This window comes from Salmo salar, chromosome 23, assembly GCF_965601325.2.
Source record: "Salmo salar chromosome 23, fSalSal1, whole genome shotgun sequence".
NCBI classification, from domain to species: domain Eukaryota; kingdom Metazoa; phylum Chordata; class Actinopteri; order Salmoniformes; family Salmonidae; genus Salmo; species Salmo salar.
Genome location: NC_138313.1, coordinates 3,387,240 through 3,531,418, shown reverse-complemented (window position 1 = coordinate 3,531,418; position 144,179 = coordinate 3,387,240). Strand labels below are relative to the sequence as shown.

At 42.9% G+C, this 144,179-nt stretch overlaps 5 protein-coding genes across 11 annotated transcripts; all 5 read left to right on the top strand.

The window, feature by feature from the left end:
- Positions 1-19,120: 19,120 nt before the first annotated feature.
- LOC106583945 (myc-associated zinc finger protein) lies at positions 19,121-29,613 on the top strand. The gene is made up of 7 exons (XM_014168647.3): positions 19,121-20,190; positions 20,727-20,877; positions 24,701-25,065; positions 25,229-25,497; positions 27,257-27,320; positions 27,972-28,143; positions 28,339-29,613. The coding sequence occupies exons 1-7, from the start codon at positions 20,158-20,160 to the stop codon at positions 28,668-28,670; spliced, it is 1,386 nt and encodes a 461-aa protein (XP_014024122.1). The 5' UTR covers positions 19,121-20,157; the 3' UTR covers positions 28,671-29,613.
- A 211-nt stretch (positions 29,614-29,824) lies between these two features.
- On the top strand, positions 29,825-47,170 carry LOC106583944 (serine/threonine-protein kinase NLK2). Its single transcript, XM_014168646.3, has 11 exons — positions 29,825-31,389; positions 31,572-31,701; positions 32,216-32,271; positions 32,586-32,692; positions 32,972-33,057; positions 34,317-34,526; positions 40,089-40,190; positions 43,636-43,722; positions 43,907-44,105; positions 44,254-44,347; positions 44,463-47,170. The coding sequence occupies exons 1-11, from the start codon at positions 31,079-31,081 to the stop codon at positions 44,509-44,511; spliced, it is 1,431 nt and encodes a 476-aa protein (XP_014024121.1). The 5' UTR covers positions 29,825-31,078; the 3' UTR covers positions 44,512-47,170.
- A 710-nt stretch (positions 47,171-47,880) lies between these two features.
- On the top strand, positions 47,881-65,157 carry LOC106583943 (ceramide synthase). 3 transcript variants are annotated; one of them, XM_014168642.3, is made up of 8 exons: positions 47,914-48,152; positions 48,423-48,568; positions 50,204-50,852; positions 51,083-51,166; positions 54,706-54,931; positions 55,320-55,415; positions 55,787-55,896; positions 61,080-65,157. In XM_014168642.3, the coding sequence occupies exons 3-8, from the start codon at positions 50,578-50,580 to the stop codon at positions 61,354-61,356; spliced, it is 1,068 nt and encodes a 355-aa protein (XP_014024117.1). In that variant the 5' UTR covers positions 47,914-48,152; positions 48,423-48,568; positions 50,204-50,577; the 3' UTR covers positions 61,357-65,157. The 3 variants fall into 3 exon arrangements, with proteins under 3 accessions (XP_014024119.1, XP_014024117.1, XP_014024118.1); XM_014168644.3 differs by lacking the exon at positions 48,423-48,568 and having other exon boundaries at positions 47,881-48,152; XM_014168643.3 differs by having other exon boundaries at positions 47,914-48,661.
- A 22,274-nt stretch (positions 65,158-87,431) lies between these two features.
- Positions 87,432-118,610, top strand: LOC100380384 (major vault protein). Of its 3 annotated transcripts, none has more exons than XM_045705880.2 (17): positions 87,432-87,702; positions 91,924-92,093; positions 94,141-94,336; positions 98,385-98,508; positions 99,313-99,444; positions 99,597-99,691; positions 100,830-101,066; positions 101,258-101,383; positions 101,604-101,807; positions 105,677-105,912; positions 106,151-106,348; positions 106,492-106,636; positions 106,838-107,049; positions 107,781-107,897; positions 116,900-117,026; positions 117,240-117,428; positions 117,797-118,610. In XM_045705880.2, the coding sequence occupies exons 2-17, from the start codon at positions 91,924-91,926 to the stop codon at positions 117,917-117,919; spliced, it is 2,631 nt and encodes an 876-aa protein (XP_045561836.2). In that variant the 5' UTR covers positions 87,432-87,702; the 3' UTR covers positions 117,920-118,610.
- Positions 118,611-119,561: 951 nt separating this feature from the next.
- On the top strand, positions 119,562-136,222 carry LOC106583942 (proline-rich transmembrane protein 2). 3 transcript variants are annotated; one of them, XM_014168640.3, is made up of 5 exons: positions 119,562-119,642; positions 126,745-126,996; positions 129,327-129,613; positions 130,143-130,275; positions 131,155-136,222. In XM_014168640.3, the coding sequence occupies exons 2-5, from the start codon at positions 126,828-126,830 to the stop codon at positions 131,169-131,171; spliced, it is 606 nt and encodes a 201-aa protein (XP_014024115.1). In that variant the 5' UTR covers positions 119,562-119,642; positions 126,745-126,827; the 3' UTR covers positions 131,172-136,222. The 3 variants fall into 3 exon arrangements, with proteins under 3 accessions (XP_014024115.1, XP_014024114.1, XP_014024113.1); XM_014168639.3 differs by having other exon boundaries at positions 119,595-119,798; XM_014168638.3 differs by having other exon boundaries at positions 119,595-119,908.
- Positions 136,223-144,179: the final 7,957 nt, after the last annotated feature.

The window sequence follows — 144,179 nt, the reverse complement described above, 5'->3', positions numbered from 1 at the left end:
ATATTTTTTCTGTCCCTTAATTGTTTGAAACCTGGACGTTTTACTTCATATTATGAGGCATATCTTACCTTGCTTTAAAGTAGCCTATAACCAAAATCCCACTTTAGAAACGTGGAGGCAATTATTTTTATAAAGACTTATTCATATGCCTTCTCCTGCTCAATTTGTCTTTCAACTTTATTTAATTGTTTTAGCAGCCAAAGACATTATCCTAATCATATTAACAACCGAAGAATTTGTTGCATCTTTCAATCCTCCCTATTTCTAACAAATATTTCCTTATCTGTCCATGAAACCACTTGCCTGTGCGTTGCGCATTTTAGAACTATGTTTTCCGGCAAATTGCATTTTGGAACATTCACGGGTAACACGGAACCCTAACTGGCTGCGTGCGTGCGCCATCGTGCATACATTTATTTTGTCTCCCCCACACCAAACGCGATCACGACACGCAGGTTAAAATATCAAAACAAACTCTGAACCAATTACATTAATTTGGGGACAGGTCGGAAAGTATTAAACATTTATGGCAATTTAGCTAGCTAGCTTGCACTTGCTAGCTAATTCATCCTATTTAGCTGGCTTACTGTTGCTAGCTAATTTGTCCTGGGATGTAAACATTGAGTTGTTATTTTACCTGAAATGCACAAGGTCCTCCACTCCGACAATTAATCCACACATAAAACCGAATCGTTTCTAGTCATCTCTCCTCCTCCTAGGCTTTTTCTTCTCTTGACTTTATATTGCGATCGGCAAATTTCATAAATTAGGTGTTTTACCACCACTGACCTCGTTCGTCTTTCAGTCACCCACGTGGGTATAACCAATGAGGAGATGGCACGTGGGCACCTGCTTCTATAAACCAATGAGCAGATGGGAGAGGCAGGACTTGCAGCGCGATCTGCGTCACAAATAGAACTGACTTCTATTTTAGCCCTTGGCAACGCAGACGCTCGTTGGCCCGCGGGCAATAATTTAATAATATAGATTTCTACATTTATTTAGCAAAGCGGTGTAGTCAGGCTGTAAGCCTACAGCCATGTGTACATTGCTGCGCCTAAATTGTGAAGAAATGATCATTTATATACACTTGAAAATAAACATTCCGATCTGTTCCAGCCCTATTAATTGATATGGCATATACCTCCACTACAGTACCTCCACTACACCACTGGGAGTGTGTTTTGGTGACAATAAAACCCCTTTGCCTTGACATCCTTTGGCTTTGTTCTTGCCGGACATCCCTGTGGTCCTTCACACATCCCCGAGTCAGCATAGTGTTTAGCAGAGGTCATCCAGATCCTTTTCAGGTTTTATAACTAGTACAGTAATTGATTTCAGGCACAGGTGTACAGGCCACTGACAGACCAGGTCGTATTCTAGGCCAAGGGGATATGGCCACACATTGTAGAGATTTACAATAATTATTAAATAGCCAAGAGTGGTAATTTTCTTACTTATTTTGACTGAGAACATGGTCATTGCCAGGTGTTATTTGCAGTGCAAAGTGAGGTTGCAGTCATTTACCGTATGTACATGGATCATTCATACAGTAACAGCAAGTAGGACACTCATGCATGCATACGATGTGCCCTCATAAGCCAGATATTGCTTGATTTCTTTTCCCCTGTCCTTGATGATGGAGACCGAAAATAAACCCCAAATGGCACCTTATTCCCTGTTTAGTGCACTACTTTTGACCAAGGTCTATAGGGCTCTGGTCAAATGTAGTTCACTACACAGGGGAATAGGGTGCCATTTGGGACGACACGAATGACAATTGAAGGGGAGGTTCCTAGTTGTGCGTCTCATCAGAAGTCTGACGTCGCACAGTATTATCAGAAAAGAAATCAGTCAGAAGGGTAGCTAAAACTAGAAGAGTAGAATAAGACAAATATTGCCATTTGTCGAAAATATGTTAAACTCTATCGAAAACCCTTGAAGACCACTGCAATGGCCGAGGAAAACAGCTTCCTTTTCGTTCTGAATTTGTCAGTGAGTTTCGGTTGACATGGATGGTTCAAATCCAATGAAAACTGGCTAAAATGTACTAGAGTACGATAGCAAATTAGCAGCGTGTAAACAGCCTAGTCAATAGTATAATTGTGTTTGTTTGATTTTAGCCAGTTTTGCCATCATGAATTGGGTATTATGTTCACAATACAAGTAGCTAGAGATTAACTAGTACTGTAGTGAGGGAGCTAGTACCAGCCACCTGTATCATCATCTAAACTATGTAATGGTTGTATTGTGTGCCAGACCAGGGTTGGTTAAATATTATTTGAATTAATTTCAAATACTTTATTTGAGCTTGACTGGAAAAATGGAACCAAAAATTGGAAAAGTAAACATCTCGCTCCTGTGCCACGCCAGGCAAACAAATGCTAAAACACTATTTAAAGTCTATAATTTAATCCCAAATCGGATGGGGGCCTCTACATATCCGTCCTGTCAGTGTGTTAATAACATTTAGACTACGTTTCTCAAAATGCTGCAAAGCTGAGGCTACAAAGAAAAAGGTTCACACAGTCGAGGAGATTGAATAATTCTTTGTTGATTCTGTGGAAATATGCAATGCACCAAAAAATTGAATGATTGTGCCATTGACTGTGAATGAAACTATAATACCATTCAAGCTTGATACTGGAGCACAGGTAAACCTGTTGCGGATGACTACAAAACACTGAAAGTGAAGAGCAAATCACCCAGTGAAAATGAAGGTTAGTGGTTATACTCTGGAGAAAGTACCAGTCAAAGGAAGCTGCATAGTAACTTTACAGCACAAAGGAAAACAGTTCAAAGCACAGCTGCTGATCGTCGAAAAGAGTGTACAGCCTATTCTAGTGATCAATGCATGTGAAAAGCTCAATTTGGTGAAAAGAGTGTATGTAGTGACATCACAGACTGAAAATGACCAAGAATCACTACTGGCTGAGTATGAGGATGTGTTTGAGGGTCTTGGATGTTTACCAGGAGAACACAAAATATGTACTGATGACAAAATTACCCCAGTTGTGCATGCATGCAGAAAAGTTAAATTTGCACTGAGGAAAAAGCTCAAAGAGGAACTTGGAAGCATAGAAAAGATGGACGTCATCACAAAAATGGATGAACCTAGACTGGGTAAGCTCACTGGTTATTGTGATGAAAAAGAACGGCGATCTCAGGATATGTCTAGACCCGAGAGATCTCAACAAAGCAATCAAGAGAGAGCATTTCAAGTCTATGCACATTCAACACACCTGAAGGCAGGTACAGATTTCTTCGTCTACCATATGGGATTCTCTCGGCACCAGAGGTCTACCACAAGACAATCCACATGATCTTCAAGCACATTCCAGGAGTGGAGACCATGATAGATGACATCATCGGCTGGGGGTCCACAAAGGAGAACACGACGCGAGAGTGAGACAAGTGCTGGATCTGACAAGGAAAGTCAACCTAAAACTAAACAAGGAGTTTGGTGTGAAAACACTTACCTTCGTGGGAGACGTACTTTCAGAGGATGGAGTCAAACCAGACCCAAGGAAAACATCAGCCATCAACAACATGGAGCGCCCGAAGAACAAGGACGACGTGAGAGGTTTCATGTGCGTGATCACCTACCTTGCAAAGTTCATACCTCAACTGCCAGCACAGTCAGTTCCACTCAGATGTCTTCTGGAATAGAAAAATGAATGGGAATGGTCCCATGAACAGGAGAACTGCTTCAAAAACCTAAAGAAGACAATCACAGAAGAGCCAGTGCTCAGGTTATATGATCCAGAGAAAAGCACAAGGATTTCTGCAGACATGTCAAAGTTTGGTCTGGGAGCAGTTCTTCTGCAACAGCATGACAACACATGGCAACCCGTCGCTTATGCGTCCAGAGCCTTGACAGGTGCAGAGACAAGGTATGCACAAATAGAGAAAGAACTACTGGCGAGCACATACGCTTGCGAAAGGTTTCACCAATACGTTTACGGACGAGACTTCGAAGTAGAAACCGACCACATGATTGGTGTCAATCATGTCTAAGTCACTGAATGATTGTCCAATGAGAATCCAGAGAGTGTTGATCAGACTGAAAAAGTATGATGTGAAGATGCTCTATACCCCGGGAAAGTTCATGTTCGCCGCCGACACTCTTTCTCGAGCAGTCGACAAGAGAGCTTCGACACTCAGAAAAACACAGATTCAGGCCTACGTCGACATGATCGTAGCATTACTTCCTGTGTCTTCTGAGAGAATGGAGCAGATCAAAAGAGACCACAGCTGACCGAACAATGACAGAGTTGAAAGAAACAACACTGATAGGATGGCCCGCACAGAAAAACAACTGTCCAAGGAGAATACAGGATTACTGGATGTGCAGAGCAGAGCTCACCATTGTAGATGACATAGTGTTCAAAGGCAACAAGATTGTCATTCCCACGACACTACGCAAAGAAATGCTACAGAAAATACACGAGGACCACTTGGGTGAGGAAAAATGCAAACGACGAGCACGAGAAGTAATGTACTGGCCAGGAATGAACCAGGAAATCAGCCAGACCACTGCTTAATGTGAACTGTGTTTGACCTACAGGCCAAAGCAGCAAGCAGCGCTGCTAATGCCACATCCAGTACCCAACAGACCCTACTACAAAGTTGGAGATTACCTTTTTGACTGCAACGGCAAAAGTCACATTGTTGTTACGGACTACTACTCAAACTACCCTGAAGTAGCAACACTGCCAACTACCTCCCAGCAAAGCTGTAATCATCTACCTGAAATCAGTATTTGCAAGACATGGGGTTGGGTCTGAACTGTACTCAGAAAATGGCCCGCAGTTCTCAAGTTCCGAATTTCAATCGTTCGCTAACGACTGGGGATTCCGACACAACACCTCCAGCCCCAACTACGCAAGGTCCAACGGCTTGGCAGAGAGTTCAGTCGAAATAGTCAAAGGTCTGATGAAAAAGGCACACGATGGAAAGGAGGATTTCCTAAAAAATGTGATCTACCGCAGCGCACCGCTGCAGAACGGACTTTAACCTGCACAAATGTTGATGGGACGTCGCATCAGAACCAACCTACACATCCACGAGGACTTGCTAACACCCAGAGGTCCTCACAAAGTCAAACTCGCAAAGGAAAGACAAACAAAAACAGCGACACAACAAAAGTCCAAGACACTCAACTGAACTGAAACCTGGAGATCATGTACGACTCCGAGACATCACTACAGGTACCTGGATGCAGCAAGGGTGTGTGCAGAGAGAAGTTGCACCGCGATCCTATGAGATCCAAACGGAGCATGGATCACAACTGAGACGAAACAGAGTGGATCTAAGGCTTCAGCCATTCTGTCAAGGGACTGAGGATCATCAGGAGGATACTGCTGAAGCGTCAAATGCCTTTAGCAATGGAAAATTCAGTCAGAACACCCTGACTGACAACGAACGCTGTCCAACTGTTTCAGGAAGCACTTCAGCAGAACGACCAAAAAGGACTGTCAGAGCCCCTGAAAGGTTTATTGAGAATTGCTAAAAAAAATAAAAATATTAAAAGGGGCACCTGGACTGAATGTTTTGTTTATGTGAAAATAAATAGAGCCACAATAGAGTATTGTTGGACAGACTATATTTAGTTGGGGGAAAAAAGAATACATTAGAATATGTTTATTGCCTCTTAATAAGTGATGAGAGCAATATAAAAAAATTGGGGGAAAGAAATGTGTGTTATTGAAAATTGCGTGTTATGCAGGTTGAGTAAACAAATGTGACGTGTAGTTACATAGAAAAGTAGTTTTATTTTAAAGGAAGGAAGATGTGTTATGCGTTAATAACATTTAGACTACGTTACCCAGCAGGCTATGCGGGGGGGGCAGGTGGTTGAAGAATTCCTTGCATGGCTAAACAAGGAGTTTTCTAGCTGAAGTATATGTTCATTAAAAAAAGTACTTAAACTTATGCCCCGGTTTGTCATTATACAAGGAACAAACATAAGAGTCAGGTCTAGGGCTTCTGATGTGTGGCTTCTTATGACTCACTCTGAGTTCTGATGCTGCTTTGAAGATAACTCGAAGCATTAGCAACGTCGTCATTGTCCTCCACGATGAAATCTGGGAGGGGACTGTATCGGTTCCGTGCGTACATTTTTACGTCACACGCGATATCTGACCCCACTGGCCTGATTTTGACAACTTTGGTGAATGAGGCGGCACACAATAGAGATCCGGCATTTACAAAATTGGCCAGATGGTGGCGCTATAACAAGCAATTTGAAAACGCAAACTATGAAAGGTCACGCCCTTAAAGTCATGAAATTCGGTACATAGGTCCCTCACAAGGAACAAATTTGCCTCAGGGAGCCATAAGGTCAGTCAAGATGGATTTTCTGCCATTTGGGATTTTGTGAAAAACTCTTAAACGCTACTCCTCCGGCACCGAATGACCAATCTGTACGAAACTTGATAGATGGCATCTAATAACTAAGGTCTCTCATTTTTCCAGACTATTGACCAAATCACTTGGGTGTGGTCTGGCACATAAATATAAGCTTATAAATCATTTAAGGATATTTGTATTGTAACAAGGTTTGGTACACGTTGAAAACACTGTCAAGACTCCATATATGTAAGAAAAATCATATTGACCACAAGGTGGTGCTATAACAGGAACATGTTTATCTGTTTGACTCAGAGTGATACAATTTGGAAGACATTCTCAGGTATATGTCTAGCTAACCCACGCGATATCTGATATCACTGGCCCAATTTTGAAAGAACTTGGGTGAATGATGTCTTGACACAGAGATTCGCCATTTACTAAATTAAACATTGGCCCAAGGGGCCTATAGTAATCAACTTTACGTACGTTAGTCACATGGAAGAGGTGACTCTTTCGGTCAAAAACAATACTTGGAACATTTTTGAGTTGCTTGTAAATGTTTATTTAGTCGTTTGCGGGTACTATTTAATAAAGCTGCCAGTTGAGGACTTGTGAGGCATCTGTTTCTCAAACTAGACAATATAATGTACTTGTCCTCTTGCTCAGTTGTGCACCGGGGCCTCCCACTCTTTCTATTCTGGTTAGAGCCAGTTTGCGCTGTTCTGTGAAGGGAGTAGTACACAAAGTTGTATGAGATCTTCAGTTTCTTGCCAATTTCTCGCATTAAATAGCCTTTATTTCTTAGAACAAGAATAGACTGATGAGTTTCAGAAGGCTTTTTGGTTTCTGGCCATTTTGAGCCTGTAATCGAACCCACAAATGCTGACGCTCCAGATACTCAACTAGTCTAAAGGCGGACATTTTTATTGCTTCTTTAATCAATCAGCACAACAGTTTTCAGCTGTGCTAACATAATTGCAAAAGGGTTTTCCAATGATAAATTAGCCTTTTAAAATTATTAACTTGGATTAGCTAACACAACGTGCCATTGGAACACATCACTCCTGGTTGCTGATAATGGGCCTCTGTACGCCTATGTAGATATTCCAGCTACGACAGTCATTTACAACATTAACAATGTCTACACTGTATTTATGATCAATTTGATATTATTTTAATAGACAAAAGAAGGTATTTTAAAAAACAAGGACATTTCTAAGTGACCCCAAACTTTTGAATGATAGTGTATATAAATAAAACAGAAATACCTTATTTATATAACTTTTCAGCCTCTTTGCTCTGAGATTCAAAATTTACCTCAGGTGCATCCTGTTTCCATTGATCATCCTTGATGTTTCTACAACTTGATTGAAGTCCACCTATGGTAAATTGAATTGATTGAACATGATTTGCAAAGGCACACACCTGTCTATATAAGATCCCACAGTTGAAAGTGCATGTCAGAGCAAGAACCAAGCCATGAGGTCGAAGGAATTGGCCGTAGAGCTCCGAGACAGGATTGTGTCGAGGCAAAGATCTTGGGAACCCAAAAAGTTCTGCTGCATTGAAGGACCCCAAGAACCAAATAGCCTCCATCATTCTTAAATGGAAGAAGTTTGGAACCACCAAGACTCTTCCTAGAGCTGGCCGCCCGGCCAAACTGAGCAATCGGGGGAGAAGGGCCTTGGTTAGGGAGGTGACCAAGAACCCAATGGTTACTTTGACAGAGCGCCAGAGTTCCTCTGTAGAAATGGGAGAACCTTCCTGAAGGACAACCATCTCTGCAGCACTCCACCAATCAGGCCTTTATGGTAGAGTGGCCAGACAGAAGCCCCTCAGTAAAAAGCACAAGACAGCCTGCTTGGAGTTTGACAAAAGGCACCTTAAAGACTCAAGACCATGAGAAACAAGATTCTGTGGTCTGATGAAACCAAGATTGAACTCTTTGGCCTGAATGCCAAGCGTCACGTATGGAGGAAACCTGGCACCATCCCTACCGTGAAGCATGGTGGTGGCAGCATCATGCTGTGTGGATGTTTTTCAGTGACAGGGACTGGGAGACTAGTCAGGGTTGAGGGAAAGATGAATGGAGCAAAGTACAGAGAGATCCTTGATGAAAACCTGCTCCAGAGCGCTTAGGACCTCAGACTGGGCCGAAGGTTCACCTTCCAACAGGACAACAACCCTAAGCACACAGCCAAGACAATGCAGGAGAGCTTTCGGGACAAGTCTCTGAATGTCCTTGAATGGCCCAGCCAGAACCACGACTTGAGCCCAATTGAACATCTCTGGAGAGACCTGAAAATAGCTGTGCAGCAACGCTCCTCATCCAACCTGACAGAGTTTGAGAGGATCTGCAGAGAAGAATGGGAGAAACTCCCCAAATGCAGGTGTGCCAAGCTTGTAGCTTCATACCCAAGAAGACTCTAGGCTGTAATCGCTGCTAATTGTGCTTCAACAAAGTACTGAGTAAAGGGTCTGAATACTTACGTAAATGTGATCTTTCTGTTTTTTATTTTGAATACACTTGCAAACTTTTCTAAAAACCAGTTTTTGCTTTGTTATTGTGTGTAGATTAATGAGGGGGAAAATAAAGCTGTAACAAAATGTGGAAAAAGTCAAGGAGTCTGAATACTTTCCGAATGCACTTTAAGCTGTCTCCAACATCATTTTTGAGAATTTGGTAGTACATCCAACCAGCCTCGCAACCACAGACCACATGTAACCACGCCGGCCCAGGACCTCCACCACCACCTTATTGGCTGGGCTTGGCTCCCCAGTGTGTAGGCCTGGCTGCCAAGTGGGTGGGCCTATGCCCTCTAAGGCCCACCCATGGCTGGACCCCTGCCCAGTCATGTGAAATCCATACATTAGGGCCTAATAGATTTATTTAAATTGACTGATATCCTTATATGAACTGTAACTCAGTAAAATCTTTGAAATTGTTGCATGTTGCATTTATTTTGTTCAGTAGATCGAACATCGGAAACTTTAAAGTAGCCAAGGAGTGTTGAATATAAAATGCCATTTCAAGTTTGGTCCCTATTCAGTTTGAAATGTCAAGCAGGCAATTTTTTTTACTAAACTAAATGAACTTCACCGAAATGTTGGTATCCAGCAGTGGAGGCTACTGAGGGGAGGAATGTTCATAATAATGGCTGGAATGTAATGGTATCAAACCCAAATAAATAAAAAATTGTGGGGGGAGGGGTTCATGGGTTTATCATTCCATTCACTCCATTCCTGCAATTACACTCCGTTTCAGCCATTATTATGAGCCTTCCTCCCCTCAGCAGCCTCCACTGGTATCCAGTTTAGTATATTGATCACTTCAACTAGGCTGGATGTGTTTATTCATAAAGTATTATCACAAGTTATACCAATAATTCCAGTAAATGCATTATAATTGTGTAATATAGCTTTATAATTTCATCTTTGGTCTCTGTCTAGACATGGCTACCTGCAGCAGTCTGCTGTCTGAAGAGCAGTTCCAGTGCTCTATCTATCTGGACGTGTTTACTGAGCCAGCCACCACAACTTCTGCAAGACCTGCATCAGAAAGTACTGGGATAGCAATTGCATGTGCCAGTGTCCACTGTGTAAAATTACTTTTGATAGGAGACCAGATCTGTGTTGATACTTTATTTCAGGAAATCAATTTAAGGGAAAGCTACCAGCAGCCCAGGCCAGCACCCTACTAAGCCTGGAGAAGTGGCCTGTGACGTCTGCACTGGGACGAAGCGCAAGGCACTACTTTCTTTCCTGGTGTGTCTAACCGCTTTCTGTGAGACTCACCTGCAGCCTCAGCCCCAGCCCTGAAGAGACACATGCTGATCGACCCCATGGAGAGCCTGGACGACAGGATGTGTAAGAAGCATGACAGACTCCTGGAGATGTTCTGAAGGCATATGTGAGTCAGTTCTGCACTGAGACACACTACAAGGATCAACACACCGTCTCTCTAGGAAAAGTATGGAGAAAGGAAGGCTTAGCTGGAAGCACAGGTGCAGAAGATGATCCAGGAGCGACAGCTGAAGGTTGAGGAGCTCAAACACTCTGTAGAGCTCAGCAACAGTGTCACGTCCTGACCATAGAAAGCTTTTATTTTTCTATGGTAGAGTAGGTCAGGGCGTGACGGGGTTTTGTCTAGTTTATTTATGTCTATGTTGGTTCTAGTTTCTTTTTTCTATGTTGGGGTTTTTGTCTCGTTTATGTATTTCTATGTGGGGTTCTAGTTTCTGTATTTCTATGTTGTTTTTTTGGATCTCCAATTAGAGGCAGCTGGTTATCGTTGTCTCTAATTGGGGATCATATTTAAGTTGTTTTTCCCACTAGGTTTTGTGGGAGATTATTTTGAGTTAGTGTATGTTGCACCTATTCGTCACGGTTTGTTGTTTTGTTTATTAGTATGTCTTGCATAGTTTCACAGTTAAAATAAAATGTGGAACGATACACACGCTGCCCCTTGGTCTTCATCGTACGACAAACGTGAAAGAATCTTCCACCACAAAAAGACCAAGCAGCGTGCGTTTACGGGGAAGATGAGTTGGACATGGCAGGAAATCCTGGATGGAGCAGGACCCTGGACAAGGCCCGGGAAGAATCGCCGTCCGAAGGAGGAGTTGGAGGCAGTGAGATTGGGTAGACACTGGTAGATTGGCAGAGTCAGGGTGGAGACCTGAGCCAACTCCCAGTGCTTATCGTGGGGAGCATGTGACCAGTCGGGCACCGTGTTATGCGGTGATGCGCACTGTATCTCCAGTGCGCATTCACAGCCCGGTGCGCTCGTTGCCAGCGCCCCGCATTTGCCGGGCTAGAGTGAGCATTCAGCCAGGAAGGGTGGTGCCAGCTCAGCGCTCCTGGTCTCCAGTACGCCTCCTCGGTCCAGGATATCCTGCGCCGGCTCCACGCACTGTGTCGCCAATGCGCATTTACAGCCCAGTGCGTCCTGTGCCAGCGCCCCGCATTTGCCGGGCGAAAGTAAGCATCCAGCCAGGACGGGTTGAGACCTCCGGTGCGCCTACAGGGCCCAGTATATCCTGTACCTGCCCCACGCACCCGGCCTCCAATGAGTCTATCCAGTCTGGTATGCCCTATGCCTGCTCATTGCACTTGCCCTGAGGTGCGTGTCACCAGTCTGACGCCACCTGTGCCAGCCCCACGCACTAGGCCTTCAGTGCGCCTGCCCAGTCCAGTGTGTCCTGTTCCTGCTCTCTGTACTTGCCCTGAGGTGCGTGTTACCAGTCTGGCGCCACCTGTGCCAGCCCCACGCATCAGGCCTCCAGTGCGCCTTCCCAGTCCGGAGCTTCCGGCGACAGTTCCCTGTCCGGAGCTTCCGGCGACAGTTCCCTGTCCGGAGCTTCCGGCGACAGTTCCCTGTCCGGAGCTTCCGGCGACAGTTCCCTGTCCGGAGCTTCCGGCGACAGTTCCCTGTCCGGAGCTTCCGGCGACAGTTCCCTGTCCGGAGCCTCCGGCGACGGCCCACTGTCCGGAGCCTCCTGAGATGGCCCACTGTCCGGTGACACGAAAGCGATCAGCTGGCGGAGCGGGGGCTACGCCCCGAAACGGAGCCGCCTCCTATGTTGGCGGATAAGCAGGATGTAAGGGTTCTTCGTCCCGCACCAGAACCACCTCCGATGCAGGAGGATCCGCGGGATGTGAAGGTTCTTCGTCCTGCACCAGAGCCGCCACAGACATTAGACACCCACCCTAACCCTCCCTGTTTTTTTTTGTTGTTTAAGGTTGTGCGTTCGGAGTCCGCACCTTTGGGGGGGTACTGTCACGTCCTGACCATAGAAAGCTATTATTTTTCTATGGTAGAGTAGGTCAGGGCGTGACAGGGGGTTTTGTCTAGTTTATTTATGTCTGTTGGTTCTAGTTTCTTTTTTCTATGTTGGGTTTTTATCTCGTTTATGTATTTCTATGTGGGGTTCTAGTTTCTGTATTTCTATGTTGTTGTTTTGGGATGATCTCCAATTAGAGGCAGCTGGTCATCGTTGTCTCTAATTGGGGATCATATTTAAGTTGTTGTTTTTCCCACTAGGTTTTGTGGGAGATTATTTTGAGTTAGTGTATGTTGCACCTCTTCGTCACGGTTTGTTGTTTTGTTTATTAGTTTATTTGTATGTATTGTATAGTTTCACAGTTAAAATATGGAACGATACACACGCTGTGCCTTGGTCCCATTCTTCAGACAAGCGTGATAAACAGAGACACAGAAATATAATGGTGCTGGAGAGGATTGCTGCCATTTTATTGGCTCTTAACCAACCGTGCTATTTTGTTCGTTTTTTTGCATTTTGTAACTTAGTTTGCACATAATGTTGCTGGTACCGTCTCTTATGACCGAAAAGAGCTTCTGGACATCAGAACAGCGATTAATCACCTTGAATTGGACTAAGAATTTTTCTGTAATGAGTCGGACGAGAGGGATTTATTCCAGACACCCGAACAGGCCCTCATACCCGTCATTCGCAGGAGAAAGAGACCGCGATTTCGCGGAAGGAGATCGGGGTGCCTTGTGAGGATCAGGCGACAAGTGGCTAATCTGCCTTTGCTATCCGTACTATTAGCCAACGTGCAATCACTGGAAAATAAATTGGACGAAATAAAAGCACGTATATCCTACCAACGGGACATTTAAAACTGTAATATCTTATGTTTCACCGAGTCGCGGCTGAACGACGACATGAATAACACAGCTGGCGGGTTACACACTCTACCGGAAGGATAGAACCGCAGCCTCTGGTAAGACGAGGGGTGGCGGTCTATGTATATTTGTAAACAACAGCTGGTGCACGATATCTAAGGAAGTCTCAAGGTTTTGCTCGCCTGAAATAGTCTCATGATAAGCTGTAGACCACACTATCTACCTAGAGAATGTTCATATGTATTTTTCGTAGCTGTCTACATACCACAACAGACTGATGCTGGCACTAAGACCGCACTCAATGAGCTGTATACCGCCATAAGAAAACAGGAAAACGCTCATCCAGAGGTGGCGCTCCTAGTGGCCGGGGACTTTAATGCAGGGAAACTTTAATCCGTTTGACCTCATTTCTATCAGCATGTTAAATGTACAACCAAAGGGAAAAAAACTCTAGGTCACCTTTACTACTCACGCAGAGACGCGTACAAAGCTCTCCTCTGCCTTCCATTTGGCAAATCTGACCATAATTCTATCCTCCTGATTCCTGCTTACAAGCTAAAATTAAAGCAGGAAACACCAGTGATTCAGTCAATACAAAAGTGGTCAGATAATGCTAAACTACAGGTCTGTTTTGCTAGCACAGACTGGAATATGTTCCGGGATTCTTCCGATGGCATTGAGGAGTACACCATATCAGTCACTGCTTCATCAATAAGTGCATCGATGACGTCGTCCCCACAGTGACTGTACGTACATACACCAACCAGAAGCCATGGATTACAGGCAACATCCGCACTGAGCGAAAGGGTAGAGCTGCCGCTTTCAAGGAGGGGGACTCTAACCCGGAAGCTTATAAGAAATCCCACTATGCCCTCCGACAAACCATCAAACAAGCAAAGCGTCAATACAGGCATGAGATCAAATCGTACCACACCGGCTCCGAAGCTCGTTGGATGTGGTAGGGCTTGCAAACTATTAGACTACAAAGGGAAGCACAGCCGAGAGCTGCCCAGTGACACGAGCCTACCAGACGAGCCAAATAACTTCTATGCTCACTTTGAGGCAAGTAACACTGAAACGTGCATGAGAGCATCAGCTGTTCCGGACGACTGTGTGATCACGCTCGCCGCAGCCAATGTGAGTAAGACCTTTAAACAGGTCAACATTCACAAGGCCGCAGAGCCCGACGGATTACCAGGACGGGTACTCTGAGCATATGCTGACCAACTGGCAAGTGTCTTCACTGACATTTTCAACCTTTCCCTGTCGGAGTCTGTAATACCAACATGTTTCAAGCAGAGTCCCTGTGCCCAAGAACACTAAGGTAACCTGCCTAAATGACTACTGACCCGTAGCACTCACATCTGTAGCCATGAAGTGCTTTGAAAGGCTGGTCATTGCTCACATCAACACCATTATCCCAGAAACCCTAGACCCACTCCAATTTGCATACCGCCCCAACAGATCCACAGATGATGCAATCTCTATTGCTCTCCACACTGCCCTGTCACACCTGGACAAAGGGAACACCTATGTCAGAATGCTATTCATTGACTACAGCTCAGCGTTCAACACCATAGTGCCCTCAAAGCTCATCACTAAGCTAAGGACCCTGGGACTAAACACCTCCCTCTGCAACTGGATCCTGGACTTCTTGATGGGCCAGGCACGACTCCAACACCATCATTGTTTGCCGATGACACAACAGTCGTAGGCCTGATCAACGACAAGACAGCCTATAGGGAGGTCGTCAGAGACCTGAACGTGTGGTGCAAGGACAACAACCTCTCCCTCAACGTGATCAAGACAAAGGAGATGATTGTGGACTACAGGAAAAGGAGGACCGAGCACGCCCCCATTCTCATCGATGGGCTGTAGTGGAGCAGGTTGAGAGCTTCAAGTTCCTTGGCGTCCACATCACCAACAAACTAACATGATCCACCAAGACAGTCGTGAAGAGGGCATGACAAAACCTATCCCCCCTCAGGAGACTGAAAAGATTTGGCATGGGTCCTCGGATCCTCAAAAGGTTTTACAGCTGCACCATTGAGAGCATCCTGACGGGTTGCATCACTACCTGGTATGGCAAATGCTCGGCCTCCGACCGCAAGGCATTAGAGGGTAGTGCGTACAGCCCAGTACATCACCGGGGCCAAGCTTCCTGCCATCCAGGACCTCTATACCAGGCGGTGTCAGAGGAAGGCCCTAAAAATTGGCAAAGACTCCAGACACCCTAGTCATAGACTGTTCTCTCTGCTACCGCGTGGCAAGCAGTACTGGAGCGCCAAGTCTAGGCCCAAGAGGCTTCTAAACAGCTTCGACCCCCAAGCCATAAGACTCCTGAACATCTAATCAAATGGCTACCCAGACTTTTTGCATTGCCCCCCCCCCCCCCTTTTCTATGCTGCTGCTACTCGCTGTTATCTATGCATAGTCACTTTTATAACTCTACCTACATGTCCATACTATGTCGACTAACTGTTGCCCCTGCACATTGACTCTGTACCGGTACCCCCAGTATATAGCCTCGCTATTGTTATTTTCTTACTTTTTTAACGTTTTTTCTTAAAACTGCATTGTTGATTAAGGGCTTGTAAGGTATACACCTGTTGTATTTGGCACGTGATAAATCAAATTTGATTTGACATAGCAGATGGCGTGCAGGTCTTAACTGCTCTCAGGTACTACATTTATAAACAAGAAGAAGAAAAGTGCAGAGAGGTGGAGTAGAGCGGGTATCGAAGAGCTGGAGCAGGAAATCACTGAGCTACAGAGGAGATGCACTGAGCTGGAACAGTTCACACTGGGGACCACCTCCTACAGAACTTGCCATCTCTGCGCCCCCCCCCCACTCACCCAGGTCCAGGACTGGTCTGAGATCACCTGACAGGTGTGGCATATCAAGAAGCTGGTTAAACAGCATGATCATTACACAGGTGCACCAGATATCTCAAATTTTGAGGGAGCGTGAAATTGGCATGCCAAATGCAGGAATGTCTACCAGAGCTGTTGCCAGAGAAATGCAATGTTAATTTCTCTCTCCAATGTTGTTTTAGAGAATTTGGCAGTACGTCCAATCGGCCTCACAACCGCAGAACACATGTATGGCGTTGTGTACAGAGTGCCCCATAGTGGCGGTGGGGTTATGGTATGGACAGGTTTAAACTATGGAAAAAGAACACAATTACAAGTTGATTGCACAGAGATACCGTGACGAGATCCTGAGACCCATTGTCGTACCATCCATCCACCGCCATCAGTTCATGTTTCAGCATGATAATGCACGGCCCCATGTCGCAAGGATCTGTACACAATTCCTGGAAGCTGAAATCGTCCCAGTTCTTTCACGGCCTGCATTCTCACCAGATATGTTATCAATTGAGCATGTTTGGGATGCTCTGGGTTGACGTGCACGACAGCATGTTCCAGTTCCCGCCAATATCCAGCAAATTCGCACAGCAGAACACCCTCAATTCTGTGGGGCATGGACTCTACAAAGTAACGAAAGCGTTCCACAGGGATGCTGGTCCATGTTGACTCCAATGCTTCCCACTGTTGTGTCAAGTTGGCTGGATGTCCTTTGGATGGTGGACCCTTCTTGATACACACTGGAAACTGTTGAGTGTGAAAAACCTAGCAGCGTTGCAGGTTTTGACACAAACCGGTGCACCTGGCACCTACTACCATACCCTGTTCAAAGGAACTTAAATATTTTCTCTTGCCCATTATTGTACACTCAGTGTACAAATCACAGAACCACCAAGAAATGAAGAGCGACACCAAGGCTGTCTTTTGGGGCTTTTATGTAGCTCTGCAATGATATTATGAAAAGACAGGACAGGAGCACATCGGTCTCCAATGCACAAGTTGTTCTTTCTCACTCAGTGTTTTCAGGGACTGAGAAGAAAGGAGGCTACGAGTAGTACCATAGTGCTAGCAGGTGATGTAAGCACCCAGATTAAATAAAATGCATTCAATGAAATAAAAACAGAAGATGGTATCTTCCAGCTACTGTAGCTGCCTCCTAAACATCAATAGGCAGTACTAGTAGCGCAACAAATGAAAATATAAACCAAAAGTAAAGTTCCTGGAGATGATAGCGATCTGATTCCACTTTCTGTCTGAACTGGGCTTGGGCCACTGACCATTAACCTGGATGTGTTCTGTTCTGCCTTGTGTACTGTTCCAGTAATTTAAAGTTGAATGGAATAACTATTGTAACTCTCCTACAATAGTCAAATTCGCAGCAGCATTCTTTTACAGACAGATTTCTTACTCCTATCTGCATATCTATCTTTGGAGCATTAGCCTACCTCAATGTGGTGCATTCTAGCATTAACAATCTAGTGAAAACAAAAAAAAAATGTTATTTTGATGTACAGTTGAAGTTGGAAGTTTACATACACTTAGGTTGGAGTCATTAAAACTCGTTTTTTCAACCACTCCACAAATTTCTTGTTAACAAACTATAGTTTTGGCAAGTCGGTTAGGACATCTACTGTGTGCATGACACAAGTAATTTTTCCAAAGATTGTTTAGACAGATTATTTCACTTATATATTCACTGTATCACAATTCCAGTGGCTCAGAAGTTTACATACACTAAATTGACTGTGCCTTTAAACAGCTTAGACAATTCAAGAAAAGTATGTCATGGCTTTAGAAGCTTCTGATATGCTAATTGACATCATTTGAGTCAATTGGAGGTGTACCTGTGGATGTATTTCAAGGCCTACCTTCAAACTCAGTGCCTCTTTGCTTGACATCATGGGAAAATCTAATGAAATTAGCCAAGACCTCAGAAAAAAAATTGTAGACCTCTACAAGTCTGGTTCATCCTTGGGAGCAATTTCCAAATTCCTGAAGGTACCACGTTCATCTGTACAAACAATAGTATGCAAGTATAAACACCATGGGACCACGTAGCCGTCATACCGCTCAGGAAGGAGACGCGTTCTCTCTCCCAGAGATGAACGTACTTTGGTGCGAAAAGTCCAAATCAATCCCAGAACAGCAGCAAAGGACCTTGTGAAGATGCTGGAGGAAACAGGCACAAAATTATCTATATCCACAGTAAAATGAGTCCTATAACGACATAACCTGAAAGGCCGCTCAGCAAGGAAGAAGCCACTGCTCCAAAACCGCCATAAAAAAGCCGGACTACGGTTTGCAACTGCACATGGGGACAAAGATTGTACTTTTTGGAGAAATGTCCTCTGGTCTGATGAAACAAAAATAGAACTGTTTGGCCATAATGACCATCGTTATGTTTGGAGGAAAAAGGGGGAGGCTTACAAGCCGAAGAACACCATCCCAACCGTGAAGCACAGGGGTGGCAGCATCATGTTGTGGGGGTGCTTTGCTGCAGGAGGGACTGGTGCACTTCACAAAATAGATGGCATCATGAAGTAGGAAAATGATGTGGATATATTGAAGCAACATCTCAAAACATCAGTCAGGAAGTTAAAGCTTGGTCGCAAATGGGTCTTCCAAATGGTCAATGACCCCAAGCACACTTCCAAAGTTGTGGCAAAATGGCTTAAGGACAACAAAGTCAAGGTATTGGAGTTGCCATCACAAAGCCCTGACCTCAATCCTATAGAACATTTATGGGCAGAACTGAAAAAGTTTGTGTGAGCATGGAGGCCTACAAACCTGACTCAGTTACAACAGCTCTATCAGGAGGAATGGACCAAAATTCACCCAACTTATTTTGGGACACTTGTGGAATGCTACCCGAAACGTTTGACCCAAGTTAAACAATTTAAAGGCAATGCTACCAAATACTAATTGAGTGTATGTAAACTTCTGACCCACTGGGAATTTGATGAAATAAATAAAAGTTGAAATAAATAATTCTCTCTACTATTATTCTGACATTTCACATTCTTAAAATACAGTGGTGATCCTAACTGACCTAAGACAGGGATTTTTTACTAGGATTAAATGTCAGGAATTGTGAAACTGAATTGAAATGTATTTGGTTAAGGTGTATTTAAACTTCCGACTTCAACTGTATATATTCCTATTGTTATGAAGCTGTTGCACCTGCAGCGTGTATATTTACCTTTAAGGTGCGTGTGATCTTGTTTTATTGCTCTCATACGTTTCTCTTGGTGTCAGCTAGTTGGGTATTCTCAATATTATCTCACTATAAGGATGTTGTGATATGTAAGTTTGGAGTTGTGCAATTCTATTGCATTACTAGCTGTTAATAAAATATGTATTTCTGTCGGCCGAACTGACGGAGGCAAGAAGGCGGATGCACGGGTCTATTGAAAACAGCGTACGCCACGGAGGAGACGAGAACAGAGAGGAGGGTGCAGAAGCTACACAAAATACTTTCCCTTTAAACAGGGGACACGGCGGCGGGGGATAGATAGAGAGGGGAGAGGGAAGAGATTTTAAAAAAATAAATAAAAGGAAGAAAGACAGCGAGGGTGGGAGGGAGAGAGAAATAGAAAAAAAGAAAGATGTCATCCTCTCGTTTGAAAAGCCGAGGCGAAGCTTGGATTGCGGCCGATCAGGGACTCTCTAGCTAGGGACACGATTTTACGCAACACCGAGGCTTTGGAATCCACCACCGCTTTGGCCTCTCGGAGCTATCGAAATAAATGACTCTTCCTCCACGCATTTACAAACAACTGCGGACTTATTATTACTTTTTATATATTTTTCCTTATTTTCAATAGCCACATTTATGCAGCGATTTGAGAATATACTTTTTCCTTGGGCTATAATATAAATATACAATGTAAATTGCATTGTAAATGCATAATTAAAAAGCATGCATCAACCATTTTGTCGCATTTTAGTCATGTTGCATCCTTTCGTCCCAAACCATATAACAACATTTTAGTCTAACATCATTACTGTAAATAATATTGTCATATAACTGACAGCCTTTCTAAATTGATCATTCATCTTCAATAATAATTTCAGCTATTGAATGCACCGCGATTTAAACTTTCACACATAAATATTCACCTTTGATATTTGAAACTGCAGAGAGGAACTAGGTAGGCTATTACAGCAGGTGGAGTGATTCATCAGTTGGCCCCAGCCTATGGTTGGTTGGCCCCGAGTCTCAGGGGGATACATATTTCTAGTTTTGACACCTGGAATAAAAGTATCTGACATCATCGTGCTTCAAAATGGATTCTTCTTGGAGTAATTTTCTGTTTCAGGTAAGTTTGTGTGTGTGTCAGAGAAAGAAACATACAAATTCTGTTTAGTGTCTCACTCATCAGAGTGCTATGGCTGCAGAAGTGAATGCACTTGGGATCCTGGGATCATACACATGCTTATGTTTGTGATGTCATATAAGTCTTAAACTGACAGCTTGTTAACTGTGCCCCTTACAGATTTGTTGTAGTACTGCTGATGAGGGCAAGAGTAAGAGCTTGTGTGTGTGGTGACTGGGTTCAAAGGTGGTATGATCCCCCATTGATGTTTCAGGTAGCCTAGTGGTTAGAGCATTGAGCTAGTAACCGAAAGGTTGCTGGATCGAATCCCCGAGCCGACAAGGTAAAAATCTGTTGTTCTGCCCCTGAGCAAGGCAGTTAACCCACTGTTCCCTGGGCGTGGAAGATGTGGATGTTGATTCAGAGGGGTTAGGTTAAATGCAGAAGACACATTTCAGTTTTTTGCATTCAGTTGTACAACTGACTAGGTATCCCACTTTCAAGTCCTCAGCAGCTAATTATTGCTCTCATTTCCCCAGACTCCTCTCTCACAGACCCAGTCTGAGACAGCCCTCCAATCAGAGCTGCTTCCGGACATGACTGGCTCTGCCCAGAGCCCCCCTACAGAGCACATAGCCCCTCCCCCATCCACAGTGGACACAGCCGCCCTGAATGAAGAGCCTTTACCTGGTGAGAATGCATGTTTTGTGTCCCAAAAGGCACCCTATTCCTTATATAGTACACTACAAAAGTAGTGCACTGTGTATGGAATAGGGTGGGGGGTGCCATTTGAGACAGCCAGGATCAGGTACAATTTACTCAATTAATCAATTCTACACAGTCTATAATAATATTAGAATAATAATATATGCCACTTATGAGACACTTTTAACCAAAGCGACATACATACATTTTTGTATGCGTGGTCCCAGCGGAAATCGAATCCTGGCATTGCAAGCTACATGCTCTACTGACTGAGCCACAGAGGACCACAATGTTTATTCAATATTATTCCAATTCAATAAACACATATGGAATCCCCAATAAACAACTAGATAGGAGGGGGGTGGAGGGGCAGAGAGAGGTTTTCTTGTTGTCAAGAGTCACAGCTGCTGCAGACTCAGCGGATGCACCTTGACCTTTACATATAAAAAGCTGAAAACACACACACAATCCGATATCTCTTCAGCCCCACCCTGAACCATGGGATTTCTTACCTGAGGAAACAATGTCCTTTTCACACTCCCTGTGTCTGTTGCATATGTTTGTGACAGACAGAGAGGGGTGGAGAAAGAGAGAGAGAGAAGGACTAAAGAGAGAGGTTGTGAGAGATAAAAAGATAAAGAAATGTAATTTAAAAAAAATTATGACTGGATTGTCTACATCTGTGATGGTGAGAGCAGTGCAACAGTGCTAGATTATAGTTTCTGCCCAGCACGCACATAATGTTCTGAGAACCATATATTTTTTGTCCTGTGGTTATTTTGCATGTAACCTTCCTACAGCTTTCTGGGAATAGTGCAGGATAGTTGCTTGGCTTTGGAACATTCTCAGCACGTTTAAGGAACTTGACAATTTTCTTGGTATTTCATTACTTTAACCAGGGGCACAACTTTGGTTTTAGAAGTGGGGGGGCATAACCTGGCGGGGGGTCTGGGGGTCCTCTCCCATATTTTTCGGGGGCATCTAAGGCTAATTTCCTGCATTTTTACACAATCCAATATGACCCATTCATTATTGGTTTTGGGTGTGTTATGCCAAGGCCAGAGTGACAACCCACTGGACGGTCGACCCCCAGGGCCAGGACTGAGCCGTCCAGCAGCTAAAAATTACCTAAATAGGTATCTCCCCTGACGTGGGCATGTTTTCAATACAGTCTCATTTTGTCATACTGTATTCCATGTACGGCATGCAGACCTTATGAAAGTTGCCCAGTATACCATTAATATTGGAATAAATCTAGTAATACATAACTTGACATTTCTGCCATGCATTGTGACATCGTGGATAACCAACCTTCCAGTGAATAGCAACGTGCAGGTGTTTGTACACATGCATATGAACACACTCTCATTCAAATGCTCACATGGACACACACACATGTAAATAGATGATTTAATAAATAGTGCCATACATGCACTCCAACATATTCAGTTGGCTTTGCTGTTGTGATTTTGTTGTCCTTGATTTCTTTAGTTTTTTGCATAGTTATTTTCTGTTTTCCTTTGTCTTTCTCTTTTGTTCATTTTGTTGGTTGTAGATGCATGGGGGGGTGTCTTGGGGGTGGGGAGTGTTGTTATTATTATTATTATTATAATTTTTTGTTGGGGGACTGTTGGGGGGGTCTCGGATGGTTGAGGGGCAGCTCTTGGGGAACTGGGGGGGGGGGGGGATCTTGGAGGGCTGGTGGCCTGGCGGTTGGGAGCTTTGGCCGGTTTCTGATGGATAACTGGTTCGGGTTCCCATTTTTGACCTTGTGGGAGATCTGTCGACGTGCCCTTGAGCAGGGTGTTGACCCTGGTTGCTTCTGTGTGTCGCTCTGGATGGGAGTCTGTTAGATGACTAATGTGATGTAGTTGTTGAGCGGCTTCACTGCATGTTTTAAATATTCAATAAAGAAAAATTGTCATATTTTTATTAATGGCAATGCATTTCTTAAATGCTTAGTTACAGTTTCATTTGATAACAGTCTCCAGTATCAACATTTACAAGCAAACAAAAACAGAGAAAGGAGAATCTGTAGACATGCTGAGATAAAATACCATACTCTGCCAGAATTCAGCCAGCCTTCACAAGACCATAACATATGCAAATATGTCCCATTTTGTTTTTTACACATCCAGCAGAGGAAGGACATTTCTGAGTGCATGTTATTCAGTTACACTGGCATCTAGTATGTTCTATGGATGGTCTTAAACTGCAATAATTGATGTCTAAGATTATATGAACATGACTGGGCATTCAAACATATCTGTATCCATTCATCATCATCAATATCTTCTACCAGGTCTTCCTCACATTTTTGTTTTACATGGTTTGTGTAATCAGGAAAAGCCTCTATCAACCCTTGTTACAGTTTGACAAACCTCCAAAGTTGATTTCCAGACTGCCTTAAAATAGTTTCAATCTTTGAAGTATCTGGCTTGTCCAGTGTTTGCTGCACAGAGGGAATAAAGTGTCGTATCTGCTAAAATTCACCTCAGCTGTGTCACAGACTGGTCTTCCCTGGCTGCCTGACCCTGCTGAGACCGGTCACCATCCTAAGATGAGGCATGACAACGAATTACCTTGGTGTACATTTATACATTGATTCTATTCTTGGATAATATAATGGTTCAATAATTGAAATGACCATTATTCCCAGATCCCAGACTGTAACCTTAATCTTAAAATGCTGTCCTGTAGCTACTGTAGGTCTACCCATCAACTCAAGATGGAACTTTGTATCATTCACTGATGTTGTTAATATACTGCAAAATTCACCTGAGCTCTGTAGACTGGTCTTTCCTGGCGGTCTGACCCTACTGGGACAGCTATCACCATCTGATCCTGCTAAGACATGATGATCATAGTGTTGTGTACTGACGGTGCACCATGACAGTGAAGCCTGTAGAGCTGTTTATTACTGTCATTTTTAAAAGTAGGGAATTAGCTAGGGAAACTGACAAATCAATAACATTACATTACTATACTGACTCTAATAAAAACTCACATTATACAACAACAAAAAACATCAGCATTATCAGTCTTCAATCATTTGGCCGCTGGTTTCATAGTTTGATTCAGGTCTAATGTGAATGAGGCAAAAATAATACCTGTTTTTGGCCAGCTCGCTCTCTGATGGTACATCAACTGGCGAAAGCTAGCTAAGTTCATTTACTTCTGTTGAAATGGGACAAAAAGGCTCCAAAACATTTCATATCAAATTTTATTTGTCACTTGCGCCGAATACAACAGGTGTAGACCTTACAGTGAAATGCTTACTTACAAGCCCTTAACCAACAATGCAGATTTAAGTAAAATACCTAAAAAAAGAAATAAAAGTAACAAATAATTAAAGAGCAGCAGTAAAATAACAATAGAGAGGCTATATACAGGGGGTACCGGTACATCGTTAATGTGCGGGGGCACCGCGTTAGTCGAGGTAATTGAGGTAATATGTACATGTAGGTAGAGTTATTAATGTGACTATGCATAGATAATAACTGAGAGTAGTAGCAGCATAAAAGAGAGGGGGGGGGGGGGGCAATGCAAATAGTCTGGGTAGCCATTAGATGTTCAGGAGTCTTATGGCTTGGGGGGTAGAAGCGGTTTAGAACCCTCTTGGACCTAGCCTCTTGGACCTAGAGGAGCCCAATAGCTTACTTATTCAGTATGTGGGGCCCATGTAGGAATCCAACCCACAAACTCTACCCGTAGTTCCCTTTCAGGAGTTACCTTCTCTCACACTTCTGTTTTCCCTCTTTCCCTTTCACTTCTCTCTTTCTCTCTCTCTTTCCCCTCTCTCCTTTAGAGAAGGCCGTCTCCAAGCCTGGCCGGCCGACACACATCTGCAACACATGTAACAAGCAGTTTAAAAACAACTACAACCTCCGGCGCCATCAGTCGGTGCACACTGGCATCAAAATGAAGGACAGAGCAGCCAGAGAGAGGGAGGACGAGAGCAAGGGAAGAGGAGGACGGCAAACAATCCCTCTCTCCCTCCTCCACCTTTCTCTGCCCTCTCATCCTCCTCCCGCAGAATCCCTCCCCCAACCCTCCCCACTTGGAAACCAGGAGGGCCAACCTGTTGCGGTGTCCATCGCCCCAGCTACCATCACCATGGCTGCACCCCAGGTGCTCCAAGCTTCAGTTGTGGTTGCCGGGACAATGGTACAGGTTGGTTGGAGCCTGTTTTGTCATAATTGTTGAAGAATAATTTGTTGCTCCCTTTGCCTTTCTCTCTTTCCTCGTCTGCTTTATTGTGCAATGTAACCAGAGTAGCTACACTGACCCCACAGCCAACACTAGCCAACTGTCCCTTTCTTCTCATCAAACCTAGAACCAGAACCTGGGGCCTCAACCCAACCCCAACCCTAGCCCCAACCAGGTGAGGAAGAACCATGCATGTGAGGCCTGTGGGAAGGCCTTCCGAGACGTGTACCACCTGAACCGCCACCGGCTTTCACACTCGGACGAAAAGCCCTACCACTGCCCCATCTGCCAGCAGCGCTTCAAGAGGAAAGACCGCATGAGCTACCATGTACGCTCACACCAAGGAGGGGTGGAGAAACCTTACGTCTGCCCCCACTGCGCCAAGGGATTCTCACGGTGAGAAGGGGGATGACTGGGGGGGGGTTCAATTGTGAGACAAGTATACACACATGCACATACAGTACCAGTCAAAAGTTTGGACACACCTACTCATTCCAGGGTTTTTCTTTATTTTTACTATTTTCTACATTGTAGAATAATAGTGAAGACATCAAAACTATGAAATAACACATATGGAATCATGTAGTAAGTAAAAAAGTGTTAAACAAATCAAAATATATTTTATATTTGAGATTCTTCAAAGTAGCACCCCTTGCATTGTTGACAGCTTTGCACACTTGGCATTCTCTCAACCAGCTTCATGAGGTAGTCACCTGGAATTCATCTCAATTAACAAGTGTGCCTTGTTAAAAGTTAATTTGTGGAATTTCTTTCCTCACTAATGTGTATGAGCCTGTCAATTGTTTTGTTACAAGGTAGGGGTGTATAACAGAACATGGCCCTATTTGGTAACAGACCAAGTCCATATTATGGCAAGAAATGACAATCCATTATTACTTTGACTGACCTTCATGTCTTAATCTGGAAAATTTCAAGAACTTTGAAAGTTTCTTCAAGTGCAGTCGCAAAAAACATCAAGTGCTATGATGAAACTGGCTCTCATGAAGACCGCCACAGGAAAGGAAGACCCGGAGTTACCTTTGCTGCAGAGGATAGGTTCATTAAAGTTACCAGCCTCGGAAATTGCAGCCCAAATAAATGCTTCACAGAGGTCAAGTAACAGACACATCTCAACATAAACTGTTCAGAGGAGACTGCGTGAATCAGGCTTTCGTGGTCAAATTGCTGCAAAGAAACCACTACTAAAGGACACCAATAAGAAGAAGAGACTTGCTTGGGCCAAGAATCATGAGCAATGGACATTAGACCAGTGGAAATCTGTCCTTTGATCTAATGAGTCCAAATTTGAGATTTAAGGTTCCGACCACGTGTCTTTGTGAGACGCAGAGTAGGTGAACAGGTGATCTCCGCAATGTGTGGTTCCCACCGTGAAGCATGGCGGTGTGATGGTGTGGGGATGCTTTGCTGGTGACACTGTCTGTGATTTATTTGAATTCAAGGCAGACTTAACCAGCATGGCTACCACAGCATTCTGCAGTGATACGTCATCCCATCTGGTTTGTGCTTAGTGGCACTATCATTTGTTTTTCAACAGGACAATGACCCAACACACCTTCAGGCTGTGTAAGGGTTATTTGACTAAGAAGGAGAGTGATGGAGTGCTGCATCAGATGACCTGGCCTCCACAATCACACAACCTCAATGGTTTGGGATGAGTTGGACCGCAGAGTCAAGGAAAAGCAGCCAACAAATGCTCAGCATATGTGGGAACTTCTTCAAGACTGTTGGAAAGGCATTCCAGGTGAAGCTGGTTGAGAGAATGCCAAGAGTGTACAAAGCTGTCATCAAGGCAAAGGGTGGCTATTTTGAAGAATCTAAAATCTAAAATATACATAGATTTGTTGAACACTTTTTTTGGTTACTACATGATTCCATATGTGTTCATAGTTTGATGTCTTCACTATTATTCTACAATGTAGAAAACTGTAAAAATAAAGAAAAACCCTTGAATTAGTAGGTGTGTCCAAACTTTTGACTGGTACTGTATATGTACATGCAGATTTTTGTGAAACTAGTCTGGAGTTCTAATAGAATTCAGTTCTAACTGACGTCTGTAGTGCATGGGTAGCACTATCGACGAGAAATTACGATAAGACACACGTGGGGTCTTAATCCCTTCTCCTGTCTGTTCCAGACCTGACCACCTCAACAGTCACGTCAGACAGGTGCACTCCACTGAGAGACCCTTCAAATGCCCGGTAATCCTCTTTTTTATAACTCACTTTAACTCTTTCACTCTCTCTTTTTCTACTCTCTGCATGTATATTTGACCCCCACGATGAATCTCTCTCGGTCCATTTGTCTGTTAGTTAGTAAGTCACACGCGATATCTCAGATGGGTCTTGCCATAAAGATCAGTAATTTACAAAATTACACTGAATGGCCAGATGGTGGCGCTATAACCAGCGATTCAAATGCTAACTTTGAAAGGTCACGCCCCTCAACCCGTTTGACCTAAAGTCATGAAATTCGGTACATAGGTCCCTCCTCACAAGGAAGACATTTTACTCAGGGACCCATAAGGTCCGCCATGATGGATTTTACACTATTTTGGATTTTGTGAAAAACGTAACTCCTGGCACCGAATGACCTATCTGCGCGAAACTGCATAATTCGGGGGGACGACATTTTAACTCTTGCCTTGTTCTTTCTCCCTATTTTCAACCTTGTTTCCTGTCGTATGTCCCTTGCTTCTCTGTATGCACTGTATGAATTATTTTATAGGCAATTTAATGACATTGACCTGCCTAGCTTCTAAAATATAATGGCAAAGAAACATTTCCAAATGTCCAAGATACACCAATGGTTTTGTGTGTGTCTGTGTGCGGGCGGGCGCGCGCGCTACACAGACCTGCACGTCTGCCTTCGCCACGAGGGACCGTCTCCGTGCCCACCTGATTCGCCATGAGGAGAAGGTGCCGTGTCACATCTGTGGCAAGCTCCTCTCTGCCGCCTACATCACCGATCACATGAGGGTCCACAACCAATCACAGCACCATGCCTGCCACCTGTGCAACCGCAGTGAGTGGACTTCCATGTTATTTTTTAAATGTGTGAAAGGAGAGGAAAATACCTGTGTAACGGAGGTGGTTACACAGTTATCCCTCTCTCATTACTCATGTCCTTATCTTTTGTTCGTCATCTTTTGTTCCACACCTTTTCTTATTTCTCAATGCTCTCTCTCCCGCTCTCTTCCTCCCTCTCGTCTCCCTCCAGGCTTCACCACCCTCACCTACCTGCGTGTCCACGCTCAGAAACACCATGGCCAGGAGTGGAAGGAGAGCGGCGGGACACGGGGCATGTTCGGCGGGGCCGGTGCCGGCGGGGTGCTGCTGTGCCAACTGTGTGGGGTGCAGTGCAAGACACCCACCCAGCTCCAGGGCCACATGGGCACCCACACCGTCACCCAGGTCCAGGGCGCCCCCAGCCCCAGCAGTAGCCTCGCGGGGACCGGTACCATGGCTGTGGCCGTGTCTCTGTCAGGCAGCTCAACCGTGGGCCTGCTGGTCACTGACTGCTCCAGCATCGCCCCCCAGCCTCTCAGCTAGCAGCCAGGCCTATTGGAGGGAGGGGGAAGGGGGAGAGAGGATGGAGGTAGAGGGGTTTCGTGGAGACTGCAGTCAGGACAAGTGAGAGAGGACTGGATGTGGCTCCGGGATGAAGTTTCCCCTAAGTACAGATGTAGGATCAGCTTCCCCTCCCCCAATCCTAACCTTAACCATTAGTGGGGAAACTGAAAAACTGACCCAGGATCAGCATATAGGGGCATTTACCCTCCAGTGGATGTCTATGTATGTTATGAAGGCCAAAGTATGCGGCAAACCAGGTCCCCTTTGTATTTGATCCTATTTAAAATGTTGCTGTTGTTTACGCAACAGTCACTTTCTCAACTGCCATTGGTGGACACGAGAGAGGGGAGGAAAGGAGAGACCATGGAATCCCTGTTTTTTTTTTCAATTAAATCCTACTGAACGAAATATAAAGTTTTCCGGTGCAATATGCCACTTTTCCATTCACACAGAACACAAACTCCCATAACAATGTTTGGGATTTTAGAAATACATCGCCATTTATTTTCCTTGGAAATATTGATTATACAGTATATGATCACCCAGACGCAGTATGAGCTGTGGTCCTACATTGGCTTTTAGCTTTTTCAAATGAACTGTCTCCAAGAAAGGACTGTTGCCTTTTCATCAGAAATATGTCATCACCATGTAACTTTACCCTATGACTGATAGACAGGTGGCATCAAAATGGGTATTTATTTGTATATTTGGCCACTGAATGCTCGTCTTTCTTTGCTTTCTATGATCTTGTTATTATTCTGGATGCTCTGATTTTTTTATTCTCTCAAAGTTGCATTGGTCTGAAAAGTATTTGTACTTTTGTGACACGTTTTTGTGAGACTGTATTCTTGACTGTTCATCTGTTGGTGTAGAATCTCCTCTGTTAACGTCACTGTATTAAAGCGGTAGTATGTATAACCTATATGCACTTTATCTGTGAACATGTACAGCATCTGATATCAGAGATGCAGTAGAATAGAAAATGAGTATTTCTCTGAATGGAGAAAAATGTAATTATTATTGAACTATTAATATTATTTTTTATCTCTATAAAATGTAGTTATGATAATCTGAATAGTGATTATATGAGCCGTATATCTATTGTCCATGGCATTGTTTACACTAGTGGTCTAACCCTCCCCCACCTTTTCTATCCATCCCCCAACTCACTCACTATCCCACTCTTTCAAACAGCTGATTTCCAAGAAAGAAAGGGATAATTCGGAAGACATGTTTAGCAGATGATATAGAGAAGAGCGATGGAATATATCACATAGCAGCTGGTTTAATCTCTCTTGGCACTTTTCATTTTTAGCATTGGGTATGATATATGGCTAGCTTGTTAGCAATTTAGCTAGCTGACAACCCCGGTTAACGCAGCTAGCGATGCAAAACTGACTTTCGTTGTGTAAAATCAAATAGGATTTCCTCGCGCTGCGAACAACGTTTGCTGGTTTGTTTTTCGTTCATTTTCCTGGAACCGTTTCGTCTACTGAAAGTGCTTTTGCTCAAAGCAAATATATATGTCACGATAGTCTACTAGCTAAATACCGGCTATCTGTAAGGGGCATGGAACAGCTGGTTAGCAATCGGACTGATGCCAGCTAGCTAACGTTCTACGAATCTTAATGTCATTGACCGACATCTGAAGTGGATGAAATGGGCGTTTGCTACCTCTATTTAGCTACCTCTGCAACACAGTGCAACTGGTTAGCTATATAATAAGCTAGTGTAATTACTCAGCTAACTATATGCAAACACAGGTGTGTCTACTTTAAGGTTTAGCTAGCTAGTTCGTTAGTTAACTTCAACCAGACAAAGGTAGCTACAGTAGCTAGCTGAGCCCGGGCAATAAACTAATGTAGCGTGAGCTGGTAGCCAGGTAATGTAACATAGCATTGTTAGCTAAGGGGAGACTTCTTTCTCGTCGTAAAATTAGGCCACAAAATGTATTGACAGTGACAGGCATTGTTTTCCCCAACCAGGCTTGCATTGATTATGTGATCACTGGCCAATTAGATAGCGTTTGTGTCTATATAACGTTAGCTCAGGAACACGCACTGCTAATTATACTTTAGTTTTTTTGTCGTGACCTACCTACCTCACTGAAGCCAATACTGGTGATTCCACGACGAGTCTAATAGCAAGCTTAACAGCACTGCTCCTGTTATTATATAGCTATCAAGATAGCTGCCAACCATATCAGACATTGTTTACATTTTCCGTTGCATGTTCTACAAGCAAGAAACATAGTCACAATCATGCCTGCATAGAACATTGAAGTGAAGCTCTCGGATCATGTATATGTAATGTATGCAACGTTCAAAGTGAGTACAGTATTAGACATGGCTCCCAAATTAATTCTTCTGATAGGGGTTTGAATTAGAATGGCATTCCATGGTACAGGCCGGCAGCAGACAGTATGTGGTAACCTGTTCCCCGGATCTGAGTTAGGCCATAAGTATTTTTGCGTCAACACCTCAACTGGAGCCACTTCCACGGGCCTCAGTGCAACACCGAGTCTAACTGGACCCACTGCCCCAGCGGGGACGCCACGACATCCAACATCTCTTGGGGGAAGCATAGGCGGCGGGGCCGCTGTACCACAGCCTCATAGTAGTCCTGCCAGTGAAGTACCAAGCCCTGCTGAGATGGAGCCTGATCGACCTATCGGTTATGGCGCATTTGGTGTGGTCTGGTAAGTTGTGCCATTTCAAATGAGAATTAAGACTGATTTCCATGTGAGTTTTTGCATGGTGTTTTTCCTTTCCAAAAAAAGGGTGTGTATCTGACAAGGGAATGAGATAGACATACTGTGCACGTGCACTCCCCATTGTTGACCAGTGCTAACAGATGCCCCTCTTCATATTGCTCCTGCAGGTCAGTGACAGACCCTCGTGACGGGCGTAAGGTAGCCCTGAAGAAGATGCCCAATGTCTTCCAGAACCTAGTCTCCTGTAAGAGGGTCTTCAGAGAGCTGAGGATGCTCTGCTTCTTCAAACACGACAATGTAAGAATGGATAGCGATACATCTATACACAGGACTGCACAACACACATAGGCAGCGTCCTAAATGGCACCCTATTTCCTATACACTGGTAAAAAGAAATAGTGGACTTGCTATAGGAAAAAGGTGCCATTTGAGACATTTTCATACAGTATTGCATCCATAACATAAGACATAGCGATGCGTCTTCACACTGCTCATTGATATGTTTTCATACAGAGGCTAGCTTTACAAATATCACTGTGAAGTTAGAGGTTTGTTATAGTTTAGACACTTAAGGACAAGAAGTGCCATAACAAACGTTGGCTGTGAATGGTAGATCACTTGCTGAGTGTTGATGAATGGTGGCGATGTATAATCGTCAGAAAATGAACACGAAATGACGGCCAATGTTCTGTGGTCAAAGGCGATAGGATGGCCACTCACTGCTTTTAACCATTCGTCTGTCTGTTTTGTCCTTTAGATCTCTAATCATTAAAACAACGAGAAGGGTGATGATGATGATGTGTGTTTACAGGTGTTGTCAGCGCTGGACATTCTGCAGCCTCCACAGATGGACTGCTTCGAGGAAATGTATCCTTCACACGCACATTCATGTGCACACACACACTTGCACACATGACTGTTATGTGTCAGCCATTGTTCACTCCTGCACTTCCTCTCTCTATTATCATGTCCTCCTCCTTTCAAAACAGTCTGAATCTACATAGTACAATCTAAATCAAGATAAACCTCAACAGAGATGATACCATTAGTGATAGTCTTGTGTTATGATAGATACATTTAACTTTAATATAGATAGATGTAGTATTACGCTTTCTTCTATGTGGTCCATCCACATCCTATAGGCTTCTGTTTCCTTGACCGTGGGCCATGCCTGACTGTAGCTATGTGATCACTGAGCTGATGCAGAGTGACCTCCACAAAGTCATTGTGTCTCCCCAGCCCCTCACCACCGACCACATCAAGGTGTTCCTCTACCAGATCCTCAGAGGTGAGTGGGACGGCGGAGGAGTAGGGAAAGGGGCAAAGTTGAAGGTTGAAATGGAGTTGGAAGTCAAAGTTAAAGGTTGACTCCTGAGCCCCAAAACAAGCCATTTGTGAGTTTGCCTCCTAGCCTTTCTGGGTTTGCAGGTTTAAAGGAGCCAGCTTGTTTCATGTGATGGAGCCATATTGATGGATTCATGTTGTCATTGACTGCAAACACTGAAGGGGAATTGGCTCGGGGCTGTATTTGAACCGTTATGAGTAACAGCGATTCTCCTCCTCTCAGGGCTGAAGTACCTGCATTCTGCTGGCATCCTGCACAGGGACATCAAACCTGGGAACCTGTTAGTCAACAGTAACTGCCTGCTCAAGGTAACTGTGTGTGTGTACATGTTTGTTTTGGCGTGTGTCCGCATGCATGAATGTGTGAATCTGTGTGAACTTCCTCAAAAGACATGACAAGAAAGCATTATGCTGGCCAAGAAGAAAATAACTTAGTAGAGGTCAATATGGGCTGAAGAATTTCATCTATACACATTTTGACAAACATACACGTATATTATGCTGTAATTACACTCGTCAACCTACACTGATTATACCAAACATTACAAACACCTTCCTAATATTGAGTTGCACCCCCCCCCCCCCCCCCCACACCTGTTGCCCCCCAGAACAGCCTCAATTCATTGGGGCATGGAATCTACAAGGTATCGAAAGCGTTCCACAGGGATGCTGGCCCGTGTTGACTCCAGTGCTTCCCACAGTTGTGTCAAGTTGGCTGGATGTCCTTTGGGTGGTCGACCATTCTTGATACACATGGGAAACTGTTGTTAGGTTCTAAATGAACCTATTAAAACTCATGGACGATTAGTAAAGCTTAGACCAAGTTTATTCACCCATTTGGTCATACAGCTGCATAAGACAAAAGCATATTTCCACCAGTGGTAGTATATATACCCTAATTTGGATGGAGTCTCCTCCTTCTCTCTAAACATTACATATTTATTGCTAGACAGGAAGTTAAGTGATACGGGCAATAAACTGTTCCTTCTCCCTTAATGTGACCTGACCTCGACCCCCTTCCTCACTAATCCACCGCTCTCCACCCAGTCTTCCATCCACTCAGTACATTCCAAGCTTAATTGCATCCACCATATACATTCCTCCTACAGATAACCATTAACTTCTAGTGTAGACCCTAGACTATGGCACCCCTCATGTCTCTAGTATAACTGATGATTAACTATATTTCAAGTTTAGAAATCCGAACCCATCACTGTTGAGCGTGAAAAAACCCAGCATCGTTGCAGTTCTTGACACAGTGAAACTGGTGCACCTGGCCCCTACTACCATACTCTGTTCAAAGGCACTTAAATCTTTTGTCTTGCCCATTTTTCAGCCTCTGAATGGCACACATACACAATCCATGTCTCAATTGTCTCAAGGCTTAAAAATGCCCTCCATCTACACTGATTGAAGTGGATTTAACAAGTGACATCAAAAGGGTAGCTTTCACCTGGTCAGTCTGTCATGGAAAGAGCAGGTGTTCTTAATGTTTTGTATACTCAGTGTTATCATGTAACTCACCTCTTTCTTTCTCCCTCTTCCCTCTCCTTCTCTCTCTCTCTCAGATCTGTGACTTTGGGCTGGCACGTGTGGAGGAGCCGGACCCGTCTCGTCACATGACCCAGGAGGTGGTGACTCAGTACTACCGGGCTCCTGAGGTGCTGATGGGCAGCCGCCATTACGGCTCTGCCATAGATGTCTGGTCGGTGGGCTGCATCTTTGCTGAACTACTGGGTCGACGCATCCTGTTCCAGGCCCAGAGCCCCATACAACAGGTAGAGGGTAGGGCTGTTGCAGTGACCGTATTACCGTCACACCGGCGGTCACAAGTCATGAAGGCAGTCAAATTCCACGGTCACGGTAATTAGGCTCCTCCATGCTCTGATGCTGCTGGTCATTAGTAGCCTACCAAACTTGCTAACTGACTGGTACTCAGCACTCTATCGTCCCTCTAATCACTCTGACATCAATGCAAATGTAATCAAAAATCAAATCAAACATTTCATGAGAGCCCATGAGCTTATGTTGCGAAACATTTCTATAGGCTATGCAATTGCGCAATAAAACAGGGTGTTGGTCTCTATTAAAAAGAGGAGGATCCCATCAGCTTTCTATAGGCTAGGCCTTCTATTTATTTCTCAACTTTCCTAATATGAAGCACATTGCTTATCTTTGCAACGGGAGTATAGCCTGGCTGGCGTGAAAATGAACCACGGGAAAAGCGTCCTCCATTTGCTATTTAAATGCATAGATGACATGTATTTTTCCCCCTGCCCCTGTTTCGATACAGGTGCATGATGACGTTTCATCCTAAATCAAAACAAATTTCACACATACAGTACCAGTCAACAGGTTGCACACACCTACTGTGATAGAACATTTTCATATTCACCTGATTTGTTTGATATTAATAGTTAATGATTAAATACATAACTAATAGTAAGACACTTCTCTCTCTTCATTCTGAGTGAACTGAGAGGAGTCTTTTGAAGCTTGGGCTGGCAACTGATTAAGTGATGTCTAGGTAAAAACCTACAGCTGGCATTCCATAGATAAGATGTGGTGGGTGTAGCAGAGATAAAGAGAGCCTGGAGGAACAGAACAAAACCCTCATTGTCTCATCATCCTGGCATCTGGGAAACTTAGCCTGGAGGGTTAGAACAACAACCATGCAGATGACCACAGGATGAACCCAAAGTAGCTTATGGTGCCCCCACTCTGCATGGGAGGGGTTGGAACCAGCCTGACTAAGCATTGTTTTAGGTCCTATATAAGATCTGTTTTTTTCATTATCAGTTAAGCACTCGGCAACACACTTCAGAGCGTGGGGTCGTTGGTTTCATTACTGCAATAATTAATTGATATTAAATAAAGATGGTTGTTTGGAGAAATTACCAAGTCTATCTCAGTACTGAATTTCCACTACATTTTTGGCGACGAGGATAGGATCGGCAACTTCACCTGTTGATCGCTCCTACTCATTCAAGGTTTTTAAAAAAAATAACTATTTTCTACATTGTAGAATAATAGTGAAGACATCAACTATGAAATAACACACATTGAATCGTGTAGTAACCAAATAAGTGTTAAACAAATCAAAATAGATTTTCTATTTTAGATTCTTCAATGTAGCCACCCTTTGCCTTGATGACAGCTTTGCATACTCTTGGCATTCTCTCAACCAGCTTCACCTGGAATGCTTTTCCAAAAGTCTTGAAGGAGTTCCCACATGTGCTGAGCACTCGTTGGCTGCTTTTTCTTCACTCTGCGGTCCAACTCATCCCAGAGCATCTCAATTCAGTTGAAGTTGGGTGATTGTGGAAGCCAGGTCATCTGATGCAGCACTCTCCTCCTTGGTCAAATAGCCCTTACATAGCCTGGAGGTGTGGGTCATTGTCCTGTTGAAAAACAAATGAGTCCCACTAAGCGCAAACCAGATGGGATGGTGTATCGCTGCAGAATTCTGTGGTAGCCATGCTGGTTAAGTGTGCCTTGAATTCTAAATAAATCATTGACAGTGTCACCAGCAAAGCACCATCACACCTCCATGCTTCATGGTGGGAACTACATAAGCGGAGATAATCCGTTCACCTACTCTGCGTCTCACAAAGACACGGCGGTTGGAAGCAAAAATCGCAAATTTGGACTCATCAGACCAAAGGACAGATTTCCACCGGTCTAATGTCCATTGCTCGTGTTTCTTGGCCCAAGCAAGTCTCTTTTTCTTATTGGTGTCCTTTAGTAGTGGTTTCTTTGCAGCAATTTGACCATGAAGGCCTGATTCAAGCAGTCTCCTCTGAACAGTTGATGTTGAGATGTCTGTTACTTGAACTGTGAAGCATTTATTTGTGCTGCAATCTGTGGTTCAGTTAACTCTAATGAACTTATCCTCTGCCGCAGAGCTAACTCTGGGTCTTCCTTTCCTGTGACGGTCCACATGAGAGCCAGTTTCATCATAGCGCTTGACGGTATTTGCGACTGCACTTGAAGAAACGTTCAAAGTTCTTGACATTTTCCAGATTGACTGACCTTCATGTCTTAAAGTAATGACTACTGTACCTCCATGAAGCTGGTTGAGTGAATGCCAAGAGTGTGCAAAGCTGTCATCTAGGCAAAGGGTGGCTACTTTGAAGAATCTTATACATCTAAATATATTTTGATTTGTTAAACACTTTTTTGGTTACTACATGATTCCATATGTGTTATTTCATAGTTTTGATGTCTTCACTATTATTCTACAATGTAGAAAATAGTAAAAATAAAGAAAAACCCTGGAATGAGTAGGTGTTCTACCTTTTGACTGTTACTGTATATTATTTAGTATATGTAAAGACAATATTTAATGAAGAATAGTCTGATGGGTGACAATATTAGCCTATCACTTGTGAATTATATATTATCACTGATGCCCCGCGTAAGGCAAGAAATAATGCCTTTTTTTTTTAGGTTTTTACGAATGATAGTTGCACACCTCATGTAGCCTAGCCCATAGGCCTTTATGTTTTGAGGTTTGCATCACAACTAAAGTGGCAAAATATCTTCTTACAAGGGGTGAAGAGCCTAACTGGCATACATGAAAGCATTACATGCATAATTGCATTTGCGGTCACTTGATAATGGTGTTCAAATCAAATGTATTTGTCACATACACGTGTTTAGCAGATGTTACTGCGGGTCTAGCTTGTGCTTCTAGTTCCAACAGTGCAGCAATAACTAACAAGTAATATCTAACAATTTCACAACAAATACCTAATACACACAAATCTAAGTAAAGGAATGGAATTAAGAATGTATAAATATATGGATGAGCAATTGTAACAGTGTAGGTTCCGTCCCTCTCTTCGCCCCAACCTGGGCTCGAACCAGGGACCCTTGCACACATCAACAACTGACACCCCACGAAGCATCGTTACCCATCGCGCCACAAAAGCCGCGGCCCTTGCAACGCAAGGGGCAACCCTACTTCAAGTCTCAGAGCGAGTGACGTCACCGATTGAAACGCTATTAGCGCGCACCACCGCTAACTAACTAGCCATTTCACATCGGTTACACTCACCCCCCCTTTGACCTCCTCCTTTTCCGCAGCAACCAATGATCCGGGTCAACAGCATCAATGTAACAGTGTAGGTTCCGTCCCTCTCTTCGCCCCAACCTGGGCTCGAACCAGGGACCCTTGCACACATCAACAACTGACACCCCACGAAGCATCGTTACCCATCGCGCCACAAAAGCCGCGGCCCTTGCAACGCAAGGGGCAACCCTACTTCAAGTCTCAGAGCGAGTGACGTCACCGATTGAAACGCTATTAGCGCGCACCACCGCTAACTAACTAGCCATTTCACATCGGTTACACTCACCCCCCCTTTGACCTCCTCCTTTTCCGCAGCAACCAATGATCCGGGTCAACAGCATCAATGTAACAGTGTAGGTTCCGTCCCTCTCTTCGCCCCAACCTGGGCTCGAACCAGGGACCCTTGCACACATCAACAACTGACACCCCACGAAGCATCGTTACCCATCGCGCCACAAAAGCCGCGGCCCTTGCAACGCAAGGGGCAACCCTACTTCAAGTCTCAGAGCGAGTGACGTCACCGATTGAAACGCTATTAGCGCGAACCACCGCTAACTAACTAGCCATTTCACATCGGTTACACTATGTCAGAGCGGCATAGACTAAGATACAGTAGATAGTATAGAATACAGTATATACATATGAGTTGAGTAATGCAAGATATGTAAACATTATTAAAATGACTAGTGTTCCATTTTTTTGAAGTGGCCAATGATTTAAATTCTGTGTATGTTGGCAGCAGCCTATCTGTGCTAGTGATGGCTATTTAACAGTCTGATGGCCTTGAGATAGAAGCTGTTTTTTAGTCTCTAGTTTTCCCGCTAATGGAACATTCACTCTTATAACCTACTGCCGTGTGCGTATTGCTGCGCTTATAATGTGAAGAAATAACCAAATAGTTTATCAACATTTTAAGCTAAACACTCTGATCTGTTGCGTCAGCCACATTGCGTACATTTTTTGGGGGGGAATATGTATTTCTCACATAGAATAAGATATTTTGCTGTTCATAAGGCCTACTCATCTTGTTTGCTGACTAAGTAAATGTGGACAGTTCTTCCAATATTTTCAATATGCACCTCGGAATTGGATAAGAACTTGCGCAGTTGCGTCCCCAATGTGTCTGTCTTCACTTGTAGCCTGTGATGGAGAGCCATGTGAGTGAGAGTTGCTTCGGAGCAAGCAGCACTCAGGGAAAAGGGCACAACGCAGCACTCTGGGCCAAGGGCACATCGGCCACTGGCCAGCAAAAGGCATGGATTTTTTTAGGGTGCATTACGGCCACACAAAGGGGATGCCGCTATGAAATTCGAGGCATTATTAAGTGCTTGTAAAATTGTGAATGAGAGACTGATGAAGTGTTTATAGCCTGCGCAAAAAAAAGTAGAGCTCATGCCTTTCAAGTTACTTTTTAAAAATCACCATTAGTCGCATCATGCAGCCTTATAATGTATTAAAAATCAAAATATATAGCCCAACGTTTGTAGAACAACTAAAGTTACATTAATAACTACAAATGAAACTTATAGGAGCCCCTGTTTCTTTGTTAACCGCTCAACACAGAATAGCCGCATGTGCACACTCCCTCAAATCTTTTGGAGAAAATATCCTTTCTATTTTATTCAGCTTTGTTCAATTGTATTCTTCATAATATAAAATAATGCCATGAAATTCTGAGTAAATCTTGTCTGCTAAATTAACTAGTGTAGCCCACAGCCATTTGGCAAAGCCAGATCAGGACCTAACATAAGGACAACTCAGAGTATGTTATTCTGTTCTCCTGAAATAGACTACATTTTCTTCATATCATGCTTCTTTAGACCTGTCTAAAATAAATAATTGATTTATTGTCAAGGTGTAGGCTATATTACATGGATTTATTAAACTTTTTGAAATGTGGATGTTCCAAAGGTCTGCATCAGTGGCTTGTAGGCTGTGTGTGGAAGCCAGGAGATGCTAAATGTGTTTGTTAATTAACGGTCAATTACCGTGAGACCGACAGTTATTTGCTTGACAATCACCTACTGACGAAATTGTGTGCCCACCACAGCTCTCGTAGAGGGGTGGGAGGCACAGAACCCTATTCAACAGGTTGGGAGGGAGGAAATAGGGAAAGCCATCTGAAGGTGTAATCTGTCTGGGCAATAATTGTAACTTTTGTCTATCAATTATTAATCAAATGTATAATTTTTTTTTGTTGGTTTGTTGTCAAATTAAATCTCCTCACTCTCTATATTCTCTCTCTCTCTCTCCCTCTACCCCTCAGTTGGATCTGATCACTGATCTGCTGGGTACCCCTCCTCTCTCTGCCATGGCATCTGCCTGTGAGGGGGCCAGAGCTCACATCCTGAGAGGACCTCACAAACCGGTACTTCCTCCTCACTGAACCTATGAACTACTCACTGACTGATCAGAACTTCCTTTGTATTACTATGAGACACATGTGGTCAAATATTGTCCCCCTTGCACTATACAAACGGAAATACCTTACTTCCAACTAGGGTTGTTACGGTAACGGTTTTACCACCACACCTGCGTCCCGAGTCATGACCGCAATCAAATTCCATGTGACCGTTTAGTCACGGTAACTAGGCTTCTCCAAAACTGCGCTCTGATGCCGCTGATGGTCATTAGTATCCCACCAAACTTGCTAACTGCCAGTCACTAATGACCTGGTACTTATTGCCCCTCTAATCACTCTGACATCAATGCAAATGCAATCGAAAATCAAATTGAACACATCATGAGAGCCCATGAACACTTCTATATGCTATGCATTTGTGTGAGAAAATAAGAGTTTTGAAGGTCTCTATTAAAAACGAGGAGGGAGGATCCCATCCGATTTCTCTAGGCTAGGTCTACTATTTATTTCTCAACTTTCTTAATATTAAGCACATTGCTTCACTTTTACAACAGGAGCAGCCTGGCTGGTATGAAAATGAACCGCAGGAAAAGTGTCCTCAATTTGCTATTTGTGTATATGATGACATGTATTATTGATTTTTTTCCCTGCTCATTTCTTAAAATTAAGCACATAAATCCGCTTTACAAGCAGTGTAGCCTACCAGGCATACATAGACAGCGCGTGAGTTAAGTTTGGGGAAGATCATTTTCCCCATTAAAAATGCGCCTTTATAATAAAAACATTACATGCATAATCGCATTTGCTGACTTATGTAAGAGCCTACTTACTATTCGTAGTGTGATGAATAGGTTGGATAGTCATAATATAACTCAATCAGTGTTAGCAAAAAAGAACGTTCAATGCGTGGCTGAGTGCGTCTAACCTAGAGTAGGTCTAGTTTACCAGCTTTATCAGATATGTTTCTTCTTTCGTTGCCTTTTTTCCCCGCGGTTGTATTTTTAAATTGCGATATGCCTGGCTTGGTCTCCCCACTTTTCACAGTCCGTCGCAACTCAACAATGAATCTGCCCATATTGCGCAAGCTGTCTTTCCTTCCGACTGTAGGCAATGCGATTTAAAACAATCCACAACTTATTTTTTTTTAAAGAAGCTAATGATCTTCCGTGGCTAAATCATGCTTTAGTATTCTATTTTGAATGATTTTATTTATTTCTCCTATATAATTAATTTTGGCAATTTAATTCAATTTACTTTCGGGAAAGCTTCCCCTAGCCTAATGGACACGCCGTATATGCTTGCATATTAAAAAACGTAACCGCCGTTTGCTATTCGAGTGCAGGCTACGTATTACTTTTTTTTTTGTGGGCTGTTCTAAATCAAAAATAATTCCGCACATACACTATATATGCAAAAGTATGTGGACACCCTTTCAAATTAGTGAATTTGGCTATTTCAGCCACCTGTTGCTGATAGGTGTATAAAATCAAGCACACCGCCATGCAATCTCCATAGTTAAACATTGGCAATAGAATGGCCTTACTGAAGTGTTGAGTGACTTTCAACGTGGCACCTTCAGGATGCCACCTTGCCATCTAGTCAGTTCGTAAAATGTCTGCCCTACCAGAGCTGCCTCAGTCAACTGTAAATGCTGTTATTGTAAAGTGGAAATGTCTAGGAGCAACAACGGCTCAGCCGCGAAGTGGTTGGCTACACAAGCTCACAGAACTGGACTGCCTAGTGCTGAAGCGTGTAAAAATCATTTGTCCTCGGTTGCAACACTCACTACCAAGTTCCAAACTCTGGAAGCAACGTCAGCACAAGAACTGTTCTTCGGGAGCTTAATGAAATGGGTTTCCATGGCCAAGCAGCCGCACACAAGCCTAAAATCACCAATGCCAAGCGTCGGCTGGAGTGACTGCCATTGGACTCTGGAACAGTGGAAATGCGTACTCTGGAGTGATGAATCACGCTTCACCATCTGGCAGTCGGACGGACGAATCTAACGCTACAGCATACAATGACATTCTTGAAGATTCTGTGCTTCCAACTTTGTGGCAACAGTTTAGGAGAAGGCCCTTTCCTGTTTCAGCATGACAATGCCCCCATGCACAAAGCGAGGTCCATACAGAAATGGTTTGTCGAGATCAGTGTGGAAGAACTTCAACCCCATCGAACACCTTTGGGATGAATTGGAACGCCGACTGCGAGCCAGGCCTAATCATCCAACATCCGTGCCCGACCTCACTAATGCTCTTGTGGCTGAATGGAAGCAAGTCCCACCAGCAATGTTCCAACATCTAGTGGAAAGCCATCCCAGAAGAGTTGAGGCTGTTAGAGCAGCAAAGGGGGGACCAACTCAATATTAATGCCCCTGGTTTTGGAATGAGATGTTCGACGAACAGGTGTCCACATACTTTTGGTCTTGTAGTGTATATTGTATATTGCCATATGTAAAGACCAGATTTAAATGAAGAATAGTTTGATGGGTCAGAATATTATCAAGTGCTTGTCAAATTGTGAATGAGAGAATGCAGCCTGCAAGGAGAAGAGCTCATGTCTTTCATGTGACTTTTTTAAGTCATTTGTCTCATCATGCAGCCTTAAGCTATATGTTTAGATTTTTAATGCATTCTAAGTTTGTATCACAACTAAAGTTGCAAAAAGAACTACAAATGAAACATATAGGAGCCCCTGTTTCTTTGTTAACCGCTCAACACTGAATAGCTTACATGTTTCACTTCCTCTGAAATCGTTTGGTGGAAAATATGCTTTCTATTTTATTCAGCTATGTTCAATTGTATTCTTCATACTATAAAAGAATGCCACGGAATTCTAAGCAAATCCTGTCTGCTAAATTAACTAGTGTAGTTCACAGCCATATGGCATAGCCAGATCAGGACCTAACATAAGGACAACTCAGAATATGCTATTCTGTTTTTCTGAAATAGCCTACATTTTCTTCATCATGTTTCTTTAGACCTGTCTAAAATAAATAATGGATTTATTGGGATGGTGTATGCTATATAAAATTAATTTCTTATAGTTTTTATACTTGGATTGTAGGCTATGCATAGAAAATTGACACTATTTTGGCACCCTTGCACGATTCTCTCTTTCTTAAAAAATTTATTTGGGGGGTATTAAACACAAACACACGTTTGGCATTTCCTGCCAAACGTGTTTGTGTTAAGGTTAATACCCCCCCCCCAAAAAATATATATTTTTGAAGAAATAGAGAATCGTGCAAGGGTGCCAAAATATTACTGCTCATGGCCCTGTTTCCCAAAAGCATCTTGGAAGACTAAGTTAATTGGTGAACTTAGCCTTAAGATGCTTTTGTGAAACTGGGCCCAGATATTATCTAATCTATACCCCACCCACAATCCTTATTTAAAACCAGGTGCAGCAGTTCATGATGTAAAATCTCTCCCCCTCCCTTCCCCCTCAGCCGTCGCTGTCTGTGTTATATATGCTGTCGGACGGGGCGACCCACGAGGCCGTGCACCTGTTGTGTCGTATGCTGGTGTTTGATCCGGTGAGTACAGACAGAAGTCTATTGTCACACAATTGGCTACCTCTCTGATAGGGAAGTTTTAACTTTAAGCAACAAAAGCTGAAAATGTTGCTAGCAACCTCCTGAGAAGGAAAAGCTAGCTACAGTAAGGGAGAAAATACAAGATTAGAGAGGGACCAACTTTCTTTCCATGTGTGTGACTCAGGCCAAACGGATCTCGGGCAGCGACGCCCTCTCCCACCCCTACCTGGACGAGGGCCGTCTGCGCTACCACACGTGCATGTGTCAGTGCTGCTACTCGGTGCCCAGTGGGCGTGTGTACACGCGGGACTTTGAACCGCCCGCCGACCGCAACTTCAGCCACAGCTACGATAACAGCCTGCTCTCTGTCTGGCAGGGCAAAGGTAGGAGCTATCTGGTGCTCTTCCCTCTACTCCTCTTTCTCTTCAATTCTCTTCTCTTTGACTTTTTTCCAACCCAGCTTGTTATTGAAATTGATGGCCTGTTGCGATCTCGTTCTCGCAATCTCTCCTCTCTCTCTCGCTCTATCAGAGCTCATCCATCGCTTCATAACAGAGCACCAGCAGGGGAAACGAGTGCCGCTGTGCATCAACCCCCAGAGTGCCGCCTTCAAGACCTTCATCAGGTGAGGAACACCAAGGGAGGGATGAACACAACTAATATACATACAGCTTAAAATACTATTTTGCCATGCACTATCTACATCTCTCTTTCTTTGTTTATCTTTCTCGATCTCGCAGGTCTACTGCGTGGCATTCCTCCAAAGTCTCCAGGAAGGAGGAGAGATGAAGGGGAGTATCGTTCATGTTCAAGAACAATCATGGGAAATTCAGTTTGATAAAAAAGAACAAGACTTGCTTTGGTCAATATAATAGAGATAGGTTTGGGTTTCTCTGGATGGAGGGGAGGTGTGAATGAAACAGTACGCCAGCCTCTCAGAGAGAAGAACAGTGTCAGAGGAAATGCTCATTTTTTACTAAAGAGTACATTTCCCTTCAATGAAAACTACAGTTCCCAACTATGAAAACGACTATTGACACTGGTGAAGACTTGACTACACCAACGCTATAGGCATTTCCCCAATGCTGAAAACTAAAATGTGCTGCTGAATTTTAAAAAAGGAATAAAGAGGAAGAGTGGTAGAAGAGGGAAATTGGAAACATTTATTACTAGAAGAGTTGAAGTTGGTTGTGTTGTGCTCCAAATGTGGTTGAAGGTAGAGACAAAGGAATAACTGTTTAATTAATTTATGTTGAATAATTGTTCTGCTCTGTTAATTTTGAAGTCATTCCAGCCTCGTGCAATATGATAAAGTGTCTAAGCAACGTGCTCCTGGCGACACCATACTCTCTTACCTGTGCTCTCAGTGACTTAGTCATGTTAATGTTACATTGATGACCCTACCTTTATCATCGATTCCATAAAATTTGGTTTGATAGTTTCACTGGACCCATTCTCAATATCTTCGGTAAACTGGTTTTAGATCTGCGCTACAATGCAACCTCTGGCCTTGAGGTTCACTCCGTGCTACTTGTGAATCTTCCCTCCCAATCTGCCCTCGTCCATAAGATCAAACCATTTCCTAGACAACAAATTGACCGCATTCTTTGATTGGGTGGGGCCACGGCTTCTGAGGCAGATGGAGCCTCGCTCATGTTTTTAAAATCATATTATTTTATATTTTAATTTGTGTTTTTTTTAATTTTTTTAGCTTCTCTGTGAGTGGCGGTTCGAGCTAAAGCACGTGTTGTCCCCATGTACTGAGTAGTCAGCCCTTTCAGTATGTGTGTGTGTGTGTGTGCGCGAACTCACGTGTGTCTGTGTGTAGAGTTTAAGGGAAAGTGCAGTTTTCGGCTTCAATGATTTCATTACCTCAAAAAATGTTGGAGTCAAAAAGGGAACCCAGAGAGAGTCTACTGGGTAAAGTGTACATAGACCCAACTCAACTACTACGCACTGTAACGTGATGTCATTCCTTTGTACTAAATCACTGTCCTCCTTAACCTCTGTCGCTCCCTCTTGGAGAGAGGGATGGAGGATGAGGGACAGATGACAGGAAGAACAGCTTGTTGAAATGTATTGGTGAAATGCTGCTGTATTTTGTTTTTCCTTTATTGGTTTTTGGTTCATTTCCAGTTGAGTTCACGGCTCAGGTGTTCCATTGCAAAGACTGTGGACCCGACCACGCAAATACACACAGATATTATTCACCAATAACAGTGTGCCTCAACTCTTTTTTTTCTCCACAAAGAGGAACTGCAAAGCTCTGTGCGCTGAAGCTCTGACTGGAGCTAGTACTAACTAAAATAAGGCTCCTGAAGACGCTGTACTGTGCTAGTTGGCATTGCCATCATGGCAGTGGTCAGGCCCTTGTCCCGCCACCTGATGGTGCTATTGTGTGCTAAGTGTAGGCTAAGGGGTTGACGGGGGATTGCCAGAATGTTTCACTTAAACCTGCATGTCTGTATTTATGATATATAAAAATAAAAAAAAAGGAGGAGGCTTTTGGATTTGAATGCAGTGCAATGGGAGTTGTCGCCATGGACAAGCCTTCCTTGTGGTGATGTTAATTAATTAGATTTTAGGAAATATGATTCATATTTTTATGTTTTGTGATGTGATCCATTTAAAAAGTTATTTTTTGGTTTCACAACTTTGCTATTGTCTTTAGTAGAGAGCACAAGCAGGCTGAGTTTTAGAAGAGCTCACCAGGGTCCGTCTCTTTCCCTCACACACTCCTTTCTTCTCTCTATCCCCCTCACACTGTCGTCTCGTCTCTGTTCGCCTTTTATAGCAGGGTCATATTCATTAGGCACCAAAAAAATAAAACTGACTAAAACTGGGAGGGACTATTTGAACTTGTCCAATAAGAAACTTGTTGCAAAATGTTTTCCTACAGTGTGCACTAAGGAGTATGACCCAGCTAAAGCAATGGTTAAAGCAATGTATCAGAGAGAAGCACCGTTAGGGATTTTCTTTCAGATGTCCAGTTCTCTTCAGATCAGATCTATGATCCATCCCAAATGACACCCTATTCCCTTTGTAGTGCACTACTAATGAGGGTCTGGTCAAAAGTAGTGCACTATATAGGGAATAGGGTGCCATTTGGGATGCATCTACTGAAGGAAAAAGAAGCAGGTCTATATCCTTTGTTCATGAGCTCAATAGGCACTGGAGAGAAGACTACACCTGGGAATGTAGATGTTAGAAATGTTTCTGATGATAAGAAAAAAAGTGATACTTGTGTTTTTTGATTATTCTGAATATGAAACCGATGTTGAATACTGCTGTTTTGAAAATGTTAAAATTCTGTTGGTTGGTTTGTTTTTTTTGTCATGATGTTTAGGAAACGTTTTGGACTTGTGCTCCCAACAAATACTTGAATTTCTTAAAAAAAAACGACAAGAGTAAAGTAGTGAATGAATAAATGCATAGTCACTGGATAATATTCCTGTGTGGTGTCTGTCCGCTTATCAATGGGGAGGGGGTTAAATTGTACTGTATCAGGTTGTTGACTTAAGGGCTGCTGCCTCAAATTACAAGTTATTTTTGCCCCATACAATGTTTTTATTTTTTGGTTGTATACTTTTTCTTGTGTTCAGAAAGTTATATGTTCTCTTTCTATATGGCAATTTTCCAACATGTCTGATAACTCTGGTTATTATGCCTATTGCATTATATCCTATATATGATACTGAGATATAATCAGTTTATACATTTGACAAGTGTCTATCTTTCAGTAAAGTGTTACCCAATTTATCACACATTATTGTACAGGTTATCAGGTTGACCTGCAGAGGTTGTGCACATTAGATTGCTTTTATATGTTCTATCCAGGTGCTAAACATAATTTCCAAGATCAGAAATGTTTAGAGAGCTGTAGGCCTATAGACCTAATTAACCACTGTAGACTGGGTAGTTTAGCGGACCCCACTGTTTCTGGAACTTTTACAGTTTTATCTGACTTTCTCAAAATAGTCAAATGAATAATTCAACCAACGGTTTGTCAGCTTGCAGTTTGATGTCTTGTAAAACCTAAGGAGTTTTTCCTAGCCAGCTTTATCTGAAAATAACTTCGGGTAGGCTATTAAAGACCTTTGCCCTTGAAAATAAAATAAAATACTTTATCCAGGGACAGCAGTAGGCTATCACAGCACGGCTAGTCCTAGGAGTCATAGCCTATGGGGCGACCTCAAAGCCTACCATACCCGGGAGCAAGGGGGAGGAGATAGAGGTGACAGCGAGCTGGTTATGTATCCGGCTTAATGGCTACACTTTATCCACAGCGGGACTGTATCATGCATACACTAGGATTTTTTTTCCTAGACTGTTTGCTGAAATTAGTTCTACGACAACGGATCCAGTGCGACAGGTCATAAAATAATATGCAGCTGAAGACTTCACAGTGAATGTATCGGGCAAGCAATAAGGTCGGTTGATATGGCATAACTGTTCAGATATCAGTAGGCTAGTGCGGCGGCCAAACGCGAGAAGAGCTGTGCCCTCGCAATATAAATCAAAACACTCGAGAGAGCCATCGACTTCAAAAGCATTTTGCCGCTCAGAAATACAATTATTGAAGCAACGATCCGAAGGCAGCACGTCGGGGAGGGAGTCATATTCTGATTCGGACCAATACAGAAAGCACACGCCAGAAGCGGGGAGGACACACACATCAATTTGTGTCTGATTTCTTGCAGATATCCAGAACACGGAATAAGGCAACAAAACACAATAATAATGTGGAACAATTCTCGACGTGTAGGCTACAACCAGGACCCAACACACTGATTTCCCCTTGATCCGACCGACCGGGCCGCAGAACGGGACGCCTCACCACCCGAATGTAAATTTAGCTTATCCATCCCTTTTCTTTTTTACTCTCCCTTTTATTACCTCAACACCCAAGTCTTCTTCGTTCTCACCATCCTGCTCCGAGGTTAGGCAAGAAACTCAATATGTCTGTAATAAATGTTGTGTCTGTCGCAAACAGTCACGCTTTAGTTTATACAGGCCTGAATAATCTGTCACCCTTAGCAAGCATGCATTGTCTGTAAAAACTGAAAATAGGCTATCCCTTGCATGTGTTCATACTAGGCAAACCGCGTGCCCACAACCTTCAATCACTCTTGTGCATGAAACGACTCCAGGTAAAAAAAAATGTATTGAATGCAAATATAAGCGAGCTCGCAGTCACACACAAATAGTTACATTGATTTGTCCAGTTTGTAGTCTACACTGGACTACAGTAGGCAACATATGACAAAGGTTAGCCTATGCAGATTTGGAGCCGTTCCAAAGACCGGCACAAGCCATTTTCAAAATAATGTGTTGTTGAGTTGACTTAATGGGTCGTGATAACTGCTATTTAGTGCAACACAGACTTGTCCCCGTTTTAATTTTTTAATAGAGGAGGACCGTGTTACTTACTCGCATTGCGTATTTTGATAATTGAGTCTGAGACACGTTGTTGCACGGGCTTGCCAGCTAGGTTTTGAGTGAAGTGAGCCTGTATATAACAACGTCAAGATATGCTTGGCATCATAGGGGACGGGGTTATGGAGGGGGACTATTTTTGTTTTCTTTTTTATTCCACCCTGTAAATTGTTGGTCGCCTACAGTTAGGAGGTGTAGCCTATGTACTGCTGTGCTGACCAAAAAAATTCAGCTAGCCAAGATAAATCTGCAAGTATTTATATTATGTCCAGATAGGCCTTTAGCCCGTCAATCAAAACCGTTTGTTGGTTGTTGGATGAACCTGTTGTTATATTGTGATGGTGCATCACCTAACCCCTATTGTCCAACATAGACTAGGATGAAACAATGGGCCCCGCCCCAACAACATCCTCCTCCACCCCACCCCTCATCAATTCTCATCTGTACTGTAGGTACTCCCCTTTGTCAACTGTCACCCCATCTCCCTCTCTCTCTCTCTCTCTCTAATTCCCTCTCTCCCAGCTGTACTCTGTCTAAATCTCCTGCTTTTCTAATCCTTTTCTAAATCTATTTTGGTTTCAGCCACCTTTCCCTCTCCACCTATTCATCCTGTCTCTCCAGTCCCACTGAGTACATGCATTTACCTAGAGAGCAATGACAGTGGAAAACCTAAATTGATTCATTCCCCACCGGAGTCATGTAGCACAACTGGTACAGCCAGCGATACATGACACCTACAGTGTAGTCAATGGATTTGTCAGCATTTGTGAGATTAGAGTGTAGTGTAGGGCTGTCTACACACTTGAGTGGATACGATTTTGATCATGTTTTAAAGGCTGCATGATGACACTGAATAAATGTGACATTCGTAGAAACTATATGCTGACAGTTGAACAGTTTTATGTGCATATAACTCATTTATTGTACATTTACTGAACTCTTAATCAAAGTGTGTGAAATAGATGTAATTAATATTTTTTTCTCTTTGCCCCCCCCCCCCCATCTTCTGTTTGTTGTCTCTCTGTCTGTCTTTGTGTGTGTGTAGACCCAGAAGCCACCAGGCCTCTGCTGGTTATGAGCAGGGGGTTGGGAGGGAGGTGTGGGGAGTTAACAAACATACCACCCACAGCTTTATCGTAGCCTTCTCTTTCCTGATGCATCTATTTTATTAACATTAACCGTAACCACTAGCAAGTCCATTTTCATTCCCCAAATATCCCCAAAACTAGCCTACTAATAACAAATACAGCATTTTACTACATACTGCATTAGCAAAACACTAGCATAACATTACTACTAGCATAACATAACTAGGATAACACTACTAGAATTCTGTACTAGTGTTCTATTGACAGTACTTACACGCTGCCACTCATTCTAACGATATAGCTATCAATACCTTCAAACATCTAGCAGCAAATGATAATTGGAAACTGCTACCATAGCTTTGAGAGTACCCTGCATAGATCAGTCATTCAACCTTTCCCACTTGTCAAGTGGTTTGAGGGCAGTGGTGAGGTACCTGTTGAGACACACACACACACACACACACCCACACACTCAGGGACCATGCTGAGCATCCTGGCTGCTGGCTCCATCTTCTTCCCGGGCCTGTTCCTGCTGTCTAAGAGATGCCTGAAACACAACCCAGGCCTGGCCTTGAGCGAGGGAGAGGCCACCATTGTGTCTGCCAGGTACACACACACACTTACAAGTCAGATACACATACACACAAGTCAGATGAGTCAATGTGAGGACTATGCAGACCTATCATACCTTATCTTATGCTATTCTGCTTTGCTTGACATTTTATACTATTCTGCTATGGTTTACATTGTTGAATGTCAATACTTTTTTTCTATGGAGTTATGGGTATAAATATGTACATTGAAACCCCACTCTCTGCCCTCTCTCTCCCCACTAGGCTGGTGTCATCCATCCAAGCCATCATGGCTTCCTCAGCTGGCTACATCATCGCATCCTCCTGTGAGGACATCGTCGAGGATCAGTAATTACAAAATAATGATAATGCAGTAGTAGTTGCTGTAAAGTTGTGTGTGTGTATGTATGTTTGCAGGCACCTGCACAGATGTGCTCTGTACAGGAAGAGCCTATGCCTCTTTGCCCTTCCAGTCTCTAAAGTGCCCTTTTGTTTTGGGTATACAGTTTTTGTCATTGTTGTTCTGAACCAATTGCCCGCAAGTCGTTGTTAAATATGTGTAATTTAATTAGCCATTAAGATGTTGCCATCAATTGCTTTTATGTAACTAAATAATCAGTCATTGCTCAACGAGTCATTAACCGCAGTTACAAATATTTTTTTGTTTGAGCACATGCCCCCCAAAAAGTCTGTGCATGGCCCTGTGTGTGTGTGTGACTGTGTGCGTCGAAGAGGTGTGTCTAAAATATTTTGGTCCTTAACTACACAGCAAATTTTCCAGTGTTAAATCAACACTACCTAGGTTTCCATCCAATTGGCGACAGATTTTCATGCAAATATTCTAAAATCTGCATAAAGAAAATCTGCATATTTTCCCACCAGCGGTGGGTTCCCACTAAATGACCTTGTTGCAGATAAAAGTCATTGTGTGATGACGTAGTGCACACAATGTGCTTTTTCACTTAAGTTTTCATGTACCAAATAAAAGTCTAAAGTTCAATGTTTTTCCATCGTATTTTAAACTCTGCGGATAGTTTTGTCACAAACTACTCTGGTCTTGGCATGTGCGCTCTAGCCAACAGCTTGCAGATACAGTGTGGGTAGGCTAGTCTACATGATGAGATTATTATTGATAATAAATGTAATAAATATTTTTATTTGTCAAATGGTGTTGTGTCACCAGAATAAGACCCACAATATTTATTGGAAAGCAGCATCAAAATCACCATGCACTTTCACCACCCTGTGAAGTTAATCATAATTTACTTAATCTGAAGCTTAATTAACTGCATGTTTTCCCGAGTCATAGTGGGAGGACCGCACACCATATCATCTCGTGACTCCAAGTTTACTTTGATATGATGGTTATTATATAAATATTTGCGCATAAAGGCATTTCCACCACACTTTCTCAAATAATTAATTTTACCAACACAAAAAAATCACACCATGTCCAACGAACAAATTATCTGTTGGCATTTATAAAATTGTACCTAAACTACCTATTTCCATCACAGCTATCTTGATTTTTTTTATTTTATACGGTATGACTTTACTTGCCAAAAACAACTCATTGAAAGCCACACCCCCACTAAGCCACTCCTCCAATATAATTTCCCAGTGTGTCTTGCTTTTTCGAGTAAATTGTGGAGTTTACCACCCATGACTGTATTTGTTGGTGACAGAGACATGGTTGTTGAATTTGTTCATTTTTAGTCCTGTGGACCACCAAATGAGTTCCTACTGTAGACAAATGTTATCATTAAAATTAAGCTCTTTAGGGCAATACATTTAATATATCATAAAGCCTTAGTTTGATGGCCAAGTTTTACCCTACCACGGTGGTGTTAGAAACCTCCTGGTTTACAGGCCACATCAGGCCTGCAAGTCACATTCTGCTGACTTGCAAAGTGATGTATGATTCCTATTGGAATTCAGCCAGTTAGGACATCCACCAGTTGGAATTTTTATTCACCCGCATCTGCATTCAGAATGACTGTTAGGGTTAGTAACATTGTGAGGAGACTACCTAAAGCAGGGGTTCCCAAACTTTATTGGTCCGTGACCCCATTTTGATATAAAAAATGTTTCGTAACCCCACCATGTAAAAAAGTGCCGTAATCAACAAACAATGTTTTTACTTTTTTAATTGGAGCTATGACGGCTTGTCAAACATTGTTTTAGACTGATTTGTAATACTATTTCAGTCAGAAGTATGGTTTGAAATACATCAGAAAGGATTTGGGAAGTTCAGGATTTAGGAAAACATCAGGCAATAATTGTGTATGATTTTTTGTGTAGAAAAGAACCATAATTGATCATGTTATTTTTTTTTCTTCACCAGTCTGATTTATTGCCTGGTCCTGTCCACTCTGTTCTGAGGGAAACAGAAGACAGGTGTGTTTCTGAAAGTCTTATATTTTCAGGGGTCATAATATTTTGTGGCTTCTAATGTTTAAAAGTTAGAGCAACATTTTTTGGAAGAAAACGGAAACTTACACCCGCATTTAGTGGCTACCGGAGGTCACTCGCGTAACCCCGGTTCTATGAACCAAGCGCAATTTTTTTCCCCAGAGTTTCTTTCGCGACCAAAACCATTTTGAACTGGAACAACCATTTCAGTAAATGGTGCAATAAATCTGATTGGATTAGTTTAGAATTTATCTTTGTGTAGCATGAGATTAATCAGTCAATGTACATGCAAAAATACAGATATTAAAAACAATCCTAAAAAGGTTTACCTGGTAGTAGAGCATGCTGGGAAATCTGATAATGGTGGGGGTGGTTTTGATGGGAATGTTTTACTCTCCACAGAGTAAAACTGACACAATCACACTCACACTCAACACTTGTTATTAACCCCCACATTGGGGTTATTTTACACCACTAAGTGTTAATTTCAATCTTACAGAGTTAATTTAACTCCTGAATCAACACTAGAAATGTGACATTGAAAAATCAACACAAGTTAACACTGGCCAATTTGCTGTGTATGTTTAACTTTCGATCCAAATAAAGTATTCAAGTGTGTGTGCGTAATAATCTGTCATTCTCTCCCTGCTCACCTTGTCCCTGTTAACCTAATTAGTATTTCAACCCAATTAACCTCTATTTGTCCCAAAGCCAGCAGCACTATTTTAGTATCTGTAATGCAGTCACACAGAAGCCATAAACCTAGACTGCAGCATGCTCCTATGGATCTGTAGGAGTAGCTACTCAAACATGTCTCCACTGGTTTTACAACTGCAACTTTGTTAACAGTGGACTACATAAAACTAAAATGCACACTGAAAGTGGAAGGTTTGTTTTGGGTTGGAGGAGGAGAGGAAGAAAGGAAGATACTTTAGACTAGTGAGATGCTGTGAGTCAGACACTGTTGTCTTAAGATAACTCGCAATGTGACACAGCTGCACCTCTTCCCCCTCCCTCTCCTCTTCCCCCTCGTCTCTCCATCAATTAGGAGGCGGGGGAGAAAAAGGGAGAGGAAAAATGGAGAGGGGGAGAGATACTGCCAGCCACCGACTCCCTCCCTCCCCCTTGGCCTCATTTGCCAGTCAAAGTCGGGAGGCGCTCGTGCCGGCCCATTTGAATACCAAATCATGAACCTGTCCAAATCACGCACGTGCCCCAGAGCAGTGCATCCTGGCCAGTCACTTAACCCCCTGACGTCTAGGCTAGAGCCTCACATACAGGATGCATCGCACTGAAATAGGCAATAGCGTATTTATATGGTAGTCACATAGGCAGCTACAGTGTACATGTAGGTACACATTGTTACATAGAACTTAAACTATTACACCTCTTTCTCTCTCTCGCTCTCTCCTTTCTCACTTTCTGTCTCTCACCCCCACACCCTCTCTTCCCCCCCTTGCGCCACACCTCTCCAGACACTGGCTTACCAGTACCTACATCCTGTTTGCGGTGCCCTACTTTGTGTACGACATCTACGCCATGTTCCTGTGCTACTGGCACAAGCTGCAGGTTAAAGGGCATGAGGAAGAGGGCGGCAGGCCAAAGCCAATGGGCTCGGCAGTGGCCAGCTACCTGCGCAGAGAGTTCCTCATGGTGCTGCACCACGTCGTCATGGTGACCATCTGCTTCCCCGTCTCCGTGGTAACTATTGCTGTAACTATGGTGGCTCTAGTGGACTCTTTTATTAGTCTACCGTGCCACGGTCTGTCTTATGTCTAAAGGGGGGGGGGGGGGGGGGGAAAGCTCATGATAAATGATGCACATGTACACACACACTAACCCTTGGCTTCTGATCCCTAAAATTGTCCCTAACGGGCTGCCATCTGCAGACTAGACATTCCTGCTCCAATCCCCATCTGCCTCCTGTTGCTACTGGCAGCCAATGTTAACATCCCTTCTATGGACATGTGTTTTTACGGGGAGATAAGGTGTGCGTGTTTGTGAGCTTTTTTTTCAATGATCTGTCTAAATACTTTATCAGCCATATCATGGCCCTCCATCTCATCTCTCTCTACTCTCTCTCTCTCAGTTCTGGAGGCAGGGAAAGGGGGATTACTTCCAGGGTGTCATGTTCATGGCTGAACTCAGCACTCCGTCCGTCTGCCTGGGAAAAATCCTCATCCAGGTAATACTCCTCTCCTCCTCTCTTTTAACCCCTCTTCTCCCTCTTTCTTTTGTCCTTTTGCTGTCTCGTTCTCAATCTTTCTCTCCCTCTCTCCTTCCCTCGCTCTTTCTTTCTCTTTCCTCCTGCTTTCTCTCTCTACACCTCTTCTTCCTTCTACCTTTCTTCCTCAGTCTCTTACTCTCCTTGCAGCAGTCTAAGAACTTGAGTCTTTCTGATTCTGAAGTGCTCACTTACTAGCTTTCATGTTAACATTCTTGTCTCCTGTGATTTTGGGTTAACATTTACCCAAGTTCTCTTTCTCGGTCCTTCACCCTGCTCTCGTTTTCCCCTCCCTTGCTGCTGCCCTCTCTATCTCTCTTTGTCCCCCTCAGTTCAAGAAGCAGCACACTCTTCTTCATAAAGTGAATGGCGCTCTCATGCTGGTCACTTTCTTCATCTGTCGAGTTCTGCTCTTCCCCTACCTCTACTACGCCTACAGCAGGTAACATACTGAACACTGTCTGTCTGTCTGTCTGTCTGTCTGTCTGTCTGTCTGTCTGTCTGTCTGTCTGTCTGTCTGTGTCTGTCTGTCTCTCTTTCTGCTGTCTGTCTCTGTCTGTCTGCCTGCCTGCCAGCTTGCCTCTCTGTCTGTCTGTCTCTCTTTCTGCCTGTTTGTCTCTCTCTGTCTAGCTGTGTCTTTCTGTCTGTGTGCTTGTCTGTCTGTCCCCAACTTCATCCATGCATTTTTTTTTTATATCACGTTCTTAAGATCTACGATGGTAGGTTACAAGTTTAAGTTTGCAGGCTTCTGGCCTAGCTACTAAGCTAGCAGATAGAATATTGCTTATTTATGAATGATATTATCTCATTGTTTGATTGAAAAATATCTTGCTTGTATGAAGCTATCTAGCTACTCAGCACCATGTCACCATTTTTTTTGTTATCTAGTTCTATCAACCCTGATTTCACATGTGGAAAATCACACGTGAAATTATGTAAAAACACGTGTTTTTGGAACATGAGTCGTTATGTTTCACACAGTGCTTTTAACATGGAGTATGTCAAGTTTGTAAGTTGAAAACACTGAGTGTACAAAACATTAGGAACACCTTCCTAATATTAAGTTGTCCCCCCCTTTTGTCCTCAGAACAGACTAAATTTGTTGGGGCATGGACTCTGCATGGTGTCAAAAGCGTTCCACAGGGATGCTGGTCCATGTTGACTCCAATGCTTCCCACAGTTGTCAAGTTGGCTGGATGTCCTTTGGATGGTGGACCATTCTTGATACACGGAAAATTTTTATGCGTGACAAATCCAGCAGCATTGCAGTTCTTGACACACTCAAACCGGTGTGCTTGGTACCTAATATCATACCCCGTTCAAAGGCACTTAAATCTTTTTTCGTGCCCATTCACCCTCTGAATGGCACACACACACACAGTGGCGTCGGACGGACTGGTTGTGGCGGCGTCGGACGGGCCAGTTCTATGTCTCAATTGTCTCAAGGCTTAAAAATCCTTCTTTAACCGGTCTCCTCCTCTTCATCTACAGTAAGTGAAGTGGATTTAACAAGTGACATAAGAGCAGGTGTCCCTACTGTTTTGTACACCCGGTGTACAGGACTACGTTGTGTATGTTTATTGATACAGTAATTATTATTCAACGTGTCCTAACCTGGGATTTGAACTCACAACCTCTTGGTTCACGACATTCCGATCTTTCTGCTACGTCATTATGTCGGTGTCAATAACTGATTTCACCTGTATTTCTACACTTTGGACATTAAAGTGAATCTCAGCTTTGTTAAAAATACACTTAAGAAAAACTATTATATTTATCATTGTTATTCAGGAATGACATTAAAACTAAATAATATTTCCCACCAACATTAGACAACTATACAGAAAAACCTCCAATTACTGATATAAGTAAATTAAATCAATGATGAGAGAATAGCCAGATTAAATGATAACTAAAATAGCAGTGCAGATGGCACTCTAGCTAAGTGCAGAGATGTTGGCATGAAGGATCGGGAGACAGACGCAGGAATGCGTAATAGTTTTTTTATTAATCACAAATTACAGCGCAACAGGAACGCAGTGCAGGTCGATCAGGACCCGATGCAGCTGCCGAAGTTGTCGTCGTCGGATGGGCCTGTTGCCGCTGCCGAAGTTGCGGCAGACGGACCAGTAGCGTCGGACGGACTGGTTGTGGGGCGTCGGACGGGGCAGTTGCAGCTGCCGAATTTCTGGTGGCGCCAGACGGACCAGTCGCAGCGTCGTCGGACGGGCCATTCCCACTGTCTCCCTTAATGGTAGATTATTCTGTCACGTTGGTATAAAGAGATTCGGGAGACAGGCACAGGATTGCGTAATAAGGGTTTATATTAAGCCCAAATTACGGGGTGCCATGTAAAGGCACAGGGACGAAGACCAAACAAACACGTAACAAAACACAGGGTAGAAACCCAAAACAAAAGAGTGAGGAGTACTTAGAATAAAGTGCACAATGATTAACACATGGGACGAGACCCGTAATCATCTGCGCAATCCACAAGGGCACGAAAGCCCAAAACACACAGCACAGGGACTCACACTCACCAACGGACATTGTAACAATAATTGACTGCCCAATTGAACCAAAGGGCACATATATACAAATACAATCAGTGGGAATAGGGGCCAGGTGTGCGCAATGAAAGTTCCGGAGGGATCCGTGACAGATGTACTTTATTATAGGTAATTAATGGGTAGGGAAGTGCAGACTGGCGCAGCAGATAAATCAGTGTACCTCAAATCCAGAGGTTGTGAGTTTAAATCCTAGGTGGGGTCATATTTTAGCAGAACAGTGTACCACTTACTTTAAAACCACTAGGGCTGTCCCCGACTAAAAAAAATCTTGGTCGACCAAGAGTTGTCTGTTCTTTCGACCAATCGATTGGTCTAAATTTTAAATCTTGTGTTCTTCCATATATAGATGCATTCTGTGTTTTAATCAAGTCAACTATTTTCACTGAGCTTGTCTGATGCTTTAAGCACACTGTTTGAGTCATTTTGTTATTAATTATTTAGAGGGAGTCCGACCAGCAATTGATTTGATTTTGCCGGGCTTAGACTTGCTGTGCTGTGTTTAAAAAATAAAATAGACAGCGAGTGACTGTGACTAGCACCCGTTGTCTCTCTCCTCCCTGCTGCAGAGACCACCACAGTGTATATCATGCTGTCCGTGTTGCTGAAGCTGCAACATAATTACAGCCATTTCTGACTGAAAGGTTCATTTACCGAATTCCATAATTTGTTTAGGAAAAACATTCCCTATTACCTCAAACCTTGCTCTCTTACCTGACACATGTATGCATGTGACCAACAGAGCCTGACCTATAGCATACCATAATCACATCAATAAATTGGTTATAACAAACTCCAAACATGTAACCGCAAAATGGATGCAGAGGACCTGACAAATAAGCTCGAAAGGGGAGAATGTTTAGGCTATTGGTTGCTCATAAGGTAAAGGGGAAGTCAGATGTGTGGAATAAATGTGACTAGATGTGGAGAAATACTGGAGATCAAGAACAATAAGGTAAGGAGCAAGCGCTGCGTGCATATTATGCGTGCCAAACAGGTGCTGTTAGATTACAATATTCTTTTTTTGACTCTTTGGAACAATGTAAAGAAGACTAAATACATTATAAGCGTACCAGAGAGATTTTTGTTAATCCTTTACAGCAAATACTAAAAACAGTCACATTCATTCATGAATGCAATTTCTGAAATGGAATGGTTTATTTATTGTTTAAGCTAATTATTCAAGGCTTGCTTTATTTTATTTTAAATCTAAAATGCATTTCAAATCATGAATGACTCATGCTCTGTGATGACATGAATGAATGCATGAATGAATGAATGAATGAATGAATGATACAGTAGCCTAGATAAGTTTTGAAATATAGGCCTAAGTAAGTTACGGTATGAAGACTAAACAGGATGCGCTCTTTGGCATACAGCTCAATGGGGGTTATTCAAGGCTGCTATACTAAGCATACCAATAGTAATGACAAAACAGCCGAATTTGTGAATTTATCGCGTGAGGTTTCGTGCTCACGGAATCAGTAGGCTATTAAACACTCAAACAGGCAACAGAAGTAGGATCTGTCTTATTTCTGTAGATGTATATTGATGACTTGGTAAGGCACATTTAACAGTTAGGCTATTGATTATAGACTTAATTAAGTTGGGGTTTCCTCACTTTTCTTAGACAATTAAGGCAAGGTCTGTTTTCTGCTACTGCTTCCACCGCATTGTTCTCAACGGGGTGGCATGTAGCCTAGTGATTAGAGTGTTGGACTAGTAACCGAAAGGTTGCAAGATCGAATCCCTGAGCTGACAAGGTAAAAATCTGTCGTTCTGCCCCTGAACAAGACAGTTAACCCACTGTTCCTTGGACATCATTGAAAATAAGAATTAGTTCTTAACTGACTTGCCTAGTTAAATATAGGTGAAATAAAATAAATAAATAAAAAATTGTTCTCAACACCAATATGCTGGTAAACTTGGCTATTATGCACATATCAACGTGGTCTAGGAAAAGAGGCCAATTCAACAGCGCACTGTGTTTCAGAACCGCGGGCAGCGACCACTATCCAATGCGGGAGGAAGCACATTTGTTATAAAATAATCTCATTTTTATTAGAGTTGCACCATTGTTCTTATGTAATATAACCATATACAATTTCAGTAGCACATGTCAGAGTGATGGACTCGTAGGCCTCCACAATGGATTAGTCCACTCAGACAGGCGCGAATCAGACAGGTGTCTTGTACACCATGATATATACATCTTTTTTTTTTTGCTACTGCTTGACTAAAGAGATCTCGGTAGACCAACAGCCTATCGACCAAACAATCGATCAGTCGACTAAATGGGGTCAGCCCTAAAAACCACCATTCCATTTCATTACTTTACTTATAATAGTTTGATGGTTTGGGACAATCTGGGACCATCACGTGATGTCCTGACAACTGGTAAAACAAATGCCTTATAAACACCTTAACATGGTCCTTTACGGAAAAACAACTTGAATTTCACATGATCTTATGTAAAGTTAATGTGACAACATGTAAAGGAACGTGATAACATGAAACATATTTTACAACATGTGAGCACACGTGAAAACATGATCTTGTGAAATAAATGTGAAACATGGGGATACAAATATGAAACTATGCACATGACAACATGTCAGCACATGTGAAATCATGATCTCATGTGAAGTGTTCCAAAAACATATTTGCAAATGATTTCACATGTGAATTAATCCAAAAACACGTTTTCACATGTTGTCACGTGTAGTTTCATGTTATCACATGTTGCTTCACATGTTATCACATCAATTTAACATAAAAGGATGTGATCACAATGTGAAATTCTTGTTTTTTTCCATAAGGGAAGCATTCTTCCTTGATTATTGTATTAAATCAGATTGTTCAGTTTAAAGTCATTAGCCATAAACCAAAATCCTTGACAGTAGCTAGCTTGTGACAAGGTGTCTTATTTTAGAACTTGTTCAAATGAACAAGTTTGCGCTAAGTAAGTTTAAAAAATCTGGGTAAGCTTGTTAGCTAGCAACATTAAGCAAACATTAACCCTAATTTCCCCCCTACACCTCACCTCCTCGTGTTGCAGGTATGCCTCCATCCCCCTCTACACAGTGCCCCTTGTGGCTCCCTGGCAGTGCAACGTGGGGGCCTTCTGCCTCATGGCCCCACAGGTCTACTGGTTCACCCTCATCTGCAGGGGCGCCTTCCGCCTCTTCACCGGGGCCTCGCGCTCCCGGCCCCCGGCCACCCTCAACAAGCCTGATGGGGGCTGCTGCCCCGGCCAGGGAGCCCCTTTACCTCCCCCGGCCAACGGCTACAGTCCCGTCCCCCACCAGACAGACAGAGAGACCGACACACACTGAGAAAGAGGGAGGGAGAGATGGAGAGGAAGAAGGATCACTGTGGGGACGGGGACAGCCAGACCAGGCTGGGAAGACAGGTCTGTCAAGGGAATCTATTGTACTGTATTGCAATGACACTATAACCTAGGAGAGAGAAGAGAGGGAGAGAGAAATTGTTTCTCATCCTCTCTCCCTCCCTCTAGTGCCCCTTCAGAGTTACATGGACCTCTGGAAGAAGAGAGAGAGACTGAAAGAGGAGAGGGTAAAGAAAGAAAGAAATGGATAAGGGAGAGAGATAGAAGCATAGACAGGAGAAAGACTTGTGAAATGGCAAGTATTTAAATATTACGTGTCTGTACACACTGATTTCAAACTGAATGGGGGGAAAATGAATGAATTGAAAGCAAAAGGATGATAGGGTGAGAGAACACATTGAAGATCAATAGTGATAGAGGGATGCAGAGTTAAAAGGACAGATAAAAAGTATTCTTCTCTTGAAAGAGAAATGCAACTGCTGTTCTAGATTAGGGAAGGATACAAAATGAATATATAACGTATAGAAATATGTAGTAAATGATTATTTGGTGACCAGTTGATTTTGGTGACTGCAAAAAGGGGGATGAAGACAATACCAGTATTTCAACTTGAGATCCTTGTACTGTGTTATTTGTAATTCATAATGATCCACTCTGGATCGATTGAGTGAGTCTTGTCTTGGGAAAGGACAGAGGAACACGCACCGGCGCCTCTGGTATTGCTTCGTTCTGCCTTCTCTCCACTCTGAAATTCTCTCCCTCTCTCACTTTTCTCCTGTTAGAAAACTAATGTGGGAGGACAGGAAGGGGGTTTACCGCAAAATGTGACAAGTTTATAATAGTAGATGAGTAAATGTCATTTTAGGTTTTTCTCATTCAAAGCATTTATTTATTTATTAATGTTGATATTTTTTTATGTATTGTGACTTCTTAGTATTGGTAGACATTTTTATTCCTCTTGTACTCACTCCCCACTTCAATCAAAAGAGGAGAGAAAGAGAGATGGAATGTTGGAGAGATTAATAGAGGGAGAGAGGGGGGGGGGTAGTAGACTCAAATGGGACAATGATGCAGCTGTGCTGTCCCAGTCACCCACCCAAGTTGAGTAATGCTGGCAGGCAGTCTTCAGTACACGACTGGGTAGGTCTGTGCAGCTTACCAGATCTTTACGATGCCTGGAGAGCTGTTTAATGTCTCAGAAACCCCATCAACATGGTATAATGATCAGGAACACTGCCATCGTCACCGTGGTTCTGTAATGTTAGGGAAGGCTGTTGTGGAATTAGGTCTCCTGCAGGCTAAACAGGGTAACCACATTTTAGAATCTACAGGCGCTCTACAGGCGCTCTACAGGCGCTCTACAGGCGCTCTACAGGCGCTCTACAGGCGCTCTACAGGCGCTCTACAGTCTGCTGATGTAAGGGATTCCTAGATGACCTAATGCAGGATTATGAAGGTTTTAGACAGAGTAAGTTGTTGCAGTGTGTTCAACCGTATGGGGGGAATTTGACATAGATTGCACTGGCAACTGTGGTACTCTTTATTCATTGAGGGATTTGTGCGATAGGGCCGAAGAAGAAACATATTGACAATGCACTGAGAGAAGGGACTGATGAGGTTGGATTGGGTGGTTGTGGTGGGGAAGTAATTTTCACATTTTTCAACCACTATTTAGTTGTAGTTTTTTGTGTGTTTGTTTTACTTGTGATTTTAATTATGTTTTGGTGTCGTTTACTCATGTTGACACAGTGTGCAATGGCACTAATGTAGCTATCTACTGTATCTAAGGTTGCGTCATAAATGCCATTTGGGACGAAGCCTAAGTCAAGAGGGTTGAAATGTGGTCCTTGAAACTCAATCCCAAGGTGAGCGGACCTTGAACACTTGACCACTGCCTTGGGTTGTAACTTGGAGCCTTGGGTTGTGACTCTACTAGCCTGGTCTCAGATCTCTCCCGGTTCATAGAAGAAAAGTGAACACAGAGGGACTACTGTATAATATGCTGGACTATACTTACTGCATCAGGCTGTTTTCTGCTGAATAGCTGCATGATGGGAATGAGAGAATGGCTTTTTGACAATTGGCCGATATTAACCTGGGAACACTGTAACACTTAACTTAGAGTTACTATTTACAATGGTCAGTTATGGTACTATTTAAAATGGCTTATTGAGGACTTGTTAATCGCCGCACCCAGAACCAAATCAGCTGCTCGATTTTAACATTTTGAAATGTTTTGTTATGATAGATATTTATTTTTTCATTCTTGCTTTATAACTGATTTAAAGGCACTGATTAAAGGTACATTGATTGGGAAATTGTATGATCAACATTATTTTCCATGCCAAAAAGTAGACCTAAGCGTCCGACAAGGGATATCAACTGTAGAGTTGATCGTACAAATCAAATGTCATTCCCAAAAAATGAATTATGTTCACAAATGTCAGTTCAAATCCAAATTGTATTTGTCACATGCGCCCAATACAACAGGTGTAGATCTTACAGTGAAATGCTTACTTACAAGCCCTTAAATAACAATGCAGTTTTAAGAATAATACCTAAAGAAAAATAAGAAATAAAAGTAACATCATTAAAGAGCAGCAGTAAAATAACAATAGCGAGGCTATATACAGGGGGTACCTGTACAGTATCAATGTGCGGGGGCACCCTTTAGTCGAGGTAATTGAGGTAATATATACATCTTGGTAGATGTAAGATTAAGGGGGTCTATTCAATCTGCATCACGGAAGTTCAGCTTTTCAGCGTTATTGAAATTTAAAGGCAATGTTCCCGCTTTATCAGAGACTGCATTGACGGTAAACGCTGCATATTTCGACTCAATCGGAAATTGCCTATACATTTCTATAGCGGAATCTGTAACGCTTCAGCTTTACAGATTGAATAGAGCCCTATGATTATTTTTATGCGTATTCAACACCAGAGCAATTTTTTTCTGTTCCTCATCTGACAAAGAGGTCACTGAAACTGCCACAAAATATAAATTTGCACTCGATTACAAAGTTTAGTTCGAGAAGATACTCTTTGAGTGAGTGAGATAGGTGTTGGAGTTAAGACAAGTTGGTGATGATTTAAGCCAAAAATGTGATATCTTCTTCTAGTGTTTACTTTTGCAACTGACCCCCTCTAGTCCATTATAAATTATGCCTTCATGTTAAACCCAATGAGCAAAAAAATATGTCTTTTGACCAATTTTGCTCACTAGGTAGTGTTACCTCCCAAAAGAAAACATTATCCATTTTACCAGTTCCTACAGTTCGGTATGTCCTGTCATGGAAAGTATTACAAACAAATCGACTGCATCTTCCATATTGTTTGTTTGTTTTATACATTTATTTTAATGTGTCTCTGTTATTTATTGAAATGGTTTGAATGTACATACGAATACATATATAAATTATATATTTCCTGTACATATGGGCTTGTGTTCTGTCTGTTGACTGCTGCCTGACTAACCGTGGGCTCTGTATCTGAAATGGCACCCTGTTCCCTACATAGTGCACTACTTTTGACCAGGGTATGGTTAAAGTAGTACACTACAGTATATAGGGAACACTGGGGTGCCGTTTCGGACGCAGACCTGTTCTGTTTGCTGACATACTCTGCTCTCGTCTTCTGCTCTGACTACCAACATGACATCATGATTCTAACGTTCTAGCACCACTGCACTGCTTTTCAAAATAAGCACCAAGAACTTTGAGTGAAGTTTTCCTTTACATGCAACAGATTGACCAATAAAATCCTCCCCATTGTTTGTGCATAAAGAAGATTCCTGGTTGAGTCTATTTATTTCATTCAAGAATCACTATACTTTGAACAATGATGTCACTTTAAATGGTATGCATTGATCAATTCTCTCAAGACTGCTGTTGGATATCCTTCTTACAGTCCTTGGCCCACATTCATAGAGTATGAGTGCTGATCTAGGATCAGGCCCCCCATGTCCATGGAATCGTATTCATTATGATCTAAAAAGCTAAACTGATCAGAGATCAGCACTGTTTCTCTGAGACGCTTTATGAGTATGTACCCAGGCCTCTGCAATTCTGTTTCTGAAGGGTCAAAGTAGGACTACTGCTGGTTGTGAAATACTGCCAATCCTGTCTGAAATGCATGTCATGTCTGTACCTCAATTTAGAAAATAATGATTTCATTTTTAAACTTGACTGGGATTCTATAAATGAAAAACATATACTGTATTATATTTATAATATATATCTATCTTAGTTGACATAGACTAATTCCTTTTAGCTATGATAACACATTAGTTTGTAGAGAATTGTGTACGGTGCCAATAGAAAGTCTACACCCCCTTGAACTTCTTTCACATTTTGCTGACTTAAAATCCAATCTAAAAAGGATTCAATTAGATTTTCTTCTACAAATCTACACAACCTACACATTTTCAAAGGGAAAGAAAGTTATAGACATTTTCCAAATTAAGAAAAAATATATAATTGGATAAGTCTCCATCCCCCTGAGTTAATACTTGGTGGAAGCACCTTTGGCAGCCATTACAGCTGTGAATCATTTTCATTAAGATTTGACCAACTTTGCACAACTCTTAGGGCATTATATATCAATAGTTTTTGTCAAATTTGCTCAGGCTCAGTAAATTTGGTTGGGGATCATTGATGGATAGTGATATTTAAACCTCGCTGATTTTTTTAAGCAGGACTGAGACTAGACCACTCAGGAACACTTAACACCTCTTGGAAAGCATTTCTCGTGTGTCTTTGGCATTGCATTTTGTGTAATTGTCTCGCTGAAAAATAAACCTCTATCCCAGGGTTAGGTTTTCAGAAGACTGAGGGAGTTTTCCTCTAACGTTTTACCTGGGCTTTGCTCCTTTCATATTTATTTTGATCCTGACAGTTGTAAGTAACAGCAAACTTTCCAGGACATAGATATATCTTATATGGGCAGAAACTTAAATTCTTGTTAATATAACGGCACTGTCCACTTTACAGTAAAATAAATGCCATGCTATTGTTTGAGGAGAGTGCACAACAACAAAAAACTTATCACAGAAACTGGTTTGATACATTCACCTCTGAACGTAAATAATGTACTTACATTCAGTAATCTTGCTCTGATTTGTCATCCTGAGAGTCCCAGAGATAAAATGTAGCATAGTTTTGTTTGATGAAATCCATTTTTATATTCAAATGTAGGAACTGGGTTCCTACATAATCTAAATTATGCCTAAGCTGTAATATTATATTATGGCTTTCTTTTTGCAGTACTGTTTAAACTAGATGATAGGAACACAGTGGTCAATTTTCAGCAAGTTGCAACCATGAAATACAGTTATAAACAGTTTTCCATAAACAAGGTCTAAATCATGTTTGATGCACTCTAAGTACAGTACTGCAAAGATTACGAAAAAAATGTAATAGAAAACGCAGGTTTTTTTGTTTGTATTATATTTTACCAGATCTAATGTGTTATATTCTCCTACATTAATTTCACATTTCCACAAACTTCAAAGTGTTTCCTTTCAAATGGTATCAATAATATGCATATCCTTGCTTCAGGTCCTGAGCTACAGGCAGATTTGGGTAAGTCATTTTAGGCGAAAATTGAAAAAAAAGGTACGATCCTCAAGTGATAATGCCCTCGAAGCCGGTGTTTGTTGGATATATTGGCACGGGTGTTGTTAGGCCCCAGACGAAGTCGAGGGCCGGCAAACCGTGCCAATATATCCAACAAACACCGGCTTCAAGGGTATTATCACTTTTATACAACAGGTTACCAACATATTCAAATAATGATCGACATATTTTAATTAAAAACGTTATTTTGATTAATGTATTCGTACTATTTCATCCTTCCACAAGATATAGTCCCGACACAAATCTAGGGTTGCTAGAGAAGTGACCCAGTTGTTCGTTCTTTTTATTCTGTATCTATAGACGCGACCCAGTCGTTCATTCTAAATGTTCCATTGCCATACTGACCGTTCTTATCCCTTACTTGCTAGTTATCCAAATAACAGCAAAGTAGCTGAATTTGTTTAAGCTGTTTTCAAGTGACATTTATTTGGATACATCCATAACAATGAGATAATAAGCCACAATTTCGCCTGGAATCGAACATGTGCTCTCTCGTTAGGACACTGTTGTTCAGAGGAGCTAGCCAACAACACAGCTAACACAATAACTTAGAACTGAAGCTGGAAAGCAAAAGTATCCAACTGTCATACTTGAGTAAAAGTAAAAATACCTGAATAGAAAATGACAAAAGTAAAAGTCATTCAGTAAAATTCTACTTGAGTAAGTCTAAAAATATTTGGTTTAAAATATACTTAAGTATCAAAGTAAATGTATAAATCATTTAAAATTCCTTATTTTAAGCAAACCAGATGGCACCATTTTCTTATTACCTTTATAGGCAAGTCAGGTAAGAACAAATTCTTATTTACAATGACGGCCTTACACCTGCCAAACCCAGACGACACTGGGCCAATTTTGGACCGCCCTATGGGACTCCCAATCACAGGAGTCCCATAGCCTAAATTCGAACCATGGTGTCTGTAGCGACGCCTCTAGCACTGAGATGCAGTGCCTTAGACCGTTGCACCACTCGAGAGCCCCAAAGAAAGCCATGGGCACACTCCAAAATTCAGACATAATTTACAAACGAAACATGTGCATTTAGTGAGTCTACCAGATCAGAGGCAGTAGGGATGACCAGGGATGTTCGGTTGATAAGTGTGTGAATTGGACTATTTTCCTGTCCTGCTAAGCATTCAAAATGTAACGAGTACTTTTGGGTGTCAAGGAAAATGTATGGAGTAAAAAGTACAATATTTTCTTAATTAATGTGGTGAAGTAAAAGTAAAAGTAGTCAAACATATGTATAGTAAAGTACAGATACTCCAAAAAACTACTTAAGTGGTACTTTAAAGTATTTTTACGTAAATACTTTACACCACTGCTGGAAAGACTGCAAACTAAACTCAGCAAAAGAAGAAACGTCCTCTCACTGTCAACTGCGTTTATTTTCAGCAAACTTAACGTGTAAATATTTGTATGAACATAACAAGATTCAACAACTGAGACATAAACTGAACAAGTTCCACAGACATGTGACTAACAGAAATAGAATGTGTCCCTGAACAATGGGGGGGGGGGGGGGGGGGGTCAAATTCAAAAGTAACAGTCAGTATTTGGTGTGGCCACCAGCTGCATTAAGTACTGCAGTGCATCTCCTCATGGACTGCACCAGATTTGCCAGTTCTTGTTGTGAGATGTTACCCCACTCTTCACCAAGGCACCTGCAAGTTCCCAGACATTTCTCGGGGAGATGGCCCTAGCCCTCACTCTCCGATCCAACAGGTCCCAGACGTGCTCAATGGGATTGAGATCCGGGCTCTTCATTGGCCATGGCAGAACACTGACATTCCTGTCTTGCAGGAAATCACGCACAGAACGAGCAGTATGGCTGGTGGCATTGTCATGCTGGAGGGTCATGTCAGGATGAGCCTGCAGGAAGGGTACCACATGAGGGAGAAGGATGTCTTCCCTGTAACGCACAGCATTGAGATTGCCTGCAATGACAACAAGCTCAGTTCGATGATGTGACACCGCCCCAGACCATGACAGACCCTCCACCTCCAAATCGATACAGAATACAGACCTCGGTGTAACGCTCATTCCTTCGACGATAAACGCGAATCCGACCATCACCCCTGCTGAGACAAAACCGCGACACGTCAGTGAAGAGCACTTTTTGCCAGTCCTGTCTGGTCCAGCGATGGTGGGTTTGTGCCCATAGGCGACGTTGTTGCCGGTGATGTTTGGTGAGGACCTGCCTTACAACAGGCTTACAAGCCCTCAGTCCAGCCTCTCTCAGCCTATTGCGGACATTCTGAGCACTGATGGAGGGATTGTGCGTTCCTGGTGTAACTCGGGAAGTTGTTGTTGCCATCCTGTACCTGTCCTGCAGGTGTGATGTTCGGGTATATACTGATCCTGTGCAGGTGTTGTTACACGTGGTCTGCCACTGCGAGGACGATCAGCTGTCCATCCTGTCTCCCTGTAGAGCTGTCTTATGCGTCTCACAGTACGGACATTGCAATTTATTGCCCTGGCCACATCTGCAGTCCTCATGCCTCCTTGTAGCATGCCTAAGGCAAGTTCATGCAGATGAGCAGGGACTCTGGGCATCTTCCTTTTGGTGTTTTTCAGAGTCAGTAGAAAGGCCTCTTTAGGGTCCTAAGTTTTCATAACTGTGACCTTAATTGTCTACCGTCTGTAAGCTGTTAGTGTCTTAACGACCATTCCACAGGTCCATGTTCATTAATTGTTTATGGTTCATTGAACAAGCATGGAAAACAGTGTTTAAACCCTTTACAATGAAGATCTGTGAAGTTATTTGGATTTTTACAAATTATCTTTGAAAGACAGGGTCCTGAAAAAGGGACGTATCTTTTTTTGCTGAGTTTAGCTGCACTTTGTTTTACCTTTTTCCAATTGACATTTGTATATATCCATAAAAAGTATGCCAGTTGATTCATGATTTCGACTGGCTGAGAAACGCTGCCTGCCTCGCTCTCTCTCGTCCCGACCCCTACACATTCATTACTATGGGACAGTTAGAGATCGAATTTGAATATTGAAACAAATTAGTTAGTCTAAAAGAAATGTGAGATAATGTATAGATGCTGTTTATGATGGAGATCAAATTTATAACTTCCCTGCCTGGGCTGATGAGGCAGTCAGATGGAAAATAGTAAATAGGACATTTTAATGTCATAGATTTAGCAGGTGGTAATTTGTGGAATAGACACCATCACACAATTATATACAGTGCTGTGAAAAAGCATTTGCCCCCTTCCTGATTTCTGATTTTTTTTGCACATTTGTCACACTTAAAATGTTTCAGATCAAACAAATGTAAATATTACACAAAGATAACCCAAGTAAACACAAAATGCAGTTAAGTGATGATTTTATTTAAGGGAAAAAAGCTATCCGAACCCTATGTGAAAAAGTAATTGCCCCCTAAACCTAATAACTGGTTGTGGCACCCTCAGCAGCAACAACTGCAATCAAGCGTTTGTGATAACTGGCAATGAGCCTTTCACATTGCTGTGGAGGAATTTGGCCCACTCTTCTTTGCAGAATTGTTTTAATTCAGCCACATTGGAGGGTTTTCGAGCATGAACCACCTTTTTAAGGTCACGCCACACCATCTCAATTGGATTCAAGTCCAGACTGACTAGGCCACTCCAAAACCTTCATTTAATTTTTTTTTTTTTTAAGTCATTCAGAGATGAACTTGCTGGTGTGTTTTGGATCATTGTCCTGCTGCAGAACCCAGGTGTGCTTCAGCTTGAGGTCACGAACTGATGGCCGGACATTCTCCTTCAGGATTTTTTGGTAGAGAGCAGAATTCATGGTTCCATCAATCACAGAAAGTAATCCAGGTCCTGAAGCAGCCCCAGACCATCACACTACCACCACCATATTTGACTGTTGGTATGATGTTCTTTTTCTGAAATGCTGTGTTACTTTTACACCAGATGTAACGGGACGCACACCTTCCAAAAAGTTCAACTTTTGTCTCGCCAGTCCACAGAATATTTTCCCAAAAATCTTGGGGATCATCAAGATGTTTTTTGCCAAAAGTGAGACGAGCCTTTGTTCTTTTTGGTCAGAAGTGGTTTTCGCCTTGGAACTTTGCCATGGATGCCATTTTTGCCCAGTCTCTTTCTTATGGTTGAGTCATGAACATGAACACTGACCTTAACTGAGGCAAGTGAGGCCTGCAGTTCTTTAGATGTTGTTCTTTTGTGACCTCTTGGATGAGTCGTCGCTGCGCTCTTGGGGTAATTTTGGTAGGACGGTCACTCCTTGGAAGGTTCACCACTGTTCCAAATGTTCTCCATTTGTGGATAATGGCTCTCACCGTGGTTCGCTGGAGTCCCAAAGCTTTAGAAATGGCTTTGTAACCCTTTCCAGACTGATCGATGTCAATTACTTTGTTTCTCATCTGTTCCTGAATTTCTTTGGATCACATCATGTCTTGCTTTTTGAGATCTTTTGGCCTACTTCACTTTGTCAGACAGGTTCTATTTAAGTGATTTCTTGATTCAACAGGTCTGGCAGTAATCAGGCCTGGGTGTGGCTAGTGAAATTGAACTCAGCTTTCCAAAAAATGTGATTAACCACAGTAAATTCATGATTTAACAAGGGGGGGGCAATTACTTTGTCACATAGGGCCATGAAGGTTCGGATAGCTTTTTCCCTTATAAATACAATTATCACTTAAAAACGGCATTTTGTTTACTTGGGTTATCTTTGTGTAATATTAAAATTTGTTTGATGATCTGAAACATTTAAATGTGACAAATGTGTAAAAAAATAAGAAATCAGGGATAAATACTTTTACACAGCACTGTATTTGCCATGGCGCCCTAGTAGCAGCCTAAGCAGAGAGCTCCTGTAAATGTGTAGCTACAACTGTAGTTATTTTTTAGGTGTATTCAATTATTGTTTTTTAGGCAGCTCTTTTGTTTTTGATAGCATTTAGATTGTATTACATATATCTGATGTTTATAAGTAACAGATTTGCAGATTGACTGAAAAGTTAAGACGTTTTGAGAAATAGAAAAAAACGAATAGCCTAAATCAAACAAAACAACCCATTTCGACGTTGCAGCAAATTGTTGACTGTGATGCATTTTAAACTGTGAGTGCATGGGTGGCGCGTTATCGGAAATCCCTCACGGATGACGTAAGAAAGAAACAGCGCAGTAGTACCACAGGGTTATGCCGTGTTCATGTGCCAGTCGGAATTTAGAAACTCGGTTATTTCAGATTTGTTAACTGTTTGTAGTAATACACGCGCGCCGCGACATTTCTGAGTTTCCTGGTTCCGACTAGCACTTGAACACAGTATTTATTAAAACATATTTGGCAGTACTGCGTCAATAGGCCCCTAGAGCAAAGGAACTAGACACTACAATGGTCAAGTGTATCTAGTACGTGTATGAATGGGGCGGCAGGTAGCATAGTGGTTACAGCGTTGGGCCAAAAACTGAAAAGTTGCTGGATCGAATCCTCGAGCTGACAAGGTAAAAATCTGTCCACATAACCCACTGTTCGCCGGTAGATCGTCGTTGTAATTATGAATTTGTTCTTAACTAACTTGCCTAGTTAAATAAAGATCAAATAACAGCTGTCGTCCAGTAAACCACGTGACTTGTAATCGTTCTTCCGGGATTGCTTCCGCATGGTTTCCACTAGATAGCCCAGACACAAAGTCAAAATGTCTATATCACAAAAAAAAGAAACATTTTTGGCTTGCCTACGGCATAACCGTATGAACTTGAAGGTCAGTGTTGGGCATACAGTTAGCAGTTTGGTTAAATCACATTTTAATGACGAGAAATTGTAGAAATGGGCGGGGTTTATGACTTTGTGGCTGTGGTAACTAATGACGGCACGCCCACCAACCAACTGAAAACACAGAAGCGTAATAAAAGCAAAATAAAAGAGAAGCGCATTGACCATTTGACTCTGCCAAGCTAGGAGAAGAATCTGCCCAATTATTCAACAAAGGTAAGAAATTCTCATAGCTACCAACTCTAGATTGGTTGGTTGCCATTCTCAAATGCATTGAATAGTGGCAATAAAGTAGACCTAATAAATGTAGATTGCCTTAAAGCTCTGGTAGTGGATAAGTAAACTTCTACTTTAAAAAATGACAACGTTTATTTGTATGACGGTTAGTTGTGAAAAAAGATTGCTCTTTCAACTTAAAAAAATATATATATTTACACCTCAACATGGTCGATGGTTTACATTTACATCTGCCCTCAAGACATTTCAAAAGTTGCTAATAAAACGCCTAGAACGGAACTACTCTTCCTAATGAAAATGCATCATCCTTCCTTGGAGTTGATTGGTGACAGCAATACGAGGAAACACAGGGCCCGGTTTCACAAAAACATCTTAAGGCTATGTTCATCGATAAATTTAGCCTTCAGATGATTTTTGGAAACCGGGCCCGGATCAGTGAGGACTGAATAATGTACTGTTAAAGTATTGGAACCAGCCCTTACTAGAATGTTTTGTGTTCTATTTCCTAATTCTATAAGGGAAACACCCATATCACCTGGTACTGAACTCACTGCAAAACGGATGCACTTTGCCCCCTCATAGAAACTTTATTATGTCCATATCTCCCACACCACTGATAGTAAATGCTATATCTATTTGGTTCCTCCCTCCCTCTAAACTACAAAGATGAACGTTAAGCTCTGTGACTCTTTCTGGAACCTTATATTTTCCACTGTGGTGTTCAATGTAGGACAAGGCAGGCTAACTTTTCTGTGGTCTGGAAGTTGAATGTCTGGCTTAGATTTTACCCAAGTTTAAAAAGAGATTTATTTTGTCGATATGCACACTTACATCTGTATTTCTGCCTCTCAAACACAGGGCATTATCAATGCCAAACATGTTGCTGTGGAGACAGCAAACTTCACATGGCAGATGAGTTTTAGAGCATAAGCGGTAATTGCAATTTGTCAACTTTTCTAGAATTTGTTTTGTTACAGCCACTTCAACAGAAAGCACTACCTCTTACGCTCAAGAATGCACAAACAAATCTTACCCTCCTTAACTTAACCACACCCCCTACAGTCCAATAACTAGGACACATTTATTTTACCAGTTTTTTTTATTTATTTAACCTTTATTTAACTAGGCAAGTCAGTTAAGAACACATTTATTTACAATTACGGCCTACCCTGGCCAAACCCAGACGATGCTGGGCCAATTGTGTGCTGCCTTATGGGACTCCCAATCACGGCTGGTTGGGATACAGCCTGGAATTGAACCAGGGTCTGTGGTGACACCTCTAGCACTGAGATGCAGTGCCTTAGACTTCTGCGCCACTCAGGAGTACCAAGGTTAGTCTCATTGGGATCAAAAATCCCTTTAACAAGAAAGACCTGGCCAAAATGGCAGCACACAAAGTTTGACACACCGTTCTACAGTATGTGTGCACAAGCTTGCGTATGGGCCTAATCATAGAATTACATATAGAATCCCGATTTGTTCAATAGGATCTCTGTGGGCCTAGTCGTAAAGATTTGTCATTTAACTTTTTTTGAAATGTATTACCTTTTACTGTGACATAAACACAACCAGTCATTATGTTGTCATCTGATTGTCAATCACTTCAATGAGCTCCTTTACTACACGCACACATTCATCCACTCAAAACATATTTCCAACCTCCAAATAGTGGTGAAAGGAAAGAGACATATGTTACACATCAACAAAAAGTGTAATGACATTTAGCCATTGTCATTAGGCCAGAATTTATGCGTCCACCACCACTAACTTTCCTGAACCAACACTTACACTTTACATTTTGTGTTCCATATGTGCTTTTGGTGTCATGGATGGGATTGTTGCTGTAAGAAGGTGTGGGTGACGATGGTTACTGTACTGTACCTTCACACCTAGTACAGTACACAGCGCACACCTTATAACTCAATGTACACGTTATAATACATTAGGTATGTGTACTGTCCCTCTTGCTTGATAGTTCTTGAGTGGGTGGAGGCACTGGAATGTATAGTGAAATAGTATTGGGCGTGCCGGTTTGTGGAAGGTGTGTGCCTGTATGACCGATTTTACATGTTTGGCTCAGATTTGTGTAAATGACAGATGTGTGTACATGGTGGGAGTGTCTGTAGTTTTGTCTTATAAAAATAAACATGTAGTACTTTAGTTTTGTTCTCTCAAGCCCCCCCCCCCCCCCCCCCCCTCCCCTCCTGTGTAACTATTACCTGGTCCAGCCAGTTTGCGTCAGTCGTTATGTAGTGTCATTGTCAGGTGTATTTGCTCTCACCAGTCAGGAGCGCTCCCACATGTCCGAGCATGTCAAAGGACACTGTTTAATGGGAATCTTTTCTCTTTAGTTATAGCATACACTCTAGTATAGTATAAAGAATAGTCCCCTGAATGCAGACAGTGGTGGAAAAAGTACCCAATTGTCATACTTGAGTAAAAATAAAGATCCCTTCATAGAAATTACTCAAGTGAAAGTTACCCAGTAAAATACCACTTGAGTAAAAGTATTTGGTTTTAAATATACTTAAGTATCAAAAGTAAATGTAATTGCTCAAGTATACTTAAGTGTAAATTATTAAAAATTCCGTATATTAAGCAAACCAAATGGCACCATTTTATTTTTTTGTGTAGCCAGGGGCACACTCCAACATTCAGACATAATTTACAAACGAAGCATGTGTGTTTAGTGAGTCCGCCAGATCAGAGGCAGTAGGGATGACCAGGGATGTTCTCTTGATAAGTGTGTGAATTGGACAATGTTCCTCTCATGCTAAGCATTCAAAATGTACTTTTGGGTGACAGGGAAAATGTATGGTGTAAGAAGTACATTATTTTCTTTAGGAATGTAAGTGAAGTAAAAGCATTATAAAAATATAATACAGATACCCCCCCAAAAATGACTTAAGTAGTACTTTTCAAGTATTTTTACTTAAGTACTTTACACCACAGGTGACAGTCAGCACAGGTGACAGTAAGCCTTGTCCTGGTCTGAAAGGCACTTCTCTATTGGACACCTTTTTAGTCCAGAAGTAGGCTTGAAGCCAATTGAATTCTTGGCACATGTTCTTACACAAGTGTTTCAAAATGGCAGAGAGAAGCTGCTTTAGAGGAGAGCTAGATAATGGATTCCTAATGGGGGATCAGCTTTCACCTAGTCAACTCCTTCAGATCAGAACCACTGAAAGAAAAGAGGCAAGAAGGGGGGGAGAAACATTTTACATTTTGGGCATTTAACAGACTCATCCAGAGGGACTTACAGTCAGTGCATTCCACTTACGGTAAGATGGCTAGTCAGAGGAGGAGATTGGGTGGATCTCAATGAGTCAGGAGGTCAGTGGGCAGTCAGTGGGCGTGTTCAACATTGCAGCCGACTTTAAAGGTGGGTCAAAACGGACTGATATACAAATAACCTTGCATCATAATTAACTGCTCAATATTATTTGTAGGTCAGTCCGTCACAATTGACTTATGATACATCACGGTTTTGATGCTCTTGAACATGGCCAGCGTCGCCTTTAGGCAGTAGGGCAGGCCACTTCAGGCCAGGGAGCCCCTTTACCTCCCCCGGCCAACGGCTACAGTCCCGTCCCCCACCAGACAGACAGAGAGACCGACACACACTGAGAAAGAGGGAGGGAGAGATGGAGAGGAAGAAGGATCACTGTGGGGACGGGGACAGCCAGACCAGGCTGGGAAGACAGGTCTGTCAAGGGAATCTATTGTACTGTATTGCAATGACACTATAACCTAGGAGAGAGAAGAGAGGGAGAGAGAAATTGTTTCTCATCCTCTCTCCCTCCCTCTAGTGCCCCTTCAGAGTTACATGGACCTCTGGAAGAAGAGAGAGAGAGACTGAAAGAGGAGAGGGTAAAGAAAGAAAGAAATGGATAAGGGAGAGAGATAGAAGCATAGACAGGAGAAAGACTTGTGAAATGGCAAGTATTTAAATATTACGTGTCTGTACACACTGATTTCAAACTGAATGGGGGGAAAATGAATGAATTGAAAGCAAAAGGATGATAGGGTGAGAGAACACATTGAAGATCAATAGTGATAGAGGGATGCAGAGTTAAAAGGACAGATAAAAAGTATTCTTCTCTTGAAAGAGAAATGCAACTGCTGTTCTAGATTAGGGAAGGATACAAAATGAATATATAACGTATAGAAATATGTAGTAAATGATTATTTGGTGACCAGTTGATTTTGGTGACTGCAAAAAGGGGGATGAAGACAATACCAGTATTTCAACTTGAGATCCTTGTACTGTGTTATTTGTAATTCATAATGATCCACTCTGGATCGATTGAGTGAGTCTTGTCTTGGGAAAGGACAGAGGAACACGCACCGGCGCCTCTGGTATTGCTTCGTTCTGCCTTCTCTCCACTCTGAAATTCTCTCCCTCTCTCACTTTTCTCCTGTTAGAAAACTAATGTGGGAGGACAGGAAGGGGGTTTACCGCAAAATGTGACAAGTTTATAATAGTAGATGAGTAAATGTCATTTTAGGTTTTTCTCATTCAAAGCATTTATTTATTTATTAATGTTGATATTTTTTTATGTATTGTGACTTCTTAGTATTGGTAGACATTTTTATTCCTCTTGTACTCACTCCCCACTTCAATCAAAAGAGGAGAGAAAGAGAGATGGAATGTTGGAGAGATTAATAGAGGGAGAGAGGGGGGGGGGTAGTAGACTCAAATGGGACAATGATGCAGCTGTGCTGTCCCAGTCACCCACCCAAGTTGAGTAATGCTGGCAGGCAGTCTTCAGTACACGACTGGGTAGGTCTGTGCAGCTTACCAGATCTTTACGATGCCTGGAGAGCTGTTTAATGTCTCAGAAACCCCATCAACATGGTATAATGATCAGGAACACTGCCATCGTCACCGTGGTTCTGTAATGTTAGGGAAGGCTGTTGTGGAATTAGGTCTCCTGCAGGCTAAACAGGGTAACCACATTTTAGAATCTACAGGCGCTCTACAGGCGCTCTACAGGCGCTCTACAGGCGCTCTACAGGCGCTCTACAGTCTGCTGATGTAAGGGATTCCTAGATGACCTAATGCAGGATTATGAAGGTTTTAGACAGAGTAAATTGTTGCAGTGTGTTCAACCGTATGGGGGGAATTTGACATAGATTGCACTGGCAACTGTGGTACTCTTTATTCATTGAGGGATTTGTGCGATAGGGCCGAAGAAGAAACATATTGACAATGCACTGAGAGAAGGGACTGATGAGGTTGGATTGGGTGGTTGTGGTGGGGAAGTAATTTTCACATTTTTCAACCACTATTTAGTTGTAGTTTTTTGTGTGTTTGTTTTACTTGTGATTTTAATTATGTTTTGGTGTCGTTTACTCATGTTGACACAGTGTGCAATGGCACTAATGTAGCTATCTACTGTATCTAAGGTTGCGTCATAAATGCCATTTGGGACGAAGCCTAAGTCAAGAGGGTTGAAATGTGGTCCTTGAAACTCAATCCCAAGGTGAGCGGACCTTGAACACTTGACCACTGCCTTGGGTTGTAACTTGGAGCCTTGGGTTGTGACTCTACTAGCCTGGTCTCAGATCTCTCCCGGTTCATAGAAGAAAAGTGAACACAGAGGGACTACTGTATAATATGCTGGACTATACTTACTGCATCAGGCTGTTTTCTGCTGAATAGCTGCATGATGGGAATGAGAGAATGGCTTTTTGACAATTGGCCGATATTAACCTGGGAACACTGTAACACTTAACTTAGAGTTACTATTTACAATGGTCAGTTATGGTACTATTTAAAATGGCTTATTGAGGACTTGTTAATCGCCGCACCCAGAACCAAATCAGCTGCTCGATTTTAACATTTTGAAATGTTTTGTTATGATAGATATTTATTTTTTCATTCTTGCTTTATAACTGATTTAAAGGCACTGATTAAAGGTACATTGATTGGGAAATTGTATGATCAACATTATTTTCCATGCCAAAAAGTAGACCTAAGCGTCCGACAAGGGATATCAACTGTAGAGTTGATCGTACAAATCAAATGTCATTCCCAAAAAATGAATTATGTTCACAAATGTCAGTTCAAATCCAAATTGTATTTGTCACATGCGCCCAATACAACAGGTGTAGATCTTACAGTGAAATGCTTACTTACAAGCCCTTAAATAACAATGCAGTTTTAAGAATAATACCTAAAGAAAAATAAGAAATAAAAGTAACATCATTAAAGAGCAGCAGTAAAATAACAATAGCGAGGCTATATACAGGGGGTACCTGTACAGTATCAATGTGCGGGGGCACCCTTTAGTCGAGGTAATTGAGGTAATATATACATCTTGGTAGATGTAAGATTAAGGGGGTCTATTCAATCTGCATCACGGAAGTTCAGCTTTTCAGCGTTATTGAAATTTAAAGGCAATGTTCCCGCTTTATCAGAGACTGCATTGACGGTAAACGCTGCATATTTCGACTCAATCGGAAATTGCCTATACATTTCTATAGCGGAATCTGTAACGCTTCAGCTTTACAGATTGAATAGAGCCCTATGATTATTTTTATGCGTATTCAACACCAGAGCAATTTTTTTCTGTTCCTCATCTGACAAAGAGGTCACTGAAACTGCCACAAAATATAATTTGCACTCGATTACAAAGTTTAGTTCGAGAAGATACTCTTTGAGTGAGTGAGATAGGTGTTGGAGTTAAGACAAGTTGGTGATGATTTAAGCCAAAAATGTGATATCTTCTTCTAGTGTTTACTTTTGCAACTGACCCCCTCTAGTCCATTATAAATTATGCCTTCATGTTAAACCCAATGAGCAAAAAAATATGTATTTTGACCAATTTTGCTCACTAGGTAGTGTTACCTCCCAAAAGAAAACATTATCCATTTTACCAGTTCCTACAGTTCGGTATGTCCTGTCATGGAAAGTATTACAAACAAATCGACTGCATCTTCCATATTGTTTGTTTGTTTTATACATTTATTTTAATGTGTCTCTGTTATTTATTGAAATGGTTTGAATGTACATACGAATACATATATAAATTATATATTTCCTGTACATATGGGCTTGTGTTCTGTCTGTTGACTGCTGCCTGACTAACCGTGGGCTCTGTATCTGAAATGGCACCCTGTTCCCTACATAGTGCACTACTTTTGACCAGGGTATGGTTAAAGTAGTACACTACAGTATATAGGGAACACTGGGGTGCCGTTTCGGACGCAGACCTGTTCTGTTTGCTGACATACTCTGCTCTCGTCTTCTGCTCTGACTACCAACATGACATCATGATTCTAACGTTCTAGCACCACTGCACTGCTTTTCAAAATAAGCACCAAGAACTTTGAGTGAAGTTTTCCTTTACATGCAACAGATTGACCAATAAAATCCTCCCCATTGTTTGTGCATAAAGAAGATTCCTGGTTGAGTCTATTTATTTCATTCAAGAATCACTATACTTTGAACAATGATGTCACTTTAAATGGTATGCATTGATCAATTCTCTCAAGACTGCTGTTGGATATCCTTCTTACAGTCCTTGGCCCACATTCATAGAGTATGAGTGCTGATCTAGGATCAGGCCCCCCATGTCCATGGAATCGTATTCATTATGATCTAAAAAGCTAAACTGATCAGAGATCAGCACTGTTTCTCTGAGACGCTTTATGAGTATGTACCCAGGCCTCTGCAATTCTGTTTCTGAAGGGTCAAAGTAGGACTACTGCTGGTTGTGAAATACTGCCAATCCTGTCTGAAATGCATGTCATGTCTGTACCTCAATTTAGAAAATAATGATTTCATTTTTAAACTTGACTGGGATTCTATAAATGAAAAACATACTGTATTATATTTATAATATATATCTTAGTTGACATAGACTAATTCCTTTTAGCTATGATAACACATTAGTTTGTAGAGAATTGTGTACGGTGCCAATAGAAAGTCTACACCCCCTTGAACTTCTTTCACATTTTGCTGACTTAAAATCCAATCTAAAAAGGATTCAATTAGATTTTCTTCTACAAATCTACACAACCTACACATTTTCAAAGGGAAAGAAAGTTATAGACATTTTCCAAATTAAGAAAAAATATATAATTGGATAAGTCTCCATCCCCCTGAGTTAATACTTGGTGGAAGCACCTTTGGCAGCCATTACAGCTGTGAATCATTTTCATTAAGATTTGACCAACTTTGCACAACTCTTAGGGCATTATATATCAATAGTTTTTGTCAAATTTGCTCAGGCTCAGTAAATTTGGTTGGGGATCATTGATGGATAGTGATATTTAAACCTCGCTGATTTTTTTAAGCAGGACTGAGACTAGACCACTCAGGAACACTTAACACCTCTTGGAAAGCATTTCTCGTGTGTCTTTGGCATTGCATTTTGTGTAATTGTCTCGCTGAAAAATAAACCTCTATCCCAGGGTTAGGTTTTCAGAAGACTGAGGGAGTTTTCCTCTAACGTTTTACCTGGGCTTTGCTCCTTTCATATTTATTTTGATCCTGACAGTTGTAAGTAACAGCAAACTTTCCAGGACATAGATATATCTTATATGGGCAGAAACTTAAATTCTTGTTAATATAACGGCACTGTCCACTTTACAGTAAAATAAATGCCATGCTATTGTTTGAGGAGAGTGCACAACAACAAAAAACTTATCACAGAAACTGGTTTGATACATTCACCTCTGAACGTAAATAATGTACTTACATTCAGTAATCTTGCTCTGATTTGTCATCCTGAGAGTCCCAGAGATAAAATGTAGCATAGTTTTGTTTGATGAAATCCATTTTTATATTCAAATGTAGGAACTGGGTTCCTACATAATCTAAATTATGCCTAAGCTGTAATATTATATTATGGCTTTCTTTTTGCAGTACTGTTTAAACTAGATGATAGGAACACAGTGGTCAATTTTCAGCAAGTTGCAACCATGAAATACAGTTATAAACAGTTTTCCATAAACAAGGTCTAAATCATGTTTGATGCACTCTAAGTACAGTACTGCAAAGATTACGAAAAAAATGTAATAGAAAACGCAGGTTTTTTTGTTTGTATTATATTTTACCAGATCTAATGTGTTATATTCTCCTACATTAATTTCACATTTCCACAAACTTCAAAGTGTTTCCTTTCAAATGGTATCAATAATATGCATATCCTTGCTTCAGGTCCTGAGCTACAGGCAGATTTGGGTAAGTCATTTTAGGCGAAAATGGAAAAAAAAGGTACGATCCTCAAGTGATAATGCCCTCGAAGCCGGTGTTTGTTGGATATATTGGCACGGGTGTTGTTAGGCCCCAGACGAAGTCGAGGGCCGGCAAACCGTGCCAATATATCCAACAAACACCGGCTTCAAGGGTATTATCACTTTTATACAACAGGTTACCAACATATTCAAATAATGATCGACATATTTTAATTAAAAACGTTATTTTGATTAATGTATTCGTACTATTTCATCCTTCCACAAGATATAGTCCCGACACAAATCTAGGGTTGCTAGAGAAGTGACCCAGTTGTTCGTTCTTTTTATTCTGTATCTATAGACGCGACCCAGTCGTTCATTCTAAATGTTCCATTGCCATACTGACTGTTCTTATCCCTTACTTGCTAGTTATCCAAATAACAGCAAAGTAGCTGAATTTGTTTAAGCTGTTTTCAAGTGACATTTATTTGGATACATCCATAACAATGAGATAATAAGCCACAATTTCGCCTGGAATCGAACATGTGCTCTCTCGTTAGGACACTGTTGTTCAGAGGAGCTAGCCAACAACACAGCTAACACAATAACTTAGAACTGAAGCTGGAAAGCAAAAGTATCCAACTGTCATACTTGAGTAAAAGTAAAAATACCTGAATAGAAAATGACAAAAGTAAAAGTCATTCAGTAAAATTCTACTTGAGTAAGTCTAAAAATATTTGGTTTAAAATATACTTAAGTATCAAAGTAAATGTATAAATCATTTAAAATTCCTTATTTTAAGCAAACCAGATGGCACCATTTTCTTATTACCTTTATAGGCAAGTCAGGTAAGAACAAATTCTTATTTACAATGACGGCCTTACACCTGCCAAACCCAGACGACACTGGGCCAATTTTGGACCGCCCTATGGGACTCCCAATCACAGGAGTCCCATAGCCTAAATTCGAACCATGGTGTCTGTAGCGACGCCTCTAGCACTGAGATGCAGTGCCTTAGACCGTTGCACCACTCGAGAGCCCCAAAGAAAGCCATGGGCACACTCCAAAATTCAGACATAATTTACAAACGAAACATGTGCATTTAGTGAGTCTACCAGATCAGAGGCAGTAGGGATGACCAGGGATGTTCGGTTGATAAGTGTGTGAATTGGACTATTTTCCTGTCCTGCTAAGCATTCAAAATGTAACGAGTACTTTTGGGTGTCAAGGAAAATGTATGGAGTAAAAAGTACAATATTTTCTTAATTAATGTGGTGAAGTAAAAGTAAAAGTAGTCAAACATATGTATAGTAAAGTACAGATACTCCAAAAAACTACTTAAGTGGTACTTTAAAGTATTTTTACGTAAATACTTTACACCACTGCTGGAAAGACTGCAAACTAAACTCAGCAAAAGAAGAAACGTCCTCTCACTGTCAACTGCGTTTATTTTCAGCAAACTTAACGTGTAAATATTTGTATGAACATAACAAGATTCAACAACTGAGACATAAACTGAACAAGTTCCACAGACATGTGACTAACAGAAATAGAATGTGTCCCTGAACAATGGGGGGGGGGGGGGGGGGGGGGGGGGGGTCAAAATCAAAAGTAACAGTCAGTATTTGGTGTGGCCACCAGCTGCATTAAGTACTGCAGTGCATCTCCTCATGGACTGCACCAGATTTGCCAGTTCTTGTTGTGAGATGTTACCCCACTCTTCACCAAGGCACCTGCAAGTTCCCAGACATTTCTCGGGGAGATGGCCCTAGCCCTCACTCTCCGATCCAACAGGTCCCAGACGTGCTCAATGGGATTGAGATCCGGGCTCTTCATTGGCCATGGCAGAACACTGACATTCCTGTCTTGCAGGAAATCACGCACAGAACGAGCAGTATGGCTGGTGGCATTGTCATGCTGGAGGGTCATGTCAGGATGAGCCTGCAGGAAGGGTACCACATGAGGGAGAAGGATGTCTTCCCTGTAACGCACAGCATTGAGATTGCCTGCAATGACAACAAGCTCAGTTCGATGATGTGACACCGCCCCAGACCATGACAGACCCTCCACCTCCAAATCGATCCAGAATACAGACCTCGGTGTAACGCTCATTCCTTCGACGATAAACGCGAATCCGACCATCACCCCTGCTGAGACAAAACCGCGACACGTCAGTGAAGAGCACTTTTTGCCAGTCCTGTCTGGTCCAGCGATGGTGGGTTTGTGCCCATAGGCGACGTTGTTGCCGGTGATGTTTGGTGAGGACCTGCCTTACAACAGGCTTACAAGCCCTCAGTCCAGCCTCTCTCAGCCTATTGCGGACATTCTGAGCACTGATGGAGGGATTGTGCGTTCCTGGTGTAACTCGGGAAGTTGTTGTTGCCATCCTGTACCTGTCCTGCAGGTGTGATGTTCGGGTATATACTGATCCTGTGCAGGTGTTGTTACACGTGGTCTGCCACTGCGAGGACGATCAGCTGTCCATCCTGTCTCCCTGTAGAGCTGTCTTATGCGTCTCACAGTATGGACATTGCAATTTATTGCCCTGGCCACATCTGCAGTCCTCATGCCTCCTTGTAGCATGCCTAAGGCAAGTTCATGCAGATGAGCAGGGACTCTGGGCATCTTCCTTTTGGTGTTTTTCAGAGTCAGTAGAAAGGCCTCTTTAGGGTCCTAAGTTTTCATAACTGTGACCTTAATTGTCTACCGTCTGTAAGCTGTTAGTGTCTTAACGACCATTCCACAGGTCCATGTTCATTAATTGTTTATGGTTCATTGAACAAGCATGGAAAACAGTGTTTAAACCCTTTACAATGAAGATCTGTGAAGTTATTTGGATTTTTACAAATTATCTTTGAAAGACAGGGTCCTGAAAAAGGGACGTATCTTTTTTTGCTGAGTTTAGCTGCACTTTGTTTTACCTTTTTCCAATTGACATTTGTATATATCCATAAAAAGTATGCCAGTTGATTCATGATTTCGACTGGCTGAGAAACGCTGCCTGCCTCGCTCTCTCTCGTCCCGACCCCTACACATTCATTACTATGGGACAGTTAGAGATCGAATTTGAATATTGAAACAAATTAGTTAGTCTAAAAGAAATGTGAGATAATGTATAGATGCTGTTTATGATGGAGATCAAATTTATAACTTCCCTGCCTGGGCTGATGAGGCAGTCAGATGGAAAATAGTAAATAGGACATTTTAATGTCATAGATTTAGCAGGTGGTAATTTGTGGAATAGACACCATCACACAATTATATACAGTGCTGTGAAAAAGCATTTGCCCCCTTCCTGATTTCTGATTTTTTTTGCACATTTGTCACACTTAAAATGTTTCAGATCAAACAAATGTAAATATTACACAAAGATAACCCAAGTAAACACAAAATGCAGTTAAGTGATGATTTTATTTAAGGGAAAAAAGCTATCCGAACCCTATGTGAAAAAGTAATTGCCCCCTAAACCTAATAACTGGTTGTGGCACCCTCAGCAGCAACAACTGCAATCAAGCGTTTGTGATAACTGGCAATGAGCCTTTCACATTGCTGTGGAGGAATTTGGCCCACTCTTCTTTGCAGAATTGTTTTAATTCAGCCACATTGGAGGGTTTTCGAGCATGAACCACCTTTTTAAGGTCACGCCACACCATCTCAATTGGATTCAAGTCCAGACTGACTAGGCCACTCCAAAACCTTCATTTAATTTTTTTTTTTTTTAAGTCATTCAGAGATGAACTTGCTGGTGTGTTTTGGATCATTGTCCTGCTGCAGAACCCAGGTGTGCTTCAGCTTGAGGTCACGAACTGATGGCCGGACATTCTCCTTCAGGATTTTTTGGTAGAGAGCAGAATTCATGGTTCCATCAATCACAGAAAGTAATCCAGGTCCTGAAGCAGCCCCAGACCATCACACTACCACCACCATATTTGACTGTTGGTATGATGTTCTTTTTCTGAAATGCTGTGTTACTTTTACACCAGATGTAACGGGACGCACACCTTCCAAAAAGTTCAACTTTTGTCTCGCCAGTCCACAGAATATTTTCCCAAAAATCTTGGGGATCATCAAGATGTTTTTTGCCAAAAGTGAGACGAGCCTTTGTTCTTTTTGGTCAGAAGTGGTTTTCGCCTTGGAACTTTGCCATGGATGCCATTTTTGCCCAGTCTCTTTCTTATGGTTGAGTCATGAACATGAACACTGACCTTAACTGAGGCAAGTGAGGCCTGCAGTTCTTTAGATGTTGTTCTTTTGTGACCTCTTGGATGAGTCGTCGCTGCGCTCTTGGGGTAATTTTGGTAGGACGGTCACTCCTTGGAAGGTTCACCACTGTTCCAAATGTTCTCCATTTGTGGATAATGGCTCTCACCGTGGTTCGCTGGAGTCCCAAAGCTTTAGAAATGGCTTTGTAACCCTTTCCAGACTGATCGATGTCAATTACTTTGTTTCTCATCTGTTCCTGAATTTCTTTGGATCACATCATGTCTTGCTTTTTGAGATCTTTTGGCCTACTTCACTTTGTCAGACAGGTTCTATTTAAGTGATTTCTTGATTCAACAGGTCTGGCAGTAATCAGGCCTGGGTGTGGCTAGTGAAATTGAACTCAGCTTTCCAAAAAATGTGATTAACCACAGTAAATTCATGATTTAACAAGGGGGGGGCAATTACTTTGTCACATAGGGCCATGAAGGTTCGGATAGCTTTTTCCCTTATAAATACAATTATCACTTAAAAACGGCATTTTGTTTACTTGGGTTATCTTTGTGTAATATTAAAATTTGTTTGATGATCTGAAACATTTAAATGTGACAAATGTGTAAAAAAATAAGAAATCAGGGATAAATACTTTTACACAGCACTGTATTTGCCATGGCGCCCTAGTAGCAGCCTAAGCAGAGAGCTCCTGTAAATGTGTAGCTACAACTGTAGTTATTTTTTAGGTGTATTCAATTATTGTTTTTTAGGCAGCTCTTTTGTTTTTGATAGCATTTAGATTGTATTACATATATCTGATGTTTATAAGTAACAGATTTGCAGATTGACTGAAAAGTTAAGACGTTTTGAGAAATAGAAAAAAACGAATAGCCTAAATCAAACAAAACAACCCATTTCGACGTTGCAGCAAATTGTTGACTGTGATGCATTTTAAACTGTGAGTGCATGGGTGGCGCGTTATCGGAAATCCCTCACGGATGACGTAAGAAAGAAACAGCGCAGTAGTACCACAGGGTTATGCCGTGTTCATGTGCCAGTCGGAATTTAGAAACTCGGTTATTTCAGATTTGTTAACTGTTTGTAGTAATACACGCGCGCCGCGACATTTCTGAGTTTCCTGGTTCCGACTAGCACTTGAACACAGTATTTATTAAAACATATTTGGCAGTACTGCGTCAATAGGCCCCTAGAGCAAAGGAACTAGACACTACAATGGTCAAGTGTATCTAGTACGTGTATGAATGGGGCGGCAGGTAGCATAGTGGTTACAGCGTTGGGCCAAAAACTGAAAAGTTGCTGGATCGAATCCTCGAGCTGACAAGGTAAAAATCTGTCCACATAACCCACTGTTCGCCGGTAGATCGTCGTTGTAATTATGAATTTGTTCTTAACTAACTTGCCTAGTTAAATAAAGATCAAATAACAGCTGTCGTCCAGTAAACCACGTGACTTGTAATCGTTCTTCCGGGATTGCTTCCGCATGGTTTCCACTAGATAGCCCAGACACAAAGTCAAAATGTCTATATCACAAAAAAAAGAAACATTTTTGGCTTGCCTACGGCATAACCGTATGAACTTGAAGGTCAGTGTTGGGCATACAGTTAGCAGTTTGGTTAAATCACATTTTAATGACGAGAAATTGTAGAAATGGGCGGGGTTTATGACTTTGTGGCTGTGGTAACTAATGACGGCACGCCCACCAACCAACTGAAAACACAGAAGCGTAATAAAAGCAAAATAAAAGAGAAGCGCATTGACCATTTGACTCTGCCAAGCTAGGAGAAGAATCTGCCCAATTATTCAACAAAGGTAAGAAATTCTCATAGCTACCAACTCTAGATTGGTTGGTTGCCATTCTCAAATGCATTGAATAGTGGCAATAAAGTAGACCTAATAAATGTAGATTGCCTTAAAGCTCTGGTAGTGGATAAGTAAACTTCTACTTTAAAAAATGACAACGTTTATTTGTATGACGGTTAGTTGTGAAAAAAGATTGCTCTTTCAACTTAAAAAAATATATATATTTACACCTCAACATGGTCGATGGTTTACATTTACATCTGCCCTCAAGACATTTCAAAAGTTGCTAATAAAACGCCTAGAACGGAACTACTCTTCCTAATGAAAATGCATCATCCTTCCTTGGAGTTGATTGGTGACAGCAATACGAGGAAACACAGGGCCCGGTTTCACAAAAACATCTTAAGGCTATGTTCATCGATAAATTTAGCCTTCAGATGATTTTTGGAAACCGGGCCCGGATCAGTGAGGACTGAATAATGTACTGTTAAAGTATTGGAACCAGCCCTTACTAGAATGTTTTGTGTTCTATTTCCTAATTCTATAAGGGAAACACCCATATCACCTGGTACTGAACTCACTGCAAAACGGATGCACTTTGCCCCCTCATAGAAACTTTATTATGTCCATATCTCCCACACCACTGATAGTAAATGCTATATCCATTTGGTTCCTCCCTCCCTCTAAACTACAAAGATGAACGTTAAGCTCTGTGACTCTTTCTGGAACCTTATATTTTCCACTGTGGTGTTCAATGTAGGACAAGGCAGGCTAACTTTTCTGTGGTCTGGAAGTTGAATGTCTGGCTTAGATTTTACCCAAGTTTAAAAAGAGATTTATTTTGTCGATATGCACACTTACATCTGTATTTCTGCCTCTCAAACACAGGGCATTATCAATGCCAAACATGTTGCTGTGGAGACAGCAAACTTCACATGGCAGATGAGTTTTAGAGCATAAGCGGTAATTGCAATTTATGTCAACTTTTCTAGAATTTGTTTTGTTACAGCCACTTCAACAGAAAGCACTACCTCTTACGCTCAAGAATGCACAAACAAATCTTACCCTCCTTAACTTAACCACACCCCCTACAGTCCAATAACTAGGACACATTTATTTTACCAGTTTTTTTTATTTATTTAACCTTTATTTAACTAGGCAAGTCAGTTAAGAACACATTTATTTACAATTACGGCCTACCCTGGCCAAACCCAGACGATGCTGGGCCAATTGTGTGCTGCCTTATGGGACTCCCAATCACGGCTGGTTGGGATACAGCCTGGAATTGAACCAGGGTCTGTGGTGACACCTCTAGCACTGAGATGCAGTGCCTTAGACTTCTGCGCCACTCAGGAGTACCAAGGTTAGTCTCATTGGGATCAAAAATCCCTTTAACAAGAAAGACCTGGCCAAAATGGCAGCACACAAAGTTTGACACACCGTTCTACAGTATGTGTGCACAAGCTTGCGTATGGGCCTAATCATAGAATTACATATAGAATCCCGATTTGTTCAATAGGATCTCTGTGGGCCTAGTCGTAAAGATTTGTCATTTAACTTTTTTTGAAATGTATTACCTTTTACTGTGACATAAACACAACCAGTCATTATGTTGTCATCTGATTGTCAATCACTTCAATGAGCTCCTTTACTACACGCACACATTCATCCACTCAAAACATATTTCCAACCTCCAAATAGTGGTGAAAGGAAAGAGACATATGTTACACATCAACAAAAAGTGTAATGACATTTAGCCATTGTCATTAGGCCAGAATTTATGCGTCCACCACCACTAACTTTCCTGAACCAACACTTACACTTTACATTTTGTGTTCCATATGTGCTTTTGGTGTCATGGATGGGATTGTTGCTGTAAGAAGGTGTGGGTGACGATGGTTACTGTACTGTACCTTCACACCTAGTACAGTACACAGCGCACACCTTATAACTCAATGTACACGTTATAATACATTAGGTATGTGTACTGTCCCTCTTGCTTGATAGTTCTTGAGTGGGTGGAGGCACTGGAATGTATAGTGAAATAGTATTGGGCGTGCCGGTTTGTGGAAGGTGTGTGCCTGTATGACCGATTTTACATGTTTGGCTCAGATTTGTGTAAATGACAGATGTGTGTACATGGTGGGAGTGTCTGTAGTTTTGTCTTATAAAAATAAACATGTAGTACTTTAGTTTTGTTCTCTCAAGCCCCCCCCCCCCCCCCTCCCCTCCTGTGTAACTATTACCTGGTCCAGCCAGTTTGCGTCAGTCGTTATGTAGTGTCATTGTCAGGTGTATTTGCTCTCACCAGTCAGGAGCGCTCCCACATGTCCGAGCATGTCAAAGGACACTGTTTAATGGGAATCTTTTCTCTTTAGTTATAGCATACACTCTAGTATAGTATAAAGAATAGTCCCCTGAATGCAGACAGTGGTGGAAAAAGTACCCAATTGTCATACTTGAGTAAAAATAAAGATCCCTTCATAGAAATTACTCAAGTGAAAGTTACCCAGTAAAATACCACTTGAGTAAAAGTATTTGGTTTTAAATATACTTAAGTATCAAAAGTAAATGTAATTGCTCAAGTATACTTAAGTGTAAATTATAAAAAATTCCGTATATTAAGCAAACCAAATGGCACCATTTTATTTTTTTGTGTAGCCAGGGGCACACTCCAACATTCAGACATAATTTACAAACGAAGCATGTGTGTTTAGTGAGTCCGCCAGATCAGAGGCAGTAGGGATGACCAGGGATGTTCTCTTGATAAGTGTGTGAATTGGACAATGTTCCTCTCATGCTAAGCATTCAAAATGTACTTTTGGGTGACAGGGAAAATGTATGGTGTAAGAAGTACATTATTTTCTTTAGGAATGTAAGTGAAGTAAAAGCATTATAAAAATATAATACAGATACCCCCCCAAAAATGACTTAAGTAGTACTTTTCAAGTATTTTTACTTAAGTACTTTACACCACAGGTGACAGTCAGCACAGGTGACAGTAAGCCTTGTCCTGGTCTGAAAGGCACTTCTCTATTGGACACCTTTTTAGTCCAGAAGTAGGCTTGAAGCCAATTGAATTCTTGGCACATGTTCTTACACAAGTGTTTCAAAATGGCAGAGAGAAGCTGCTTTAGAGGAGAGCTAGATAATGGATTCCTAATGGGGGATCAGCTTTCACCTAGTCAACTCCTTCAGATCAGAACCACTGAAAGAAAAGAGGCAAGAAGGGGGGGAGAAACATTTTACATTTTGGGCATTTAACAGACTCATCCAGAGGGACTTACAGTCAGTGCATTCCACTTACGGTAAGATGGCTAGTCAGAGGAGGAGATTGGGTGGATCTCAATGAGTCAGGAGGTCAGTGGGCAGTCAGTGGGCGTGTTCAACATTGCAGCCGACTTTAAAGGTGGGTCAAAACGGACTGATATACAAATAACCTTGCATCATAATTAACTGCTCAATATTATTTGTAGGTCAGTCCGTCACAATTGACTTATGATACATCACGGTTTTGATGCTCTTGAACATGGCCAGCGTCGCCTTTAGGCAGTAGGGCAGGCCACTTCAGGGGCCTGTTCTGGAGGACATAACATTACAGAACTTTTCAGATAATCATAGATCTCTTCTACATGATACTTGTCTATCTGTCAGATAGAATAGGAAATCGTGTCAGCTCTATTAATTATATTTCGGAACGTTTCACATCACTGAATTAACCCTTTCCACTCCGGCCATTCCAGATGACATCCAAGAATGGCGGGAGCTTAGCCGGGATGAAATTTGAGGGGCTGGTAGATGCGTCAATCATCCGTGTCCCGCCCCACCACTACATCCATGTCCTGGACCAAAACACCAATATCGCCCGTGTGGAGATTGGACCGCTCACCTACATCAGACAGGACAATGAGAGGTGAGGAGTGTGTGTGTTGGTGCGTTTATCTGTCGTTTATCTGATAAGGTCTGCGTGTAATTACCTAATTACAAGTGCGGTTGGTTGTTGGTTTCTTCTAAGCCTACTGACGGCAAACAAGCTGTTATCGCTGGGGTTACAGCGTCACACAATGTTTGACAGCACACTTTGAAAGTTGCCAAATATCACGTTTTTAATGGCATCTTTTACCCAGATTAAATCAGCATGTGCTCCTCTGTGGCTGGTTTAAACATATGATTACGCAATCACACATGCATACACATGAACAGATGCATAGAGGTTGATTACATTGCTAGAGTGGAAGTAGGTGCTGCATTCTAGGTGTTTCTTTAGGTTAGTCAACATATGCCATGTACAAACACGTTTACACTCAGTATGTACAGTGAGGGGGGAAAAGTATTTGATCCCCTGCTGATTTTGTACATTTGCCCACTGACAAAGAAATGATCAGTCTATAATTTTAATGGTAGGTTTATTTCAACAGTGAGAGACAGAATAACCACAAAAAAATCCAGAAAAACGCATGTCAACATTTTTTATAAATTGATTTGCATTTTAATGAGGGAAATAAGTATTTGACCCCCTCTCAATCATAAAGATTTCTGGCTCCCAGGTGTCTTTTATACAGGTAACAAGCTGAGACTAGGAGCACACTCTTAAAGGGAGTGCTCCTAATCTGTTTGTTACCTGTATAAAAGACACCTGTCCACAGAAGCAATCAATCAATCAGATTCCAAACTCTCCACCATGGCCAAGACCAAAGAGCTCTCCAAGGATGTCAGGGACAAGACTGTAGACCTACACAAGGCTGGAATGGGCTACAAGACCATCGCCAAGCAGCTTGGTGAGAAGGTGACAGTTGGTGCGATTATTCGCAAATGGAAGAAACACAAAAGAACTGTCAATCTCCCTCTGCGTGGGGCTCCATGCAAGATCTCACCTCGTGGAGTTGCAGTGATCATGAGAACGGTGAGGAACCAGCCCAGAACTACACGGGAGGATCTTGTCAATGATCAAGGCAGCTGGGACCATAGTCACCAAGAAAACAATTGGTAACACACTACGCCGTGAAGGACTGAAAACCTGCAGCGCCCGCAAGGTCCCCCTGCTAAAGAAAGCACATATACATGCCCGTCTGAAGTTTGCCAATGAACATCTGAATGATTCAGAGGACAACTGGGTGAAAGTGTTGGGGTCAGATAAGACCAAAATGGAGCTCTTTGGCATCAACTCAACTCGCTGTGTTTGGAGGAGGAGGAATGCTGCCTATGACCAAGAACACCATCTCCACCGTCAAACATGGAGGTGGAAACATTGCTTTGGGGGTGTTTTTCTGCTAAGGGGACAGGACAACTTCACCGCATCAAAGGGACGATGGACGGGGCCAAGTACTGTCAAATCTTGGGTGAGAACCTCCTTCCCTCAGCCAGGGCATTGAAAATGGGTTGTGGATGGGTATTCCAGCATGACAATGACCCAAAACACACGGCCAAGGCAACAAAGGAGTGGCTCAAGAAGAAGCACATTAAGGTCCTGGAGTGGCCTAGCCAGTCTCCAGACCTTAATCCCATAGAAAATCTGTGGAGGGAGCTCAAGGTTTGAGTTGCCAAACGTCAGCCTCGAAACCTTAATGACTTGGAGAAGATCTGCAAAGAGGAGTGGGACAAAATCCCTCCTGAGGTGTATGCAAACCAGGTGGCCAACTACAAGAAACGTCTGACCTCTGTGATTGCCAACAAGGGTTTTGCCACCAAGTCATGTTTTGCAGAGGGGTCAAATAACTTATTTCCCTCATTAAAATGCAAGTCAATTTATAACATTTTTGACATGCGTTTTTCAGGATTTTTTTGTTGTTATTCTGTCTCTCACTGTTCAAATAAACCTACCATTACAATTATAGACTGATCATTTCTTTGTCAATGGGCAAACGTACAAAATCAGCACGGGATCAAATACTTTTTTCCCTCACTGTATCTGTGTAGACTTGTATTTCAGTCAGTAGGTGATTGTATTGTGCCCTCCTCAGAGTGCTGTTCTCCCCCGTGCGAATGACCATGGTCCCTCCTCGCCACTACTGCGTGGTTCTCAACCCCGTTGCTCGCGACGACCAAGGACAGGTGCTCTTTGACCAATCAGGACAGGCCAAGCTTCGCCATGCCGACCTGGAGATCCGACTCACCCAGGACCCCTTCCCCCTCTACCCTGGAGAGGACATCCAGCAGGTACGGTCTGTTTGTTAGATGTCAGCGCTAAAGCCTAGGTGTTAGTAGTGCAGGGAGCTGATGCAAGTCTTCAGGTCTCAGTGCAGAGATTGCTCAGCACACAAGATAATATAACTGTCTGGGACCTGGGTGCTAACCTGGTTCTCCTGCATGCTACAATTGTGTTAGTCTGCGGTGTTAAAGCCTAGGCATTATAAGTTTGGAGAGTTGAAGCAATTCTTTTTACATGGGTGTTAATCTCTTTTTTTTATACACTGCTCAAAAAAATAAAGGGAACACTTAAACAACACAATGTAACTCCAAGTCAATCACACTTCTGTGAAATCAAACTGTCCACTTAGGAAGCAACACTGTGTGGCAAACCTCTTCAAAGTTAGGAGCGTTTGTCACAAATTAAGTGGGAAACTGTCACCAAAGTCAGCCCAGAATGAAAGTTCTTTCGAACATGACAGTACCTGTGTGTTTGTTTCGCTGTCCTGGTCCACCCAGGCCGCAGGTAAGGTCAAGGATAGCAGGGTTCGGTACACAAATCTGGTTCTCGGGTAGGTCCAGGTCTAAACGCCAACAGGTAAGTCCAAAACAGTCCAGCTCGTACACGGTAAATCCAGCCAATGTAGATTGTCTCTATGGTTCATAGATCCTTCCCGCTCTCTTCCTGGTTTTTCTTGACCTTTTATCTGTGGGTCGGCTCCACCTTCTGAGGGTTCCCCTTGCTTCTGGGAATTGTAGTTTTGGCGGTCGCCATTTTGTGATCTGTAGTTCTGATCGGGGTGGCCATTTTAGTGATCAGGCAGAGCCCGTTTATTAGTTCTGCCCTCACATATCTGCCATTTATCACTCGACCCCCTTCTTTGCCACAACTGATTGACAATAAATTTCACATGCTGTTGTGCAAATGGAATAGACAACAGGTGGAAATTATAGGCAATTAGCAAGACACCCCCAATAAAGGAGTGGTTCTGCAGGTGGGGACCACAGACCACTTCTCAGTTCCTATGCTTCCTGGCTGATGTTTTGGTCACTTTTGAATGCTGGCGGTGCTTTCACTCTAGTGGTAGCATGAGACGGAGTCTACAACCCACACAAGTGGCTCAGGTAGTGCAGCTCATCCAGGATGGCACATCAATGCGAGCTGTGGCAAGAAGGTTTGCTGTGTCTGTCAGCGTAGTGTTCAGAGCATGGAGGCGCTACCAGGAGACAGGCCAGTACATCAGGAGACGTGGAGGAGGCCGTAGGAGGGCAACAACCCAGCAGCAGGACCGCTACCTCCGCCTTTGTGGAAGGAGGAGCAGGAGAAGCACTGCCAGAGCCCTGCAAAATGACCTCCAGCAGGCCACAAATGTGCATGTGTCTGCTCAAACGGTCAGAAACAGACTCCATGAGGGTGGTATGAGGGCCCGACGTCCACAGGTGGGGGTTGTGCTTACAGCCCAACACCGTGCAGGACGTTTGGCATTTGCCAGAGAACACCAAGATTGGCAAATTCGCCACTGGCGCCCTGTGCTCTTCACAGATGAAAGCATGTTCACACTGAGCAAGTGACAGACGTGACAGAGTCTGGAGACGCCGTGCAGAACGTTCTGCTGCCTGCAACATCCTCCAGCATGACCGGTTTGGCGGTGGGTCAGTCATGGTGTGGGGTGGCATTTATTTGGGGGGCCGCACAGCCCTCCATGTGCTCGCCAGAGGTAGCCTGACTGCCATTAGGTACCGAGATGAGATCCTCAGACCCCTTGTGAGACCATATGCTGGTGCGGTTGGCCCTGGGTTCCTCCTAATGCAAGACAATGCTGGACCTCATGTGGCTGGAGTGTGTCAGCAGTTCCTGCAAGAGGAAGGCATTGATGCTATGGACTGGCCCGCCCATTCCCCAGACCTGAATCCAATTGAGCACATCTGGGACATCATGTCTCGCTCCATCCACCAACGCCACGTTGCACCACAGACTGTCCAGGAGTTGGCGGATGCTTTAGCACAGGTCTGGGAGGAGATCCCTCACGAGACCATCCGCCACCTCATCAGGAGCATGCCCAGGCGTTGTAGGGAGGTCATACAGGCACGTGGAGGCCACACACACACACTACTGAGCCTCATTTTGACTTGTTTTAAGGACATTACATCAAAGTTGGATCAGCCTGTAGTGTGGTTTTCCACTTTAATTTTCAGTGTGACTCCAAATCCAGACCTCCATGGGTTGATAAATTGGATTTCCATTGATTATTTTTGTGTGATTTTTGTTGTCAGCACATTCAACTATGTAAAGAAAAAAGTATTTAATAAGATAATTTCTTTCATTCAGATCTAGGATGTGTTGTTTAAGTGTTCCCTTTATTTTTTTGAGCAGTATATATACAGTTGAAGTCGGAAGTTTACATACACCTTAGCCGAATACATTTAAACTCAGTTTTTCACAATTCCTGACATTTAATCCTAGTAAAAATTCCCTGTCTTAGGTCAGTTAGGATCACCACTTTCTTTTAAGAATGTGAAATGTCAGAATAATAGTAGAGAATGATTTATTTCAGCTTTCATCACATTCCCAGTGGGTCAGAAGTTTACATACGCTCAATTAGTATTTGGTTGCATTTCCTTTAAATTGTTTAACTTGGGTCAAACATCTCGGGTAGCCTTCCACAAGCTTCCCACAATAAGTTGGGTGAATTTTGGCCCATTCCTCCTGACAGAGCTGGTGTAACTGAGTCAGGTTTGTAGGCCTCCTTGCTAACACACGCTTTTTCAGTTCTGCTCACAAATGTTCTATAGGATTGAGGTCAGGGCTTTGTGATGGCCACTCCAATACCTTGACTTTGTTGTCCTTAAGCCATTTTGCCACAACTTTGTAAGTATGCTTGGGGTCATTGTTCATATGGAAGACCAACCTTTAACTTCCTGACTGATGTCTTGATGTTGCTTCAATATATCCACATCATTTTTGTTCCTCATGCGGCCATCTATTTTGTGAAGTGCACCAGTCCCTCCTGCAGCAAAGCACCCTCACAACATGATGCTGCCACTCCCGTGCTTCACGGTTGGGATGGTGTTCTTTGGCTTGCAAGCCTCCCCCTTTTCCTCCAAATATAACGATGGTCATTATGGCCAAACAGTTCTATTTTTGTTTCGTCAGAACAGAGGTCATTTCTCCAAAAAGTACCATCTTTGTCCCCATGTGCAGTTGCAAACCGTAGTCTTGCTTTATTGTTGCGGTTTTGGAGCAGTTCTTCCTTGCTGAGCGGCCTTTCAGGTTATGTCGATATAGGACTCGTTTTACTGTGGATATAGATACTTTTGTACCTGTTTCCTCCAGCATCTTCACAAGGTCCTTTGCTGTTGTTCTGGAATTGATTTGCACTTTTCGCACCAAAGTACATTAATCTCTAGGAGACAGAACATGTCTCCTTCCTGAACGGTATGACGGCTGCATGGTCCCATGGTGTTTATACTTGCATACTATTGTTTGTACAGATGAGCGTGGTTCCTTCAGGCGTTTGGAAATTGCTCCCAAGGATGAACCAGACTTGTGAAGGTCTACAACTTTTTTTTCTGAGGTCTTGGCTGATTTCTTTTGAATTTCCCATGATGTCAAGCAAAGAGGCACTGAGTTTGTAGGCCTTGAAATACATCCACAGGTACACCTCCAATTGACTCAAATGATGTCAATTAGCGTATCAAAAGCTTCTAAAGCCATGACATAATTTTCTGGATTTTTCCAAGCTGTTTAAAGGCACAGCCAATTGAGTGTATGTAAACTTCTGACCCACTGGAATTGTGATACAGTGAATTATAAGCGAAATAATCTGTCTGTAAACAATTGTTGGAAAAATGACTTGTGTCATGCACAAAGTAGATGTCCTAACCGACTTGCCAAAACTATAGTTTGTTAACAAGAAATTTGTGGAGTGGTTGAAAAACGAGTTTTAATGACTTCAACCTAAGTGTATGAAAACTTCTGACTTCAACTGTGTGTGTGTGTGTATATATATATATATATATATATATATATATATATATATATATATATATATATATATTGCGTGCTCTCCCCTCCCAGCACGTGACAGCGCTGCAGATCGTCTACCCAGACACCGCCCTGCGCCTTCAGGCTCTGCTGGACTTTGAGGAGGTGGGAGGAGAGAAGAGGGTGGCTGGAGATGAGTGGCTGTTCGAAGGGCCAGGTGAGTTCTCTGGGTACAACTCCTAACACATCCATTACAATTTCCTTCGGTCCTTACAGGGGTCATATTGATGAATGTGTATATTTTTTTACTAAATCTGAGCATTGTTTTAACAAGATAACTAGTGCTCTTTCAATTTGTTTCTAATTTGATTCATCACGTACACAGTTTACAGCAGGTATAAAAGGTGCAGTGAAATACTTTCTTGCAAGCTCCCTCAACAATGCAGTACAAATATCAATAAAAAATAACAAGTAGTAGAAAAAAGTAGTATGCAAAAAACATAGTACATTCCACCCTAGTCATATACTGTTCTCTCTGCTACCTCATGGCAAGTGGTACCTGCGCGCCAAGTCTAGGTCCAAGAAGCTTCTAAACAGCTTTTACCCCCAAGCCATAAGACTCCTGCACATCTAATCAAATAGCTACCCAGACTATTTGCATTGCTGGTGCTACTCTGTTATTATCTATGCATAGTCACATTAATAACGCTACCTACATGTACATATTACCTCGACTAACCGGTGCCCCTGCACATTGACTCTGTACCGGTGCCCTCTGTATATTCTGCTGCTCTTGAATTATTTGTTACTTTTATTTCTTATTCTTTTTTTTTTAGTTATTTTTTTCTTAACTGCATTGTTGGTTAAGGGCATTTCACCTGTTGTATTCGGCACGTGACAAAGACTATTTTATTTGACATTCCAAACAGTATGTAGTACCCGATTTCCAAACACAGCCTGATTGCCTAATAATGCTTCTCTAACCCCCGACCCCTAACCTCTGCCCCCCCCCCCCCCATAGGGACGTACATCCCCAGGAAGGAGGTGGCAGTGCTGGAGACCATCAAGGCCACGGTGATCAAAGAGAACCAGGCCATCCGCCTCCGAGCACGCAAGGAGGGAGTGGACAGGAGCGGAGTCCGCAGGGTCACTGGTGAGACACATATACTGTATTTTATATTTTTATTGTGCATATAATGTATGTACACAAAAGCAGCAGATGTTGTATCACTATCATACACAGATTTGCACACACACACACACACACCTACCTAGCTGAGTGATTCCCTGTGTGTGTTTGTCCAGGTGAGGAGTGGCAGGTGATAAAGGTGGGGGCGTATCTACCAGGAGCTCATGAGGAGGTCCTTGACATCGTCAACGCTTTCATCCTCACTGACAAGGTAACACCGCCCTCCTCTCTCGCCCTCACTTTATCTAGCACTCCCCTTCTCTCCATCCCTTGCTTTACTTATAACCCCCCCTCCTCGCTCCCTCACTTTATCTATCACTCTCCCTCTTTACCAATCACTCCTCATTCCTCCTCTCTTCACCATTTACTCCCCCTCCCTCCTTTCTCTCCCTCTCTTTGACCTATCACTCACCTTCCTTCTCTCGCCTCTCTCTTCACCATTTATTCCCTCTCCCTCCTCTTTCCCCCTCTCTTTACTTTTCCCTCCTCTCTCCCGCCCTTTATTTTTTTTTATTCATTCACCATCTCTTGTTCTCCCCCTCAATCCTCTTGATTGGCGGTCTCCAATAGTTTAACTATTGGATTATTTTGCTCTTCACTCGCAGTTGCTTAGTAGCCTATGCCTATTCCTGACCAAAAGCCTGTTATTTGACTGACTGATAATCAATCAATTAATGTGATTTTGTTTCACTGAATTTCCATCTGTATAGGCTATTTGTTTAATTGGTTTCTGGCTGGGCAAACAAGTGGAGGTGGTATCTCATATATTCGCTGATCCATTTTTTTTTTTTGGTGCAATGTGGCCTAAATCAAGAGTAGACCTATTATTTTGCTTGCGTATTAGCAACTCCAAAAACCCTCGGAGGTTGTGAAATATGAATATGAGACTCACATGTTTTTGAAAATAGGATTGGATGTTATTTTCTATCGGTATCATGATGAAGATAAGATCCTGCACCTAACGAGGTGGAGTGAGGGTAGGAAAGGGATGAAACGTGGATTAAAAAAGAATGCATGTTTCAAAATATAACTTTTATTTTTATTTGATAGCGGTTCCACACATCCCCGTGGGAAAAATATTATTTGTATTTTATTCTGTAATATTCCATTATATTCTTACTATAAAATATGTCTGACTGTGATCGGATAGGTGTGTCTTGTCTGTTTTAATAAACAAAATAACAAACTATTGATTTCATTTGAATGGCGCAGCCAGGGCTGCACTGACCCGTAACATAGGCCTAATTAAACTCCATATGCTCTTCTATTCTTTAGAAAATACATGTTATTAGTCTTATGATGCTTCTTAGGACCTCCCTAAACAAATTCATGTTTTTTTTCACTCTCAGAAAGCACTGCACGTGCGAGCACTACGGCCATTCCGTGACGCCGGGGGGCGGGACCGGCGCACTGGGGAAGAGTGGCTTGTTACCATGGCGGAGCGGGAGGCACACATCCCGTCTGTTGCCGAGGAAGTGGTGGGAGTGGTCAACGTGACCACGCTGAGCAGCCGTCAGTACTGTGTGATCCTGGACCCGGTGGGACCAGACGGTAAACCACAGCTGGGTCAGAAGAGGGTGTGCAAGGTGAGACTGTGAAAGAGAGCGCTGTCTTTCACTCCTTTGTTTGGTAAAATGTTTGTTTAGTCACTCATTGCTGTTTTACACACTGGTGAGGAAGTTCAGTGACTTTGTTTGTTTATTAATTTGCCTTTTGTAGCTTTTAGTCACTTCCCCAATTAGCTTTAATTTAACACTGCTCTCTCTCCTCCTCCCAGGGTGAGCGTTCGTTCTTCCTGCAGCCAGGGGAGCACTTAGAGGAGGGCATCCAGGACGTTTATATTCTCTCTGAGGAGGAGGGCCTGGTGCTGAGGGCCGTAGAGGCCTTCAAAGATACACAGGAGGTGAGGAAAGAGGGGGAGAGGGAATGGTGGAAGAATTTAAATGCAGATGGGAGGGGAAACGAATGCACCTCAGTCAAATACAACAACGATCCTTAACAGGACTGACTGGTTTGGCCGGTACACAATCCATTCAATGTACACTCTCTTTCTCTCTCTCATTTTCCCCCACTCTCCTTCTCTCTCCCCTTCACTCTCTCCCTCCTCCTCTCCTCTCTGCCAGCAGGAGGAGGAAGAGGAGGAGGAGGAGGAGAGGGCCAAGCTCTCCCGGAGGGGTGGAGTCCAACGTCGCCCCGGTGACCGCTGGATGCTACGTGGACCAATCGAGTACGTCCCCCCGGCTGCCGTGGAGGTGATGCTACGGCGACAGGCCATCCCATTGGACGAGAATGAAGGGATCTATGTCCGAGACATCAAGACAGGAAAGGTGAGTTTTTACCCAGCTAAATGTTTGAAGACGGGCTAGTACATTTTTGGCATTAATTCCAACTGTTTAAGGTTTGAGATGGGCTGTTAAAACAGAAAAAATGTAAACAAGTGCCTAGCATTGGGATTGAACCCACCATCTTAAGAGCCGTAGCTCACGGTTTAACTAGATGGTAATAGGCGCTCACATTCCTCCTAGTGGACAGTATCTCTCCACGTCTTGGGGACCAGGGGCCTCCATTTATAAACTGTGCTTATGTACAAAATACACCCCGACATGTGGGTGCTCCAGTTTTCACACAAGTTGGCATTTATATTAAAACAATTTTGATGTGAGAATGTGCTCACCTCTCTGCAAACTTTAGACCATGTGTATGCACATCTGCTAGTGGTTGAAATATTGTATTGAAAGCTGGCAAGTAAGTAGGCTATTTAGTGAAAATGGGGGAAATTATGAACATTTAAAAGCAGGAAAGGCATAAACAAGAATTCAGCCATTTGCTGTTAGTGAGAAGAGCAAAAATCTTTTAAACATGTTTTTAATCTAAAATAATTAAGACATAGGAATCTTCCTATTTATTTTATTTTCATAACCATTGCAAAATAAATTCCTCACCTTTTCTGGCTTGTGATGAAGTTCATATTCCTGAAGTAGCCATACAACACATTACCATGTGCATCGTTCACTTAATTGGACCTAGTAAATAGATAATTGGCTTTATCAAGTTTTGCAATCCCATAGGCACTGCAGTTTATAATATACAGTCAAATTTAACAGGTAAACTGTTTATCTTTTGCATTGAAGTAGGCCTACTGTACGCTTCTGTAATTGCTTTTTAAATGTTTTTAATTTTGTAGCCAGCCATAGGCAATGTTTCAGAATTCGTGGGCAGCCCATGTTTAGGTTGGGGAAAAGTCGACGCAAAACATTGTTGAATTCAAACGTTCTGCTGACAGGTCCGCAACCATTTTGACACAGTCCTTTGCCAGATACAGCATGAATTACGCAGGGTGACATTTTTGTAATGAGTCTGGCCCTGGAAGCAGAACTGAGTGGTTTAGCTAGATGGGTCAGCTGCATAGTCAAAATTGACTATATCATTCAAATAGAACAAAAATGTGCTTTTTAGTCTTAATTTAAGGTATTGGGGTTAGCAGTGTGGTTAAGGTTAGAGTTAGGTTTAAAATCAGATTTCATGACTTTGTGGCTTTGCCAACTATTGACCATTCTGCAGAGCTGCTTCCATTACATGAGCCATCTCAATAAATGCCAACCGAAATAAATTACTGCAAAAGATTAAAACATTCTGCCAACACAGTAAATATACCGGTAACTTATGTAAAATATTTGACAGGAGGCCTACGGATAGGCTATTGCTGTGCGATTGGAGCACAGCATCATTGCCTATTAATCTCAGAGCCTATACCATGGCAGGACCTAGAAACATAATTTATTGATAAATGAAATATTGAACAATTCTTCTTTTGCATTTAGCCTACTTAAGTTGTTTCGAATATACTATCAATCTTGCTGAATGCACGGACAGGCAATCGCTATAGACAGCATGCATGTTTAGTTTGAAAAAGTCTCTGCAAAATATCAAAACATTCTGCTCACACCTGCAGAAATGTGATCAAAATTGCCATTGCTCTTTTAGAAACTGCTGTGGCTTAATTCCAATAGTTCCAATGTATACAGAAAATAACAGGTGTTATTTTCAACATCAAAAGGTTGAATGGAGGGTGTTTTCCAGGCAGAGTTTTAATGCTTGTTCACACACAGTTTTACGACCGGTCTGATTTATAAGGAGAAACATGCATATTACCTGCCCCAATGCATAGTGCCAACTGTAAAGTTTGGTGGAGGAGGAATAATGGTCTGGGACTGTTTTTTATGGTTCGGGGTAGGTCCCTTAGTTCCAGTGAAGTGTTTTTATATATTTTGGGTTTTGTTGTTGTATTTTACCCCCTTTCTCCCCAATTTCGACCTTGTCTCATCGCTCCAACTCCCCAACGGGCTTGGGAGGCGAAGGTCGAGTCATAAGTACTCTGAAACATGACCCGCCAAGCTGCGCTTCTTAACACTCACCTGCTTAACCCGGAAGCCAGCCGCACTGGCTTCCGGGTTATAACCGCAAAGCGGCTACGGTCCGCTTGCATATGGGGCTCAGTCAGGACTGTTACTTTTGTAACCGAATGAGAACATTTTAACTGATTTTTAATGTTGGAAAACTATGATGCAAATGCAGAATGGTGTTAAATGCCTCTAAACAGCTTGGGGAGAAATTATTTCACAGATTTAGTCATGTAATATTAGGCCTACTGATTATTTCTCAGAATCTTCTTGTGAACTACTCATTGCGAGCCACCGGACATGCAGTTTTCTGCGAAGGTGAAATATTTTCTAGGCTGATGGAAGGCTACGTAGTCAGTGGGAGAATCTCAATTGCATCCTCTCTCCTTCTCAAAACCGATTGGGTGAGAAAGCCAGATGTCCAGCAAAGCCTAAATCAGACATGCCCGTGCTCACCATGGTTCGTACAGGCAAAGTGAAATGGTGCACACCTCTCAAAAGATATGTAACAACAAACACCCTGAGTGCATCGGACATGAAACAATGATACAAATGTAGTGGCACAACAAAATGGATACTGTGGCTGACCAGGGGGTTTGGTCAAGACGTTTACACAGATCAGACACGGACAGTGTATTATTAGCTCGGTTTCGAGGGTGTTTATTTAAATAATAAATCAAAAAGAAAACGATAGGTCTCCCCATGAGACCCTCTCCGGGATACCATCTTCTGGGCTCCAGGTCTTGCAGTATCCTGTCGGGGTCAAAACTGCAAAACTGTAACTCCTGTTACCTCTATAACCGTCCCCAACTATACAGGAGTCCTTTCTTCCCCACTCTCTCCCTGTGTGCTGCCCTTCTGGCAGCTTTATTGGCCTTGCACAGCTGGTGAGCAGGCAGCCCTTGATTACTCCCAATCAGCCCCAATTAGTCCTGGCCGGATCACCCTTCGAGACCTGGCACATCCAGCAGATGGAGCCATCGCCTCGTGATGTATACTCCATCTGTTACCAGGCCTCGACGAGTCTCCCCCTGGTGGCTGACCTGCTGTACGCCACAATGCATTTATTCATTTGAAACGCCAGTGGTGCAACTAGTGCTTTCTAACTGCACTGAACCAACACAGTGGCATGCGGGAGGGAAGCAAAAAACTTTCCAGTGGGCTAAACATTCATCTTGAGGCGACGGGGGAGGGTGTGCAAAATGCAATATGTAGAAATCGCTCCACCGTTTCCTGGTTGCTAAAATTCTAATAGTTTGCCTAATTTTTGTTTGTGACAAAATAAGCATTATTGTACCATCTAAACCACTGAAATATAGCGTAGAAGTAGTGCACCATGGAACAGATCTACTTCTTCTCAGAGCTGTCATTCTCAATGAAAGCAAGTCTATCTGTAACTCTCACTTCTATGTGAATTTGGTCGGGTCGCCCAAAAAGTTACATATTGCAGCTTTAATTATTATATAACATCGACATATGTATTTTAATATAGACTAGCTCAAAACATTACTAGTCATTGAAAATGACATTCCCAATTGATACTTTTATGGTAAAAAACAAAGCGGGATTGCACCTGCTCCATTGCTCAGGTGCCTATGATATAGTGCACTATTGACCAGGGCCCACAGGACTCTGGTCAAAACTAGTGCACCGTGTACTGTAGGGGGGCCATTTGGGACGTACACTAAAACACCTGATTCGAATGATCCAGGGAATCCAGTCACCTGTTATTTATCAGCCTTAAATCCCCACCCACCTCTCACCATCCCTCTCCCCCATTGGCTGCCTGGCTCTAGGTCCGTGCTGTGATTGGCCACACCTACATGCTGACGCAGGACGAGGAGCTGTGGGCGAAGAATCTGCCTCAGAATGTTGAGACCCTCCTGGCCTCCACAAAGGACCCCCTGGCTGACCGCTCGGACCGCAGCAAGGAAGTGGAGGTGAAGGACCGGGACAAGACCAAGGTGGTGTCCTACAGGGTTCCCCACAACGCTGCCGTGCAGGTCTACGACTACAGGGAGAAGAAGGCCAGGTAAACATGGCTGACAGACAGACGAATGTGGAGGCACTGGCCCTGTCCAGAAACAACCCATATACTAGCACAGGGCTGCATTCCAAATGGCACCCTATTCCCTATATAGTGCACTACTTTTGACCAGAGCAACATTGGGCCCCTAGTGTTAACTTTTCCCTTTCGCCCTCCCTCTCTCTTCCCACCCCCCTCTCCTGTCTTGTCCTCCCTCCCTCCTTTTCTCCCTCCCCTCTCTCAGGGTGGTGTTTGGGCCAGAGATGGTAATGTTGGGTCCTGATGAGCAGTTCACCGTGCTGTCCCTGTCAGGGGACAAGCCCAAGAGGGCCAACGTCATCAAGGCCGTGTGTCTGCTGCTGGGGCCGGACTTCTTCACTGACATCATCACCATAGAGACGGCCGACCACGCACGCCTGCAGCTGCAGCTCAGCTACAACTGGTAGGGTTTGTGGGTGGGGGACGACGACGACGTGTGTGTTTGAGGATCCTCTGCGATTTGGTGTCCTTAGTCTAGTCTGTAGGCCAGCTGATGTATTTAATATCTCTACCTCCCCTCTCTCTCGCTCTCTCTTTCTCTCTCAGGCACTTTGACCTGAAGTCTCCTGCGGACCCGTCCCAGGCTGCGGCTCTGTTCTCGGTGCCTGACTTTGTGGGGGATGCCTGTAAAGCCATCGCCTCCCGCGTCAGAGGAGCCGTCGCCTCAGTGCAGTTTGACGACTTTCACAAGGTCCGTCCACACTTCAATCATCTAAATCTGCGCTTTTCTGGCTTTTTAATACACTTTTTTAAATTCTACATGGCCTCCAGCCCTTAGCTATCGTAGTTAGGTAGGCCTATACACCGCTTAGGAAAACAGATGCCAATTGATTCAAAGACAAGAATAACACACCATGCTTTAACGTCTTCTTTAACCCCCTCAACTCTACAGAACTCCAACCGGATCATCTGCTCCTCTGTGTTTGGCTTTGATGACAAGCTGACTGTGCGTCCCAGCCTGCGCTTCCACCAGAACAGTCTGGTCATCAGCAGTGTGGACATCCAGTCAGTGGAGCCGGTAGACCAGAGGACCAGAGACGCCCTGCAGAAGAGTGTCCAGCTGGCCATCGAGATCACCACCAACTCCCAGGAGGCTGCCGCACGGTAGGACACATGACACGCACGCACACCAGGGGAGAACGAATGCCACCTCTGAAGCCATCGATGTTCAAGGTCAACTGTGGTACTGCAGGCCAAAGCATAAAACAGGATCCCCCATTCTAGTGAATGGAAAAATGTCAATCTTTGTGAATTTGTTTTTAATCATTTGAAGACAAACATGGTACCAATAATTGCTTCTAATACCACAGATATAAATCTCATTACAGAAGAAGTTAAAATAATAATTTATTTGCTAATGGCAGCCTGCAGTACCACTGTCTGCCTTCAATTTGAGTTATTTAATGAGATTGGGCAGCACTGAGCTATCCTGCAACTCACTTCCTGGAGTAACTCAAGCTGCACGTGAGACACCATTTTAAGACTTAATTTGGCTTCAATGCGCTATTGAGTCTTCACATAGGAATGAATGGTGTCACGTGATCGATAGCTTTGTCCATTCATATATATATATATATGCACACTTACAGGAGCAATTAGGGCTAAGTGCCTTGCCCAAGGGCACATTGACAGATTTTTCACCTAGTTCGGCTCGGGGATTCGAACTTGCAACCTTTCAGTTACTGGCCCAACACTCTCAATTACTAGGCTATCTGCCACCAGACAGACACACACAGGGTTGTTTTTGCCTGTTTGGTAAGCGTTACCTTCTCTCCCCCGTTCCTCTCTCTTCTTCTCCCTCTCTTTGTATTTCTCTCTCCCTTCCCTCCCTGCAGCCATGAGGCAGAGCGTCTCGAGCAGGAGGCGCGTGGTCGTCTGGAGAGGCAGAGGATCACAGACCAGGCGGAGGCAGAGAGGACCAGGAAAGAGCTGTTGGAGCTGGAGGCCCTCAGGTGACCACTGATGCTGTGCTGTTAAAACTAATGCACGTTAGCATCGCTTTTGGGAAATATAATGGCAGGGCTATCACTAGCATAACGCTAACACATTAGCTTTGCCAATGGAAAAAAGTTATGGCAAGGAGCTAGAATTGGCATGGCTAGCGTTAGCATTATGCTGTTCTTAGTAGTGTGAATGCGAAGCTGTACCGAGTAACATTTAGATCAGAGATCCTAACAATGTAGCTATGCTATTGTGAGTTGTGTGAATGCGGAGGTTATATCTGTGGTGAAGTTTTCCCTAGGTACAGATCTAGGATCAGATTTTCCCTCCCCCAGCTTAATGTGTTTTGTCCAAATATTGGTGGATTCAACTAATAAAAGAATGGACAACCTGACCGGAGGTCCAGTACCTGAAGAACATTTTGCCGTTTACCCAGGTTCAGCTCGATGAGTTGAAACAGGAGAACGGCAAGATGACAGCAATCTGTAAGTCATTGAGAGAGGACATCAGTTCTGTGTGTGAATCCATGATAACAATGACTGATAAGGGAGGGACAATCAAGGTAGAATAACATGGTTCGGGGCGGAATTGACGAATCTCCACATGAGACCTGGACGGAGTCTGAGGACAAAGTGAGGGAAATGATCTCTGAGAAATTGAAGATCGACCACAGGAAGATTAGAGTGGAGCGCGGCCACAGGACTGGACAACCCACCACCGGCCCAGGTGACCGTCCCAGGCCGATAGTGGTCAAGTTCCTAAGGTTCAAGGACAAGGTAGCTGTTCTGGAAAGAGCCAAGAACTTGAGAGGAATGTATATCTTCCTCAACGAGGACTATCCTGAAGCTGTGGGGACATTGCTTACATCTGTTATGACAGGCTCATTGTCCACCCTCCCTCCCAGAAGCCTGGAAAGGATGAGCGAGCCAAGGCTATGGGTTCATAGCTTCAACCCCGTAGCACTCACACCAATTGCTTAATGGACTTCTGAATGTATATTTTTTTTCCTCTTGCCTTGTTTGCTCTTTTCCATATTATGTCTTATCTCTGATAAGCTACCCGGGAAAGGGCTGAAAATAGCCCATATTAATATGTAGCCTTAGAAATAAGGTTCATGAAATCAATAACATTCAGATTAGCCATTTCTGAGACTCGCATAGATAATTCATTTGATGATACAGCAATAGCAATATAAGGATATAACATCTATATAAGAAACAAATGCTTATGGGGGAGATGTTGCTGTATATATTCAGAGCCATATCCCTGTAATGCTTAGAGAATATATTGTAGCAGGCTCAAGGGTTTCCATGTCACTAAGTTCAATAACAAAACATGCACAAGTAGCACAACTAGAATGCAAATGGAGAGTTTATTAGGGAGTTTTGCACACTGGGGAAAAGGGGGAAATTCACCAACTATTTCACAGTCCACAATCCGTTCTCGTTGTCCGTTCCGTTCTCCAGGGGTAATCCTAAAACTCAGGTCCTCAGCCAATCCGGTACATGGATTACAGTCCAGGTCACAACGGGTAATCACACAGACATTGCTCTCTCTTCTCACACTCTGCATAACACACACTTCACTCTCCGTTCTCTGCCCCTTTTGTGCGGGCCGCTCCCTCTTTTATCCCCCAGTACTCCCTGGCTTAATGATCCGCAGCCTCGCCTCGTTGGGGCATGAAGTCCATATAAGGCTTGGGGGTGGAGCCAGCGGGCTGCAGGATATCCCCCTTCAATAACCACTCCCCTCACCTCTCCCTGCCGTCTGAGCGGGAGGGAGGGGTGGTCCAGCTCCCTAGAGCAGTGGTTCTCAATCCTGGTCCTGGGGACGCAAAGGGGTGCACGTTTTTGTTTTGGCCCTAGCACCACACAGCTGATTCAAATGAAGGCTTTGATGAAGGCTTTGATGATTTGAATCCGGTGTGTAGTGCTAGGGAAAAAACAAAAAATGTGCACCCATTTTGGGTGCCCAGGACCAGGATTTCGAACCACCACCCTAGAGCATCCCTCCTGGAGAGGGCATTGGAATTTCCATGGGTTGCACCTGATATGTGGACGACAGAGAAAGCAAAGGACTGTAAGGATAGGAACCAGCGGGTGACCCGGGCGTTACTGTCCTTATTCCGTGACATCCAAACCAGTGGTGCATGGTCCGTTACGAGGGTGAAGTGCCGTCCCAATAAGTAATACTTCAGCGTCTCGAGCGCCCACTTGATCGCTAGACATTCTTTCTCCACAGTGGAATATCTTTGTTCCCGTGACAACAGCTTCCGGCTAATGTACACGACTGGGTGTTCCTCACCTTCTTGTAGCTGTGATAGGACGGCACCCACCCCTGTTTCGGACACATTGGTCTGTACCACCAGTGGTTTGGAGAAGTCAGGGGTCACCAGCACGGGTCCAGAACACAGTGCTCTCTTTAGGTCTTGGAAGGCTCCTCTGTCCACGTCATCTGGGCGGGCAGACAGCTCCTGGTCAGATCTCAGGGGGCTGGCTAAGGAGGCAAAGTGGGGAATAAATCTCTGGTAGTAACTCGTCAACCCCACAAACGTGTGTACCTGCTTCTTGGTGAGGGGGCGGGGCCATCCCGAAACGCCTCCACTTTCTTCACCTTGGGTTTGACACATCCCCTCCCGATCGTGTACCCCAGGTACTCAGCCTCCCGCAGGCCGAGCCAACATTTCTTTGGGTTCGCTGTTAGCCCCGCCTCCCGTAAGGCCTGCAGTACCGCACGCCCCTGGTTTAGATGTGTCTCCCACTCGCTCCCATGGATCACAATATCGTCGATGTAGGCCACCGCGTACTCACGATGGGGACGGAGAATCCGGTCCATCAACCTCTGGAAGTTGGCCGGGGCCCCGTGCAGCCCAAAGCGCAGCTTCTTGTAGTGTAACAGCTGTTTTCTCCCGTGCCTCGGTAGCTAAGGGCGCATGCCAATAACCCTTTGTCAGGTCGAGCGCGCTGATAAATCGGGCGGTCCCTAGCCGTTCTATTAATTCATCAGTTCAGGGTATGCGTCAAACTTCAAGATTTCATTTACCTTTCTAAAATCATAACAGAAGCGAATGGTGCCGTCTGGTTTCGGCACCAACACTATGGGACTGCACCACTCACTCTTCGATTATATCAGCTTTCAACACTGTTTTTAACTCAGTCCTGACAGCCACTCTCCTTGCTTCCGGTATGCGGTAGGGTCTCAACTTCACCTTTTTCCTGGGATCGGTGATGTTATGCTGTACCAGATCGGTGTGTCCTGGTTCACTGGAGAACACTTCCTGGTTCCGGCCGACCAACTCCCTCAGCTCCTGCTTCTGTGCTTCGTTCAGCTGCTCCCCCAGTGATACCTCCGCCGGCTTGGTCTCTGTGGTAGCCTTCTTCGGGGAAATAGAGTAGAGTACATCACTTGTGTTCCATTTCTTTAGCAAATTCACATGGTAAATCTGGGTCAGATGCTTACGTCCCGGCTGTCTGACCCTATAGTTAACTTCACCCAATTCCTCAAGGACTTCGTATGGCCCATTCCATCGGGCCAAAAACGTACATTCTGAGGTGGGGACCAACACACATGGGAGAGAGCGTAGAAATTGATCTATGACCACTTTCTCAATGGGCGTCAGTGTTTCAGTAGTTGGGCTGGCCAGGAGTTGGCTAATTAGATAATGCATTTACGATCGGGGTGGACGCTGTAGGATCATACGCCCAATCATGGAACCTTTGTGCCCTGCTAATCAGGGTGTAACCATACCAGCGCAGGATTTACTTTTTCAGCCCCTCGTAATGCGTCGACTGGTCAGCCGTCAGATCCTGATAGCTCTTCTGTGCCGCGCCATTTCTCATGGGGCCTTTTCTCCCTAGCCGCCGTCCTCTCAAGGCTTGGAGGTAGGCCTCGATGTCGTCAGCCTCTGTCAACTTCAGTATAAACCTACTGGGTTTGGAACGAGAGACTGCTGCGCCTGCCGCTATGCCGGTCTGGGCGGCTGGCAGCTGGCTGAGTTCAGATCTCAGGAGAGCGGTCTGCTGACGCTGTTCCTCCAGCAGCTCCCAATGCATAGCCTGCTGTGCTATGTTCACCTCCACCAGCTGTTTCACCAATGCTTCCATTGTGCTCCGTGTCTGTTTTAGTTATTGAGCTTGGTTTGGTGTGCCCGCATTCTCCACCATATGGAGCAGGCTCAAGGGTGTGGGGTTTCCACGTCACCAAGTTCAATAACAAAACACACACAAGTAGCATAATTAGAATGCAAATGGGGAGTTTTGCACACTGGGGGAAAGGGGGGAATTCACCAACTATTTCACAGTCCACAATCTGTTCTCGTTGTCTGTTCCATTCTCCAGGGGTACTCCTAAAACTCAGGTCCTCAGGCAATCCGGTTTGGTACACGGAGGGGAGGGGGGGGGGGGTGTAAATCTCTCTTCTCACACTCTCCATAACGCATACTTCCCTCTCCATAAAACACACACCTTCACTCTCCATAACACACGCACACGCTTCACTCTCCGTAACACACGCTTCATACTCCGTAACACACCCAAACGCTCCACTCTCCGTAACACACCCACACGCTCCACTCTCCGTAACACACCCACACGCTCCACTCTCCGTAACACGCCCACACGCTCCACTCTCTGTAACACGCCCACACGCTCCACTCTCCGTAACACACCCACATGCTCCACTCTCCGTTCTCTGCCCCTTTGTGCAGGCTGCTCCCTCTTTTATCCCCCAGTACTCCCTGGCTTAATGATCCGCTCGTTGGGGCAAGAAGTCCATATAAGGCTCTGGGGTGGAGCCAGCAGGCTGCAAGATATCTCCCTTCAATAACCACTCCCCTCACCTCTTCCTGCCGTCTGCCACTATCTATATACAGTATATATACTGCTCAAAAAAATTAAGGGAACACTAAAATAACACATCCTAGATCTGAATGAATGAAATAATCTTATTAAATACTTTTTTCTTTACATAGTTGAATGTGCTGACAACAAAATCACACACAAATAATCAATGGAAATCCAATTTATCAACCCATGGAGGTCTGGATTTGGAGTCACACTCAAAATTAAAGTGGAAAACCACACTACAGGCTGATCCAACTTTGATGTAATGTCCTTAAAACAAGTCAATATGAGGCTCAGTAGTGTGTGTGGCCTCCACGTGCCTGTATGACCTCCCTACAACGCCTGGGCATGCTCCTGATGAGGTGGCGGATGGTCTCCTGAGGGATCTCCTCCCAGACCTGGACTAAAGCATCCGCCAACTCCTGGACAGTCTGTGGTGCAACGTGGCGTTGGTGGATGGAGCGAGACATGATGTCCCAGATGTGCTCAATTGGATTCAGCTCTGGGGAACGGGCAGGCCAGTCCATAGCATCAATGCCTTCCTCTTGCAGGAACTGCTGACACACTCCAGCCACATGAGGTCTAGCATTGTCTTGCATTAGGAGGAACCCAGGGCCAACCGCACCAGCATATGGTCTCGCAAGGGGTCTGAGGATCTTATCTCGGTACCTAATGGCAGTCAGGCTACCTCTAGCGAGCACATGGAGGGCTGTGCGGCCCCCCAAGAAATGCCACCCCACACCATGACTGACCCACTGCCAAACCGGTCATGCTGGAGGATGTTGCAGGCAGCAGAACGTTCTCCACGGCGTCTCCAGACTCTGTCACGTCTGTCACATGTGCTCAGTGTGAACCTGCTTTCATCTGTGAAGAGCACAGGGCGCCAGTGGCGAATTTGCCAATCTTGGTGTTCTCTGGCAAATGCCAAACGTCCTGCACGGTGTTGGGCTGTAAGCACAACCCCCACCTGTGGAGGTCGAGCCCTCATACCACCCTCATGGAGTCTGTTTCTGACCGTTTGAGCAGACACATTGCACATTTGTGGCCTGCTGGAGGTCATTTTGCAGGGCTCTGGCAGTGCTCCTCCTGCTCCTCCTTGCACAAAGGCGGAGGTAGCGGTCCTGCTGCTGGGTTGTTGCCCTCCTAAGGCCTCCTCCACGTCTCCTGATGTACTGGCCTGTCTCCTGGTAGTGCCTGCATGCTCTGGACACTACGCTGACAGACACAGCAAACCTTCTTGCCACAGCTCGCATTGATGTGCCATTCTGGATGAGCTGCACTACCTGAGCCACTTGTGTGGGTTGTAGACTCCGTCTCATGCTACCACTAGAGTGAAAGCACCGCCAGCATTCAAAAGTGACCAAAACATCAGCCAGGAAGCATAGGAACTGAGAAGTGGTCTGTGATCACCACCTGCAGAACCACTCCTTTATTGGGGGGTGTCTTGCTAATTGCCTATAATTTCCACCTGTTGTCTATTCCATTTGCACAACAGCATGTGAAATGTATTGTCAATCAGTGTTGCTTCCTAAGTGGACAGTTTGATTTCACAGAAGTGTGATTGACTTGGAGTTACATTGTGTTGTTTAAGTGTTCCCTTTATTTTTTTGAGCAGTGTGTGTGTGTATATATATATATATATATATATATAACACACACAGTTGAAGTCGGAAGTTTAAATACATTTAAACTCAGTTTTTCACAATTCCTGACAATTAATCCTAGTATAAAGTAGATGTCCTAACTGACTTGCCAAAACTATAGTTTAACAAGAAATTTGTGGAGTGGTTAAAAACGAGTTTTAATGACTCCAACCTAAATGTATGTAAACTTCCGACTTGAAGTGTGTGTGTCTGTGTGCGTAATTTAACTAGGCAAGTCAATTAAGAACAAATTCTTATTTATAATGACGGCCTTAACTTATGTCAAGTGTTATTGAAGTGTTGTGGTTGCAGGTTCACTTGGCACATCTAAAGCCTTTTCTTTTGGGGTGTTGCTATAGGCCACCAAGTGCTAACAGTCAGTATCTAAATAATGTGTGAAATGCTTGAACGTGTATGTGTTGTAAACAGAGAGGTCTACTTTCTTGGTGACCTGAATATTGACTGGTTTTTGTCAAGCTGTCTGCTCAATAGGAAGCGTCTCACTGTAACCAGTGCCTGTAATCTGGTTCAGGTTATTAATCAACCTACCAGGGTGTTTACAAACACTACAGGAACAAGATTATCCACATGTATCGATCACATTTTTTACTAATACTGTAGAACTTTGTTCTAAGGATGTATACCCATTAAATGCAGTGATCACAATATAGTGGCTATATCCAGGAAAGCCAAAGTTCTAACAGCTGGGCCTAAAATAGTGTATAAGAGATCATACAAAAGATTTTGCTGTGACTCTTATGTGGATGATGTTAAAAATATTTGTTGTCTGATTGTGATTAATGAGGAGCATCCGGACACTGCACTTGATGAATTTATGAAATTGCTTCTTACAATTATTGATAAACATGCACATGTTAAGAAACTGACTGTTACAACTTTTAAGGATCCATGGATTGATGAGGAATTGGAAAAACGGTATGGTTGAAAAATATGTGGCTAATAAGTCTGGCTGCACATCTGACTTACTGCAAATTGAGAAATGATGTGACTAAACTCAACAAAAAGAAGAATAAACTGTATTATGAAGCTAAGATCAATGATATAAAGAATGATGGAAAAAAAACTTGAGTACTTTAAATAACGTTATGGGCAGAAAGACAAATTCAACTCCATCTTTTATCGAATTCATCACGATACCATTTGATGTTGCTAATTTAATGATTACTTTATTGGCAAAGTGGGCACACTTAGGTAGGAAATTCCAACAATGAACAGTGAGCCATCGTATTCATGCATAAAAAAACCTAATGAAAGAAAAGCATTGCAAGTTTGAATTTTGTAAAGTTAGTGTTGGAGAGGTGGAAAACATTATTGTTATCGATGGTATTGACAACTTAGATGGAAAGCTACTGAGGATGGTAGGGAGTGGCTATAGTCAGCTATCTGTCATATCTTTAATCTGAGTTTAGAGGAATGTCTTTGTCCTCAGGGCTGGAGGTAAGCCAAAGTAATTCTGCTACCCAGAGTGGTAAAGCGACCTTTACTGGTTCTAACAGCAGACCTATAAGCTTGCTGCCTGCACTTAGCAAACTGTTTGACCAAATGCAATGCTGTTTCTCTATAAACAAATTAACAACAGACTTTCAGGATGCTTATAGAGAAGGGCACTCAACATGTACTGCACTGACACAAATGACTGATTGGTTGAAAGAAATTGATAATAAGAAGATTGTGGGAGCTGTACTGTTAGATTTAAGTGTAGCCTTTGATATTATTTACCATAAACTGTTAAACTTGTGTTATGGCTTTTTAATCCATATCATGGATTCAGAGCTATAGAGGGTTTTCTTTAATGGATGCTTCTCTAATGTGAAACATGTAAAGTGTTGTGTACCGCAGGGCATCTCTCTAGGCCCTCTACTCTTTTCCATTTTTACCAATGACCTGGCATTAAACAAAGCATATGTGTCCTTGTATGCTGATGATTCAACCATATACGCATCAGCAACCACAGCTAATGAAGCCACTGAAACCCTTAACAAAGAGTTGCAGTCTGTTTTGGAATGGGTGGCCATCTCTAAAACTAAGAGCATTGTATTTGGTACAAATCATTCCCTAAGTTCTAGACTTCGGCTGAATCTGGTAATGAATGGTGTGGCTGTTGAACAAGTTGAGACTAAATTACTTGGCGTTACCTTAGATTGTAAACGGTCATGGTCAAAACATAGATTCAGTGGTTATATCGAGCCATTTTTGCATGGAACTCCGTTCCATCTCATATTGCTCAAGTGAAAAGCAAACCTGGTTTAAAAAAAACTGAAAGCAACACTTCACAGCACAACGCCTCTCACCTATTTGACCTAGATAGTTTGTGTGTATTGATATGTAGGCTACGTGTGCCTTTTGTAATACTTTTTTTAATGTAGTTCTGTCCTTGAGCTGTTGTCTATTAATGTTCTATATTATGTAATATTTTGTGTGGACCTCAGAAAGAGTAGCTGCTGCTTTTGCAACAGCTAATGGGGATCCTGACAAAATACCAAATCTAAAGGTGTCGTTGTGTTACAGTGCGGCGGTGGAGAGTACAGGGGCAGCCAAGGCAGAGGCCCAGTCCAGAGCAGAGGCAGCCCGTATCCTGGGAGAGGCGGCAGTCAACGAGGCTAAACTGAAGGCTGAGGCACAGAAGATTGAGGCTGTACGTATCCTCTCACTATGCTGTGTGTGCTTCGTGTGTATGGTCGAAAGTGTTGTACATTGTGTAATTCTGAAAGGTACACAACCAGTAGTTCACGTGTGTGTGTGTGTGTGTGTGTGGTCTGTGTTTGATACATGTTTGAAGGTGTTCTACATTGTGTAATGCTGAAAGGTTCACATACTATGTGTAGCTGACCTGTAAGTCTGTGTGCAGGAGGGCGAGCTGGACCGTCTGTCCAAGGCGAGGGAGCAGGAGCTAAACTATAAGTCAGCAATGGATCGTTTGGAAGTGGAGAAACAGCAGAAGCTGGCTGAGATAGAGAGCAACCGCTTTAAAAAGCTGGTGGACAGTATCGGCGCTGACACCCTGCAGGAGATGGCCAGAGCCGGCCCCGAGCTACAGGTACATAACTCCTTACATACCATAATACTTGTGCTACACCAATACATTTGTCTGAATTAAAATGGCACCTGGAGAATCCTTAAGCTCTTGTTCAGGTCAGAATCATTCTGTAATGTTTTACTTTACTGTAACGTTTCACTGAGCATGTCTGCCTTTCTCCCACCCAATCTCAATTTAATTAAATTAGCTATATTGGCGTGACAAGACATAAAACACAGTTTAGGATATTGGAACTGGAACACAGGATCTTATTCAATCAGTTATAACGTAAAGGAGAAATGATCATATTAAATTAATAATCTCTCTGTTTCTGTCCCTCACTCCCCTCTTTTCCCCACTCCCTCCCTTTCTCCCCCACCCTCTCCCAGGTCAAGCTGCTCCAGTCTCTGGGTTTGAAGTCAACCCTGATCACAGACGGCTCTTCTCCCATCAACCTCTTCAGCACGGCCAATGGCCTTCTGGGAGCTCTTTCTCAGAGCCAGGGCCAGTGAGAGGGGGAAGAGAAAAGGAGGAGAACGTTGACAATAAGAGAATAATGTCCAGTCTGATAATATCCCCTACAGATGTAGGATTTCTGGTTGTTTTTTGTCTGATGTAGTAACTGACAATTAGGGATATGATATGTATGACTGTACGGTTGCGATTATTCTGATGTGTGCGCACATAGATGTGTATCTGACTAAAGACGTCCAAGTGAACGTTCCCCTTGGTTTACATGGCTTTTTTGCTCATCTGTTTGGTGCCGTCGATGCCCTATAAAGTGCTGTCCACTCCATGTGTTGCATATCTATACTAACCATAATCCTGGATAGTAAGGAATCTTTCCTTGTTGTGCTTTTGAGGTTTATGCAAATGTGTTTAATTCATTTGTTGATCCATTTATAGATATGGGTATCATAAGGTGAATGCACCTATTTGTAAGTCGCTCTGGATAAGAGCGTCTGCTAAATGACGTAAATTTATCAAAGAAATTAAAGCATGGCTTTTCCCCGTAACCTTAAATGTCAAGGCTTCAGTTTGTATCCATGGTCTGTCTGTACACACACACACACCCTGGATAAAGTGTCTCAATCCATTTGAACAAACCATATTTTTGCAATAACCATCATGTATCGAAATCTTCATCTACCTCTTATGTCTGTAGCTCATGCAGTAGTGACTAATAAAAACAACATTAAGCTACATGCTCTGGCCTGACTTATTACACAATCTTCTATTGGCTTCTCAGCCAAATGGCAGCCATGCCACTTGGTTTGCTATAAAGCTGAGGGATGGCCAGAGCTTGAGAAATGTATCAAATCTCAAATAGTATCATATCAATGTATATCATAAATTGAAATTACCATTGGAGAGCATTAAATATTACTGATTGCACCTTTAAATCAATGAATTGATACTGATTATATTTTTATTAGAAGACCACTGGATATTTTAGCACAGATTTTTACTCCATTTGGTCTATTCCCAACCATCCCAATGCATATTTGGCCATGTAAAATACTAGAACAAAATATGGTTTAGTTGCAGGTAGCTGATAACGTGATCAAATGTTTTGTTTGTCCAAAGAGCAACAAGACCCACTATAACTTGGCCTACATAGGTCATTTGTGTAATTTTACTACATTTTTTATGTTTGTGTTGGGTGCGTGTGTGTGGACCGAAATTGTACACAGGACGTCGCTAGAGTGCAACACTTCGTTAAAGTATCCCTCATGGCTCGGCCTGACTGGTACTTTATAACTCCACTTCAGGTGCGATGAGCAAAGTTGGGCCAGAAATGACTAAATAATAGCCAAGCATGCACTGTATTTTCAATTGCTGGTGAATACTGTCAACAATATTGACCACATGATGGTTGGTTCACATGACCCCTAGGAATAAACATAGACTTATATAAAACAGTCAGTGAACCAGCGACAAAGGAATGCTTGAGGCAGTATGCCTAGCTAAATTGGTATGTGGACGGCACAAGTTGCGCGTTTGTCTACTATTGCCCCATCAGCAAAATAGACCCTGAGAGAGAAAAAAGTAAGGGTAAGCGGGGTGAGAGAGAAAAGCGAGCGAAAGCATCCTATTGCATGTGCTGCGTCGACTTCTCCCTCTCTCCCCTCCTTTCTACCCGCCTCCGGGCATAGGAGTTTCCTGTCTCCCCCTCCCTCTCCTCAATCTTGCAGCGCCGTTGAACAAAAGAGAAAGAGAGCGAGAGATGATGAGGTAGCAACATAGCAAGCACAAGAGCGCAATTTGACATCCCCCGGCGTGGTCTGTAGCCTAATTTGACCGTTACCGTTTACCATAGCCTGTATCAAAAGAAAAAGACAATTCGACGAATTCTGGGTGGAGATTTTAATCGTAGCCTACTGAACTTGTGTAATATTTTCTCTTTTTTATTACACGTTGCATTTACAGTAACATTTGGAATTGTGATCAAGAAAAGCAAAATGTTAAGGATAATGTTTCATGTCACTCAATAAGATCAGGTAGGCCTAGGCGGATAGCATGCGGTTTCTATGTGATTTAGTTCATATTTTGCTATCTGTGGTGTACAGTAGCCAATCTGTAGTGCACAGTATGCACTGCATGTGTGGTTTGAAGTGGGTGTGTCATCATTGTGTGTGTGTGCATGCAGACAATGGCGCGCGCGCATGTGTCTGTGTGTGAGAGAGAGAATGCACCAGTAATTTCTTCGTTCAGTATTTTACTCATGTACATGAGAGAAAGACCAAGCGAGGGCAGGGAGAGGGTGCATGTGTGTTTATCTCTCTCTCTGTGTGTGTATGTGTGTGTGTGTGTGTGTGTAAGGCAGCCATGCATGTATGTCTGTAGGCATCTTTATTATGCATTCAGTGGTTTTCCAAACAGACCTATGTTAGTCTGCATAAGTCATGTAGCATTGTAATACATAATTTATCATCTTTACATAGAATTTGCTGGAATTTACAGTGTTCCTGATTTTATTGTTGAATTACATGTGCAATTCACCGCAAGTCCTTCTCCATATTCCACTCCCTCCCTCTCTCTCGCGCGCGCGCACACACACACGCAGGTCTAGGTGTGCCAAGATCACCTTTTCCTTGATGTGCTCATCCCCCTTTCCTCCCCTCCCTTCTCTCCTCCATCCCCTCTTCATTCTAACCACATCTCCTCTACTATGTCAGTCTCACTCCCTGCATGAATTGCAGATCAGTATATTTAAATGTCATAATAATGTACAACATTTCTTATAATACCCATTACATTTCCCATAGAAGTTCCTATTTTCACAACATTCATCTTTGTAAAGCGGGTTGGGTGGTACTTAGATTAGATTTTATGACTCAACAACTCCTTTTAGCGAGGCTGAACCCTTTTTAGAAATTACATGTACATCCTTAATTACTTTTTCAGCCAAACTGCAAACCAGCCATTTGGTTTTTCGATAAAGCTGAGGGATGGAGCTGGAGAAATGTAACCGCTCTCAGATTCATAGATGGAGCTATGTTGAGCCCAAATGGATACACACAGTATACTCTAACAACCAGTGGCGGTTCTAGCTTGTATGGCTTCCTGGGAAAAAAAACCCCCACTTCACCCCCCCCCCCCCAAAAAAAGCGCTATTCTGCACTAACTGTAATTTTTATTCAGACATTTGGAACAACGCAAATAAATAATTATAACATTTAAAACTATAAAAATATATACAAAAATAAGAGTCAAATATCAAAATAAGTAACCAAAGACAAATAGAAACAAAATTGTGTTGATTTGGCACTCGAGCATCAATATATTACCCATCCCCCAACACTGAGTCAAGACTAAACCAATTCACCTTGGTGGTGTGCAGACTGGTTTTATATTATTACATTTGACATTTACATTTTAGTCATTTAGCAGATGCTCTTATCCAGAGCAACTTACAGTAGTGAATACATACATTTAATACATGTTTTTCTCCGTACTGGTCCCCCGTGGGAATCGAACCCACAACCCGGGCGTTGCAAACACCATGCTCTACCAACTGAGCCACACGGTTATTCTCAACGATTTCGCACAAACCAGAAAAAAATGTAACCATATATCTCTGAAACTATATATTCGCAGTATTATGAATGAATTGTGGTTTATTTGATATAATTTCGTAGTATGACTGATTTTACTAATTGCATTAGTACTCTACAAAGTTAGAGGTGGGCTATTTGATAGATTCGCCTGCCTTGGGCTTCCAGTGGGGAGACCTGAGGTCAACCTACCCCCGCCCCATCTCGTATTTCTGAGTGGGAGACATTCCCAGGCAGTAGCCTGCCTAGCTCATAAACTAGAATCAGGGCGCCCACTCCGACAAGGTTAATTGATCCACACGGTGACATGATATCATTGACGTAACGTGCAAACGAGCGATAGAAAACCGGCAAGATGACGCCCTGGGCGGCTGCCCATGTGGCCTGTACCTAAATCTGCCACTGCTAACAACCCTGTACATGGAATTAAAGTATTTACAAGACAATGAATATTCAGATATCAAGGTGTAGAAGTTCGGCCGGGAGTCAGTCAAATGTACCTTTTCGTCAAGCGCATTGCACTTAACTTTTAAAGGTAATTGACGCTAAATAGCTGCATTCCCCTTGTATTGGGCTTGCGAGATCAAGTGCTCCTAATATGTGTTGTTTCAATTAAATAGCCTGTAGGCTACATGCATGGGCGGATAAGCCCGGGCAGTTGTCTTTTCAAGGAAATGAACTTCCGAAGTATGACAGGCTATAGTTTAGGCTCCTACTTTGTCTAAATATTAAGTATTGGTAACACAGTTATTTGTCCCTGCCTGCTAAAAGTTATGCAAAACGTGGTTCAAGTGAAGTGTAAGTGTCCAGTCTCCTATTCTAGTTCACCCCAACTCTGGCTCTCTTTCAAACTACATCTAGCTTATTGGCTGATATAGCCCAATAATACTGGTAGCCTAAGCCTAATATAATGGACCGACGTCACGTAGTGCCGAGCAATTAACCGACATTTCTTTTTTTCTCAGATTATTAAACAACTGACCAACGTCGGTTCAATTACATAGTTCCTTTTTTTGTGAGCTCAACGCGCCGTTTCTCTAGAGAGAAATCCTATCAAGCACGAGAGATATCAAATCAAAAACGCTGCAAGAAATTTCGTTTTCAATTGGCAAATATTAAACCTAGTTCAGCGCCGAAAATGTGGTAATTAACTACAATGACCAGAATCCATTGCGCATATTCTTCCTGACAGACCGCATGGGAGAGGAATGTAGTCAACACAGCAATGAGAGGGATAGAGAAAGTTAGTTATTAAACTACCCGATTGATAGTTGTAGCAGTCTTGAAAGTATGCCATACCTACTTCGATGAACTACTAAAATAGTGATTTTATCAGCTCTGCAGCATGGGCAGATGTGCAACCAAATGAGCACGGGGAACTTGGCTCGTTGGGGAGCACAGAGACAATGTTACACCATGCGCAAATATAGTTTGTCCCCCCCCACCAAACGCGATCACTACACACAGGTTGAAATATCAAAACAAACTCTGAACCAATTATATTAATTTGGGGAGAGGTCGAAAGCATTAAATATGTATGGCAATTTAGCTAGCTAGCTTGCAGTTGCTAGCTAATTTGCCCTGGGATTTAAACATGGCTATTTTACCTGAAATGCACAAGGTCCTCGACTCCGACAATTAGTCAAACAGTCAACCGAATCGTTTGTAGTCATCTCTCCTTCCAGGCTTTTTCTTCTTTGGACTTTCATAATAAGGTGTATTACCACAATCGATGGCACGTGGGTATATGCTTCTAAAAGCCAATGAGGAGATGGGAGAGGCAGGACTTGCATCATGTTCGGCGTCACAAAAAGAAGCAACTTCTATTTTAGCACCTGATAACGCAGACACTCGTTGGCGCGTGCGAGCATAAACACAACATGCAACAATTTCAACAATTTTACTGAGTTACAATTCATAGAAGGAAATCAGTCAATTTAAATAAATTCATTTGGCCCTTCTCTATGGATTTCGCATGACTGGGCAGGTGGCGCAGCCATGGATGGGTCTGGGAGGGCATAGGCCCACCCACTTGGGACCCAGGCCCAGCCAATCAGAATGAGTTTTTCCCCACAAAGGGGCTTTATTACAGACAGAAATACTCCTCAGTTTCATCTGCTGTCCGGGTGGCTGGTCTCAGACAATCCCATAGATAAAGAAGCCGGATGTGGAGGTCCTGGGCTGGCGTGGTTACACGTGGTCTACGGTTGTGAGGCCGGTTGGATACGGCTTATGGTAGAGAAAGGAACCTTCAATTCTCTGGCAACAGTTCTGGTGGACATTCCTGCAGTCAGCATGCAATTTCCCACTCCCTCAACTTGAGACACCTGTGGCATTGTGTTGTGTGACAAAACTGCACATTTTAGAGTGTCCACAGCACAAGGTGCACCTGTGTAATGATCATGCAGTTTAATCAGCTTCTTGATATGCCACACCTGTCAGGTGGATAGATTATCTTGACAAAGAATAAATGCTCACTAATAGGGATGTTAACAAATTTGTGCACAAAATATGAGAGAAATAAGCTTTTTGTGCATGTGGAATTTTTCTGGGATCTTTTTTTTCAGCTCATGAAACACGGGACCAACGCTTTACATTTATATTTTTGTTTGATCGATTGACTATGACTTTTCAAATCACCCAGCAATGCTATCTAAAGAGTTAGCTCCAAGTAAATGTTGCAATTCTTCAGCCATTCCTGAACCTGCGACCAAAAACTGAAACAAGTGATCCAATGATTCTGTCTCTATGGCGGATTTAATGAATCCCAGCCTTTGTTTGTTCGATATGGACTAATCCTTATTACGTCTAATCCTCACTCTAACTCTTATTCAAAACGATAAGAGGTTTGACAGAATTGTCTTATGTCAGATTTGGTCAGTCAAGTGACTGTGATATATGGTTGTCTAACTTAGCTAACTTAGGTTGTGTAGCTTGTGTAAGGGAATAGGGCTACGTAGGTGTGATGTAACCTGTCAGAAGACTTTGGTCGCATTCCAGGCCGACTACATTGCAGAAGTTGCGTTTCACCAACCAATGCCTGCGTGCCACATCATCAACTGGACATTCAGACATTAGATTGTTCTATTATATGACGTGATTAGCAGATATTTAAAACGCCTATCAAGGCGTTGTGTAGTCAGCCTGGAAACAAAGGCTGAGAGAGGTATGCAGATAGGAGGGGTGTGGCATAAATGTTAGAGGGGTGGGGCTTGGTGGGTGTGGCTTATCTTAAGGAGGAGTCAGATACTTCATGACATCCTACAAGGGAACTGCTATTTTTACATTTCCTGTCATGGTCAACAGTTAGATATTGTGGCATTATAACCAGGGGTTTGAACCACAGATCGGATTTTCTTCTTCTTCTTCTTCTTCTTATTTTTTTCGACCGGTCTGTGTTGGCAGGGGCAAAGCACCTTTTGGGGTTGTAGTCTGCCATTTATAGCTGGCAGGCACAAACTGGAATATGTTTCTAAGTGACAGAGTGAGGGCTTTGCATAGGCAGCTTGTTGAGATTTTTGTGGGACTGGAAAAAAATCCCGGAGCTTAATAGAACGTTATTAACCGTTTACCATGCATTTAAAATAATGGTTCTGTTTCGGAACAGTATAGATCACTTTCGTTTTTGGTTTGGGTTTTGTTCCTCAAATAATTTCCTTATTTTTCGGTTTTCTTTCTTTTCACTGAACCGGTTCCAACCCTCGATTATAACACAGACTAGTTATAAGAGAAGTGCCTTTTCCTCTGCCATTTACTCTGTATAACAATGCGGGTCTTCAGTCATAGCCTACTCCTTACTGTGTTATTGCTTTATTGTATTGCATAGTTGTAACAAACATGTTCTCTTCAAAAAATGTCCTCTCTTTGAAGACATCTATCATATTCCCAGAGGCTGTCATACCTATGTGGAAAGATATTCTCATCAGTCAGTCAGTTGGTTGCTACCGGCAACAGTGTATTATTAACAGAGCAAGTACAATGTTTATTGGCCGTATGGATATACTGGTTACATCCCAAATGGTACCCTATTCCCTGCAGTATTCATACCCTTTGACTTATTACACATTTTGTTGTGTAACAGCCTGAATTCAAAATGGATTAAATAAAACATTTTCTCATCCATCTACACACAATAACCAATAATGACAAAGTGAAAACATGTTTTTAGAAATCTTTGCTAATTTAAGTATTCACACCCCAGAGTCAATACTTTGTAGAAGCACCTTTAGCAGCGATTACAGCTGTGAGTCTGTCTGGGTAAGTCTCTAAGAGCTTTCCACACCTGGATTTTGCTGCATTTGCCCATAATATTTTTCTGAATTCTTCAAGCTCTGGTTGTTCATCATTGCTAGACCACCATTTTCAGGACTTGCCATAGATTTTCAAGTATATTTAAGTCAAAACTGTAACTCAGCCACTCAGGAACATTCACTGTCTTCTTGGTAAGCAACTCATGTGTATATTTGCCTTGTGTTTTAAGTTATTGTCCTGCTGACATGTGAATCTCCCAGTGTCTGGTGGAAAGCATACTGAACAGGTTTTCCTCTAGGATTTTGCCTGTGCTTAGCTCCATTCCGTAATTTTTTTTTATCCTGAAAACTCCCCAGTCCTTAACAATTACAAGCATACCCATAACATGATGCAGCCACCACTGTGCTTGAAAATATGGAGAGTGGTACTCAGCAATGTGTTATAAGGACGGATTTGCCCCAAACATAACACTTTGTCGTCAGTACAAAAAGTGAATTGCTTTGCCAAATTTTTGTAGTATTACTTTAGTGTCTTGTTGCAAACAGGATGCATTTTTTGAGTATTTGTATTCTTTACAGGCTTCTGACTTTTCACACTGTCAATTAGGTTAGTATTGTGGAGTAACTACAATGTTGATGCAGCCTCAGTTTTCCGTTATCACAGGCAATAAACTCCTTAACTGTTTAAGTCACCATTGGCATCATGGAGAAATCCCTGAGCAGTTTCCTTCCTATATGGTCCCTGGATGTTGCTGACCCGCCCCTCAGATGGTTAGCTGACTACGGTTTGGTAAAATGTCAAGTTTAATCTAAGCAGTGCCCCAATGAAGAAAGCCATAGCTTCCTGGCTGGTTCCTGGTATACCTGTATAAAATGTTTATAAACAATAGACTATAGTATACCGTATGGTTGATCAGAACATTGCAGGAGCTGTAAGACTTCCATGCTAACAAACTGGTAATTCGATAACACCACAATGCAAGTAACTGTAAAATGTATTATGTTCCCTATTTCCCCCGTTCATTTCAGTTGAAGAAGATCAAAAGTCCAATCAAGACCAATCATCAAAAAGGCCCAAACTACCAGTGAAACAACATTGTCCGCATTCCGCCATGGCTTCCAACACCAGTGCTGCCCCCAGTGGAGCGGAGGGAGAACAGCAGCCGGAGCAGACCATCACCTCCCAGCCAACCAGCGCTGAGCACCAAGAGACAGCCCCTGACTCCAGCCAATCGGAATCCAAAGACCACTTGGCAGTAATCAGCGAGAAGATGGAGACCAGTAAATAAATATTCGACAACCTCCCCCATATCGTCCTCCCCTCCCACCCTCTCCATCTCAACCCTAACCATCCCAACTTACAATTAACACCCCTCTCAACACTTTGAGCTCATCTCTGTTGTTGTGATCTACGACTCTACGAATGTTTGTGTTCTAGAGCTGTCCCCTCACTTCCCCTTCTCATTTCCCTGAGTGTCTGGCCCTGTCTGTCCAGGAATCACTTAAGACAGATGCATGATTTACAGATAGCTAGCTGCCTTCTCTTCTCTTCAGCACCCTTTATTTTTTCAATGACTCAATCCCCACCTTCCTTCTCTAGTCTTTCAATTACACACTCTCCCAGACTAAAAGTCAATTTAGGTTATTGGCTTGACCAGACAATACGTCAATCCCTTGTGCCCTTAAAAAAAAAGAAAGTGCAGTAACTGCAATCAACTGTGGTACTTTGGATGCAGTATTTGCAATTATACTGCACTCTGACTGCAATATTTTTTTGTAAGGGGTTTCAGAGCCATTTGAGAATTGTACAAATATATTGATTAATTACTGTTGTTGTCAGGTTGTGCAGCATAATTCAACAAGTGTGTCAATAACAGGATACCTTCAGATTAAAAATCAACATGCTCTAGAACAGTTTTGAACTAATTAATTTCTTCCAGAGTGAAGGAGAAGCAAGAAAGAGAGCTCTAGATTACACCTATCTATACATCAATGGCGGTCAGTGTCATCATGAGCATGGCCTTATTTCTATTACATTCTATTGTCATTCATATTCCATTCACCCAGTTCAATGTAACAGCAATAGGTTTAGGCTACTACATGATACTCAAATTTTTCCTATACCCATCATGAGGTTGCTACAACCTAGCCTATGAATGAAAGTTTACAATGTAGGTGCACACAGGTTGCGAGAAACATTTGAGGAGACAGACAGTATCACATGGACAGACATGGACACATTCAATACCGCCTTGCACACTCTTGCCTGCATCTAGCTGATATAGGGTGTAATCATTAGTCCAACAGTTGCAAACCAGAGTATGTTTATCCCCATTTTGTTTAGTTTAAGAAACGTTCTTCAACAGAATGTGCAGAATGAATAATCAAATCAAATCAAATTTATTTATATAGCCCTTCTTACATCAGCTGATATCTCAAAAGTGCTGTACAGAAACCCAGCCTAAAACCCCAAACAGCAAGCAATGCCGGTGTAGAAGCACGGTGGCTAGGAAAAACTCCCTAGAAAGGCCAAAACCTAGGAAGAAACCTAGAGAGGAACCAGGCTATGAGGGGTGGCCAGTCCTCTTCTGGCTGTGCCGGGTGGAGATTATAACAGCACATGGCCTAGATGTTGAAATGTTCATAAATGACCAGCATGGTCAAATAATAATAATCATAGTAGTTGTCGAGGGTGCAACAAGTCAGTAACACAAGAGTAAGTGTCAGTTGGCTTTTTCATAGCCGATCTTTGAGAGTATCTCTACCGCTCCTGCTGTCTAGAGAGTTGAAAACAGCAGGTCTGGGACAGGTAGCACGTCCGGTGAATAGGTCAGGGTTCCAGCAGGTCTGGGACAGCAGGTCTGGGACAGGTAGCACGTCCGGTGAACAAGTCAGGGTTCCATAGCTGCGGGCAGAACAGTTGGAACTGGAGCAGCAGCACGGCCAGGTGAACTGGGGACAGCAAGAATGCACCCCTGATCACGCGTAAACACAGTTCACTTTCATCACAGCCACGGATTATTCCTTCTCGCATCTATTCGCTCTGCTCTGACCTTTTCCCTTCACTTATGTACTTCAATGCACAACACATCAGCTGTATGTGACCAGGCGAAAAAACCTTTCCAAGCCAAACCATACTATAAACGCTACACACAGCCTACATCATTGTCACCATATTAGCTAAAGTAACATCATAGTCAACATAGCTAATATAAGTAACGCGTTAGTAAACCATCTACAATTATGCAGTAGCGTTACAGTGTACAGTCAGTAGTAAAATGAAAGCAATCAATCCAGCGAGATTTAAGTGACAAGTAGATTTTGCACCACTCAAAACACAGGAAATAGATGGCTGAAAAAGACAGATCCTCAGGTGAGCGGGGCATGCGCGTTACTAATGGCGGCTTCTTGGCACTGTTGCTAGTTATCTGACCGTTCAGAATCATAACAACACACACCTTCCAGCCAACCCATCTAGAAATGTTGAATCATGTCAGGATTCCCGATTTTGGTGATGAAACAGTGAGGACATTCTCTCGTTCTTTCTTCCTCCCTCCTTTTCACCCTCCTTCCCTCTCCTTGCCTCCCTCCCTCTACCCACCCTACTACAGGTAATGGAATGTGTGCTGCCAACTCCTCGCCCACATCTTCCATCTCGTCCCCAAAGCGACTGCAACACGCCAAACCAACCAATGGCCGGGCGCGGAAAGGAAGCCGCTCTGGGTCCCTGCTGGGTCATGGGGCAGGGTCTCCCAGACCTTCCATCAGCCGTCAGCCCAGCACCGTGACAGAGGAGGACGACGGCAAACCCCCTAGAGACTACCTAATACTGGCCATCCTGTCCTGCTTCTGCCCCTTGTGGCCGATCAACATCGTGGCTCTCGTCTTCTCTGTTATGGCGAGTGGAACTTTTAAGTATTTGACATGTGGTTTGTGCGTGTTGTCTGTGAAGGAATGTGTGTGTGTGATATCTAAGGAACACCACAAAGAAAAAGAGCTAAAAGCAGTGGGAGGCCGCGGTGTGTTAGTGATCACCTGCTGGGAAATGAACAGAAAATGATGGCCAATGTTCTGGTCAGAAGAGATGGGACTGCCACCCACTGCTTTTAACCTTTTGTCTTCACAGTGTGTTTTGCCTGTGTGTCTGTCTCTCCGTCTGTCTGTCCGCCTACCTGCCTGCATGGGTCTATTTGTGTATGTATGTTGAAGCAGGGGTATGTGAATGAATTACTGTGTTTACATGTTGTGTCTGTGTTCCTCATGCAGTTGTCCCTTTATATACACCAACTAGGGTCCCAAAGATTTTCTGCTTATTCCCTCCTGATTCCAGGAATCTTCCAACCAGGATTTCTGGACAACATGGGAATTTAGGGAAACTTAACCAGCATTTTGTAACCTAATCAATAACATTTCACCCTATTCTCCAGTCGAGGAACAGCCTGCAGCTGGGGAACGTAGACGGGGCACGGCGTCTAGGCCGGAACGCAATGGTGCTGTCCATCGTTTCGCTAGTTGGCGGGGTCATCATCATCATCGCAGCCATCGTCTTAAACTGGGGAAGTGAGTGGCCAAAGTGGCTGAGTTCTCAAGTTCTTGTTGTGGTGCCGTTTTGTGTCTGTCGTTATGTGCAGCTTTTGTCTGTTTGTGTGTGTTCTATCTTGCTTTTGGTCATGTTTGTGCTTGATTTTTGGGGTTGGTTAGGTTTGTGCCCGTTGTTGTACCTTTGTTTAGTTTTTTTCCCCCCATCTTGGCCCGGGATTCAATCTGATTGTGTCAACAACTCTCCGTTTAAAGGTAATTTCCTGTTGTGTCGACATATGCCGAGTTTACCGTTAATGCGATCGATGGATCATTGCCTTTAAAAGCTGCATTGTGCAGGTTGAAATTTATTGGGAGGAATCTTGTCCCGGAGGCAGAGCTGAGCGGTTTCCGCTAGATGGGCCAGCCGCATGGGCCAGCCGCAAAGTCAAAATTGGCTGTATCGTAAAAAAGCTATGAAAAAAATGTAAGGTTAGTCTTAGGCATGAGGTTAAGTTTAGGGCAGTGCCAGCTTACAGAACGGTAACACAGGGCACGTGCCCCTGGGCCCCCGACCTCCAAGGAGACCCCAATCAAATTATTCTTATTCTTATTTCATTTGGGGTTTGGGGGCCCAAAAGATAATTTGGAGGGGTGGGGCGCCCCTGGAGGTCGGTGCCAGGGTGTGGGTTTAAAATCTGAGTTTATGACTTTGTGGCTTGGCCAGCTAGTGACCACCCTGCAGAGCAGCCTCCAGGACAAGATTCATCCCAATAAATGCCAACCTGCGTTTGATGTGTCTGGTTCTTAATTTGCGTCCATCTGTGGCTGGTTTGAGTTAGACCGTTTTCAGTGTTTGTACTATATAACATTATTGATGACATCTTTGCAAACACCCTTGTGCTTTCTGTTTATTATTAGGTATAATAAAATCCTGAGGGTCACCATGGAAACCAGGAGCAAGATCGCATGACAGCACACCAACAACCATCCCAACCAGACTTTTCCCCTTTCCTACGATCAAAACACTATTCTACAAAAGTCGCCTGCAACCTACAGCATACCCCTTTGACCCCTTTTTCGCTGCACGATCATGTATGGCCGTCACCTCTACCTCCTACACATCGGACCCCAATGCTGCCACCTGTGGTGTAGTGCAGGGTAAACGTACGTAAACGTCGTTTACACACATTTTGCTCCAGTGTTTATCCACCTTTTGCAGACAAATGCATTGAAAGTATAGGGGGCGTTACTTTATTGACCATCAACGGTGATCAGGAGTCACAGTACCCACCTATTTTTTTTGACCACTCGTCACTGGCTGCCACCATCACTCAGAAGGTCGAAGGCGTCATGTAGAACAACACGGAGGTAGGATAGACGGTGACAAACAGACTGGTTCCTCTGAATGAGAGAGATGCGTCTAACGAGTCTAACTCTCGTCAACGATGCCATGATCTCCTGCAATGGTTGCCTGAGTCTCAGAATGTATTTAAAGTCTCTGCATGATTTTCCGGGACCAGGCTGCTCCTCCCAGGCTGTTCCAATGTGGCAAACCATGAAGTGTCTCTATTGTCGCCGGAAAGGACATCTGCTTTTCTCTGTAATGTTATTATTTCCTTCCGCTGTATCATTCATCTCCAGTCAGTCCACACCTCTGTAACACAACCAAGGGATCCTTTTAACTGTGACGCCAAAACCAGCCCACCCTATAGGATAATGTTAATGATGGCAAAGGAAGAGTTAGGGAGGGAGGTGACAGGGATTGGAATTGATCTTTGATCAATGTGATGATGTTGATGGGGAGGCTTTTTAGTTCTGAATTTGTTCCAGATGGTTATTTTCTGTGAAGGGAGGGAGGAGTTAGAGACAGATGGGACCATCTGTACTTTAATTTAGGGACAAACCTGGGGTCTCCATCTCTTTGCTTCATCGTCTTCGTTTACAAATAACTGGAATCTGGGGATGAGCCACTCTGGGTTTGGGATTGAGGCTGGGCTGGTAATTCATATGCGCTCTCAAACACACTATCGTACACCCTCCCCCTGCGCACATGCACACACACACACGGACACACACACACCCATACACATAGAGTGTTAGAATGACTGATTCTCATTGGCTGAGAGAAAGAGGGAGATAAAGAACAGGAGAGGAGAGGAGAGGAGAAGAGGGAGAGGGGATTGGGGATAGCTGCATGGGCTGCGGTCCTTTGTTTGGCACAGATGGAGGCAAATGTGTGTGTGTGTGTGTGTGTGTGTGTGTGTGTGTGTGTGTGTGTGTGTGTGTGTGTAGAGAGAGAGAGAGAGAGAGAGAGAGAGAGAGAGAGGGAGAGAGATGGTGTGGTGCTTGTTACTAATGCTGGATAAAAAGTCTGAGCATACTAGACTGGAAAAACGAACTGAGCAGAGCTGGTTATAGAATAAACACAAAAGACAGGCGGTAATTTTAATTTTGTTGCTTACTCTTCATTTCCCCCTCTTCTGTCCATTATCTATCATTTATTGGTAACGTTATTTATTAATTTGACCTTTTATTTTAACAGGGTGTCCTATTGAGACCATGGTCTCTTTTGCAAGGGAGCCATGCATCTTACAATTTAAACAACAACAATGTTATGACAGTCTGCTTGCCAGTATTTACACAATTCTAAACAGTCTACCATCTCTGGTCAGTTTGAATCCATTCCTCTCCCTTCAGTATTGCAAATGTATTGCCCACTTTACCTCTCACCTCTCTAATATGTAGTCATTATCTTTGATGGTTAAAATTGTTAATATTCTATGCAAATGCCTCGCTGGGGTATTTGGTCAGTTGTTACTCCTTCTCCACCGTGGTCAGTATCAGCTCCTATGTGCTTAGTGTTTGCCCTTGTCTGGTTGTTATTCACAAAGCAGAATGACCTCTTCTCCCTCTGGGAGTCAGTCAGTGTGTCACTGTGTGCCAAAGCCTGGAATGTGAGCCAAGCCATGTACAGTAGGGGCAAGGCAGTCTTTGGCTTGACTCCGGCTAAGCGCTCTGTGTGTGTGTCTGTGTGTGTGTGTGTGTGTGTGTGTGTGTGTGTGTGTGTGTGTGTGTGTGTGTGTGTGTGTGTGTGTGTGTGTGTGTGTGTGTGTGTGTGTGTGTGTGTGTGTGTGTGTGTGTGTGTGTGTGTGAGAGAGAGAGAGAGAGCGAAATAGTGTGAGAGAGAAATGCAGTGTAACACTTACTGTGCGCGTGTGTGTGTGTGTGTGTGTGTGTGTGTGTGTGTGTGTGTGTGTGTGTGTGTGTGTGTGTGTGTGTGATAGTCTTTAAGAGTGTGCATGTGTGTCTGCCCCTGGATGCTGTTTTTAGGGAGAAGCAGGTGAGTCAGTCCCCTCCCACTCAGTTTAAAGGTGTCATATTCTACTTGGCACCCACACTCCCTTCACTTCCCGAGCCCAGTCCCCTGTGCATGTTTACAGTATCGTTTACAGTGTGTTTATACTTAAGAGTTTTTAATGGAGGATGGGTTAACTCTAATGCTTTTACACCAAGGACATCTTTATGTAGCTGAGAGGCTCGTTGACTTGTGCAGCGCTTTGTAAATAAATAATATGCATATTTATTTGCCATGATGACACATGATATTCACGTCCAAAGGTTACTTTTTCACTTAGATTTGTTTGAGTAGTCCAGAATAATCAATGCGAATTTGTTATTTTGAGACTGCTCCACCCGACCGTTTTGAAGCACTTCCTCCGAGCCACCCTTGAAGGCTAGACTAGCTACCATAGAAAGGCAACAAAAAGGTTGAAAACCAAATAAGGTTTCCCATTGGGAATGACAAGTGGGGATGTTCCACTCTGACAGTGCCAGGGTTTGAGGTTTGGAGGGTTAGTGAGGGGGTGTGTCCCAATAATATTGCCTTTCTACTGAAGTGTACACTCGTTCACTACTTCCCAAAAATCTAAAAGCATTGGATTAGTGGAGGCATGCAGGGTGGGAAATAACGTTTTTGGTCCACCAGCCACAGAAAACACACACACACACACACACACACACACACACACACACACACACACACACACACACACACACACACACACACACACACACACACACACACACACACACACACACACACACACACACACACACACACACAAAGTCTTGTACAGCTAACCTTGTGGGGACACACAATCAGTCCCATTCAAAATCATATTTTCCCTAACCCTAACCTGTACTCTTACCCTAACCCTAAAACTAACCCTAGCTCCTAACCCTAACCTTAACACTAAACCCCCTAGAAATAGCATTTGACCTCATTGGGACTAACAAAATGCCCCCCAGTTTTTGTTTGTTTACTATTCTTGTGGGGACTTCTGGTCCCCACAAGAATAGATAAACACACACACACAAACACACAATTTCTAAATATTTTTTTTACATGTGTGCTTTGTTGAACAAAAACCAAACTGCTCCCAAATGCTCTGTGTGATCACCCACCAATGTGGCTGGTAAGAATAGACATTCTTCCAGCCAATGCCAAAATCTACCAGCATTTGGCTGGTTTTTATTTCCTACCCTGAAGGCATTGGCTAGAGGCAGTTTCTACAGTATTTATTGTACCAGTTATTTATTTTCAAATCAGTGAAGGGAAGTTAACAAGTGCACACTTTGGGAGGAAGGAGAGATAATTAGGACATTGTCGAAGTCTCCTGTAACCCCATTCACGCCAAAGTGTAGCATGTCTGTTTGTACTAACCACATATGCAAAAATGTTTTCAGCTGAAAGTGAATACTGATGTTTGGCTTCTTTTATTTCCATTTCTCAATGGTTGTGCACAACTATGGATATTTAACCTGCTTGCACTATATTGTAGATGTATGTATTTATTTATTTATATACCTGATTATGCCTTTGGTTTGATATTGACTGTTATTGAGCTATTAGTGCTATTATTTGTATTATTACATTATTATCATCACTAGTATTACTATTGTCATTATTATGGTTACTATTTCTATTTTCATTGTTATTTCTACTAGCGTTGTTGTTCTCTTTATGACATTACAATAGAACAGCAGAAAACAATATTCTATAATGGCCTTCACTGTTATTCAACTGATTGATTGTGAGCTTCCTTCACAAGAAAACTGCTCTAAAAAAAGCATGTTTACAGTTATAGTTACACAATTCATATGCTTCGAAGGTAGATACCTTGTGTGATTACAACGATCATGACCAACCAGTTCATGAGATAATTTATACACAAACGTAAATGTCTTTCAAGCCACCAGCTGAGTAATCTCCACCTTTTCTTCATGTCTTTTTAGTCATTTCATATCTCTCAGGCCTTTCTTTCTCCTACTAATTCATTAAAAACAAAATTATTCCCAACCAATTAATGTTCTTCTTCACCTTCTATTTTCTATAGTTTATTATGATATTGTTATATACTATTTAGCAGACGCTTTTATCCAAAGCGACTTACAGTCATGCGTGCATACATTTTTATATAGGGTTGGTCCACGGGAATTGAACCCACATTCCTGGCATTGCAAGCATCATGCTCTACCAACTGAGCCATTCAGGATCACTATACAATTATCTATTTGCTCCCGTTTCCTGTTTGTTATGCGCTATTTCCTGTCCAATATAATCTATATCCTGTTTGATATGTTATCTCTTTGGAGGAGGGATCTTGGGTGACTCCCAAATGGCACCCTACTCCCAGGGCTTTGGTCAAAAGTAGTGCACTATATAGGGAATATGGTGCCATTTGGGAGGTATCCACAGACTGCAGTACCGGTGGTTCCAGACCATCGGCCCACTTAGTTAATCAGTGTTGTTCTTCTTATTGTCGTTGGTTACGGATCTATACTATAATCCTGAATCAGACATCTGCGCCGACTTGCCTGACTGTGCATGCCTTAATTGACTGCTTTATAAACATACAGTATGAGAATGTATGTACACTACTATGTTAATCCAAGATATTGATAAAGAACTCTGTATTGATCTTGATCCTATTCTGTATTTGTATTATTAATGATGAAGTTTGAAAGGAACCTTGTAAATCAATCAATCAATCAAATGTATTTATAAAGCCCTTTTTACATCAGCCGATGTCACAAAGTGCTATAGAGAAACCCAGCCTAAAACCCTAAACAGCAAGCAATGCAGATGTAGAAGCATGGTGGCTAGGAAAAACTCCCTAGAAAGGAAGGAAACTAGGAAGAAACCTACAGAGAAACCAGGCTCTGAGGGGTGGCCAGTCCTCTTCTGGCTGTGCCGGGTGGAGATTATAACAGTACATAGCCAAGATGTTCAAACATTCATAGATGACCAGCAGGCTCAAATAATAATAAATGACAGTGGTTGTAGAGTAAATGTCAGTTGGTTTTCATAGCCAATCATTCAGAGTTAGAGACAGCAGGTGCCGCAGAGAGAGAGAGTCGAAAACAGCAGGTCTGGGACAGCAGGTCTGGGACAGGTAGCACGTCTGGTGAACAGGTCAGGGTTCCATAGCCACAGGCAGAACAGTTGAAACTGGAGCAGCAGCACGACCAGGTGGACTGGGGACAGGTAGTCCTGAGGCCTCCAAGAGAAGAGGAAAAAGAAAGAGAGAGAGAGAGAATTAGAGGGAGCATACTTAAATTCACACAGGACAAGACAGGAGAAATACTCCAGATATAACAGACTGACCCTAGCCCCCGACACAGACTATTGCAGCATAATTAATGGAGGCTGAGACAGGAGGGGTCGGGAGACACTGGCCCCGTCCGACAATACCCCCAGACAGGGCCAACCAGGCAGGATATAACCCCACCCACTTTGCCAAAGCAAAGCCCCCACACCACTAGAGGGATATCTTCAACCACCAACTTACTACCCTGAGACAAGGCCGAGTATAGCCCACGACGATCTCCCCCATGGCACGAACCTGAGGGGGGCGCCAACCCAGACAGGAAGATCACATCAGAGACTCAATCCACTCAAGTGACGCACCCCTCCTAGGGACTGCATGGAAGAGCACCAGTAATCCAGTGGCTCAGCCCCCGTAATAGGGTTAGAGGCAGAGAATCCCAGTGGAGAGAGAGGAACTGGCCAGGCAGAGACAGCAAGGGTGGTTTGTTGCTCCAGTGCCTTTCTGTTCACCTTCACACCTTGGGGCGGCAGGTAGCCTAGTAGTTAGAGCGTTGGACTAGTAACCGCAAGGTTGCAAGATCGAATCGCTGCACTGACGAGGTAAAAATCTGTAGTTCTGCCCCTGAACAAGGCAGTTAACCCACTGTTTTTAGACTGTCATTGAAAATAAGAATTTGTTCTTAACTGACTTGCCTAATTAAATAAACAAATAAAAAACACCCCTGGGCCAGACTACACTCAAACATAGGACCTACTGAAGAGATGAGTGTTCAATAAAGACTTAACACTTCTTTGGGGTAGGTGGGACATTAGCGTCCTACCTGGCCAACAGCTGGTGAAATTGCAGAGTGCGGAATTCAAATTAAATTACTATAAACATTAAACTTTCATGAAATCACAAGTGCAATACATCAAAATACAGCTTAACTTGTTGTTAATCCAGCCAAGGTGTCAGATTTCAAAAAGGCTTTACGGCGAAAGCAAACCATGCGATTATCTGAGGACAGCGTCCAGCACACAAATGCATAACAAACCATTTTCAATCAGGGAGTTACGACACGAAAGTCAGAAATAGCGATATAATATATGCCTTACCTTTGAAGATCTTCTTCTGTTGGCACTCCAAAATGTCCCAGTTACATTACAAATTATCCTTTTGTTCGATAAATTCCTTCTTTATATCCATAAAAACTCAGTTTAGTTGGCGCGCTTCAGTCAATAATCCACTCGGTTTCCTTCGTTCAAAATGCATAAAAAATTTATCCCAAACGTTACCAATAAACTTATCCAAACAAGTCAATCAACGTTTATAATCAATCCTTAGGTACCCTAATACGAAAATAAACAATAAAATTTAAGACGGGGAATCGTTATTGTCTTTACCAGAGATAAAGAACGTGCTCTCTCGGCCATGCGCTTCGAAACACTACAGCCAAAATGGGAGTCACTTAGAAAAACTACAAGTTGTCCCTCATTTTTACAAAAAACAGCCTGAAACTCTTTCTAAAGACTGCTGACATCTAGTGGAAGCCCAAGGAACTGCAATCGGGGACGATTTCGCCCTATTATAAAAGTGCCAGGCATTGAAATCAGTGGCGTGCTGAATTCGTTTTTTGTTTTGTTGATGGTTTGTCCTCTGGGTTTCGCCTGCCATTTCAGTTCTGTTATACTCACAGACATTATTTTAACAGTTTTAGAAACTTTAGAGTGTTTACTATCCAAATCTACCAATTATATGCAAATCCTCACTTCTGGGCCTGAGTAGCAGGCAGTTTACTTTGGGCACGCTTTTCATCCAGACGTCAAAATAACACCCCCTATCCCAAAGAGGTTAAAGGTTGAGACCAAGTCTGCATCTCTCACATGGATAGGCAGACCATTGCATAAAAATGTAGCTCTATAGGAGAAAGCTCTGCCTCCAGCTGTTTGCTTAGAAATTCTAGGGACAATAAGAAGGCCTGCATCTTGTGACCATAGGTATGACGTGTAGGTATGCACGGCAGGACCAAATCGGAAAGACCGATAAGAGCAAGCCCATGTAATGCTTTGTAGGTTAGCAGTAAAACCTTGAAATAAGCCATAGCCTTAACAGGAGGCCAGTGTAGAGGGGCTAGCACTGGAGTAATATGATCACATTTTTGGGTTCTAGCCAAGATTCTAGCAGCCGTGTTTAGTACTAACTGAAGTGTATTTAGTGCTTTATCCGGGTAGCTGGAAAGTATAGCATTGCAGTAGTCTAATCTAGAAGTGACAAAAGCATAGATGCATTTGTCTGCATCATTTTTGGACAAAGTTTCAGATTTTTGTTACGTAGATGGAAAAAAGCTGTCCTTGAAACAGTCTTAACATGTTCGTCAAAAGAGAGGTCAGGGTCCAGAGTAACGCCGAGGTCCTTTACAGTTTTATTTGAGACAACTATACAACCATCAAGATTAATTTTCAGATCCAACAGAAGATCTCTTTGTTTCTTGGGACCTAGAACTAGCATCTCTGTTTTGTCTGAGTTTAAAAGTAAAACATTTGCCGCCATCCACTTCCTTATGTCTGTCTGAAACACAGGCTTCCAGGGAGGGCAATTTTGGGGCTTCACCATGTTTCATCGAAATGTATAGCTGCCTATCGTCCGCATAGCAGTGAAAGTTAACATTATGTTTCCGAATGACATCACCAAGAGGTAAAATATATTGTGAAAACAATAGAGGTCCTAAAACGGAACCTTGAGGAACACCAAAATTTACAGTTGATTTGTCAAAGGACAAGCCATCCACGGAGACAAACTGATATCTTTCCGACAGATAAGATCTAAACCAGGCCAGAACTTGTCCGTGTAGATCAATTTGGGTTTCCAATCTCTCCAAAAGAATGTGGTGATCGATGGTATCAAAAGCAGCACTAAGATCTAGGAGCACGAGAACAGATGCAGAGCCTTGGTCTGACGCCATTAAAGGTAATTTACCACCTTCACGAGTGCAGTCTCAGTGCTATGATGGGGTCTAAAACCAGACTGAAGTGTTTCGTATACATTGTTTGTCTTCAGGAAGGCAGTGAGTTGCTGCGCAACAGCTTTTTCAATTTTTTTGGAGAGGAATGGAGATTTGATTTAGGCCGATAGTTTTTTATATTTTCTGGGTCAAGGTTTGTCTTTTTCAAGAGAGGCTTTATTACTGCCACTTTTAGTGAGTTTGGTACACGTCCGGTGGATAGGGAGCCGTTTATTATGTTCAACATAGGAGGGCCAAGCACAGGAAGTAGCTCTTTCAGTAGTTTAGTCGTTTAGTAGTTTAGTAGTTCAGTAGTTTAGTTAAAGGCCATGACTATTTCCATCAATGTGTCAAGAGATATAGTATTAAAAAACTTGAGTGTCTCCCTTGATCCTAGGTCCTGGCAGTGTTGTGCAAACTCAGGACAACTGAGCTTTGGAGAAATACACAGATTTAAAGAGGAGTGCGTAATTTGCTTTCTAATGATCATGATCTTTTTGTCAAAGAAGTTCATGAATTTATCACTGCTGAAGTGAAAGCCATCTTCTCTTGGGGAATGCTGCTTTTTAGTTAGCTTTGCGACAGTATAAAAAATAAATTATCCTCAATTAAATTGGAAAAATAGGATGATCAAGCAGCAGTGAGGGCTCTTCGATAATGTACGGTACTGTCTTTCTAAGCTAATCGGAAGACTTCCAGTTTGGTGTAGCGCCATTTCCGTTCCAATTTTCTGGAAGCTTGCTTCAGGGCTTGGGTATTTTCTGTATACCAGGGAGCTCATTCCTTATGACAAATATTTTTTTGTTTTTAGAGGTGTGACTGCATCTAGGGTATTACGCAAGGTTAAATTAAGTTCCTCAGTTAGGTGGTTAACCAATTGTTGTATGCTGACGTCCTTGGGTAGGTGGAGGGAGTCTAGAAGGGCATCTAGGAATCTTTGGGTTGTCCAAGAATTTTTTGCACGGTTTTGATGATCCTTGGTTGGGGTCTGAGCAGATTATTTGTTGCGATTGCAAACGTAATAAAATGGTGGTCCGATAGTTCAGGATTATGAGGAAAAACATTAAGATCCACAATATTTATTCCACGGGACAAAACTAGGTCCCGAGTATGACTGTGGCAGTGAGTAGGTCCGGAGACATATTGGACAAAACCCGCTGAGTCGATGATGGCTCCGAAAGCCTTTTGGAGTGGGTCTGTGGACTTTTCCATATGAATATTAAAGTCATCAACAATTAGAATATTATCTGCCATGACCACAAGATCCGATAGGAATTCAGGGAACTCAGTGAGGTACGCTGTATGTGGCCCAGAAGGCCTGTAAACAGTACAGTGGGGGGGGAAAGTATTTGATCCCCTGCTGATTTTGTACGTTTGCCCACTGATAAAGAAAGGATCAGTCTATAATTTTAATGGTAGGTTTATTTGAACAGTGAGAGATAGAATAACAACAAAAATATCGAGAAAAACGCATGTCAAAAATGTTATAAATTGATTTGCATTTTAATGAGGGAAATAAGTATTTGACCCCCTCTCAATCAGAAAGATTTCTGGCTCCCAGGTGTCTTTTATACAGGTAACGAGCTGAGATTAGGAGCACACTCTTAAAGGGAGTGCTCCTAACCGCAGCTTGTTACCTGTAAAAAAGACACCTGTCCACAGAAGCAATCAATCAATCAGATTCCAAACTCTCCACCATGGCCAAGACCAAAGAGCTCTCCAAGGATGTCAGGGACAAGACTGTAGACCTACACAAAGCTGGAATGGGCTACAAGACCATCGCCAAGCAGCTTGGTGAGAAGGTGACAACAGCGATTATTTGCGATTATTCGCAAATGGAAGAAACACAAAAGAACTGTCAATATCCCTCGGCCTGGGGCCCCATGCAAGATCTCACCTCGTGGGGTTGCAATGATCGTGAGAACGGTGAGGAATCAGCCCAGAACTACACGGGAGGATCTTGAGGCAGCTGGGACCATAGTCACCAAGAAAACAATTGGTAACACACTACGCCGTGAAGGACTGAAATCCTGCAGCGCCCACAAGGTCCCCCTGCTCAAATCTGAAGTTTGCCAATGAACATCTGAATAATTCAGAGGACAACTGGTGAAAGTGTTGTGGTCAGATGAGACCAAAATGGAGCTCTTTGGCATCAACTCAACTCGCCGTGTTTGGAGGAGGAGGAATGCTGCCTATGACCCCAAGAACACCATCTCCACCGTCAAACATGGAGGTGGAAACATTGCTTTGGGGGTGTTTTTCTGCTAAGGGGACAGGACAACTTCACCGCATCATTGGACGGGGCCATGTACTGTCAAATCTTGCGTGAGAACCTCCTTCCCTCAGCCAGGGCATTGAAAATGGGTCGTGGATTGGTATTCCAGCATGACAATGACCCAAAACATACGGCCAAGGCAACAAAGGAGTGGCTCAAGAAAAAGCACATTAAGGTCCTGGAGTGGCCTAGCCAGTCTCCAGACCTTAATCCCATAGAAAATCTGTGGAGGGAGCTCAAGGTTTGAGTTGCCAAACGTCAGCCTCGAAACCTTAATGACTTGGAGAAGATCTGCAAAAGGAGTGGGACAAAATCCCTCCTGAGATGTGTGCAAAGCTGGTGGCCAACTACAAGAAACGTCTGATCTCTGTGATTGCCAACAAGGGTTTTGCCACCAAGTACTAAGTCGTGTTTTGCAGAGGGGTCAAATACTTATTTCCCTCATCAAAATGGAAATCATTTTATAACATTTTTGACATGTGTTTTTCTGGATTTTTTTGTTGTTATTCTGTCTCTCACTGTACAAATAAACCTACCATTAAAATTATAGATTGATCATTTCTTTGTAAGTGGGCAAACGTACAAAATCAGCAGGGGATCAAATACTTTTTTCCCCCACTGTAGCTATAGCAACTGATTGAGTAGGCTGCATAGATTTCATGTTGCTGTCATTTACGATACCAAATTTCAATTTACAAAAAAATGACTGCGTTTTCGTCTTTTGACCACAATTTTATTACGTCCCTGCGCAGGGGATATGGTCACTAGTGTAACCAGGAGGAGAGGCCTCATTTAACACAGTAAATTCATCAGGCTTAAGCCATATTTCAGTCAGGCCAATCACATCAAGATTATGATCAGTGATTAGTTAATTGACTATAACTACCTTGGAAGTGAGGGATCTAACATTAAGTAGCCCTATTTTGAGATGTGAGATATCACAATCCCTTTCAATAATGACAGGAATGGAGGTCTTTATTCCAGTGAGATTGCTAAGGCGTACACCGCCTTGTTTAGTTTTGCCCAACCTAGATCGAGGCACAGACATGGTCTCAATGGGGATAGCTGAGCTGACTACACTGACTGTGCTAGTGGCAGACTCCCCTAAGCTTAGCAGGCTGGCTAAAAGCCTGCTGCCTGGCCTGCACCCACTCATTGTGGAGCTAGAGGAGTTAGAGCCCTGTCTATGTTCATAGATAAGATGAGAGCACCCCTCCAGCTAGGATGGAGTCCGTCACTCCTCAGCAGGCCAGGCTTGGTTCTGTTTGTGGGTGAGTCCCAGAAAGACGGCCAATTATCAACAAATTCTATCTTTTGGAAGGGGCAGAAAACAGTTTTCAACCAGCGATTGAGTTGTGAGACTCTGCTGTTAGAGCTCATCACTCCCCTTAACTGGGAGGGGGCCAGAGACAATTACTCGATGCCGACACATCTTTCTAGCTGATTTACACGCTGAGGCTATGTTGCGCTTGGTGACCTCCGACTGTTTCATCCTAACATCGTTGGTGCCGACGTGGATAATAATATTCCTATACTCGCCAGTTTTAGCCTTAGCCAGCACAATCTTTAGATTAGCCTTAGTGTCGGTTGCCCTGCCCCCTGGTTAACAGTGTATGATCGCTGGATGATTCTTTTTAAGTCTAATACTGCGGGTGATGGAGTCGCCAATGACTAGGGTTTTGAATTTGTCAGAGCTAATGGTGGGAGGCTTCGGCGTCTCAGACCCCGTAACGGGTGGAGGAGAGACCAGAGAAGGCACGGCCTCTGACTCCGACTTGGTGCTTAATGGGGAGAACCAGTTGAAAGTTTCTGTTGGCTGAATGAGCGACACCGGTTGAGCATTCCTACAGCATTTCCTTCCAGAATTCATGAGAAAATTGTCTGGCTGCGGGGACTGTGCGAGGGGATTTATACTACCATCTGTACTTATTTGTGGCACAGATGCTGTTTCATCCTTTCCTACACTTAAATTACCCTTGCCTAACGATAGCCGTGCTGCAAACCCAGCTTCAGACGAAATCCTCACCATAAGGCACACTCCACTGGCTTCCAGTTGAAGCTCGCATCTGCTACAAGA

What these genes read in the sequence shown, in the direction of transcription:
- LOC106583945 (XM_014168647.3), top strand. Translation starts at nt 20,158, where the DNA reads ATGGATTCTTCTTGGAGTAATTTTCTGTTTCAG. An exon ending in AGAGACCCTTCAAATGCCCG is followed by an intron (nt 27,321 to 27,971) that starts GTAATCCTCTTT and finishes CGCGCTACACAG; the next exon opens with ACCTGCACGTCTGCCTTCGC. An exon ending in CTGCCACCTGTGCAACCGCA is followed by an intron (nt 28,144 to 28,338) that starts GTGAGTGGACTT and finishes GTCTCCCTCCAG; the next exon opens with GCTTCACCACCCTCACCTAC.
- LOC106583944 (XM_014168646.3), top strand. Translation starts at nt 31,079, where the DNA reads ATGGCATTCCATGGTACAGGCCGGCAGCAGACAGTATGTGGTAACCTG. An exon ending in GCTTCTTCAAACACGACAAT is followed by an intron (nt 31,702 to 32,215) that starts GTAAGAATGGAT and finishes GTGTGTTTACAG; the next exon opens with GTGTTGTCAGCGCTGGACAT. An exon ending in CCTCTACCAGATCCTCAGAG is followed by an intron (nt 32,693 to 32,971) that starts GTGAGTGGGACG and finishes TCCTCCTCTCAG; the next exon opens with GGCTGAAGTACCTGCATTCT.
- LOC106583943 (XM_014168644.3), top strand. Translation starts at nt 50,578, where the DNA reads ATGATAATTGGAAACTGCTACCATAGCTTTGAGAGTACCCTGCATAGA. An exon ending in TCTGCTTCCCCGTCTCCGTG is followed by an intron (nt 54,932 to 55,319) that starts GTAACTATTGCT and finishes TCTCTCTCTCAG; the next exon opens with TTCTGGAGGCAGGGAAAGGG. An exon ending in TGGGAAAAATCCTCATCCAG is followed by an intron (nt 55,416 to 55,786) that starts GTAATACTCCTC and finishes TGTCCCCCTCAG; the next exon opens with TTCAAGAAGCAGCACACTCT.
- LOC100380384 (XM_045705880.2), top strand. Translation starts at nt 91,924, where the DNA reads ATGACATCCAAGAATGGCGGGAGCTTAGCCGGGATGAAATTTGAGGGG. An exon ending in TACAGGGAGAAGAAGGCCAG is followed by an intron (nt 105,913 to 106,150) that starts GTAAACATGGCT and finishes CCCCTCTCTCAG; the next exon opens with GGTGGTGTTTGGGCCAGAGA. An exon ending in AGTTTGACGACTTTCACAAG is followed by an intron (nt 106,637 to 106,837) that starts GTCCGTCCACAC and finishes TCAACTCTACAG; the next exon opens with AACTCCAACCGGATCATCTG.
- LOC106583942 (XM_014168640.3), top strand. Translation starts at nt 126,828, where the DNA reads ATGGCTTCCAACACCAGTGCTGCCCCCAGTGGAGCGGAGGGAGAACAG. An exon ending in CAGCGAGAAGATGGAGACCA is followed by an intron (nt 126,997 to 129,326) that starts GTAAATAAATAT and finishes ACCCTACTACAG; the next exon opens with GTAATGGAATGTGTGCTGCC. An exon ending in CTCTCGTCTTCTCTGTTATG is followed by an intron (nt 129,614 to 130,142) that starts GCGAGTGGAACT and finishes CCTATTCTCCAG; the next exon opens with TCGAGGAACAGCCTGCAGCT.